Here is a 144,179-nt window from a genome sequence, read left to right as displayed (position 1 = left end):
TTTCTTACACTGCACTTTAAGTTTTACTCTCCTGTTATCATGTTTTTTAATTATTATAGAACAATGTCTTCTTATATTGACTTTTTAAATTCCCCAATGTTACTTTTATGTTTTATGTAAAGCACTTTTGGCTTGGTAAAATATGCAATTCAATTTTGCCTTGCCAATTCAAAGACTCATATTTTCATATAATGATCTAAAGAGTAAAAGGATATTTGTGGCTTTCATAACAAATTATTATAGGTTGCACGTTTCTTGTTTATCCCCTTGAAGGTGTACATGTAGCATGCTAACCACATGGCTTCATTCTACAATGTTACTAAGCTAAAATCTCACCGTTCATACACGATAACAAATAATGTATATAATGAGCATATGTCAAAACGAAAACACAGATACTTACAAGGCCAAATCATGTCCTTTAACGTTTACTGTTGCCCGTTGTTGTTCTCCGTTCTCCTCTTCTTGGGTAAAAAAAAATCCACTCCAACCGACAGAAATGTTTTTCGCGATATCTGCCGTTGCCAGTAGTACAGGCGACAGTTGCCACCTAGCGGTTGAGAGTGGTAATTCTTTTTTTTTTTTTTTTTTTTTTTTCAAATATATCCAGCTTACGATTTTCTTTGACTGTCTTACATTTTAAGTGAATGTTATGCGGGACAGCAAAGCTAAAACTAATTCAAATGTTTACAAATGGGTGGGCTAAAAGCAGACTACACATAGCCCGTCCAATTCAGAGCTAAATCGTGGCTATAGATAGACCATGACATGAAATGACACATCTTGCAGATATTATTGACAATGCGAACATGATGTAATATTAACCATATCATGTGCTACATTGCCAAAAACTACAATTAATCAGTTTTGTCTTTTGACTAAAAGTGGGCTACGAATAGCCGGTCTGTATAGGAGCTAAACCGTGGCTACACATAGCCTATGCACATATCATGTTAAAGAAATGATACCAAACACCTTGTAATCACTGTTAATTTTGCTTACATGATGAAATATCATACATCTCACAAGTTGTTTGGACAAAAATTGGATGTAACCAAATTCAAGATTCTTTTGGCTAAAAGTGGTCTACTCATAGCCGGACTATATCAGGTCTATAGTTAACCTAGACGGTGAAATGACGGCTATTGCTTGCTGGGAGCTGACTGGTGCTGGCCCTCAGTCTTCTTTTTGGTCGTTGCAATAAAAAAAAAAAAAAAAGATTAGTTGTAACTTCAAGCTGTAATTGATTACAAATGTACATACCATTAGATTTACTTACCATTCTGAACTATATTTTGTTATATTTTATTTTCACCTGCTGCCAGGTTCTTATTCCTTCACTTAAGTTGCTGCTGCATGAAAGCAATTAACGTTACTGTTTTTCACACACAAACTTTGCAATGTATTGTGACATATTGAAAGTTGATCAAGTATTTTAAATAGTTAACACCGCTACTTATGCATTAAGATGATCAGCAATTTCCTGCCAATCTTTCTCTCTTGCTTTATTTATTGCCGCTGTATTGCCTTTTTTGGTGATGACATCTTTAAATTCTTCATATGTTTCCAATACCAAACGCTGTTCCGTTGCTGTGAACATCGCTCCTCCTTTTCATCTTTTCCTTTTGTTGCCATGGTAGCCCACAGTAAATTGATGTACACATGCTCGACTTTTCAGGACTTTTAAACAGTGGCGTGCACGCGCAATTATCTAGGCTATTTAAACCTGACTCAAATTAGTAAGATCACATGATCCTCAACTTACTGTTACGGAACCAATTTAAGTGCGGATGTATAGCTCGGCTCATTCAAGTCAGGTTTTGGACTTGAATCCCCGCTTTTATAAGCGACTTTTATGGAACAGCCCCGTTAATTTAACACTGGGGTTTTTGATGTGTAGTGTTGGTGATTTCTGTGGTTCATAACCATTATTTTGATGCCAATAAAGAATTAATTTATTAGAACTGTGTGGTATTGTAAAATGACAAACACGAGTCAAAACATGGCTGCCACCCCATACCGCTAACCCCTTTTATTTATTTATTGTAATATATTTTAACAATATTTTTTTATATTTTTTTGCCTTGTTTTTTTGACACTTTCTTAATTTCCCTGCAACTGCACCGTTGTGTTCGGCAGACAGTTGTGCAATTACAGTGGATCATTTGCCAGCAGCCATAATCACACTGTAGCCCAAGACTGATTTCCCACTGAAGCAAGATGTCATTTAAAAAGGTTGTAGCGCAAAGAGGCCAGTTAATTGTACCACTTCTGCCAAACAACACTGCCATTTCCATGGTCCCATGGTCTTCTATGACATTCCTTGCTTGATGTGGGAGCAGAAACCCATTTGTCACAGTCCTTTTTTCTCCCTGGATTGATTGGTACTATTGCTGCGTTCCAGTTCGTTTTTATCATGCCCTTCGCAAACTTTCCTCCGTCTCGTTCACTCGGATGTGCATCATGCCTACGTTGCATGAGTGCCCACTACTGGCAGAAACTTTGCAAATGGACTGAACTGGAATGCCCTAAGCCCTTGATCACTTGGAATCCACTATGGAGTTGATATATTATTTATTTTTTACCTTTACGAAATTGTTTAATGCAGCATTCTATATGTATATGGATGTGTTTGGGTTGTTTTAAATAATTTTAAAAATAGTTATAGTTGTTTGTGGTGGGGTAAATTAAACGTGATATGTGGTGACATCACAATCGCGTTGCATTGTGGTATATAAAGCTGCCTGAAGTGTACATATGAAGTAGACTCGGTCAAAATCGAGGGAGCAAGGGTCTGTCCATACAAACTTCCCTTGTTCACTTCACGAAGTGGAACGCACTTCAAAATGGCGGCAGGGATTCCCCCAAGGGGAAGTGCTTAGGGAAGTTTGCAAGTGCGTGTCTTAAAGTGGAGTGGAACGCAGCATATGATTCCCATTCAGTGGAAGGTCCCCTAACCATAAATAGCAGAGGTTCAGAGCTCCAACCCTAATCAAAGACAGGTGAAGCTAATCAAGCTCTTCAGGATCACTTGTTGAAAATACACAGGCAGGTGTGTTGAAGAAGGTTGGAAATAAACTTTGCAGGACAGTGGGTCCCCTGGAGCAGGGTTGAAGACCTCTGATCAATAGTAAGGATGCTGTGGTCAACATTGTCCAACATTGTCCCCAGCAAAAATAAGTGCCATGTCCAGCACATCTATGTCATTCGCTAACATATCTGGAGCAACTGAATCGGCTACATTCTTTTTAAAATGCAAAATTTCCTTGTATGATGAAGCAAATCCCATTGCATGAAGGGTATCCACCAGGAATTCAATCAATCAATCAACTTTATTTATATAGCGCATTTACAATTACAATTGTGTCAAAGCAGCTTCACAGTGTCAAACAGGATAATATTGCATCAAAATTAGATTTGGCTGTACAGTCGTTCTGGAGAAAACAGTGATGTTATTAGCTTATTTTAATTTATCATATAGCGACAATGTTGGCAGATCCGTATTATATTTTATAGAATTAATTAAAACCTAATTCATAAATTTTATCTGTATAGCTAGTTGAATAACTTTGATCATAATTTTAGTGTCACCAACTGAGCAAGCCAAGCCAAAGGCGACAGTGGCAAGGAACCAAAACTCCATCAGGGCGAAAATCGATGGAGAAAAATAAACCTTGGGAGACACCAGACTCAGTCGGGGTGCCAGTTCTCCTCTGGCCTATTAGCACACCGTGTATGATTATTATTCTGGCAACCTTACAGGTCAGAAATCATATTAGATTATATTAAATTTCAGGGTATCACGGAAGAGACGGGTTTATTTAGGATGGTGCGTCGATTACACAAGAGTATGAATACATGAAAGATCGGAATTATTGCGCCGGAGACAGGTTTTTTGAGCATGACATGCCGGTGAGGCAAATTCAGAGGAGACACCAATTGACACGGTCTCAGCAGACGCTCCAGGATGCGTTGGTCATGTCCAGTCGCAGGTCCACAATCCGATCCGGACACGGCCTGGATCCGGGATAAACCTGGGGATAAACAGAGAGACTAACATTAGCGTAGATGCCACTCTTTTTATGATGTAACAAGTACATCAGGTGTTATGGGAAGTGTTCCCGGTTCCGGCTGACCTAGTTATTGCAGCCTAACAATCAGTCAATTGATTTGAATAATGAAAGTTAAAAATGTTCTATGTGTATGCCATACTAAAGAGATGTGTTTTTAGTCTAGATTTAAACTCACAGAATGTGACTGCTTCCCGAACAATGCTAGGAAGACTGTTCCAGAGTTTAGGCGCTAAATAGGAAAAGGATCGACCGCCTGCAGTTGATTTAGATATTCTAGGTATTATCAACTGGCCAGAGTTTTGAGACCGCAATAGACGTGATGGAGTATAATGTGTTAAGAGCTCCCTTAAGTACTGGGGAGCTAAACCATTTAGTGCTTTGCAAGTAATAAGCATAGACAGTAAAATAAATGGACAGAGCGATCCCATTGACGTCAACGGCGAAAAAATGAAGTCAACCTAGGGGCACTCACTTCCTGATGGCTGAGCGAACTGCGCAGGCTCAGACTGAGCTTGACGACGTAGATGTGACGTGAGCCTCCTGTCTGACAGCTGTAGATCTTCTAGTAGTTGTGGAAAGTGAAAGCTGAATCACGTTGTTTAAATATTTTCTCCCGTTGCTTTTGGCTCACTATGGGCTTCTCTCCATTCTTCCCCCTTGACTTTATCTGACTTTATGTCTCCACGTCCCCCCGACTGTCTCATAGACAGTAAAAGATTGCCTGCGAGCGTCTCCTCAGGTCTATACGGTAATTTCTCAACTGTGCGACAGAGTCGCGTTGGTTATGATGCAATCGTTAGCCTATTTTTACAAAAACAGCTTCTGCGGGGCGATAGTGTAAGATACAAGGTAACGGAGCCTTTTATGCATTGTCGTGTTTCTTTAGAAATAAACAATGGACAAATGGAGTCTTTAAACGTCTCAGATGTAAAGTTATTCACTGTCAAAGTGACTCAAAAATGAATGGGAGTCAATGGGATGCTAACAGCAGGTGTTGGCTTGGTTAGCAATGGCAGCCCCTAGGGGTGGAACGCTTTCCGAGCGCTAGATTACCCCCTTGGTAATAAGCAAGATTTTAAAATGTATGCAATGTTTAATAGGGAGCCAGTGCAGTGTTGACAGAACTGGACTAATATGATCATACTTCCTGGTTCTAGTAAGAACTTGAGCTGCTGCATTTTGGACTAGCTGGAGTTTGTTTATTAAGCGAGCAGGGCAACCACCCAGTAGAGCATTACAATAATCTATTCTTAAGCTCATGAACGCATGTACTTACTGTTCAGCAATTTGCATTGAAAGCATGTGCCATAATTTAGATATATTTTTAAGATGGTAGAATGCGGTTTTACAGATGCTAGAAACGTGGCTTTCAAATGAAAGATTGGTATCAAAGAGCACACCCAGGTTCCTCACTGACGACAAGGGCTTTACCGAGCAGTCATCAAGTGTTAGACAGTATTCTCGGTTACTACTTGTGGAGCTTTTCTGTCCAATAATTAAAAATTCTGTTTTATCTGAATTAAGTTGCAGGAAATTACTATTAATCCAATTTTTTATATCAGCTGTGCATTCCGTTAATCTTGTGAATTGGTAGGTTTCGTCAGGGCGTGAGGAAATATAGAGCTGAGTATCGTCAGCATAACAATGAAAACTACCACCATGCTTCCTAATGACATCTCCCAGTGGTAGCATACAGGGTGAAAAGCAACGGTCCTAACACTGAGCCTTGCGGTACCCCATACTGAACTTGTGATCGGTGTGACATCTCTTCATTTACTGCTACAAACTGATAATGGTCAGATAAGTACAATTTAAACCATGCCAATGCAGTTCCACTAATGCCAACATAATTTTCGATTCTATTCAGAAGAATATTGTGATCGATAGTATCGAATGCAGCGCTAAGATCAAGTAACACTAATAGAGAGATACAACCACGATCAGATGATAAGAGTAAATCATTTGCAACTCTAATTAGAGCAGTCTCAGTACTATGATACGGTCTAAATCCTGACTGGAAATCCTCACATATACCATTTCTTTCTAAAAAGGAACATAATTGTGAAGACACAGCCTTTTCTAGTATTTTTGATAGAAACGGTAGATTCGAGATTGGCCTGTAATTAACTAATTCTTTAGGATTAAGTTGCATTTTTTTAATAAGTGGTTTAATATTAGCCAACTTAAAAGTTTTCGGTACATATCCTAATGTCAAGGATGAATTAATAATAATAAGCAGAGGATCTATGACCTCTGGAAGCATCTCTTTTAATGGCCTAGTCGGTATAGGGTCAGGCATATGTTGTTGATTTTGATGATTTTACAAGTTTAGCCAATTCTTCTCCTCCTATAGCAGTGAATGAGTGTAATTTTTCCTCAGCGACACTACAATGCTCTGTCTGAAGTGATACTGTAGTAGACGGCTGCATGGTTATAATTTTATTCCTAATATTATCAATCTCACTAGTAAAGAAGTTCATAAAGTCATTACTGCTGTGCTGTTTACAAGCGTTAGAAGTTGAAGCTTTATTTTTTGTTAATTTAGCCACTGTATCGAATAAATACCTAGGGTTGTGATTTTTTCTTCTAAAAGAGTTAAGAAATATGCAGATCTAGCAGTTTTTATGGCCTTTCTAAATGCCATCATGCTCTCTTTCCACAAATTGCGAAAAACCAGTTTTGTTTTCTTCCAGCTGTGCTCCATTTTTCTGGCTGTTGTTTTAAGTGCCCCAGTGTGCTCGTTGTACCACAGAGTTGGATTATTTGCTTTAATCTTCTTTAAGCGCCGGGGAACAACTATGTCTAAAGTGCTAGTAAAGAGAGAGTCAATAGTTTCTGTTGCAACATCAAGTTCCTCTTGGCTATCTGAAATGCTGAGGAGATGGAACTGATGAGGAAGTTTATGTACAAAGCAATTGTAACAAGGCCCACCTTGAAATAAGCAACACAGGTTCATTTAAGTACAAAACTCCAAGATTTATTGGTGGCTTTACAGAACACGTATATAAATATACATTACACAGGATGCTCTACAGACAAGTTAATCAAGCAAGAGTTGGGTATCAAACCATCCAAAAGTCACACAAGAAATCCATTAAATAAATTCATAATACAAAAATAAACTCTGTGAAACAAAACACACAATTCATCAAAAAGGTGTTAATGCAAAAATAACCCAACTCTGCTTAAGCACCAAGCATATAGCATCCTGGGACGTACAGATATAAAGTGGGGAAACAAACAAAACAACACAAACAAAAAAACAAAAAAACTAGTCCGCCCAAAGAGCCATTTCCCTCTCACTCGGCTCAATTACCAGAGCGGACTAGACCAAAAGAACAAACAAACTAACTCAAATAACAACAAGAGCAACATATAGGCTCAGCAAAGCTATGGTCCAAAAGACGATACGCGAATCCCTTGCATATGAACCATGGGCTCCGTAGAGCTATCTCCGCGATCCAAGCGAACCCAAATGCGAACCGCTCGCAATCACAGTAGGAGTGTCGATCATTTCCTGCCGGCCAGAAACAAACGCACCTACCGTTCTCGTTCCTACCACGGACCTTTATACCGCGCTAACCACACCCCCTCAACTCATAACTTTACTCGCTAGATGTCACCTGTCACATTCCACCCCCTCCAAATGTATCGGCGACCCGACGATATAAAATAACTAAGTACTTACATAATCATTCCCTACTATCGTTCTTGGCCAATGGTAAGGATTAGAATGTTGACCTGCTGTCCTTCTAGAGGATCTCCGAGGACCTTCCTCCACTACCTGAGAACCCCCCTCGATTTCAGTCCCCTCATCTTGATCCTCCTCTACTAACGATTCCAAATCTTCAGAGGCAGGAACAACATCCTCAGAGGACTCAACGTGCAGTGACCCCAAAGGGAAAATTTCTTCCTCATCTCCTTCTGCAACTTCTCCCTGTGCAGCAACACTAGGCGTCTCCTCAACTCCACCTACGGCCATCGGTACACTCCTAAGCTCAGTTCTATGTACCTGCCGTACTGGACCATCCTGATTCACTGGAACAATAGAGTAAGGGGCCCCCCATTCCTTAGGCTGCTGTACTACTCTATACAAGGTGGAATCCCACTTATCCTGAATCTTATTACGACCCTTCACAGCATGATTTCGGGTATAGACCAGAACTCCTTCCTCAATACCTGTATCTGTAACCTTAGACTCATGACTCTGATCTCGGAGTTGCCTCCTAGACTCCAACCTCCGCCTCACATGATCATAAGCTCCGTTTAACAATTCCTGGTGCTCTTTCACCCATTCTTCCACAGAACTTTCTCCATCCTCACCTAACTGAACACCCAACACAAAATCAATTGGTAAACGAGGCTCCCGTCCAAACATCAGATAATAAGGGGTCCTACCAGTTGACTGATGAATTGTTGTATTATATGCATAGACTAACTGGGAAAGGTACCGTGGCCAACGCCTCTTCTGGTCAGGGGATAGAGTACGCAACAAGTCATGTAGTGTGCGGTTAAACCGCTCACACTGACCGTTGCCTTGCGGATGGTATGGTGTTGTGCGGCTTTTTTGTATATTATAAAGCTTACAGAGCTGCTGTATCAGGCTACTCTCAAAGTTTCTACCCTGATCTGAATGTATCCTATTAGGAGGGCCAAACAAATTAAACCAATGTTTCACCAACACTTCTGCCACTGTACTAGCTCGCTGGTCCTTTGTGGGAATAGCTTGGGTGTATTTAGAAAAAACATCCGTTAACACCAAGACATTTTCTCTACCATCCGAAGCTGGCTCCAACACAGTAAAATCTATTGCCACTACCTCATGTGGACGACTGGCCTGAATACTACCCATAAAGGGCCTAACCTTAGGTTGTACAGCCTTAGCCAGAATGCACCTTCCACACTCATGACACCACTTCTCTATATCTTTTGTCATACATGGCCAATAACAACGTGATCTTACCAAATATAAAGTACGCTCAACGCCCTGATGTCCGTGGTTATCATGAAGATTGGAAAGCACATTCTGCTGCAAGCACTGAGGCAGAACTAACTGCAAAATCTCCTTACCTCCATCTGAAGCATAAATACAACGATACAGTACAGCATCCTTCTCCTTAAGCCGATCCCACTGTCGAACAAGCTCCTTCGTGCCTGCCCCAAACTTAGCTCGCTCCTTTGGGCCCGGAAATGTACCTCCCTTCCAGTGAACCAAAAAAGGCCCAATCACTGGATCCTGTTTCTGCAACAAGGCAAGATCAACCTCTGAACAACCTGGAAGAGCAACAATATCAGACTGAACAGACAAAGGAATGCTCCCCACAGTACTTCCTCCCTTGGAAGCTTCAGCCAACTGTGGCTCAATATACTGACGGGACAACGCATCAGCGTTCCCATTACGAGACCCTGGTCGGTACTTCAAGGTCAAATTAAATGCAGCCAACTGGGCCGCCCACCTCTGCTCCACTGCGCCAAGTTTGGCTGTATCCAAATATCGCAATGGGTTGTTGTCAGTATACACAGTACAAGATGTACCCAACAAGTATTCCCTAAACTTTTCGGAGACTGCCCACTTAAGGGCAAGAAACTCCAGCTTCATAGAGCTATAGTTCTGCATGTTTTTCTCAGATGGCCTAAGCCCCCTACTAGCAAAAGCAACCGGCCGTATCTTGCCCTCATGCTCTTGTGACAGCACTGCTCCAAGGCCTGAGTGGCTGGCATCTATCTCTAAGATAAACGGCTTCTGAAAATCAGCATAAGCTAAAACTGGAGCCGAAATCAAAGCTTGTTTCAACCGAAAGAAGGAATCACCACACTCTACATTCCAGTGAGCGGCAAGAGGCCTCCTTGGAGTCTTTCCTCTTTTTCCGGCTACATTTAATTGTGCCACTACCCGATGCAGTGGCGCTGCCATTTGTGCAAAACCAGCAATAAATCTACGATAATAACTGGAGAACCCAATAAAAGATCTTAATTCTGCCAAATTACTTGGTGTTCTCCAATCTCGTACTGCTGCCACCTTATCTGGGTCTGTAGCAACCCCTTCCGTCGAGACAATATGACCAAGGTACCTAACCTGAGTCTGAAAAAAATTACACTTAGACAATTTAACCTTCAACCTCTGTTTTTCGAGACGGGAAAACACCTCCTCCAACCGTTCTAAATGCTGTTGAACAGAAGAAGAAAAAACAATTAAATCATCCAAGTACAACAAAACTGATTGATACCGGCAGTCCCCAAACATGCGCTCCATGAGGCGCTGAAAAGTACTAGGAGCATTGCACAACCCAAATGGCATCCTATTAAATTCAAATAGGCCAAATGGGGTGCAAAAAGCTGTCTTAGCCCTATCCTTTTCAGCAACCTCTACCTGACTATAAACACTGGCCAAGTCAAGTGTCGAAAACCATTTTGCCCCGGCAAGACCATCTAGGGACTCTTCAATCCGAGGCAATGGAAAAGCATCTTTCCTAGTTTTTGAATTTAACTGCCTATAATCTACACACATTCGAAGTCCCCCGTCCTTTTTCTGTACTAATACGATTGGGGATGAATAAGGGCTACTACTTTCCCTAATAATTTGGCCATCCAACAGTTGTTTAATATGAGCCCTAACCAACTCGTATTGTGAAGGGGGGATTCGTCGATAGGGCTGGCGGACTGGTGTTTCATCTAAAAGAGGGATCTCATGAGTTATCAAATTAGTACACCCAACATCCATATCAGTCTTAGCAAACAAAGAGCGATACTTCATTAATAAAGCATTAGCCTTCACTTGTTCCCCCTCGTCTAAACCCTCAAAAGATGGAAAATGTACACTCTCTCCCCCCACATGCTCAACTTGCTGAGAAGTAACATGAGCCATGTGTTCACTGCCACCCAACCTCACAGAAGACTCAACCTGAAGGTTCTGCTCAGCGACTACCTTAGCCACACAGACAGTTGCTATAACCCTACGTGAAGTTAACCACACGTCAGAATAGCTTACATTGGTCACAGGTACATAAGCAATTCCCCTCTCAGACGAGATAAAAGCCGGAGATATCAACAACCCCTTTGGCAGGTTACCCTCTTCAAACTCTAATGGTTCTACTAAAAATTGAATTTGTTCTTGTGAGGGAACCTTAGGACAAGTAACGGGAACAAATGTTAAAGCACCCGCAGCCACACATACTGGAGCCCCACCACGTACTTTTACCTTATAAGCTTCCAGTGAATTCAATACAGCTTCCTCAACCTGGCAATGCCTCAAAGCTTGTCTCCATCCTGGAGCTGACTCCTGCACATAAGGAATACCAAACAGACTGGGTCCATGCTGTTGGAACAACTCTTGATAAAACCCTTTAATAACATTCATACCTAATACTCCAGGAGTTTTAAGCTTTTTAAACTGCATTTGGGGATCCCTAGGATCTCTCACTACCAAGACGCCCATAGATGGCATGCAATTACCAAAAACTGTAATATCCAGCTCTAGATAGCCCAGATATGGCAATTCTAGGCCATTTCCTGCTCTAAGATCTAACCATGAGCACTCATGCAATGAAACATTTTCGAGGTGAGCAAAATATTTATTATAACAACTCTCAGTTATGGTAGTAACCATTGAACCTGTATCCAATAGTGACAAAATCACTACATCCCCAAACTTTACTTCCATCACTGGACAATTACTCACCAATGCACATACTATATCTGCATTAGAGCCTGATGATACCCCTACCAGTGTGTGGCTCTGCACACTGGCAGGTTCTAGTTTTCCGACTGAGTTATAGTCTCCTTTTCTGGATGTGCAGGTCTAGGACGTGGAGGAGCTAGACAATACCGTGCAATATGTCCCAGCTGATCACAACGAAAACATCTCAACTCACTTTCTGCCTTTTTTTTTTACTTCTAAATGTCGAAAATGATGCAGGAACATTTGCTCCAGTAGTCAAAGGGCTCAAAGCCTTCACCAATGAGTCCAATTGACTCTGTTGTGCTTCAATAAGAGCTCTAAGTTCAGAATACTCTGACTGATTAACACATTTAGGCTCACTCTGCTGCACCTTAACTTGGGCCTCATTAGAGAAATATAAAGTGTCTTTTTGTTTTTGTGTAAAAGACTGTCCTTCACATTGTGCAATCCATTGAACAGCTTCTTTTCGTACATCACGAATTGTCCAATTAGGATGTAACCGCACTTGGTCTCTCAATCTTACTCTCAAATTGTGATCTCTAACCCCATCACAAAACTGGTCACGGAGATCTCTTTGGGATTTAACATGAGCCAAATCATTTGACTTTACAATTTGATCCATTAAAGTCATCAAAGCATGGGAATAATCCAACAGAGACTCTCCGTCCTGTTGTTTACGATTAAAGAAACGACGTTGCAGGGAAATATAAGAATGTGAGCACCCATAGATTTCTCTTAACACTTTAAATATACCATCTATACACTCTTTTTCTTCCCTAGGAAGATATTTCACCTCTATTCGGGCAGCACCCTCCAAATGATTATATACCCACAAAGCTTTTTCTTTCTCAGTAGCTTTTGTTTGAATATGGATCTCCACCAATTCAATCCATTCCTCTATAGTAAAAGAATCTGACTTATCCAAATTCCCTGAAAACTTTGGTACCTTCTCAGTTTGTTGAATAAACACCACTTGGCCCCCTCTCTCCACCTCAGTTGTAGCTGAACCCACATTGTCCATGCCACTGCTTGAAGGCCTAGATGGGGTAGTTGGTGAATCAAGTCCTTGTGACCGTTGCTCCAGATCCATGGTACCGCCTCCAGCTCCTTCCACAGACATGGTGCTGGAACTAGTCTACTTCACAAGCACACACACAGCCCAATGTTGCTCTTGTAAAAAAAAAGACAGAAAAAAAAATATTTCCCCACTCACAGTTATAATATTTTGCCACCAATAATCATGGGTAAAAAAATTCCCACTACGCCAAAATGTAACAAGGCCCACCTTGAAATAAGCAACACAGGTTCATTTAAGTACAAAACTCCAAGATTTATTGGTGGCTTTACAGAACACGTATATAAATATACATTACACAGGATGCTCTACAGACAAGTTAATCAAGCAAGAGTTGGGTATCAAACCATCCAAAAGTCACACAAGAAATCCATTAAATAAATTCATAATACAAAAATAAACTCTGTGAAACAAAACACACAATTCATCAAAAAGGTGTTAATGCAAAAATAACCCAACTCTGCTTAAGCACCAAGCATATAGCATCCTGGGACGTACAGATATAAAGTGGGGAAACAAACAAAACAACACAAACAAAAAAACAAAAAAACTAGTCCGCCCAAAGAGCCATTTCCCTCTCACTCGGCTCAATTACCAGAGCGGACTAGACCAAAAGAACAAACAAACTAACTCAAATAACAACAAGAGCAACATATAGGCTCAGCAAAGCTATGGTCCAAAAGACGATACGCGAATCCCTTGCATATGAACCATGGGCTCCGTAGAGCTATCTCCGCGATCCAAGCGAACCCAAATGCGAACCGCTCGCAATCACAGTAGGAGTGTCGATCATTTCCTGCCGGCCAGAAACAAACGCACCTACCGTTCTCGTTCCTACCACGGACCTTTATACCGCGCTAACCACACCCCCTCAACTCATAACTTTACTCGCTAGATGTCACCTGTCACACAATCTTTAGTCGCAGCGGTTTTCGTCCTGCCATATTTGAAGCGAGGGGATGGCTTTGCAGCCTTAGGTAAATTAAGTATACATGATATTAGGTAATGATCTGAGATGTCATCGCTCTGCTGCAGAATTTTAACAGTATCAACATTTATTCCATGTGACCTTATTAGATCTAAAGTATGATTAAGGCGATGAGTGGGTCCTGATATGTGTTGTCTAACTCCAATAGAGTTTAGAATGCCTTTAAATGCCAATCCCAATGCATCTTTTTCATTGTCTACATGGGTATTAAAATCACCAACAATTAGTACTTTATCTACAACTAATACTAACTCTGATACAAAACCAGCAAATTCTTTGATAAAGTCTGTATTGTGCCCTGGTGGCCTGTATACAGTAGCCAACACAAATGTCAAACGGGATTTATCATTTACACTACACAATGTTACATAAAGCACCAAAACTTCAAAGGAATTATATTTGAAACTAGACTTCTGAGTAATACTGAAAATATTATTATAAATTACAGCAACACCTCCCCCTTTACCTTTCAGATGTGGCTCATGTTTATAACAATAATCTTGGGAGGTGCACTCATTTAAAGTAATGTAGTCGTCAGATTTTAGCCAGGTTTCTGTCAAATCTATAATCATATAATTAACAATAAGCGTTTTTGGAGAAAGGGATCGAATATTCAGCAACCCAAGCTTTATTAATTGTTCATCCGTATTATAAATGTTGTTTATTTGTTGGACATCAATTAAATTTTTACTGTTGAATGGTTTTGATGGTTTTTTGTATTTACTAATTCGGGGAACAGGCACAGTCTCTATGTGATAATATCTAGGTGAAAGAGTCTCTATGTGCTAGGATTTAGCTGACTTTGGTGACGTGAGACAGCTAGCAGACGGTTGGTTTAGCCAGTTTGTTTGAATTGTGACCGGTCCATATGATGTGCCAGTACTGCAAGGCCAAGTTGTAATGGAGCTACCACAGCATGTGGTTGTCCTGCCTGGACAATTGCATGTCCAGTTCCTGCAACCTTTCAGCTTGTCTCTTTACCCACAAAAAGACCATTCAAAAGTGTACAGAGAGTCTCAGGAACAAATGAAAGGGCAGAGTCAAGCTCAAGTGACTTTGTGCTCAGATACTTATCCATAACGAATGGGACATTGGACTTGATATCCCTTTTGATCAATCGCACAGCTGTTTGAATGATTGCTTGTTTCTGGGATTACTTATCCTTTTCTTGTTCGCTGAAATAAGATCGTATAATTTGTGATGTCTTCTTTCTCATTGTCACTATGTCATGGAGGCCTTCCACTTCAGTGAAATGTACTTTTTCCTGTTACTGTTCTCTCAATTATTCTATTGCATTGTGTCATGCGCTATTTGGTGGGCGGAGCTAAACAGGCAGTGATGAAGTAGGCATTGATATTCTTCTGCAGATGCAGTGCTTGCCTCCCTTTGACATAATTGGAAACTCAAGGAAAACTCAGTTTTTAGATCCCTTTAAAGTAGTCAAGGATTAATTTTGTTTGCACAAAATTGTATACACTGTGCTGCCAACATTTCATTGAGGCATGCAATATCAAATGTCAGTATTCTCTTCTAAAATCTTTTGAATCGCTAAAGAAATTGTGAATTTAGTTTTGTTGGGTTTATAATGTCACCTTTATACTAAAAAAATCTATAGATGATCCATTGCATATCTATTACCTTATTTAAATTTAAATGAGTAACCATTTTAGAAGGTTCACACACAGGCCTCTGTTTGGGCTAATTCAGAGTTGTTTATGATCAAAGTTATACAACTCCAATTTAAGTTACTTTTGGGTGCAATAACTTTTACATTGAATGCCAAGTGTGTGTTTTAGCAAAAAAAAAAAAAAAAAAAAAAAGGGTATGGGTCCAAAAACACTTATTGAGTGGGAGTTACATGACATAGGCTAAATCGTTTACATCTCTGGTTCACCCCAAACAAAGATAAAACCCTACAGTAATCTCACAAAAACATGTATTCCATAAGTATGTAATTGTGTCAGTGCAATTTAGACAAGTCCAATGGAATCATAGACCCAGAAAACATGGGGTTAGTAACTGTGCCGGGAGGGGCGTGGTTTAGCGAGGTCTTTGATGGGAGATAGAGTTGGGAGACAAGAGTGGCATAAGTAGATCAATTTCAAATGATTAAGGGTGCTTTCACACCTGCCTCATTTAGTTCGGTTGAATCGTACTAGAGTTCGTTTCCCTCTTTGGTGCGGTTCGTTTGGTCAGGTCTGAAAGCAGCAATCACATTCGGGTGCGCACCAAAAGCGGACCAAACAAGCGTACTGAGACCTACTTGAAGAGGTGGTCTCGGTACGCTTTCAAACGAACTCTGGAACGGTTTGTTTGTGGTGAGAACGTGATCCGACCACGAACAGAACCAACTGCAAAAGTACTGATAATTTTTGGACTAAACCAGCTGCCATAGTAAGCTGCGCTGACATTGTGTGCATGACATTATTACCTGATGGATCGTTGGAAATATTTTCGGGAAGATGAGCATGTCAGTTAAGAATAATTAATGCATGCCTCCGCTTGAAGTGACGAGTGATGCGCGCTCGCCGTCTGCAGTGCATTAGAATGTTGTTTTCATGTCGCATCCGCGCTTCATTTTAGAAATGTATTGTTTGCATACTGTGGTAAATACACACAGTCTAGTAGATCATGGCCAGGGACAAAACTGGTCCGCGCAGTCGTCTCTCCATAGTGTTATTATAGTTTGCTGTCTTTGCCTCTTCTGTTGGAATTTTTCCACACGTAAATTCTGACCAATCGAAAAGTACTCCGCCATGGCCAATGAGTGATGTGGATGTTGTCACGTGCCTGCGTTTTGGTTCGTTTCAACTGGTTCGGACCAAAGCAATCAGTGCGGTGTGAAAAGGAACCAAAAAAGCTGAAAAATGCAACAATGTATAATTGTTTGCCCTGAGTTCGGACCAAATGAACTGAACTAGAGATTTGAAAGCACCCCAACACCTGTGTCTTGTTCCAGTAATGGTTATGGAGATGGCATAAAATCAGCTCAAGGATCACATTCAGAGAGGAGACTCAGAAGCTGGGTGAGAAGCTACAATGAGCTCTGGAGAGCACACGGACTGATTCATTGAAAGTGTTGTCGTATTGAGAAACACTACGAAGCGTCTTGCTGTTTTGATTGTTTTGTTTAGAAAAAAACACTAACCGAGTCTCCTGAGATCCGACCCTGTCTTCTTCCTTCCTTCAGAACTGACTTGTGTTACACTGGTGTCGAAACCCAGGAACGAAGAAGCGGCCACCGCCATGCAAACTCCAGCATCCTCAGCGGCATTTGCGGATGTCATCTCGTTCCTCGTGGTCCTCCATCAGGAGCAGCATCAGGCGCTGCTCGAGCTGCGTAGCAACCAGGAACAATCTCTTGTGCACATTTTTGTGCTTTTAATAGTTGTTTTTAGTATTAAACGCATTCCACAATTGAACAACAGTAGCTAGACAGTAATTCAGAACAATCACTGATCATGCTGATTCTGTCATTGCATTTGAGTTTTATGGAGAAATGACGGCGTAGGCTACTGCTGCAAAGGGAATTAAGTTGCGCTAGACATAAATATTATTATTATAATCTTTGGAAGCAAAAATCTAAAATAAAATGAGACTATCACAGATCTAAAGTGTAACCAGGTGTTATGTTTGAATGTTTGGTTCTGTCCTCGGCTGTCATTTGCTTCTCTCTCTCTCTCTCTCTCTCTCTCTCTCTCTCTCTCTCTCTCTCTCTCTCGTGTATTTTCAAAAGTACCGACAGCAGAACCGATAACGTCCGAGCTTATCGATACAACGGTCTTTCAAAATTCACCCCCGGGGCCCGTTTAATACCGGTTTTTGGTACCCATCCCTAGTCTGGGCTAGCCTGTTGGCGTTGCGGGGTCCCGGATGTCCCACAGGCTGCCCCCGGTCAGGCTGGCTGGTACCAAATACCTCTGATTATTAAGGGGGTACCTATCAGGCGTTGGTGGATTCATGTTGTAAACAAACCTCAATTCACCAAAGCCTGATTCATTACTTCATTCCATTTCTCTACCTAAAAACTAATGTTAGACCTACCTGAAAAGCATTGTTTATTTTGTTCTCATCTTTGCTCAATAGTATTTATTTGTGCTGCTGCTTCTATTTAAGTTATCTGTTCTTATTTTCTTTATTTTCATTTGACAGTAGTCCTTTTTCCCCTGAACATAGCAAATACCGAACTGTACTGAAACATGAACCTAAAACCGTGATACAAAACGAACTGTGAGCAGTCTGTACTGTTACACTTCTAGCGTAACTTATGCGAGGGGTGCCACAGAATTTTGAAAAATTTCAAAGGGTAAAAAAATTAATCGTTAGATTAGTCGACCAATCGAAAAAATAATCGTTAGATTAGTCGACAGAAAAAATAATCGTTAGTTGCAGCTCTAATTCTTAGACCTCTTTGAAAAAAATGCAGAAGCCAGTGGGGGGTGGTGGTGGTGGTGGGGGGATCTGGCTGATTCCCCTGCTGTCGGGGGAGGCTCAAACAACTCCCTGTCCAGAACCTCCTGGTGTTCAAGGACTTGAAGAGGCCATATTGCAGCGGGTCGGCCGAAGACCCAAACAGCATCGCCAACGATTCCATTCATTGGAGCTAGGGGAAAATGGCCGACCATTAGTTATAGCCCAACAGCTCCGGGACTGCTGCCGCAAATGGCTGACGGCTAAGGCAAGCGACGTCGAGAAAATCATCGACCTGGTGACACTAGAGCAGTTCATCACTCGTCTGCCCAGAAAGATATCAGAATGGGTTCAGTGTCGCCATCCAACGTCGCTGGACTCAGCCATCCAACTGGCAGAGGATCACATGGTAGCGTGCCCAGGGGTCGGCAGACCTCTACCATCAGTGTCTCTCTCACAACCTTTTTGTTCCCATGTTTCCCCCTCTGTCCAAAAACCTGTCCCTCTCCCCAGGTCCCGTCCTCCAGACCCGACGAGGATTCCCCCTCGAGGAAGGTGTGGGTCCAGCCCAGAGATATATATATACAATTAACAAAAATACACAGCCTACACAGTGCTTTCATTTCAGGAAGAATTCTAGTAATCAAATGTAAAAAAACCACTGCATAGTTTATCATAAATAGCCAAAATAATGCTTATTAAAGCTTAAGGTAATCATTCAAGAGTTGTCAGTGATTTTCTCTTTGCATTTGGTTGTTAAATTCACAGTAATTCGTCAGCATGTTTATTTACACTGCTGCCTCTTTAAGACAGATGTGCAGATCTATAGGTGACTGATAATAGGCAGATGCATTACATTTTCTCCCAACTATATCCATAATAACTATGTTCATTTTAGACGCAAATTGTGTTTAAGAGACTCTCCAATCCGGTCATTTTGACATAGATGTTTGTGTACATTTGATCGTTTAGACGCAAGTGTGAAAACGAAAGTGTAATTTGCTCGTCTCGTTGCGTTTCGGAGCACGCGCCGACTTGGGAACAATCTCTTGTGCACATTTTTGTGCTTTTAATAGTTGTTTTTAGTATTAAACGCATCCCACAATTGAACAACAGTAGCTAGACAGTATTTCACAACAATCACTGATCATGCTGATTCTGTCATTGCGTTTGAGTTTTATGGAGAAATGACGGTGTAGGCTACTGCTGCAAAGGGAATTAAGTTGCGCTAGACATAAATATTATTATTATAATCTTTGGAAGCAAAAATCTAAAATAAATTTAGACTATCACATGTCTAAAGTGTAACCAGGTTATGTTTGAATGTTTGGTTCTGTCCTCGGCTGTCATTTGCGTCTCTCTCTCTCTCTCTCTCTCTCTCTCTCTCTCTCTCTCTCTCTCTCTCTCTCTCTCTCTCATGTGTATTTTCAAAAGTACCGACAGCAGAACCGATAGGCTGGCCAGGCTGGCTGGTACCAAATACCTGTGATTATTAAGGGGGTACCTATCAGGCGTTGGTGGATTCATGTTGTAACCAAACCTCAATTCACCAAAGCCTGATTCAACCTGAGTCATTAGATACAAGCCGCATGGTTCAGGTACAGTGTGTGCATGGGGATGTTGTGAAATATCCGCTAATGTTGGTGATAATTCAATTTATGCATTAAATCGATTCGTACCAGCGTCTATCACCCACAAACAGATGGACTGGTAGAAGGATTTAATCGCACGTTGAAAACCATGATTCGTAAGTTTGTTCATGAAGACGACAAAAATTGGGATAAATGGTTAGAAACCCTTTTATTCGCTGTACCCAAGGTCCCACAAGCCTCCACGGGTTTTCCCCCTTCGAGTTACTTTATGGGCGTCAACCACGTGGGGTGCTAGACGTCCTTAAGGAAACTTGGGAGGAGGGTCCCTCTGCTGGTCAAAATGAAATTCAGTATGTTCTGGACCTGAGAAGAAAACTCCACACTTTGGGGCGGCTATCAATGGAGAATTTGTTACAGGCCCAGGACAAACAGACCCGACTGTATAACAGGGGAACTAGACTAAGAGAATTTACAGTACTTGTATTACTGCCTACATCAAGTCTACATCATATTAGCGAAGTAGCAAGGACCCTTTGAGGTTACACAGTGAATGAGAGGTCTCAATTATGATGTGGAGCGCACGAATAGGGGTGGAGCATGTCAAATTTAACACCTTAACCTCCTTAAAAAATGGAGTGAGGCGGAGTCAGTGATGCTGATGACGGTGATTGGGTCGGAAGAAAGCGGTCCAGCAGAAATTGGAAGCTGGATATGGGAGTAATAGCGTAATCCCACAGTGACTGGGCAAGCCCGATAGTTTTAGTTCCTAAAACCGATGGTTCTGTGCGTTTCTGTGTGGATTATCGCAAGGTAATTGCCATTGTCGAAATTCGACACGTATCCAATGCCAAGGCAAACTGCTTGATCGGCTAGGCACTGCTCGATTTTATTCGTCACTGGATTTAACGAAAGGGCATTGGCAGATCCCCTTATCACCTATATCCAAAGAAAAGACAGCTTTCACAATGCCGTTTGGATTACACCAATTTTCATAAGTCTTCTAAAGTGTGCCATGTGAACCTGTTAAAGTGTTATCATTCCTGTGATTTAAGTAACGTGGAAGGCACTCCAGCAGTGAGGTCAGCGTTGTCTACTGCTCCAGTCACTGCATCTTGTGGTTCTAACTTGGTGGATGGGGGAGAAGAGAAGGTCGATATGGTTTGGGAGGAGGTCATACAAGGTCGTTTGAGAAACTCCCAGACTTTGGAAAACCTCAGGGTTATGAGAGATCATTTTATCTCTGAGAAAATGATGAATTGGTAGCTCTCATTAGAAGTTACCCTGGTTTGTTTTCTGACACCTCATTGCAAACGCACGTGACTGAGCATGACATAGACATCGGAATTGTTAAGCCTTTCAAACAGAGATTCTATTGTGCATCTGAGGCGAAGAGACGGCAATTGGAAACCGAGTTGCAGTGGTGCAGGTGCAGGAGAGTTCAAGTCCTGTTTGAAAGATTGGTGTGGGCCGGTTTGACTATCAATGTGGCAAAGTGTGAGTTTGTTAAAGCTACAGTCATATACCTAGGCAAGGTTGTGGGGCAAGATTTTGAAGCAGTTTCCACAGCCCTCTACAAAGAAAGAACTGATGCGCTTCCTAGGACTGGTGGGGTCCTACCGTGCTTTCTGTAAAAACATTTCTGTAGTAGTGTCCCTCAAGGTTAAATTTATCTGGTCCACCCAGTGTCAAGAGGTATTTGTTGCAGTTTGGGTTTTTTGTGCTCGTTACCCAAATTGCAGTTAGACACCAGGCTTTGGGACTCATTTGGGCTTTACAGCACTTTGAGTGTTTACAGACTACAACCTGCTCATTTTTCTGAGGTCCTTGCAAAATCCTAACCAGCGCTTGATGCGATAGGCTTTGTTCTTGCAACCATTCAACTGTGATATTAGACATATTAGTGACAAGGATAATATCAGTGCTGATGCCCTGTCCCGTGCTCCTTTAACAGTTGGTATCTCTTCTCTCCGTTGATCCCTGCTGGCTGTTTTCTCTCTCTTAAATTGCTCCCCAGGTACCAGGGCTGCTGAGTTGGAGGGTTGGACAGTCTGTCAGAGCCTACAGGGTGACCTGTAGGAGCCGGGACTGGTATTGTTTGTTTTTATTTTTTATTTTTATATGTTTGGCCAACTTTTGGGCTGAGGGTGCGACCCTCATTTTAAGGAGGGGGGTGTCACGGCCCCTCCCCTGCCTTGCAGGGGCGGTGCCTCCTGCAGGCAGAGGAGGGTCGTTAGTGATTGGAGCCACCTGGGCTCAGAGTAGTTAAACTGCCTCACTACTAGCTGTGTCTCATTTCAGAAGGCTGCGTCCTCCGGAGGTCACATTTGAAGGGTGTATACGTCATAAGGCCGTCTCATTTAAAAAAAGTGAGTAGGACACTTCAAATGCGGATCTTCGAATGCATCCTTCTTTCACAGGATTTCGGAGTGTGCATGAGGTGTAGCCTTCGCAGCTGGAGATAACCCATAATTCTTTGCGTCGCCGTTAACAACCGTCATATGTATTTTTTTTTTTTATTATATGAAAAAACTGCACCACTGCCAGATATACATGCGAGCATAGGTGTGGTGTTTAAAATGTAAGTTCAAGCTTGTTTTTATTTTTAAGCTCGATTACCTCAAACAGATAGTTGTGGTTAACATGATTACAACGCTTTAGTGCTTTTTAAACATTTAGAACAGTACATTGCTGTCAAGACAAGAAACATTTCATAGTAATTTTCAAGTTACAAATAATTTTCATTCATATAAACTGGCATGAGAGCGCAACGAGGCTGAATGTGTTGGCATAGCAACGTGATACTTCCTGCCTGTGTGTCCTACAAAGGACGTCTTGTTTAATTCTGATTGAGGACACTTCGTATACTGCATCCTACACAGGACGTGTCCTCTGGAGGATGCAGCCTTCGAAATTTAACGAAATGAGACACAGCTAATGTCTCTTTCTCTCTCTGCTCCTCCAGGTATGATCGTGTTTTGTTTGTTCCTTTGTAGTACCCACACAGACTCATGCATCCATGCACTTTACATACACTCTACATTATGACATGTTCACACCTCATTCTGTTTCCCTTGTTTATAGTTAATAGTTTTGATTTACAATAAAAGATTCTTGTTTGGCCTATACCTGGGGGGTATTCCAGAAAGCTTGCTTAACTTACCATTTGATAAACTATAACCTCTGGGTTGATTTACCCCAAACAGGCATACCATGAGTATGTCGGTTCCAAAACACCTGAGAAGAGTTAGTTTAATCAACCTCTGACTGGTTACCCAGAGTTAATGCGTGTGCACAGTGCATGTATAAAGACATTTTCAATGGATCGCCTATTTCACGAGTCACCATGGAAACTCAAAGCGAAAAAAAGAGAGCGGCGTATTTCACAGAGGGGGAGTTGGAAGTTTTAATGCATGCTTATGAGGAGTTTAAGCCAATAATATTAAAAAGAACCAATACAGCTGCATCGGCTAAAGCAAGAGAGTTGGCTTGGCAAAAAATAACGGACAGAGTAAATGCGTGTGTATTAAATTACAAATTTGGTTTTGGCTCCCGTTTTATTGAAATGCAAAATAATGAAGTATGACTTATACATCCTTTTGAATATGTTAAATCACTATGAAAGCATTTACTTTTCCTGCCATTTATTTCTTTAGCTTGAAATAATAATGTATATTTCTTATTTGATAAGGTGTAATCCTTCTGGAGCCACAATAACTTTAAGCCAAGTCAAAATGAAACACAAAAACATTCTGCAAAAAGGTCATATTTGATTACACAATTACTGAACTATTATTATAACAGGATTTACATTTACATTTACATTTAATCATTTAGCAGACGCTTTTATCCAAAGCGACTTACAAAAAAGGGGAGAGTAATAGAAGCAACGGAACAGACAAGGCCAAAAACCTGTAAGAGCTGTAAGAAATCTCAATTAATTAGCACAATACACAACAATTTTTATTTTTATTTTTATTTTTTATTATTTTTTTTTTTTTAAATAAAGACAGACATCTACAACAAAAACTCACGTCCGCAAAGTGCCGAACACTGGATTTTGATAGCTAAGATAGCTACAACCCATTAGGACTAAGGCTGTTGCCCCAGCTGTTGTCGTTAATGCAGATTCAGTGGCCCAATGGGTTGGTTTTGTATTCTAGCTAAACGCGCAGCAATAGCCATCTACAACAAAAACTCACGTACGCAATATACAGAACACTGGATTCTGATAGTTATGATAACTATGTAACATACCCGCCTGAAGGCACAAGTCCGGATGAGAGACGTAGATATGATCCAGGAGTGTGCGCTTTTGGTCGTTGCTGTGGTGATCAGTAAGTGCTATTCTGTATTGGTCAAGTGCAAATGGAAAAGATGTGTCTTAAGATGTTTTTTAAGAATGGCTACAGACTCGGCAGCACGAATTGAGATCGGCAGGTCATTCCACCAGGTAGGAACGGTCCAGGAAAATGTCCGTGAGAGCGATTTCATGCCTCTTTGGGATGGAACCACGAGGCGCCGCTCGCTCGCAGAACGCAAGCTTCTGGAGGGTGTGTAAGTCTGAGCAAGTGAATTTAGGTATATTGGTGCAGAGCCAGAGGTTGTTTTGTAGGCGATAACTAGTGCCTTGAATTTGATGCGAGCAGCCATTGGCAACCAGTGCAGTTTGATGAAGAGAGGCGTAACATGCGCTCTCTTCGGCTCATTAAAGACCACTCTCGCCGCTGCATTCTAGATCAGCTGCAAGGGTTTGATAGTGCATGCTGGAAGCCCAGCCAGAAGAGCATTACAATAATCCAGTCTGGAGAGAACAAGAGCTTGAACCAGGAGTTGTGCAGCCTGTTCTGATAGGAAGGGTCTAATCTTTCTAATGTTGTATAAAGCAAATCTGCAGGACCGGGCTGTTGCAGTAATGTGGTCAGTGAAGTTTAACTGGTCATCAATCACAACTCCAAGGTTTCTTGCTGTCCTTGATGGAGTTATGGTCGATGAACCAAGCTGAATGGAGAAATTTTGATGAAGTGCTGGGTTGGTTGAGAAAACAAGTAATTCTGTCTTTGCAAGATTGAGTTTAAGATGATGCTCTTTCATCCAGTCAGAAATGTCTGTCAGACAGGCAGCGATACGAACACTGACTGTAGGATCATCTGGTTGAAATGAGAAGTAGAGTTGAGTGTCATCCGCATAGCAGTGATAGGAGAAGCCGTGTTTCTGAATGACAGAACCTAATGATGACATGTAGATGGAGAAGAGAAGTGGTCCAAGGACTGAGCCCTGTGGAACCCCAGTAGCTAGATTATGAGACTTAGACACTTCACCTCTCCATGACACCCTGTAGGACCTACCAGAGAGGTAAGACCTGAACCACTGGAGAGCAGATCCTGAGATCCCCGTCCTCTTAAGTGTTGACAGGAGGATCTGGTGGTTAACTGTGTCAAAAGCAGCAGACAGATCCAGCAGAATGAGCACTGAGGATTTGGAAGCTGCTTTTGCCAGTCTCAGTGCCTCAGTTACCGAGAGCAAGGCAGTCTCAGTCGAATGGCCGCTTTTGAAGCCGGATTGGTTGTTGTCTAGGAGGTTGTCCCGTTCAAGAAACGTAGAGAGTTGATTGAACACAACTCGCTCAAGGGTCTTTGCAATGAAAGGCAGAAGGGATACCGGTCGGTAGTTTTCTAAAAGTGCTGGATTCAGAGAGGGTTTCTTAAGCAGTGGGGTTATCCGAGCCTGCTTAAATGCTGTGGGAAAGGTGCCCGTGTGAAGAGAAGTGTTGACAATGTGAGTGAGTGCAGGAGTGATTGAAGAAGAAATAGCCTGAAGGAGGTGAGTGGGAATAGGATCAAGTGGACAGGTAGTAGGGTGATTGGAAAGGATGAGTTTAGAAATATCTGCCTCGGAGAGTGGAGAGAAGGATGGAAGCGTGTTTGTGTTAGTTGTTGAGATGTGCGTGTCAGTTAGTGATGAGGAGAACTGTTTGCTAATGAGAGCTGTTTTGTTGGTGAAAAATGATGCAAAGTCATCAGCTGTAAGAGTTGATGAAGGAGGGGGAGGAGGTGGACAAAGGAGAGAGGAGAATGTTTTAAAGAGTTGGCGAGAGTCAGAGCAATTGTTGATTTTGTTGTGGTAGTATGTTGTTTTAGCAGTGGAGACATTTGTAGAGAAAGAAGAGAGAAGAGACTGATAAAAGGCAAGGTCAGTATTGTTTTTAGATTTATGCCATTTCCTCTCTGCCGCCCTGAGTCCAGAGCGATGTTCACGGAGAACTTCAGACAGCCAGGGGGCAGATGGGGTGGGGCGGGCTGGTCTGGATGAAAGGGGGCAAAAACTGTCTAAGGAGGATGTTAGAGTAGAGCAAAGAGTGTCGGTAGCACTGTTAGTGTCCAGTGCTGAGAACTGAGCAGGTGGAGGGAGTGAAGATGAAACCATAGTGGATAGGCGAGAGGGAGAGAGTGAGCGTAGATTACGCCGAAAGGTAATCTGTGTAGGAGTACGTTTTGTATCAGGAGTCAGTATGAGGTTAAGAGTGATGAGAAAGTGGTCTGAGGTGTGTAATGGAGTAACTAAAGTGTTGTCTGTGGAGCAGTTGCGTGTGTAGACCAGGTCTAATTGGTTACCTGATCTGTGAGTAGCCGTAGTAGATACTAACTTAAGGTCAAATGAAGTCAGTAGAGTGCTGAAGTCTGCAGCTAGGTGTTTATCAAGATGGATGTTGAAGTCGCCAAGCAGAATCAGTGGAGTGCCATCCTCAGGGAAGCTAGAAAGTAACACATCCAACTCCTCCACAAAGTTACCGAGGTGACCTGGAGGACGATAGACCACTACCACATGGATTTTAACAGGGTGAGTAATAGTGATTGAGTGCGATTCAAATGAATTGGCCGGTAGAGACGGTAATGGATCAAATTTCCAATCATTTGAGATAAGCAAACCAGTACCCCCACCCCTCCCAATAGGCCGAGGAGTGTGTGAAAAAGTATAATTGCTTGAGAGGGCTGCAGGAGTGGCAGTGTCCTCTGGTTTGATCCAGGTCTCAGTTAGGGCCATGAGGCTAAGCTGAGAATGAGTCCCAATAGATGAAATAAAGTCTGCTTTGTTTACAGCCGACTGGCAATTCCAGAGACCAATTGGAATAAAGAGTAAAGTAGCAGAGGATGTTAGGATATAGCGCAAATTATTAGGATTACGGCGTCTCGTGCGTACGGAGCGTGATTTACGAGTGCTAGTAGTTATAGTTGAGATTTGAAAGCACATGGTGAAAAGGCCAGATAGGAATTAGAGCCGAACACAAATAATGAAAAGGAAGATGATACTCAAGTGCCTTGCCGGGGTCCTTGCTCGAGAGGAGTTGCACTGGGAAGAGTTGAAGTCTTTACACTCGTCGGTCTTCACACAAGGAGGGCTTCACACTGCCGCTTCCGCTGCCGCGGACTATCACGCTATTTATACTCACTTGAGTATCGTTATTGAAAGCAGCTGGGAACGCCCCCAACAAACTCGCTTCCCAACGTGGCAATGACCAAACAAATGCTAACTCAACAAATGCTAACTCCCACACACACCGAGAAAATATACCAAAACTAATAATACACACCTCAGCACTACACAGACACACTTATCCAACAACAAATGAACAAACAATCAAATGAGAAAAGTTACAAACACTTACAGAGTAGTTGTCTATCAGTCAATTGAATTGCTCCTCTCTAGCCAAAATGTTTCAAACACACAAGGCTTTTAATACCTCGCTGGCCACGCCCCCAACAAACTCGCTTCCCAACGTGGCAATGACCAAACAAATGCTAACTCAACAAATGCTAACTCCCACACACACCGAGAAAATATACCAAAACTAATAATACACACCTCAGCACTACACAGACACACTTATCCAACAACAAATGAACAAACAATCAAATGAGAAAAGTTACAAACACTTACAGAGTAGTTGTCTATCAGTCAATTGAATTGCTCCTCTCTAGCCAAAATGTTTCAAACACACAAGGCTTTTAATACCTCGCTGGCCACGCCCCCAACAAACTCGCTTCCCAACGTGGCAATGACCAAACAAATGCTAACTCAACAAATGCTAACTCCCACACACACCGAGAAAATATACCAAAACTAATAATACACACCTCAGCACTACACAGACACACTTATCCAACAACAAATGAACAAACAATCAAATGAGAAAAGTTACAAACACTTACAGAGTAGTTGTCTATCAGTCAATTGAATTGCTCCTCTCTAGCCAAAATGTTTCAAACACACAAGGCTTTTAATACCTCGCTGGCCACGCCCCCAACAAACTCGCTTCCCAACGTGGCAATGACCAAACAAATGCTAACTCAACAAATGCTAACTCCCACACACACCGAGAAAATATACCAAAACTAATAATACACACCTCAGCACTACACAGACACACTTATCCAACAACAAATGAACAAACAATCAAATGAGAAAAGTTACAAACACTTACAGAGTAGTTGTCTATCAGTCAATTGAATTGCTCCTCTCTAGATTTAGTATATTCATTCTGTCATGCAGCTAACAGAAAGAAGACTGAAGCCCGTCTAACTGGCGGGGGGCCACCACCACCTCCCCTCACCCCATCTGAGGAGCTGGCTCTGTCCCTTAATAAAGGGCGATCAGTGGTTACTGGCATTCCAGGGGCCAGTTCATCACACATACTATGCACCACAAGTGATGGCGAAAAAAGGGTGATATGTAAGTTTACCTCTATGATTTGTTTTCATTTTTTGTCCTGATAAATTACTATCTGTGTCACTTTTGTCACTATCTGTGTCACAAGGCTTTTTGAACAAGATAAATTTTGTATGTATTTTTGTATGTTTTATTTAACTGCATATGTATTATTTTCTTTGATAATATTGAGAATTTAACGGGTTGTGTGTTCTTATAGATACTGATGGACGGATTGTATTATTGGACTCTCCAGAAAGAACACAGTCTGTCACAGTTGTAAGTGATTTGTTGTCAGGTACTTTTAGTTTTTTTTTTTTTTTTGCCAAATAATGTATACTTGAATATTTGTCTTGTAGGATGAAGATGATGATGACGATGAAGAGACCACATCTGCTGTGACAGAAGTGGACAATGCTGGTAGATCCACTGAGGTATGATGCATAGGCTACCATTATGATGTATGGCCCCTTTTTGCATTAGAGTAACAAACTGTCATTGTCCTTTCATAGTACATACCTAGGGATTTGCCCACAGATGGGGGTCCTTCAGCCTCATCTATCTATCTATCTATCTATCTATCTATCTATCTATCTATCTATCTATCTATCTATCTATCTATCTATCTATCTATCTATCTATCTAATCTATCTAATCTATCTATCTGTATGTATGTATGTATGTGTAAAGCAATATAAAAAAAAAACATTTTAATGAATTTTACTTTTATTGTTTTTCAGGAAATGAAGAAATAAACTGCCTGGCAGACCAGTGCAAAAAAAACTAATAAAAGTAATTTTGACTCAACACACAACACAAGCCACAATAATGTCGCATGCCCTCTCTGGACTAACCCGGAGCCTACGCAGACACTGAAACGGAGATTTGAGGATCCCTATAGTCATCTCCACCTTGGCCCGTGATTGCTGTTCAACTTGTCCCCCAGCAAGTAACCATTGTACTGTCCTGTAATGATTGAAGTGTACAACACAAATATAGTAAAAACGAAAAAACAAAAATTGTATAAAGCAAATCATACCCTGCTGAAATGTCTGGCATAATGATGACTCGCGGAAAATTGTGGCATCATGCACAGATCCTGGCCATTTTGCCTCGACATTGGTGATGGTTTGGGTTGCCTCACATATTACCTATAGTTAGTGGAAATAGTAATGACTTTGATGATTTTAAGAAGGGGAAAAAAATTAAGTTGTTACCTGCACATTGATACTATGAATAGATTTCCTATTAACATAGTCTCCCTCATTTATTGATGGAGCTTTAATAGGAATGTGAGTGCCATCAATGCACCCAATTACATTTGGAAACCCTGAAACAGAAAGTTATGGAAGTATGAAGTGTGTGCATAATGAATACATGTATATATATTAATAATATGACTAAATATTACATATGCGTAATATATTTTACTACAAAGGACAAACCTGCCACTCTGTGGAATTCGTCTTTAATAACAAGCAGAGGTTTATGGCCAGGGAATTCTACAAACGTGGGTAACAACTGTTTAAGTGCCAGACACACTGTACGAACGGCTCTACACACAGTTGCCTTTCCCACATGCTCTGAATCGCCCACACTGTGCAAAAAATGGCCAGACGCAAAAAACCTAAGTGCTATACACAGAATGTTTTCTGTGCTAAGCGCAGAGCCGCGGTTTGTCACATTTGCGATATGCGGTTTTAAAAGACGTGTTAAATAAACGAATGAATCTTTTGAAAAACGATAACGCTCTTTTAAATATTCATTAGGGTATGCAAACACATCAATACGCGGTCTTATAACCCTCTCCCGACGAAAAAAAACCTTGTATAATTTGTGCTTCTACATTCTGCAGGATCCTCGTCAAAAGGGCACGCCATGCTCACCAACCTTCTGAAACGAAGTTACACTGAAACATAACCTGCTCTCGAGCAGGTTATCTTCAGAGAGTAAGTTGCTATGGTTACATACATACCCAGAAAGTTACCTCTGTTTTTGGAACCGAACGTTGAGGTTATCCACGAACTTACCCTTAAACATACCCAGGTATGTCACATAACCTGCTTTTTGGAATACCCCCCTGTTGTTAGTGTCCCCTCATTTTTTGCCACAGGCTAAGAGCCGGCCTGTGACACCCCTTATTAAAAGAATCATAAAACAAATGCTGAATGTTCATAGAGAACAACACACTCCCCTTCTGGTATTCAGGAAATACCAAAACCTTCTTACTTGAGTTAATCCTGAATAGCTTATTCAGAATCTTCATGAAGAAGAAGTAATATCTCATGGACCCACTTTATATTAGGTGGCCTTAAGTACTATGTACACTGTAAAAAGTAATAAGTTGACTTTACTTAGAAAAGCTGTGGAAACTGATTGCCTCAAAATTAGGTCATCATTTTTGACTTGATACTACTTACTACTTCTATGTAGAGTTAACTTGTGTATTTGTAGAGGTTACCATAAAACTTGAGTACAAGTAACTCAATTTCAAAAGTTCAGCCAACTTACATATATAAGTTGGGGTTTGTAAGCAGAACTCAAACAAAATAGTTATTTTAACTAGTTCTTTTAATGTCTACTTCTTCATTTTAGTAGAAGAATGCGTGGAAACTGACTTAAAATTCTCAAGTAAGCTGAACTTAACACTCAGTTAAGCAAGCTTAATTGCATCAAGTTGTTCTTACTTAAACCATTCAAGTCGACATAATTCTATCTGTAAGCTGAGGAAGTGGACTCCCAGAATGCATTGCAGCATGAATAAATTAATCACAGGGCAATCGTAACTCTGTTTTATTATTTTTGGCTTTATTTTACCATTTTATTTGCTGTCTTTTGTCAGTATAACCCCAATAATGACAGCAAATGAACTTGTAATGGTCTTATTAAGTGTAAAAAAAAAAAAAATGTTACCATTGTTGTGTTTTGCATGCTGAATGTGGAAGTCTGTGTGTGACTCAATCATGGTGTGTGACTCAAGCATGGCCAATTGTTGGATATTGTCACAAATATGGAGACGCTATATCAACACAATTAAACATTTGTCAAAAGTGTTAGCAATAAAATGTTAAAAGATCATTAATTGGTATTACATTTTATCTATATGTGTATATGTATTTATATATACCATTTATATATATATATATATATATATATATATATATATATATACCATTTATATATATATATATATATATATATATATATATATATATATATATATATAGCCATTAGTAACATTTTTTTTCCCTTTTTGGCAAAATGGTACTCAAACCAGTCAAGTAATGTTTACTTCCCTTCCTTTGAAATCAGATAACTGTGATTTCGTGTTGCATTGCTGCATCAATAGGAAGAGATTTACAGTAATATCGATTAAGTTCCAAGTGCCAAACCAAAGGGAACACTGATCACCATAATGGTGAGAAATTTAAGGAAATCAACATAAATTTATGAAGTCAGCTTATGTGACGTTCTCCCAAAATTTTTAAGTAGTATTTTCAACAACATTCAAGATGACTGGAAAATGAGTGAATGCAACTAAGAAGAACGATGACTGCAGAAGTGGAGGAAATGAGTGAAAAGTCTATTAAGAATTGCCCCGCCTCAACCTTTTTCCCGCCCACCTGTTTATTGTGTGTTTTTTTTCCTTTGGCAAAATTGTACTAAAACCAGTCAAGTAATGTTTACTTGGGTTTTCTTAGTAACAAAGGCATAGCATGCAAATAGTTCAGTATACTCAGTATATTCAAGTTAAATCAACAAATTTTCCAAAATCAGTTAATTTTCAGTTAAGTTTTTCTTTAGTAGATTCAACAATTACTTTTTACAGTGTGTACAAGCTGAGGAAACCTCAGATTTCATGGGTATGTCCTCGCTCACTTTGTGATCCTCCAATGTCAGGGATTTTGGTTCTTTCACCCATGGTGCTGGACCTGGATGGAGCGCTGCCATGTGGGTAATGCTGCCACATTCTGAACACTTAACATCTTGATCACATTTTTTTGCTATGTGTAATATGGAGTTGCAACATTTGAAGCATATACTTTGTTGTTTGAGCAATGACTTTCTCGCTCCATAGGTTTCATCCTGAATCCTCGGCATCTGGATGGAGGGTGAGGCTTATTGTGTAGAAAGCACTGTTTTGCTGGTTTTATTTCTGAGTTCACTGGAAGCTGTTGAATTTTCAGAGGAGACCTGAGTCTTGTGCGTGATGACAGCTCTGTGAAAAACAGGTTTGTTTAACTGGCTGTTCGGTTTGCGGGACTCTTCCTGTACAGTTGTGATAAAGAAACTTTGATAATTGCACATCTTAGCTTGCTGACATACAAAATCTACTAGGAACCTGAAGTGTGGAAAGGACACCCTGTTGTTCTCTTTGTACTTGGACCCCACTGTGAGCCACTTTTCTTGTAAGCTGAACGGCAATTTCTGTATTATTGGATTTACTCCCCATGGACTGTCTAGATAGGAAAAACCCATCAGATTGCCATCCCGATTAGCTGCTTGAATCTCCATTAGAGAATCTCCCAGCTCACTTGCTTGCTCCCCGCCATGGAGTTAGGAACTAGAAGTTGGTCATTGAAAATTTTCGTTTTACTGTTCTGCCCTTTATCTCAAACACCTTGCTTGAGTATGCAGTCAGATAACACCTCCCATAGATAACAGATGCAGGGATTGATTTTCAAGCTTTACTGTTGCCCAAGGAATAATGTAAAACTGTAGAAATATAAAATACAGGATTCGAAAGTGCCTTCAAAACAACTTAAATCAAGGAGTGCTAGAAGCCATCCCGCATACTCTTCCCTGCTGCTGCTGAAACTAGGCTCACGTTTGTGATGTCATCATATAAGGACTCAATATTATATGCAGTACTTAACTTTGAATGTCACAATTCACCAGTGTGAGTGCCCATGATCACCACCAGAGGGCACTCCACCACGGACTGTCACTCCATCACAAACTATATTACCCATAATCCTTGGCCTAGGACTCATTAGCACTCACTGTTTACACCTGTGTCTCATCACCTCATTACCTCTGCCTATTGCTGTGTCTCATTTCGTTAAATTTCGAATGCTGCGTCCTCCGGAGGACACGTCCTGTGTAGGATGCAGTATACGGAGTGTCCTCAATCAGAATTAAACGAGACGTCCTTCGTAGGACACACAGGCAGGAAGTATCACGTTGCTATGCCAACACGTTCAGCCCCAGTTATATGAATAAAAATTATTTATCACTTGAAAATGCCTATGAAATGTTTCTTGTCTTGATAGCAATGTACTGTTCTAAACGTTTAAAACGCACTAAACACTTGTAAACTTGTTTACCACAACTATCTGTTTAAGGTGGTAGCCTAATACAGCTTAAAAAACAAAAACAAGCTTAACTAATTACATTTAAACACCACATCAACACTTGCATGTATGTCTGGCGGTGGTGCCGTTTTTTTTAATTATAATATAAAAAAAATATGACGGTTGTTAACGGTGACGCAAAGAATTGTGGGTTAACTCCAGCCGTGAAGGATACTCCTCGTGCACACTCCGAATTCCCATGAAAGAAGGACGCATTCGAAGGTCGCATTTGGAGTGTCCTACTCACTTTTTTTTAAATGAGACGGCCTTATGACGTATGCACCCTTCAAACGCGACCTCCGGAGGACGCAGCCTTCTAAAATGAGACACAGCTCCTATATACCTTGTTCACTCAGTCATTCAGTGCGAAGTCTTGTTTAATGTCACAACTGCATTTATTAGCGTTTCCCTGGTTTCATGTATCTTGGTCTTTGATTTCTTGCCTTCTCTGTGGATTACCCTTTTGCCTGTTCCTTCTGTTTTGTTTGCCTTTTCGGAGTGCTTGCCTGTGTATGACCTTTTGCGTGTTTTATGGACTATGACTTTGGATTACCCTTCAATAAATACTGTGTTTGGATCTCCAACCTTTCTGTCTCAGAGCAGTTAGTTCGTTACAGAAGACTTCGCCAACATGGATTCAGCAGTATGTCTCGGCCGTCTATGCCAGGGAACTCACTCACTCGAGGACCACATCATAGACTTTCTGAACATTGCAAACTTCACCAACCTCCCGGACTTAATGTTGATTGACTTTTTTTGCCATGGACTCAATAAACAGTTACAAAGCAAACTTGTCCGTGATGGTCCTCGAGGGTCCCTGAGTGAGTTTCTTGATTATGCCCTTCAGGTAAGTGGCTCTGCTTTCACAGTGGGTGTCATGGAGGAGGATTGTGACATTTCCACTGCATCTGCCAAGCCTGTGTCCTCGGGCAAGATGGCCACCGAGCCAGTGTCCTCTGACAAAATGGCCACCGAACCAGTGTCTTTGGACAAGATGGCCGCCAAGCAGGTGTCCTCTGACAAGATGGCCGCTGAGCCTGTGTCTTTGGACAAGACAGCAGACCTTCCAGAGCCTCATGCCATCTCAGCAGACCTTCCAGAGCCTCGTGCCGTCTCAGCAGACCTTCCAGAGCCTCGTGCCATCTCAGCAGACCTTCCAGAGCCTCGTGCTGTCTCAGCAGACCTTCCAGAGCCTCGTGCCATCTCAGCAGACCTTCCAGAGCCTCGTGCCGTCTCAGCAGACCTTCCAGAGCCTCTTGTCGTCTCAGCAGACCTTCCAGAGCCTCGTGCCGTCTCAGCAGACCTTCCAGAGCCTCGTGCCGTCTCAGCAGACCTTCCAGAGCCTCGTGCCGTCTCAGCAGATCTTCCAGAGCCTCGTGCCGTTTCAGCAGACCTTCCAGAGCCTCGTGCCGTCTCAGCAGACCTTCCAGAGCCCCGTGCCGTCTCAGCAGACCTTCCAGAGCCTCGTGTTGTCTCAGCAGACCTTCCAGAGCCTTGTGTCATCCAAGCAGACCTTCCAGAGCCTCCAGCCACTGACCAGAGTCCCGAGAGGGTTTGGCCCATGTGCCGAGTCCCGAGAGGGCTCCTTTCCGTGTGCCGAGTCCAGAGAGGGCTCCTGTCTGTGTGGCGAGTCCAGAGAGGGCTCTGCCTCCTTCCCCGAGTCCAGAGAGGGCTCCACCTCCAGCCCCGAGTCCGGAGAGGGCTCTGGCTGGAATGCCTGCGCTGCTGTGGTGGTTGTCTGCTTCGCCGTGGGGATCTTCAAGACCGCCTGCGCTACTGTGGTGGTCGTCTGCTCTGCCGTGGGGGCTTCAAGGCTGTCTGCTCTGCTGCGGTGGTCGTCTGCTCTGCCGTGGGGGTCTTCAAGACCGCCAGCGCTGCCCTGGTTGCCTGCACCAGTCTGGTCATCTGTGCGGTCTGCGCCACCCTGGTCATCTGCCCGGCCTGCTCCATCCTGGCCTCCTGATCTGCCTGAATCTCCAGGCCCTCTTCCACTACATGGAAGGTCCGCATCCGTTCCACCTCCCTTCTGGACAATTTTAGGAGCATCTGGAAGCCGTTCCTTTGAGGGGGGGCTATGTCACAGTTCACCAGTGTGAGTGCACATGATCACCACCAGAGGGCACTCCACCCCGGACTGTCACGGACTGTCACTGTGGCAAGGGGGGCGTGGTTCAGCGAGGTCTGCAGCGGGAGAGAGAGCCGCGGGACGAGCGGTAAGTGAGTGGGTTGGAAGCAGATTAATAACACCTGTCTCTCGTTCCAGTAATGAGCGTGGAGAGGGGATAAAACCTAGGTGGAACCGGAGATCGAGGAGAGAGAGAGGGACTGCTGACGCGACACCCACTCACACCCACGGACATTGAGTTGTGAGACACGTTGACCCGGAAGCGGAACGTTTAACCGGAACCCGGAAGTGACTGAGAGAAATACACACTGGCAATAGCCGTGTGAAGAGACTGAGTTTTTGTTCTAATAAAGAGAAGCGTCAGCAGTCAAACCGACCCCCTTGTCCTCTTCCTTCCTTACACAAACGAACTTTATCACAGTCACATTACCCATAATCCTTGGCCTAGGACTCATTAGCACTCACTGTTTACACCTGTGTCTCATCACCTCATTACCTCTGCCTATATATACCTTGTTCACTCAGTCATTCAGTGCGAAGTCTTGTTTAGTGTCACAACTGCATTTCTGAGCGTTTCCCTGGTTTCATGTATCTTGGTCTTTGATTTCTTGCCTTCTCTGTGGATTACCCTTTTGCCTGTTCCTTCTGTTTTGTTTGCCTTTTCGGAGTGCTTGCCTGTGTATGACCTTTTGCGTGTTTTATGGACTATGACTTTGGATTACCCTTCAATAAATACTGCGTTTGGATCTCCAACCTTTCTGTCTCAGAGCAGTTCGTTACATTGAACAGAAGTGGTCACTTTACGACCACTTATTAAAATAATCATAAAATAAATGCTGAATGTTCATAGAGAACAGCACAGTAATGAACGCAACTTGCTCGCGCATCTGATTGACAAATAAACTGCGCACTCTTATATTATTGTTTTTGTTAATATTGTGGTTATTTTACCTCATACATTCTGTGCAAAAGCACTTAGCGCATAAATGAATGTAGTAATTCACCTTAACTGTGCACATGCATTTTAGACATGCATGCTATCCTTTTTATTTATTAGGGTAAATCACATTTGCTGCTGGGCTATATGGGCCATTTCAGGAGCATCCATAATTTAAAATTAATCAGAGTTATTAAAATGTATCTTCATTTCACAAATAAAGTTTCGGAGAAGGATACTTTCTATATTCTTGTATCCAGCAGTCACTCCAGCTCTAGGTTCCTCCATCAATTTTGTAAAAAAAAAAAGAAGAATCGAAAAGGAATCAAAACAACAGTGCGGAATCGATTGCGGAAACAGGAATTGGAATTGGAATTGATTAAAAAAATTTCAGAATCGACCAGCCCTATGGAGGGCGTTGGATTGTTTCCCTCAAACAATGGGGAGTTTGTGTGGGCGTGGTCTAAATACGCTCTGTCCCTATAGTGTTCAGATCGCCTCGTAACTCCCGGTAACTCATTACAAATAAAATGACAGGTTAGCATAGATAATTTTTTGTCTCTGAATTTAAACTTTAATGTATTAAAATTGGTTTCTATGTAAATACACTTGCCTGTGACCTCAAGAGGCGCGCTATCAAAAGAGAAAGCTGTCTTTTGCGTCCTTGTTAACATGGGCATCATAATGTCGAATCCCGCTCGGAGCGGGTCGACTAGGATTGGTGAGACCCAGTAAAAGTGCGGGGGACGAAAGTACATTTTATTAAAAGTTCCCCCGCGTAATCTAAGCCCATGAGCTGAATCGTATGGAATTCCAAAGCTGACATAATTATAAATAAATATATAAATAAATAAACAAAGAAATGTAAAAAAGTAAAACTACATAAATAAATGCATAAAGAAAAATACAAATAAATAAAAAAATAAAAAAATAAATGAGTATTTATACTTTTATTATTTTATTTATGTAGTCATATTTTTTTAAAACATTTATTTATTTTTCATTCATTTATTTCGACATTTATTTATTTCCACTTTTATTTATTTCCTCATGTATTTATGTCTACATTTGTTGATTTATATAGGGGTTCCACTCATTCTTTATTCCGAACATGGCCGTAAAATACAGAAGCGTATTGAATTCACTGGAGAGAAAAAAAAATCGACTCTGTTTTTCTGAATTAATGACTTAATTATCTCAGAATTACGAGATCATTTTTCATTAAATAAAATGTATTTGCTCTGTTTTTCTGAATTATTGAGTTAATTATCTCAGAATTATGATAATCATTTTTCAATTTTATTTTTTCCCCCCTGTTTTTCTGAATTAATGACATCGCTCAAAATCCTGCCAGGAGCTCTATTTTAGCTGGATTGCATGGAAGTAAACATGTCCCACCTTTCAAGTTTAATCCGGTTTTATTTTACTTTGGGTTTGAGACATTAGGAAATACTGCTGTCTTTAAGTAATATAAATGGTATTGTTTTTTGTGCATCAATTTTGTGCAGACACCTCAAGACTTTGCTGTGTTTCTCTGGATCAGTTGAACCGATATGGTATGCTTCACAGATATAAGGTGATGCATCTGAAATGCATTCAGGCTGGCTACGTGGTGACAAAAGAGACCATTAGGCTTTTGTCGAAAATACTGGATCCCCATAGCCTGACGTGGTCATACTCAATACTAGTAAGAATATGAGTCTGAAACTGTTTCATTGGGCTGTGATTATGAGGCGTGTTTCAACCCGAACCAGGAAAGACCTCAATTGGATAGACCTACAACCAATCAGCGCAACGAAGTGACGCATTGTCAAATGTCAACAGACGGAGCTCAACTGCACTGTGTTGCCATGTCCGTGTTTTTTTCCGTGGTTGTTTTCTACGTCCACGGGTTGAAGCGACTATTATGTGAAATATAGACCCATGAGTGCGAATTTTAGCAGGCAATCTTGCCAAAATAACACACATTTTCCCCCCAAACACCATTTTTTTTCCGGAGAACCCCCCAGAAAAGCTATTGTTTAGGGCTAGTAGTTGGCAGATTTTGTTGTAAAAACTTGGCAACCCTGTCTGCACACGTTCTGGAATAAACGATCTTAGCCGGTGTTGTAAAAAAATTAAAGAATGTATTGATACATAGAGTACTTACCCAACATGATCATAATTTTTGAGAGAAGGTGAATGCATATACAAACAAGCTCTCCATTAAGGATTTGAGTAAATATAATCCAAGCCCCTTTGATGATGTGCATGATTATGTTTATCATCTGTCCGTCATCGTCTAAAGCCTGTCCTGATGATTTCATTGGTCCGAACAGTTTCTGTTCTGAGATAATTACTCTATTGAGCGAGGCCAGACCGAACTGGCCGACCTAAAAATTTTTAGGAGTTGTGCAAAGTTGACACACTAAAAACAACACCATTTATATTATTTAAAGACAGCAGTATTTCCCAAAGTCTCAAACCCAAAGTAAAATAAAACAGGATTAAACCTGAAAGGCGGGACATGATTACTTTAAAAGGGTGAGTAAATGATGACAGAATTTTCATTTTTGGGTGAACTATCCCTTTTAGGTGATATTAAATTACTTAAAATGTTATATAAGATTTTGGATACATTTCCCATCTCTAAGTTATTAATTCCCTGTGCGACTTTTTGCAAAGGCTTGCATTTCATTTTGTCACTCCACAAGGTGTAATTGTGGCCTCAAAGCTTCAGAAGTAAAACACGCCCCTTCATTAGCATACAGACAAAAACAATTATAAATAAATAAATGAATAAATAAATACATGTGAAAATAAATGTAGAAATAATGAAATTAGGAAAAAAAATTATGTAGGCATAAATACATATATAAAAGTGGAAATAAATAAAAGTGGAAATAAAATCAATGTAGAAATAAAAAAATAATAAAAAAAATAATTGTGGAAAAATACAATTATATATAAATAAGGAAATAAAATTATAAATACTCGTTTATTTTTGTATTTTTACATTTCTTGGTTTATTTATTGTTTTAATTCAGTCAGCTTTACATAAAAACCCGTAAAACAGCTAATCGACCACAGCTGATTTCACCCACAGATGGATTTCTTGTACTAGGAAAAAACTAATTATAATCCATAATAATAAAATCTGTTTTATTTGTAAAGTGAAACATTTTCAATCTTTCAAAAATCAGGGGCTTTTGACAATATGTGGGTTAAGCTCCACCCCCTCGCAACGCCACTGCTACTTCTACCTACACCCACCAAAGTAAGGGACTTTTTTATACTCTATATACCCAAACTTAAGACTCCTTAATTGGAATACATTTTTGATGGACTATACAACGCGACGTCAATAAATATGGCTTAAAGACATGCATTTTCTGTTGAATGCAGTTCTGTAAAATAAATACGAGTGCTTGCTATTGGAGACACGTAATTCAGGACAGTGGTAACAGGTGACCTGTCCTCCATGCGGCGCTCTACGTACAGACGTAAACACGTGCTGCTTCTGCTCACAGGTTTCTATTCACTTCTCCATCCCTCTCCTCCCGCATCATTCAGCAGCAGCAGAGATGGCGGAACCCGCCACAGTAGCGCTTTCTCCTACCATTAGCCCGAGCTCCGAGCCTCCGTCCGGCACACACTCACCCACGGCAGGCGGAACACAGCGGCTCCTGTTTACACATGACCTGGTCTCCGGAAAACACCGCGGGGCGATGCGTTTTGGGCTTGTACGGATGATTCATGGCGAGGAGGATTTTGAAGATTCGGACTCCGAGATTGGCGGTGATGGCGGAGGGAGAGGAGGTGGTGGTAGCGTTGGAAGAGGTGGAGGCGCTCCCGGTAACTCAGACAACGAGAGCGGGGCGGCGGACACACAGTCATGGCCTCTCGGTAGAGGATTTGTGCGGGTTCAGTGGTATCCCGAAGGAACGAAGCAGGATGTTCGCGAAACACAGGTATCGAAAGGCGTTGATGATTCGTGCGTATTGTTCATTAAGCCGTAAAGCCAGCCACAGTGATCAGCAGCTCAATATTTTATTGTCGTTCTCTCTTTCGCAATGATCTAAACGAGGCCGAGATACGTCTATTGTCTTTTACTTTAATCAGAAAATGACCAGTATGATGCAATTTGATTGATCCCCAGGATGCTGTAGGCAGCCCACAATGTTTAGGGACATGGCCGCTCAATCTCACATATGATCTATCGAAAGGGAGCAGTTACTTAAACACTTAAATATGCTAATTTATTTAATAAAGTGTTCAGGATTAGCATGAAAGCTGTAAACAGTACATTTTAATCTCTTGATTGTAACGAGGCATTGATTGTCATTTGTGTAGCCTACCATTTATTCAGCCGTGGACATTATCCAATTATTGTTCAATAAAAGTGTTTGTATCTCTAACTCAGCCAGTTGTAAACAATGTCAGTGCACAATAATGTCAGTGCACAATAATGAACTGGTAGGCCTTCCTATGATGTTTCTGGACAGTCTTATTTTGCAGAATGGTTTTTAGATTTTTGTGTCAGTTCTGTGAATGCGTGGACCAGCCCTGACTAGAACTCACCATTTTATTCTCCAGCTCTTCTGTAGTTTCAGAATAAAACACTGAATGAGAATACAAAACTGGACAGCTGTTGTTCATAACAAAGACATACCATCAGGCTGACAACCACCCCACCCTTCAATGCATGGTTAAGGCCTATTATGATGAGCAGAGCACAGGAGTGAATTATGATTTAGGGGTAGATTTGTGTTGTTTTCAAGAGAAATGAAATATAGATATCAAGTTTAAGTCAGTGCAGAATAATTTGATTACAGCTCGAAAGAGATGCACAAAATGCTAAAAAAAAGTGTTAACGGAAAAGATCAACCATACGTTAACTGGAATGTGTAAATGTTTGACTTATTTAAAAAAAAATAGATTGGTAGAGTTTAAGTCATGTAGTGAAGTGTTTTCCCAATTGTGCAATAAATGTTATTATAGGTCTACACATATTTTTCTCACCACAGAAAAGACAGTAACCGTGTGCTCATATGACTAATCACATTTAGACTTAAACATTGATAATTTATATTTTAATACTGCATATGTAATCTTATAGGATCTTTTCCATTTTTTTTAACTCTTTCTTTTTTTGTGAACTATATTAATATTGCATTGTCTTTACCACTAGCAAAAGCCAATATTGTATGAAATGTTATCTGACATGTTTTACTTTTTCTGCACATTCACTCTGCTTTAATTTGGTGTTTGCGATGCAGCATTCAAGCTGTCAGGGACCAAAAGCATGTGTCAGCATGTGGTCTGCTGGGAAAAAGGACCCAGTGGGGAGGAAAAACCTTCCAGTTCTGGAGCTCTTTATTTCTTTTCTGAGGTTTAGGAAAGATGTCGGTTATGCTAATGATGACTTCACTTGTCCTTGATAAGTAATTAGCATCCCCTTCCTATCCAAGCAAAGTTATCTTTCGTGCTCAGGCTCAGATTGACAAGTTTACTACACAGGAAGATCGGTCTGCTTCTATAGATGAGTCCTGTTCTACAGCGCATCAGTTCATCGATGCTTCTATCCAAAGTCACTTCTAATCAGGGATTGCGTCTCCTCAAATGGTTGCAAAGAGGAAATGGATGGTGAAGTCTGAAATTGTTCATGAGATCTTTGCAGTATTTATTTTACTAAAGCTACATTCAAGATTAATTATTTGTCTAGATCCAGTGCAGTCATGATAGGTCATTCCTTCATTATACCAATCTCTGCTCTGCAACAATGCAGTGTCATGCCGTCATGTTAATAGCCCAATTACATGTTGATATCTGATCATGCTCTGTTGCATAGGTCTTAAAGGTTTAGCAGCAGGCTGCTTGAGTGGAGGTTTGCTCTATCGCCATTTGCCATGTCATTGAGTCTTTAATTGACTTAACTGTAGTTTGAAACCAACACTCTCCTTTCCCCCTTTAATTTTACTCAAAGTTTGCTTGATGGTCCATTTGATCCTATAAACCAAAGGTTGTCTTGTTTTTTTTGTTTTTTTAAATAGTTCAATAATGTGAACACTGGTAATTTCTAAAGTAAATGGACATATATCAAAGCTAGGGCTCCATGTATTGTCCGTGTGTATTTAATCTGTAATACTAATTTTGGATAGCATCAAGCTGGAAAGTACACTCTGAAAAGGACCGACATGCATGTCAGCTTGTCATCAGTTCAGCTTAGTTCAGTATTAGAAAGATGTCTACAAAAAAGTATTTTTTTTTTTTTTTTTTTTTTCTTCAAACCAGGAGTTCTCACCTAGACCCACATGTGCATCTCACAAGTAAACAAAGTGTATGCATGCAGTCATAATATCAGATTGTTTTTTGATTAGTGCTTAGGCCTGATTTTTCACCCTCAAGACACAGTGAAAAATGTGCAATGTAAAGTAATTTTTGCGGCTGACCTTATTGCATATGCATTTGTAGGAGTTTCCCTTTCAGACGCAAAATTTGTGGGAAAGAAAGTATTTAAACGTATCTCTGCAAGGTGATTTAAGGACAATCCCAGTCTCTTTAGTGTGAACCAGTGGCCCAGTTGGCAACAGGTAGTATTTAAATGCTGAACACTAGTTGCTTACATAATCAACATAATGACAGGAAGATTGAACATTTTAAAGCAATGAAGTAATGCATATAAACTACCAGGGAAAAGAGGTGTGTCCTTTTAAGGCGTGGCTCCTGTAGTGCTGCAGTGTGCTGCTGCAGTCCCTCCCTTTTTTGCTCCTATGCACGTGTACATGTACAACGTTTTGTTCATTTGCATATGAAGTCTAAACAAACATACAGTGAGCAGATTATTATTGATCTTTGTAATCAAGCCTTGTTTTGGTCTCGGACAGGGAAGGTTACTGAAAACTGAATAGAATATGAGTTTGTTATACAGATAGATTCACAAATTTAGGACCATAATGTGTTACGCTATAATATGACATAATGTGACACTTTTTTTTAAGAATGAAAGAATAAAGAATAGGAATTAAGCGTATTAGGAAAATAACGTTTTTTTTGTGTGTTTGTAATAAGTATCTGTTACTGTCTCTCTCCTCTCTCTCTCTCTCTCTCTCTCTCTCTCTCTCTCTCCTCTCTCTCCTCTCCCTCTCTTCCTCTCTCTCTCTCTCTCTCTCTCTCTCTCTCTCTCTCTCTTCTCCTCTCTCTCTCTTCTCTCTCTCTCTCTCTCTCTCTCTCTCTCTCTCTCTCTCTCTCTCTCTCTCTCTCTCTCTCTCTCTCTCTCTCTCAGAGCTGAACTGAAAATATTAGTAATAAACTATCTAAAACTAAATCTAAAAACTTTTACTATGATTTACTAAATTTTTACACAAAATTTGAAAGCAGTGAAATCAATTACATCACACACAGCATGAACTGAGTAAATGTAAGTCAAAAAATTATAAATAAAATAAAAACATGTGAAAAATAAAATACGTAGATCTGAGTAACTGCATTAGAAAAAAGTAGAAAAAATTGGGGGAAAATATTTATAAAACAATATTTATCTGTAATTTTACCAGTTTTTATTTATGAGTAATATTAACTTTTATTGTATAACTTTAATTTCCTCTAAACCTTTGTAAAATACTCTATACAAGCACACTTATACATAACATTGGCCTTTATTTTCGATGAGTAACATTACAGCAATACAGCATATATTACTGGTATTATATTTATACAATACTGCCAACATTTAAATTGACGTAACAAACATTTTAGAAGTAAATATTAAACATTTAAAAGTAATTAAAGTAATCAACTGGTCTGTTATCCATTTTCGACGTATCACCGCGGTTTCTCGAGCCTGAGATGGACTCTTGCTGAGGTGGACTTTGGATCCTGCATTTCACTCGTAGCTGAAAGGTGCTGCTCCATAACTCCATAAACAAACAGTGCACACTTTTAAGAACATTTTATCATCCAAATTAATTATGATCATTAATAAAGTTGTGTGTTTTGAGCAATGCACCAGGCGTTGCAAAGACAGACGCCACACTTGTTTAGGTGATTCACATTAGTTTTGCATTAAATAAAAGGATTTTAAGAACAGTAATGATTTTATAGATAAAATAAAACACAAACCTTTTCTGTGAAACTCATCACAGAAGAAATGCACCAATTCTGCGACATTGAGAGATTTTATTAAGTTAATAATAAATGTAATGTTAACTGTAAAATTTACTATGCCACTGAATACATTTTTAGAGTGTAGTTCTAGACTTCTACAATTTGCAAAAACAAAAACAAAACAAAAAACACGATTTTTTTGCCGTTGTGAAGTGGCAAACCTTAGCAGTAGACTTAAAAGAATTTAAAGAAAAACATTTTTTTGGCCTAAGCTCCTGGTAAACACTATCAAAATGTGTTCTATATGTGTGTGTGTGTGTGTGTGTGTGTGTGTGTGTGTGTGTGTTTTAAGGTTATTAAATCACAATGTCCTCTTTAAGCAACTGTTTTTAGGATGCACTCGAAAACAAAGAATCTACATTTTTTTGTGAAGAACACCATTGCCACTCAGTCACTCTGTCTGTACACTTCATGAAAAGGAGGATGTAACAGCTCACAAATGGGTATTAATAGTATCCTACTCTTACAAGAGACAAAATGAGCCCAGGGCCTGATATGAATCACTACTATAATATTATTTTACTATGAATGTAAACTAACTGCATCTATAAAGGACTGCAGAGAATTAAGGATTATTTGAATTTGAATTAAATTGGTTTGCGTATAACAGGTCTCTTTTTGAGTCTGTAATAAGAAAATATCCCTGGAATGAATGCTACAGATGCTTAAACAATGAGATCAGTTCATGTCCCCTGAGATTTTTCTGGATGGCAGCTCATCAGGACAGCATGAATTCTGAATACATGATCGCAAACAGAAGGTTGCAATGTCCCATCTGTCTTTTGTCTTACAATATCTTTCCTTTGTTTCTCTCATTCGGTCTCTTTATCACCCCTGACTCAGCTGTGGGGGTTGGGCTAACCCTACAGATTGTTCAATAAGAGACTGGGCAATTCCTGTACTGTGGCTTTGTTTGTTATGGATGATCATTTCAGAACATTGATCTAAAAACATGCCACGATTTTAGATTTAAATAAATATAAGCTCTAAAATAGCCAAAACTTATGCATTCATTTTCAGATAAGTCAAAGAAATCCATATTGCATCTTATTCTTGTTTTATGTATTTCCTTGAAATTCTTTTAACATATTTGAATATATTATATGTAGTCTCAAAGATTCTTAATGCATTTTGTATGTTCTTTACAAAAAACCGATACTATATTATATTTTGTCTGCTTACGAACCTGTATACATTTTGTTTTTCAAAATGTTGCTAAATACAAACCTTTTGAATCAAACTGGTATTAGGTGGTATTAATGTTTTAAAATTTAATATTTAAAGAAATCTAGTATTTGAACATGTCTAAACATGTCTTAAAATGTAAAACCTACAAATAAGTAAGCAGTTATGATCTGCAATATTTTGAGCAACTAGACTATTATTTATTAAAGAGCCATACAGGCACTTAGTTAGCCTGACAAGCCAGACCCACATCAAGATGTTTGGTCTGGAAACTCTTCATTGATTGGGCTCAATCCAAGGGGCGGGATAAATGGTTGTCTTTCAAACTCCCTCTGCACGCGATAGGATAGCGCTACCACTAACCAGAGCAACGAATGTGAAACAGAGCTTGTTGATTGATTAAACATTCGTCGTATCCGTTCAGCAAAACTCCAAACTCATCTTCCCTTTTTAAGAATGACTTCAGTGTCGTTCTTTGTTCTTTTCTCAGAAAAAAGCTTAACTCCAAGTCTTCCAGAGTCGCGGTCAAACCGGATTCAAAAGACCGCCGTTCGCCAGTTTCTATGTTTACTAGAAGCACGCAAATGCAACTCGTGGCCGTCGTCATTATGGCCCCGCCCACCGACTCTATACACTGTGATTGGCCCGGCAACAGTTAGGGGAATACAGCTCAGAAGGGTATTGAGAGTTGCTAGACGACACTCGCGGGCAGATTAAATTTGCTGCCGCTAGGGTGCGTCTAGATTTCTAGGCTAGCACTTAGTGGCTAATGGCACTACAAATGAAAATATAATTTTTTCCAGCCACAAAATGACTCTTAATTTGCCTCTTTGCATTGGAATTCTCAATTTAACCTTAAAGGTGCACTATGCAACTTTTCGTCCACTGGAGGGCGCCTATTCTAAACGGCTCGCGAGTAGCTGGACTTTTATTATGACGGGACGGGACACAGTCACCGGGTGCGCGCACTTCCGCTTTTTCCGGTCAGGTAAAAACAGCTATTTTTATCATTTCAGATACATTCAAGGGGCCAAGGGCTTCGGTCATCCGTCCACTCTCTTCCCTGAACTGAAATGAAGTAGTGGGCTGTACTTTCCACACGATTGACATCAGGCTCAAGTACGCCAGGTTGGCTGGTGGTTATGTTAACGTATGTTACCCGCATACCGCCTCCCATGGCCGAGACTGGTATTACGATACCTGTCGGGCCGGGGCTAGTAATGCTACTGCTAATTAAGGTTGATATCTCTGCAGCACTATAACTTGACATTTTTTAATGACATCATCGCCCTTATTTCTTCTCATTCTTTTGATGCGTGTAGGTCATTTTTTGGATATTTTTACCTCAATTTTTACAGATGGCACCTTTTAAAGGAGTACATCAGCGCTGTGAAGATGAATCTGTATTAAAAGGGGTGATGAATTGAGGAATCAACTTTTCCTTGAGCTTTTGATATATAAAAGGTCATGGTAATATAAGATTATCCTCTAAGGCCCCGTCCACACGAAGCCAGAGCTTTCCCAATTCGATCTTTTTTTCCCCTCGTTTCAAGAAATATCTGCGTCCACACGAGATTACCGAAACCAACTAAAAACGATGTAGTTTGCATGCCAAGCCAGTGTGTGGCGCGGTAATTCTGCCACAGAAATACACTAAAAACGGGAAGAAGAGTTGTGGCTAAAAGGGGTATAGCAGTGGTCGGAGGTGAGGCAAAATCTCACAATAAAATAACAATAAATACATTTGCTGCTTAAAAGATGTGTTTTATTAAAGGTCCCGTTCTTCGCGTGTTTTCGAAGCTTTGATTATGTTTACAGTGTGCAATATAACATGAGTTCATGTTTCGCGTGTAAAAAAACAGTATTTTTTCACACAATTTACTTATCTGTACAGCGCTGTTTTCTCTGTCCTAAAAACATTGGACAGATGATTTCCTTGTTCTATGAAGTCTCTCCTTCAGAAACACGTAACGAGTTCTCATTGGGCCAGCGCTTCCCGTGTTGTGATTGGACAGCAGCTTAGCGCACTTTGCCCGGAAAGGTCCCTCCTCTTACCATAACGGGGAGATGCAAGCGCTGAATGCACACTCTTCTCCACGTGAGAGAGCAACAAGACCACGCCCCCTATTTTGCGTGTACTTGTGGGCGGAGGGTTAGTCAACAAATGGTTCTAGTGATGTCATTCAAGCAATGGAGTGCAGGGGTGTAGTCCAAACTGGCCGTTCGCTGTAGGCTTTGAAAGGTAACTTCTGTTAAATAAAATATCTCTCTTGGCATTGAACTTTGAGCTTTATAATTTTACAGGTATTATTTATGCTCCAACAGCAACATTTCACACTAACTAAAGTTTGAAAGATGGAATCGCGAAGAATGGGACCTTTAATGCCTACACCTACCCAACCCAAAACATACCTTGCAGATACGTTAATTAAATGACGCGATATTGATGTGCGCATGTATCCTAGAAATCTAGACGCACCCTAGCGGCAGCAAATCTAATCTGCTGCGAGTGTCGTCTAGCAACTCTCAATTCACTTCTGAGCTGTAAACGCCAAACTCTGGTTGCGCCAATAACATCGCGTATAGAGTCGATGGGCGGGGCTTAATATAATGACGATCGAATTGCGCGTGCTTCTAGTAAACACAGAAACTGGTGAACGGCGGTCTTTCGAATCAGCTTTGACCGCGAATTGGAGTTAAGCTTTTCTCTGAGAAAATAACAAAGAACGGCACCGAAGTCATGCTTAAGAAGGAAGGATGTGTTCTGAGTTTTGCCGACCGGATATGTCGAAAGTTTAATCTGTCAACGAGCTCTGCTTCACCTTCGTTGCTCTGGTTGGTTGTTGCGATATCCAATTGCGTGCACGCCGTGCAGAGGGAGTTTGAAAGACAACCATTTATCCCGCCCCTCGGATTGAGCCCTGTCAATTGTGAGTTTCCAGGCCAATCATCTTGATGTGGGTCTGGCTTGTCAGGCTAGTGCGCATGCCCAGTGCCCGTAGTTGTATCCTTTAACTCTTTCACTGTACTGGACGTAGTGTGACGAAATCACCGTTTCAGAAAATATACGGATTCGCTGTACACACGAAAACGGAAGATTGTTGTTCTCAGATTTATCCACTTTGGGACCTGGTTTCAGAAAATATCGCATTCATGCTTCCAAAACGCCGGATCCGTGTGGACGAAAAGCTGATACGGTTAGGGTTGGGGATCGTTTTGATTTGAACGATTCTGATTCCGATTCTTATTTTCGATTACGGTTCTTTTTGATTCGCGATTCCGATTCTTTTGCAGCCACGAGCCGTGCCTGCAATTTCGCAACTCTGTCGCATATCTCTATGAGCTCTCTGCCCCCCCCCCCCCACACACACACAGACAGTCCCGGCGCCGCCGCCTCCCTTCCACTCATGTCACTTTTTTAAATACCCTACAGTGCGAAATGTAGCGCCGAGGAGCTTGTTTGTTTGGCTCCTTAGTTTCGAAATGGTTTGGGTACAAGGTGATCTCGTTGAAAATAAAGGCATTTGTCTAGCGTTAGAAGCTCATTTGAAACATTGCTGCGGCTCGTTTAAGAAAATGATAGCTCCGAAGGGACGCCGCTTTAGTTCGAGGTAGTGCTAACAATAATAAAGAAAGATGATGATCAACACCTTATGTGTTACCACTGAAATGTAGATGTAATATATTTCTGAATGCAAGCCCATCTTATGCGGGATGCACGCTTCATACTGTCGTCTGCCCTGGCTTTAACCTTGAGTGTTTTAGCCTGTTTACTTTTTGCAAACCTTGTGAGCGCGCAAACCCAAACGCTGTGACCTCTTGCCAAAAGTTTTTATTGGTTTATTAAGTACAAACAGGTGAGTTATGAAAAATTGAGTGTGAGGGATTTGTTCACTTCACACAAAAAGATTTTGGAATTAGATGGCTAACTGTAGTTGCGTTAAGTCCACTGTCTATAACAACCTAATTTAGAGATCACTTTTTTTTAACCGACAACTTTGATCGGTTACCGTTGATATGATCAACCATCGGTCAAATGGTCATCGGTTAACATCCCTATTACACACAGCACAAGGAAGCTTGATTTCGAATTGTAAATTGAATTTAAAAAGACGAATAAACAGTAATAAAATAAGAACAAATAAACATATTACAAACAATAGCACAAATAAATGCAATAGAATAAAAGATACAGATGAAATAGACTGCTTTATTTTTTCAGGTAGGTCTAACATTCAGGTAAGAAACTGAATAAAAAACGCAAAGTAGGCTAATTAAATTTAAAATAACATTGGATAATGTTTTTTGTAAAAAATTAAATAGCTTCATATGAAACCATTAAAGTTACGCAAGTTGATCAGTCAAGAGCAGTGTGATCGTTTGTCTTTTTGTAGTTTGACTTTGAATAACTGCTGTCCCTTTAAGAACTGGGATGATAAGAACTCATGGATCCTGAACACTGTTCCTGTTACTCATTCTTCATTTCTTCCTGAACTGTTTATGACTGTGTTTACATTAATACTCGTCAAGATGTGCACTGAGATTTTTTTTATTAGTGTATTTGACCAATAATAAGCTGGAAAAAGAAGCAAATGTTTGCACTTGCATGTCAGCGGCGGCTTTATTACTGTGTGTGTGTGTGTGTGTGTGTGTGTGTGTGTGTGTGTGTACTTATGTTAGCGCGACATCTGCGGGGATTAGTAGAATTATGTGCAATCCCGCCGCGCGAAATACAGACCGATCACACACTAATACTAACACGCTGTCATGAGGAAAAGTCCAGCAGAACGTGCGTTCGACGTGTTCAGAGGGTTAACCGGCTGAGTGAGAATATGCGGTGCGTGTCAACTCGCTGATGGTCAGAGGAGGAGAGGAGAGCGCAGCTGGGATCGATACTGTAGAAACTGAGTAGGCTATCGTATATTTTCAGATATTTCAGTATCGATATTTTTGACAACACTGTGCTGACCCAGGCTTTTTAAAAGTGAAATAAATCCATACTCCAGAGAGCCCCGTGCCCCATGGCTAAAAGAACAAGCAGGCACACATGCACCGGAAATTAGGTGGCCATGGAAACCAAAACCTGCGCGCTTGGAACCGATGATCGGAACCGAAAACTAATTTTCTAAACGATTCCAATGGCATCGTTATTTTTAAAACGGTTCCAAGTTAGAATCGGTTCTCAATGCCCAACCCTAGATACGGTACATAATTTATACGTATACAGCTAAACGTGTCTCCGTGTGGATGGGGCCGAAAACAGAGCTGAAGTTACAGAGCTGAAAACTTCCTTGTTAGTCAAAGAAAAGCCTTTATAAACACCAGGCTCAACAAGCGGTCCTGTGCTTCTACTGACGTCAGTGCGCGACAAAACGCCACCTCTACAGAATAATGAGCACATGTAGTTCAGTAGCCCCGCTCACCGACTCCTGGAGGGCTCGTGCTAGCAGCTGGTCAACAACAATACATCGAGGAAGATTAAGAGTCACATCACAGTAGCTTCATAAGCTTCCTTCTGATCCTAATATTAGGAATGAGTGGTTGAACTTTATTTTAATGAAGTTCCAGCTCACATGGGGAAGACATTCACTCCAGTTCACTGCAGGATCGTTTGTAAACAAATATCCGGTCGATACTGGATTTGGATCAGACAGGAATGGTGCAACACACCATGTGAGTAAAACATGTTTTGATATGTGATAGTATTGCATTGTTATAGATCGTTTTGCTTATGTTTTGCTAACATAGCATACCTTTCGCACGCTGGACTCAGACACGTATGGGCCAGGGCTCGGCAACCCAGCGTTTTGGAGAGAGCCTCAAAACCAGTTTAGAAAATAGCCTATTACTTATTAGTTATGATGTTTTTGAATGTAAAAACCACACGAACATCATTTGTTGACCTCAGACAACAGTATAAAAAAATAGCCAGTTTATGGCACCTTTAAACCGGGTCATTAATGTAGTAGAAATGTAGACTTAAGCAAAACAGAAGAGATGGCTGACCGCACACTGAATCCAAAAAAGACTAAAAAGTCTAAGAAACTATATCATTTTTATTTTTTCAATTGCATAGTGCAATAACGTGCAAAGTGCAAGTGCGTTAAAAACAGAGGAGCATGAGCAAACGTTTCAGCAGATTGCTATCCTCAGTGCTCAAAATGCAACAGACAATCACTCCTTTTCTAGAAGGAAAAGGCAATTAGAAGCCATCAGGTTAATCCAATTATCACAATCATCAATTAACATCGGTCACAATCAATTATCATAGGTGTCACAATAGAAGAGTCTGAAAAGCAATGTCTATCACAGACTACATGAAATGTACATTCAAAGAGATGAAAACAACATTAAATGTAGAGGATCACAAGAAACAAGAAAGTTCAAGTTCTTCATTCATGCCATCAGGAAATAAAGATTTAAGTTCAAAAATCCAAAACGCCTCCCTTTGCAGCAATTTCTTGTCTCTATCTCCGCCTCTTCTATGAGGTAAAATCCTCTCGATGCCCAGGAACCTCATGTCTGACAAAGAATGTTTGGCAAGATTGAAGTGACGATAGATGGGAGATGTGTCATCCCGTCTACGAATTGCACTTGTATGTTCAATCATCCTAGTGCGTAAAGCACGTTTAGTTTTACCAACATATAACAGAGAACATGGACAAATGATAATGTAAATCACATATGTGCTCTTGCAAGTTATCAATTGTTTGATCTTATATGTTTTTTGTGTACGCGGATGTACAAATGATTGGCATTTGACATATTTTGTGCATGAGGTACACCTGTAGCATGGAAAATTACCCTGGGCATCAACTAAGGTGGTCGGAGAGGAAACATGAATATCTGCATGAACAAGCTTATCCCTCAGACTAGAACTCCTGGAAGAAAATCCTTTCTCCTGTAGTAGAAATGTGAAATTATTTTTTAATTTGGTGCTTTCTAGATTGAGAAAAGACAGAAAATGTATTTTTGTCTCATGAGGCCACTCCCAAAGAATCACTACCCCCACTCCCTACTAGATTACTGAATCACTTTCACTTTTCCAATGCGACTGCGTTCATTTTCATAAAATCAGTTCAGTTAGAGACACTACAATTAAAACCTGAACACGTGTCATCGGAGGAATTTTTCCAGAAATAAAATGCATAAATCTCTTGTATCATGGGGATATCAGAGGAGAGAGCACAATCATTAGAATATTCCAGGGTTTCTACTGATACAAAGCCTTATGCTAATCGCTGAAGTAACCCTTTAATTACTACACTAATTGTAATATAAATAATATTAGAAGAAAAATATTTGAAGTGAGTGTGTGGGAGCAAGAAGGGAGGGAGAGCAGGAAAAGGAAATGCAGCTGAATGAATACGCGTGTGTGTTTTAAATAGCATTAAAAAAATAATGATGACGAGATGCAATATGGGGCGGCTGGTGTTGATTCTGTGGTGCACTACCACAAATTAGTCTATGTGTGGGAAACACTGAACTCATCCAGGGCCGTACCCAGGATTTTCTAAATACAGAGGTCCAAATATGAATTTTGGAGGGTTTGAAAAAAAAAAACCATTTTCCTCCTTTACATGTGCATTTTAAAGCCGCACTTGGCTACTTTTGCTCTCGGGGTCCCCCTACAGTTTGGAAAAAATAATGTCCTCAACTACTGTCGTAAGCTCAGTCATCCTACAACAGGGGATGCCATCGCGCGTGCATTTGTTGACATGACAACCCTGATAGCCCTGAACTAGTGATGCGTGGGTCGTCTCATAACCCACGGACCCCGTATGTCTATTTAATGGGGCGGGGCGGCTTGTAAAAATATATACAGTGGTGCGGGGCGGGCCAAATAACTTCATAAAAGTGTCCCGTGGGTTGGTGCAGCACTAACAGTTCCCCTGAACACTGCAAGTGGAGTTCTGATAGTTCTTCTGGCGTCGCGTGTGAAATGTCTTCATCCCAGGTAACGTTACAGTCAGTGGCATGTGTTTCAGCATGTCATATGAATATAACTTCATGGGTTTTATTTTTTTCAAACGCCAAATAATCACGATGCTCACGTTTACAAGACAGCGTCATTATAGTAGTCTATTTGTTACCGTTTTACAGAATCTATATGATGCTTCAGTTCAATGTTTGAGTGGTAGCTCACCGTAACTAGCATGACAGCATCGGTCGGGCACGCCTCCTTCAGCTCACGCCGACGAGCAAACGCTGGTCACATGTTGATCCTCGTCCTGCCTTTAATCCGATAACTTTTTCGTTTCCTCTTATTGCTTTCCTTCAACAAAACCTTTTCTTTCTTATTTGTCTCTGCTGCTTCGGACATGACTATATTATCCGACGAACAAAGTTGGGCTTGCACGTCCGAATTTAAGGAAGTGTGGGTGTTGGTGGAAGTGACGTATATGCCGTAAAGCAGTCGAATTTTTTAGTTCTTTTTGTTCTCGGGTTACTACCCGAAACCCGAAGTTTAAAAGTACGATTAAAAACGATACAGACCCCATCTGGCTATGGCAGACGTGTCATTCAACCTATTGTAAGTCGATTTATCATCACAAGAGTCTTAAAAAATATATTATGAAGGTTGAAAAGTTACCTAGTGCTGCTTTAAGACATAAGAAAATCAAAGAATCAGCTAACTGTAGCTTTAAAACCATGTCAGTGAGCAGTAGGGCTGCACGATTAATCGAAATCGAACCGCAATCGCGATTTGGCCTGTGTGCGATTATGAAAGCTCAAAGGCTGCGATTTTAATTAAATAAATAAATGCCCAGTGTGTTAGCGAAGAGCGGTTCTGTGATAAACGCTGCTCCGTCTGAAAGTTGCTTATAACGTGCGTTTAAAAAAGCAACACAAGTCAAACATCTTCACAAACTAGTGAAGCGTTCATAAACCTGTTCAACAAAAGACGTTTAATAACATGTTTTACCTCAGTTCATATCGTCAGTCGAGTGTGTGTGAGCTGATGTGGCTTCTCATCAGTGTAAGGCAGACGATGCGTTATTTTATAGTATTCTATGTCAATCAGCACTGCATTATAATACACTTTATTATTATGAAAATACCCTTGACGGCTTGAAGAACTCAAATACACCATATTTTGCTGCAGTCGTGTTTATTGTCGTCATGTTTAATCAAAGCGTCTCTATCTTCTGTTTACACAGCGTTAGCTTCACATCATGGATTTCCTGAAAACTAACGTCAATTACTTCTCTGACGCAAATGTGGCGTTTTCCGCTCGAGGGCGCCCTCTGGCTTTCAGTATGAATTAAAAACGTTTGGCTAATCAATAATAAAAAAATTATATATATATATATATATATATATATATATATATATATATATATATATATATATATTACAATAACTCCTTAGGCTTAGACCTTTCTAATGTTTTTAGTCATAGGCTGTCTGCATATTAATAGGTAACCCATCAGTTTTTTTTTTTTTTTGTAAAATAAGTTTTCTTTAAAATATGACAAAATAATAATAATAATTAGTATTAGTATTATATTGTTATATTTATTCTGACAGACTCTTTTTTTTTATTTGTAATTATGAAAATGTTATTGTAATGGTAATATTTCTTATTTTTACAAATATTTTTAGCAGTAATAATAATCATAATAATTATTATTAGTCACATTAATATAAAAACATAAAATGTTATATACACACGCTTTTCATTTGTAAAAAATAATAATAACAATAATCGCATTTTAAATCGCAATCGCAATTTTACCCAGAATAATCGCAATTATATATTTTCCCCAAATCGTGCAGCCCTAGTGAGCAGTATAAATTATTTTAAGAAGACAACAGATTTTTATAAATGAGAATCTGGTTAAATGTTGCAAAAAAATTAGACTCCAAATTAGAAAATCAGAAAATCTGTTTTGTTGTTAAATTGAGCCGAAGACGACATATGTGCGACTCTGTCTTTGAAAACCTAGCTAAAGTAAATTTTTGTGATTTACATTATGTAAAGAACATTATTTGAACATACAATATTGATATATTTAATGTTGAATGAGTAAGATCATGTCAAAGATAGAAATCAATGTGAAAATATAACCAATGAGTGAAATCAAAATTTGATTCTCCTAATCTCAATATTAGATTATGAGACTTTAGCCTGGATTTCACAGACAAGAATTACATTATGTGTTGCAATTAGGAATATATTGTAGGCTAATGCTTTTTCTATTCTGAGCACAGTGGGCTACCTGCTCTTTCTGTCTCATCGTCATCATCTTCTCTCTTTCTTTTTTCCCCAGTCTCTTTCTCTTGCCCTGTATCTTTTCTCTTTTCAAAGCTGAGCTTTGTTTGAAGCAGTCTTTTCATTTTCGTCTGTGTAGTTATTAGTTTGCATCCCTGATTATTAAGCGCTCTTGCGGTGTTTGGATGTCAAACATCAGTCGTTGTTCGAAGCGCCGGTTGGTGGTTGTGGCATTTGTCCCGCCTCTCCTCCACTGTGATTGGACATTGATGTTCACCCAAAGTTGAACTGTGGATGCTCAACGTGTAAAAATGGACAAAACCTGCCAGCTGTTGACGCTATTGAAAAGTGCGGCACATCCATTAGAAACAATTGAAAACATACACCGGGCGAGGCGAGAACACCTGTTTGTACACGCCGCCTTAATAGGCTATTATTTTGCAACTACTATTATGTACACCTCGGAGAATTACCGAGGTCCGGACCTCGGGGACCTCAATGGTGGGTACGGCCCTGAACTCATCTACACACACTAGTCTGCTTTCAACTCTGATGATGTGAACTTTCAGGTTGGCCTACAGAAATACTACATTACAGCAGCACTCTATAGTGACCAGGGGCCGTATTCACAAAACATCTTAAGGCTAAAAGTAGCTTCTAACTTGCCGATTTCGGAGAAACTCTTAAAAATGAATGGCCGTGTTAGTCCTAATTTTAGAAAGAAAACTAGCTCCACGAACTAATCGTGGTTCTTTATAGAATAATAAGGGACATAATAAGGGACACTCAAAATATTTATACTGTACCACACAGTGCATGTTATTTTTAGTGTCTGCAGAAAAGTGTCATTATTTTCTGAACAACAAATAAACTAGAAATCTATCTACCTATCTATCTATTAAAAAATTTTTTTTTTTAGATACATTTCTTTTAGATACACAATCGAACATTCCTGTCATGATTGCCATCAATACTATTTTTTACATTCTGTGGCGGTAACTCTGTATTAAAAGTATTAAATATTTCAATATACTTCTATATTCTCATTCTTAATAAAATTTTCTTTTTTAACCTTAATTTTAAAGGTCCTATATGGTTCAGTCCCATAGGCATAATGTGGCTCCATGCTCAAATTATTTAATAGTTTTTTCTACACCAAGGAATGTATTAATATATAATACAAGGGATATTAATATTTTTTCATAGTCTTTCAGGTCTTTGAAATTTCAGCCAATAAAACATTTTATAAAACAATGGCACTTGAAATGTTGAACTAAATGTTGCAACCATGTATGAGTAAATGCAAATGCAAATGATTGCTTTTGGTGTTTGAGACTTTATTGGTTATTTTGTGTTTGAGTTTATGAATACAACAAGTTACTTATAAATATACAATGTTTTTTTTCTTTTCTCCATTTAACTGCATTAACTTGCAATAGTGAAAGATTACTTCCCTTTTTGATCATGTCTTCCCTCGGGGAGAGTGCATGATTTTTTGCATGGCTGAATGATGGACTCAAAAACAATAATCAAATTTTTTGCATCCGTCCAAACTGATTTGTCGAAAAACAAAATGCCAAACAGTTAAAGGGATTCATCGTTAGCACGAGCATAGCAAACACTGGCAGAGGATTCTGCTGGGTTTTAAAGCCTTCCGCGAATGGTTATGTTCGTAAATCAAACAGTGACTTGTCTCAAAGGAATGATTAATTTTGAATTTAGTGCATATGCCTGAAAATACAGGACAAACTGGCTTTCATATGGAACGCTTCATTGATGCCTTAAATACAGGACGATTCCATATTATACAGAACGGTTGGCAACCCTAATTCAGGACTCCTAATGGTGCGTTCAAGTCATGTCGTACTGATCGTATTTACAAGTTGAAAGCACATGAACGCCATAGGGATGCTCATTTCGGTTAATTTTCCCGACCGACAACTGATGCTCATTAATCATTTAATTATTAACCGTTAACTGATAAGATTATAATATTGAATTGCCATTTCATAAAAATAGAATTGACGAGTGTGTGTGTGTGTGACCTGTTAAAAAAAACTTTTTCCACGTGTTGATTTTACTGTGCAAACAGCAGAACATACAGAAAAGCTCAACAACAGAACCTAGATTCACACTAGAGCTGCATTTATGGCCGAGCCTGATGGGACCCGACTTTTTTACGCCCCTAGGGCCAGGCTTCCGGTCAATTTTCACGTCTTACCTAAAACGTGGGCCGAGCTTTGGGCCTTTTTTAGGCTTTTTCCTTCATTTTATATTTATTTTATTAATTAAAAGAAACAATGAGATGTGCTGCGCTAATGGAAACAATATGAGACCACAATAGCTTGTGCGACTGTCAAGACATTACACAGTGTTATATAGTCCGTGCAAGCAGCAGCGCACGTTTCTTCAGCGCATCTGCTAGTTATGGCCTTTTTACAACTGGTTCCTTCATTCGTTTTCTCTTACCAGATATCTATCTGATTGTGAAGTGACCAAGAGTAGGCCTACATGCCTTCCGAGATTCTTTCAAGACATATAACCGATTACTCAAACCAATTCAGAAGGTGGTCTGAGAACATTTCAGACAAACCCGGACAAGTGTAAATGTTTCTGGTTGTTGGATCCACATGTGTAAATTTTACTCCTGGCAAATGTTAAAAAATTAAATGTGTGTGAGAACGTGTTATGGGCTATATGTTGTAGTCAGATAGATATGATGGTGTTACTGCAACACGCATCGCTGCAAATGAGCTAAGCAAGCCAACGCAAATGGCTGTAAATTAAACTCTTAGAGTCTTAGATGCTCGAAAAACACAATAATCTTCAATAAAAATTAATAAATGATCTTACCAGTGCTTAAGGTCAGTCATATTGCGGTCTTTGAATTTGAAATGAGCTGCTGAATAAAATGCATCTAAAATCTTTTGCTTTCGTTGCTGTGAATTCTTAAATTCTTAAAGTCGTTAAATATAGGCTATACCATGGGAATTGAAGATCTTATTATTAATTTTGCAGAGGTGTAAGGTATAAGATAACCTGCATGTTCTTTTATTTTTTTCATTTGTTTAGATTGTTTAGCTCGTTTAGTTTGCGAACACCGCATTGCGAGCAGCATTGCCTGGCTCAGCTCGTCTAAAATGCCTTTTTACTGTGGAGGTAATATTATAGTAGGCTAAATTAACTAACATTGTGATGCTTGAAGTGTTATATCTATGGATTTATAGGTAAGACAAGTCAAGAGTTGATTTGAGAGGCTAAATTAATTAAATGTGTTTACCTCGCTGTCGGCCGCTGGTTGCTTGGTTGTCACTTAAAAAAATTAAAACTTTAATTTAACAAACAAAAAAATGCTCTAAACATTTTTTTTTTAATTAACTTAACATAGAAACGAAACAAAACTACTTTGACATTAAAAACAAAACGGAACTATTTTAATGACTACAACAATGTATTAATTTTTTTCTCCTCCAGTCGGACTCGGGCCTAGATTTTTGATAACCTGTCGGACACGGGCCGGGCTAGGGCCTAGATTTGAGAACCGTGCAGGGCTCTGAGAACACATTTATAAAATGTGGGCAAAACCACACTACGAAAAGCATTAAATATTAAGTCTTCAGATGGCAATGGTGCCCAGGGAAAACAGAGACGCCTCGCTAGAGGGGCCAGCCACGGGAAGTGCCTTTCATTTGCTTTCCTCCTCCACCAGTCAGGATCTTGTACTACTGCTGTATTGTAATACTGCGTAGCTTATTTTGCACGTAACTTCATCACTCTTTCTGTCGAAATTGTCCCACACAATAGGCTTTTTCTTTCCCATTGCTTCAAGGTGCCCTAGAATGATTTGAAACCCTAGGATGATTTGTTAAAATGTTCTCTGATATCTACATGGAGGGTATGTGGCTTATTTAAGAGCAAAAATGGTCCAGATACAGTTTTACAGGTCCATTTACAACCCTATAAATTGTTTCTAGGATGTAATGCTCTGTTTTTGCCTTATTTGGAAGAGTCATGAATATTAATGTTGAGCTTTGCTCTGATTGGCTTATTTCAGCAGCTCAGCTCAGCTGTTCAGCTCGTGAGTCCTGACTGTCCTGACAGAACACAGACCGACTGAATGATACTCAAGCAAAACATCTCAAATGGAGATTGATAAAAATGCAGCTTGTTTACTGGTGTTTTTTTTTTTTTAGATCATCCGCGCGTGAGAGAGAGCTGCGTGCGGTTGCCAGATTTCAGTAATTAAAACCCCAAACAGAGCTTTTCTGTGAAAAAAAACCCCATATTCTATCAGGTGTTTTACCTAAACATGTCCAATCTGGCAACCATATGCACGCGAGCTCTCTCTCTCGTGGATGATCTGAAAACACCAAGAAACAAGTAAGCAGACGTTTGCTAGAAAGATCGAGTGAACGGTATCTACGGTTGTATTTTGTAATACAAAATAATATTAACCTTTGTCATTAGACACACTTTAGTTTTGTATGGTACTTGGAGTTTCATATTGTTACTGTACTAGCATCTTGCGTCATCTAGACAATGTGCTCTCTAAGAAACTTTCCATTTAATCAGAAATTGTTTAAACAGCTAGTCAATAAGTGGATAAATCAATACTTACTGCTTGCAGGAATGTTGCCCCTTAAGATGCTGAGCAAAGCTTGCTTGAAATGGGCCGAACAAACAAACGTTTTGTTGTGGTATTATAATAAACCTCAACCATGACTGTTGACATATGACAACAGTCCCCTGCACAGCCTAAACATGACATGTGTCCTGAGAGCCGTTTTTGCTATCCTCAAGTGTCGTTTGATGATTTGGCTCCGTCATATCCAGTAGACATTGAACACGTTTGGACAGATGCAAATGTTGGGAGCATGCATATATATGCATTAGGGATGCGCGGTATACCGGCACTGGAAAAATACCGGTATATATTTTATTTAAAACGGTACGATATCATGATTTGGCACATTTCGGTATATGCTGCTTTTCCGAAGTTCACCGCTAGATGGCAGCGCGCTACCCAAACTGACCCGAAACAACCGGCAAATGTGACAACAACATAGACGGACAAAATGGATAAAGCAGTTGAATCTCACTCAAGATGCCCAAAACGAATTAATAAAGAGAGGAGTAGAAGTGACATTTGTAATGACTTTGCTTATAAAACTGATGAAGAACCATCAAACCTAGCCAAGAAGCATCTGTCATCCTATCCTACTATCCTGACTTTAAGAAATAAACATTTGTGGTAATTTCCCACTTTATATACTCAAAACTTGCATAATTGTTCTCATTCGCGTGCAATATACCCGCGCTAATATCAGACCTTGTGGTATCGATTTGATATCGGTACTTCGGTATTAGATTGTGGTACCATACCGAAGCCAAAATTGTGGTATCGAGCCATCCCTAATATGCATATATATTTTTTAACCATGCAAACATGTAAACAAACATGCAAACATGCAAACAAACAAATAAAGTCATAAAAAAACAAAAAAACCTTTAAACCGTTTAACTGATAGTGTTAAATGGTCAAAATTCTTACTATTGGTTAACGGTTAAACAGTCAATATGAGCGATATACCCTAGAACACCACCATGAAGTCATTAATACCAGTGGGAAGTTCGGGATTTTCTTTAAGTCCTGATCTGTACGAGTTGGGGCGTGTCAGTGCGAAACATGGCGGAATCAATGGATGCAACGTCTGTAATTGTATATAACGGGTATTTAGCAGTGACACTGTCAGGCTTTGTCATTTACAACAAAGTAAGCTACCATTGTAATATAACAAATTGAGCGTAAGCGTCAGTTCTGGCAGGCTAGGTAGTCAAGACGCTGCTAACGCTATTTGGTCTCATCTGCTGTTTCTGCTCAGCTGAGATGCATCAGTGCATAAGCTGTTCACACTCCCCTCGCTGCTAATGGCCATGATATAACAGCGCGCATCTTCAAACAGATTCAGTTCGCTCCTAAACTGCTGTTGCTAGCTCTTTGCTGCCCACCACTTCCCCAGCTCCTCCATGTCGTGTATATTTTACTTTATCGTTGCTGCTCAGTTCATACACTGTAAAAAATTATTTAGAAAAAACGTTACCTGGTTGCCTTAAAATTTTGAGTTCATTGAAATTAAAATTTTGAGTTAATACAATGAACATTTTTTGAGATTTGACAACCTTTATTAAAATATTATTAAAAGATTTTGTAAGCATATTGGGTAATTGTGTGTGTTTTATTTCTGATGACGGAGTGAAACATGCCAAATAGTGCTATTTTCATGATTTATCCATTTTTTTACGTGGTTCAGATACAATAATATTTTGAGTTTCTATTTATTAAACAAATTTCCTTCATTGTATCAACTCAATTTTAATTTCAATAAACTCAAAATTTTAAGGCAACCAGGTTACTTACTTTAAGTTAAACCAACAAAAATCAACTTTTTTTTTTTTTTTTTTTTTTTTTTTTTTTTACAGTGTAGGGGTTCATAGGAGAGCTGCATCAGCTCTCACAGGCTAAACTGTGCGAGCGTTCCCTAATGCTGCTGCTGTCCTAACATGAACAGAGCCATACGGCCAAAACATTCATTCAGAATTATCAACTTGAATTGCAATTTATTCAAAAATTCCTAAATCATTTCTATTTTGTTCTTGACTTAATAGACCTGACAGAATAAGGCTAATATATAACGATACCGTTTACAGTGACTTCATAGATTAATTAAATTATAATTAAAAACATAGAATGTTCATCAGGTGTGTTTTAATCTTTTTTGTTCTTTATTTTATAAAAGCAGAGTTCACAAACATTTAAAGAAGGTACACCGCCATCTTGGTCTGACCAAAGAGACTTGAACGCAAATGATGTCGTGTGCACGACTTCTCACCTTGTAAATAAGAACAAACCAGGAGGAATTGAACGCACCATAAGTCACTAAGACCAAATCACAAACAATAATAATGGCTGTTGACCCAGTCCGCCCAAAGACATTATAAAACATTGAGGCAATAGTGACAATTAATGAATCTTTAATTAAAAAAAGAATAATGTCAGATTACCTGTGGTAGTCGTTTTCAATAAATTCACACTTACAAATGATTGAATAAAGTAAAACAATATATGCACATTTGACGTGCTATCCGAAGCGGTCGAGGGCTCCGAGCTCAGAATTGATCCCAATCCCAGAGTTCTGCCCTATATCGCAGACCGAGAGTGAGGAACGGGGTGGTGGAGGGGTGCAGAAAACTGTGGAGCAGGGCTATTCAAATCTTACCCTGGAGGGCCAATGCGGTGCAGAGTTTAGCTCCAACCCTGATCAAACACACCCACCTGTGATTTTCTAATGATCTTGAAGACATTGATTAGCAAGTTCAGGTGTGTTTGATTAAGGTTGGAGCTAAACTCTGCACTGCATTGGCCCTCCAGTGTAAGATTTGAATAGCCCTGCTGTGGAGGAACTAACGTTAGGTGAGTCAGCTCTTGGCTGTGTATAGATTTTCTATAGATATAGAAAAATGTTAATTGGTATGTTACATTATATTATGTTATCTACCCACTTTTATTAATATATGAATATTTAGATATTGGAGTTGTATTTAGATATTTAAATGATCTGCTTTTTTTTGTTGAATTTGGCCTATTAGAGTGGGTCTCAAGGACGCCCCACTTAACAGATAGAGCTGTCCTGTATCCAGATTTAGTGTTTAACCCTGTAATTACAGGTTTTCTTGTGTTCATTAATTACATACACTTGGTCAGAAAAATGTTACATTGTTTCTGCTGTAGTTTTATAATGTTGACAGCCAAATTTGAAATAATATTTCCATATCAGCATCAGCATATATAATTGAATTTAAACTGATATTCAGACCAAATCAAACCTGTCCTAATACCTGGTTTTAAGACTTATTAAAAACAATGTCGTCTTCATTACAAATTATTTCAGTAAATCCAAATCTGATGTTCCAAAACTAGTTGTACTAAAATACCCAAAGCATATCTATGGCTCTGAACATTTCTTGATACGCATGCCCTTTTCCAAATGAAAGCCTAAGCCCTTGCAATCTTCCTCCAAGTCCACACTTTCGTGACATGATGCCGCTAGTGCTTGTCAGTATGACAAAAAATGTATATCACTGAATTTTTCTAAATTATACCGTTTTGTGGAACCCCCACCCCCCAACCTCTTTGAAAAGGTGTATCTGCATTATTATGCCCTTATCATTATTTTAGATGAAAAGAGTCTCAGAATTATATTATTTTAATTTATTGCAATAATTTATTTTATCGTGAAAATTTATCGTGACAGGCCTTGACACAACAACCAATAAAACACAGACCTGTAACATATTACAGAAACATGAATATTAAATATGACCACAGAGAGAGAGAAAAATTGAGTTGAGGGCACCTTAAGCATCTTAAAAATCTAACCCTATATAACAACAACTGCAACAACTGCCAAAAGGAGAAATGCAGAATAACATTTAAAAGGTCAATGGATATTTTCAATACATTTAAGAGCACTACAATACAGTCTCTGAACAAATGACACACAAGTTTAACACAAAGGTAACTTTTTTGCCCATTCTTCTTTGAATATTCAGTCTATTTGTTAATTTGCATCAATCTTTGGTGTATCAAAATAATCGATCGTGTCATCGCGATCATGATCAGAATTACGACGGTATCAGTGTCCATGTTTTCATTTGAAGAAGATGTAATGCAATATGTGTGCATTCACACTGCTGGTTCATGTTAGAGCACTAGAGTATATCAGTATGTCTATAAAAACTTAACCCTTGTGCATCAATTAAAAAAAGTTACACATAGGTCCACAGAGGACAAAAATGTCTCGGGAGCACAGACTTAAGTTTGGTCTCATTTTAAAGAAACCCTTGGCAGATTATTGTTGAATTAAAAAAAAAAAGTTTAAAAAGTGAAACAAAATAAAAAGTTATAGAGGTTTAAGTTTATGAAAATGATTTATGATTAATATTTTATAATTTTTTTTCAAAAGATCAAAATTAGAACAATTTAGAAACATTAGATTTTTTTCAGAAATATTGTTGATATTCATTGCTTGAAGTTTGAAGGACGATTAGCTGTGGGAACCATTGTTCATCAGAACCATTGTTCTGCTAGCAATTTTTACAGAATACCAAGGTACTTAACCAATAACCAATGCGGCACAAAAAAACATTACAACTAAAATGTGATGCTTACAGCAGTCAAAAATTAGTAGGAAGTATAGAGACCCTTGCTTTGAATGAGCTCAGCACATCTGAGGCCACAGGGCGTCACTAGATAATCACACTGCTCCGGTGTGATCATGTTCCACTCTTCTACCAGTCTCTTCCACAGTTTGGTAACTGTAGTGGGTTCCTTTGCCATAACTTTGTCGCCAATGATTTTACATACATTTTTCAAATGGGGTTTAGATCAGACTCTGGGCTGGCCATTTCATTATTTCAGTGTTCTCACTTTCAAGGAACTGTTTTACTCGTTTTGCAGTGTGATAGGGGGCATTGTCTTGCATAAAAATTGCGGGCTGATTGGGAGATGCTCGCAGTGAAAGAACCACACAAAGAACCACATTGCCGAAGGAGGTTCTGATAACAGGTTCTGCCATGTAGCTGTATAATAGGCCCAACTCCTCTTGCAGAAACATCCCCAAAACCATGCCACTTCCTCCTCCATCTCTCACGGACTTCTTTGAGCACTTTGGGTTTAATCTTTCCCCCAAACATAATGTTTCCCATCAGACACAAATAAATTAAACTTGCATTCATCACTAAAATAAACTTTGGACCAGTTCTCCTCTGTTCACACAACATGCTCCTCAGCAAAGGTTAGTCTAGCCTTTTGATTCTTTCTGCTGATAATAGGCTTGGTCACTGCAGAGTGAGCATTCAGACTGAATTCTCTTAAATGACAAGACACTGTATGGGAAAACAGATCCTTACTGTGTTCAGCTCTGAACTGGCGAGTCATTTCAGCTGCAGTGTTGAACCGATTCTACATTGAAAGTCTCTGTATTGTCCTGTCCTCTCGTGCATTGGTCTTGAGTACCTTTTTGGTACTTGAATGAATTAGTGTCTTTGTAAAGCTTCAATATTCTAGAAATTACAGATTTGGAATGACCAACTTCTTTTGCAATAGCTGAAAGGGTCAGGCCTTTATCTGGACAACCTGGTGTCGTAGGGTTTCAGTAACCTTAGTGGCTTGCCATCTTTGCAAAGTCAGTGAAAATTGGAAAGTTTGGTTCAAATTAAATAGGGTTTGCCAGATTATTACAGAAATTAGCACCAAGTGCCAGATTAACACCCAAAGCTTGAAGGTATCTGAAAGTGTTCTCTAATTTTGACCAGCGTTATTTCTCAATTGTCTTATTTAAGTTGTATATACTGTACAGGGTAGGGGGAGGCTTGTCTGGACCCAATGAACATCGCTGTTCCGAGCTTGAGACGAACTTAATAATAATAATAATAATAATAATAATAATAATAATAATAATAATAATAATAATAGATTTAATAGATTTTATTTATAATGCACTTTTCATTCCGAAGAATCTCAAAGTGCAAAACTTGATAATAGCGTGCAATTTTCTCACTCAAACCACAGCCAACCTGCTGTTGCTTCTGCTTTAAGAGGGAAACGCTGCCCATAACTGCTTGTCTAGGATCTGTAATCCTCCGTAAGAATTTGTAATAATAGCATATTATTAGCGAAAAGGAGCTAGCAAATGATCCAGTGTTTATCTGTATTTGCACTCGTCAAATGATTTACTTTCCAATGTGTTTTCACCTCAGTGAGTAATGCAGCCAATCACAGACATGTTTGTAGATTTCTACAATGGAATTGGCCAATCACTGGTTTTGAACTTGGAATCCACTAACCGCTCGAGTGTTTGTCCAGGCGCTGAGTTCAGTTAACGCGTGCGTCTCTGTAAGTGCAGACATTGAAAATAAGAGATTCATTGTTTACAAGCTTCGCTGTGGAACTTTGTGAGATTTTGTTTATGGAATGAGTGACAGCTTTTAGGGATTATTAAGGGAGCACTCTTTGCACGCTGTCTGGGCAATATAATTCTTATTTTTCCTTAATAGGTCTGTAATATATCCAGAATTTGAATAAAACTTTTGTGTTCCATTCGTGACAAGCGGCCACATACATGCTTCAATACACTGACCCATCCACATATACATGCGGGATTCACTCGAAAAATTTGACTGATCAGTTATAAATAATCATGTCGAAATCAGGCTCATAAAAATGTCTGGGAAACACGATTCCTGCCTGCATGTCATTATCCATGGATCACTGAATCTTTGGTAAGTTGTAAGGACCACTATATCGAGCCCAACCTTTAGTTTAAATTGATAATCGTTTGCTCAACTCGCGTTTTCCTCTAGTAACTCCAGTCACGCAGCAGCTCTTCTGCCTCTCAGACCCAGCTGAGGGGGCGTGTTCTGGCGAGAAAATGAATGCCCTATAGAGTCTGTAGAGGGAATGCATCACAGTCACTTTCCTGTGTAACCGATTATTTATAACGGATCAGTCATCACATTTTTTGAGTGAATCCTGCATGTATATGTGGATGGGTCAGTGTATTGGAGCGTATATGTGTCTGCTTGTCACGAATGTAAAACTAAAGTTTTATTCAAATTCTGAATATATTTTAGACCTATTAATAAGAAATAAACAATAATTATATTGCCCAGACAGCGCGCAAAGAGTGCTCCCTTTATAATCACTAAAAGCTGTCACTCATTCAATAATCGGAATCTCACAGATTTCCGCAGTGAAGCTGGTATACAACGATTCTCTTATTTTCACAATGTCTGCATTAGAGACGCACTTGTTAACTGAACTCAGCACCTGGACAAACATTCAAGAGTGAGTGATGCGATGAGTGGATTCCAAGATGAAAGTAATTTTACCTGAAATGCCTGATTACAAAATCGCGTTTCGATTTTTGCCGTTTAAATTGTGTTAAAATAGTCTTTAATGTCTTACAAAGCATATGTTTCATATACTAGTAGTTTAAAACTGAAGCTATAAGCGCTTATGCTTGTATATATCTTATATAATCTATTTATTTTGTGCACCTGTTCTGTATATTGCAGTTTTTTTTATTTTTAATTCTTTATTATTTACATTATAGGTACATTACTATGTCATGATTTTGTATTGGTACTTAGTTTATCAGTCAAAATAATTCAGAACATGTTTTTGCTCTCATTATAGCAATCAATTACATGTTTCTTCTGCTTTTAGAGGAAAAAGCTGCCCATAACTGCTTGTCTGTGATCTATAATCATCTGTAAGAATTTGTAATAATAGCATATTATTAGCGAAAAGGAACTAGCAAAAGATCCAGTGTGTATCTGTATTTGCATTCGTGCTTGTGGGATAATGAGTTTTGTTTATTTAAAATTATTTTATTTTTATTTTTTTAGAATTTTTTATTTAATAAGGGTATTATACAAATTATTTCTCTCCCTCCCTCCTGTAGCTCAAACTTGAAGATCGATCTATTGTGCCTAGAGACTTTGTCCGGAGAATGAATTCAAATGTAAGTTGTATTTTTATTACTTTGTGTTTAAAGACAAATGTACAGAATAATAGAGAAATGCATGTCTTTGACAGTACCAGTACTTGAAGGTGTGGTCAATAATGAGTTTTTTGACCCCTGCAGGATAAACAGTGTGGAATTGTGACTAACATAAACACAGAATGTGCAGTGAAACTTGTAGGAACCAACTGTGTTCTGTATCCTGTAAATAGCAAAGACCTGCTTCATGTCTGGGTGAGTTTCTGTACCTATTTAAAAAATAATAATAATCATAAATACAATAAACCAAGAAATGTCAACAGGTGTCTGTATGGATTTTCAGTTTTAAGAGATTATTAATAAAAGTTATAATAAAGTTAAAAATGTAGACAGATTTCTGTTTGTAAATGTGCACTACTACAGAATTAACTAACATAAATTATTATTTTTTATTATTAATTTATTTAGTTTCAATATGGTGAACAGGGAAGGTTGTGCATGCAGGTCATGCTTCACTCTCTAGAACAAACCTCCTTAGTTCTTATGCATGTTTGATATTCCATGCTTGCCATATGTGATGAGTTCTGTCTAATTTCTATGCACGTGTCAGTATTTTTTTAGATGTAAATTAAAGCCTAAATTAAATGTGTTATCTTGGTAAAGGGAGGTTGCACAATGTCCTAAATGAAGGGAATGCTAATTCCTAATCATTGTTATTTTGAGGGAAAACAATCCTTTCTTATAGAGGGAACATTGTCATAACTGTACTGAAACTCAATAACTTACAGTAATATGTAGCTATTAGTCATCAAATCTAAGATACTTTCTGGAAATTACTAACTATGTATCTGGTTTTTGTACCTTTCTACAGTCATTTATGTATGGTGACTATATTGTATATGATTTCTGGCTTGGAAAGGTGTATGATCTCAGCATCCAAATCGTTGTGAAGCTTTCCAACGGTGCACGGTAATGTGATCACAATGTCTTTTTTCACGTCAATGTGAGTAATGCAGTATGATGCTGAACATGTTAAACCTTCAATCTTGTTCAAGGGCAACTCTGTAGCAGAGAAGAATTAATGCTACATCATTTAATTTAACATAGTTTAATTCATTGTATTTTTTTCCCTACAGATGCTCTATGAGTGAGGAAGATGGTGCAAAACTATATGATATTTACCCTCACATCAGTGATGTGGTAGGTGCCAAGAATGTTTATGTTCTTGCTTGCATTATCAATTCTGTGATCTTGTTTGTTGTCATATAATGCGATTAGTGTTGGGTCCACCTTTGTCGAGTCCAAGTTCGTAGCAAATCAAATTCAAGTCCAAAGGTAGCTGAGTTGGACTTAAGTCTGAGCCCTTAACATCAAAGTCCATGTCAAGTTGGCTGAGTCCAGAAGAATTTAAAGGGCTCATGAACTGAGAAATCAAATTTTACTTGAGCTTTTAATGTATGAGATACTATAAGAATATCCTGTAAGTTTCAGAACTGAAAACATACTTGTTAGTCCAATAAAAGCTTTTATTAACGCCAGGCCCACTACAGATTTACTACAGGCAAACTTCAGTTTTTTTAAAGTGGGGGTCTATGACGAAAAATGGAGGCAAGCACCGTCTCTGCAGAAAAAGATCAACGCCTACTTCATCACTGCCTGTTTAGCCCCGCCCAGTGATTCGCGCTTGGCATGCAATAGAATAGGTAGCCTAAGTAACGTAGGCCTGCATGGTGTTAAACCAGATCAAGCTACCAAGAAATAAACATGCCGTTGATGATTACAAAATCATGATGATTATTGTTCAGTGCCTCGGCTCAACAGTAATGCAAAATGTAAGTAACTCTGTTAATTCTAATGCCTGATCTGAAATATAATGATTCATGTACAGTCAGATGTTCTTTGTCTGTGTGTCAATAAATCAAACCAGTGACTAAATGTCAACTTGCGTTGTTTTTCTTAGTAGGATTAAAATAGTTATTTAACGTGATTAAATTTTATAATGAAAGCGATCAAAGAAAGCTCCCTTTGCAATCGTTAAAGCAGCGCGTGCTGAAGCTGTCAAATTAATTGAATGGCAAAAGTTTATCAGTGACACATTTATCAGTGACTCCTGTTTTATTCAACAAATCTCTTGACTATAACTAATTCTTTCTTTCATCTGCAATAAATTGATAGTGTACAGACAGTTGCAATGACGAGATCACTGCTAAAATCAGGGTAGGAAAAATGTATTTTATAAATGGACAATTTTTGATGTAAAAAGAATTCTACCAAATACGGCATCCCAGGAAACATCATAAAACAACACAGTTCATGACCCCTTTAAATGATTTGAAATTGCAATTGACCTTTCACAAAGACCTGCCTGTCTTAGTTACTGTTCCTACGTCCAACAAGCCATGCCGTTCTCACACATCACGTATCGCTCATGTTTTCATGCAGTGAAAAATACATAGCAGAGCAAAGGACACTTGACTTTCAGGATTTGATTGAAATTCAAACAATACTGTAATGTGGCTCTTTAATGTGTAGTGCCTCAGGTAAAGCAGCACCTGAACCTATAATATCCTAGTTATAGCATGAATTAAACATGAATGAACATCAAAAGACTACACTAAATAAACACTCAAATACATGCTATTTTTTTTTAAAGTTTAAATCCACGACTTTAACAAATTTAAGTCTACTAAGTCAAGAAGCAGATCTTTATGATTGGTTAATCAAACTTGAATTAATATTTAAACCTTTATAAAATAATTGCATTGTGCAATACTCAAAGAAGGCAACACAATGCATTAAGAAACAGGGGTAAACTTTTGAACAAGATGATAGTGATGTAAATATCTAATTTAGGCTTTTGAAGGGCAGTACTAAATTAATAATAATAATAATAAGATCATTAACCAAAATAAGAACAATTTACACCAATCATCAAAGGTATTCAGATAATTAATACACCATTCAATCTACTAGAGTTTGTCACAAAAATAAAACAATAAATCAGTGTATAGGCTACTTGCCTCAGACATGTGAAATAAATATTTAGAAAGCTTGAAATGTTTTTTTTAAATTTACCAGTTTTTGTTTCATTTTATTTTTTAAATCTTTTTTTGTTTAACTTCTGTATTATGCAGCTGTCTCACTCGCACCTTGTTGAATGTGTCTCAGTGTGATATATTTCTCTGCCTTTTACTCCAGGGTTTGTTCTTTGACGATGCCTATGGGTTCTATCCGGGTCAGGTTTTGATTGGGCCATCAAAGGTTTTTGCCAATGTGCAATGGCTGTATGGTGTGAAGCCAGTTCTCAGTAAGAAAAGCAAGTTCAGAGTTGTTGTGGAGGAGGTAAGACAAAAGTTTGACTCCAAACTTTTAGACAAGTGTTCTATAATTAGGAATTTTATTACTAGACGAAATAACAAAACCAATTATCTGCTTATCTGCTATAAGTCTCAACACGTTTTAATAATTTACATTTTAGTTGTATATGTCTTGTATGTGAAATATGTGTATAATTAAAGGTTCAAGTGGTGGAGCTAAAGGTGACATGGATTACAAAAAGTTACTCTCCAAAGGGGTCAGACAGTGTCTTCCCACCCCCTTCAACCATCACACAGGAGAACCTTTGCAGGTACAATCAACTACGGCTGTCAATTTTTATTTTAAAATGTAAAAAAGTTATAAGGACAAAAAAACTGTTTAATTTTCTCAAAATATACATTGCAAATTACCACAATGTTCAATAATTCTCAAACGACTCAATTGATGAATCAGTCTTTCTAAATTCCTCCTTTCCACGAGCCTACTCTGCTTTGTTTGGTAAGATGGCCCATTCTGTTGTGATTGGTCTACCGCATACAGCGCGCATTTCAAAAACAAATGTCACAAAAGTTTGAATCAATGACACATTGGAAGAATTAGTTATTCAACGATTTTTTTCCAAACCTTGACTAGGACATTTCTCAGTGATGCTACTCAGTTTAAGGGTACATTATTAAAAGGGGGAGGCATTGAGAAATAAACTTTCCCTTGAGCTTTTGATATATAAAAGGTCATGGTTATATAAGAATCCTCTAAGTTTACAGAGCTGAAAACTTCCTTGTTAGTCAAAGAAAAGCTTTTATAGACACCAGGCTCAGCAAACGATCCTGTGCTTTATACTTACGTCATTGCAAGACGAAACACCACCTCTACAGAATCTACAGCGCGTCTAATCCAGTAGCCTCACCCACCGACTCATGGATGGCTCGTGCTATAGCCAACAACAATTTTAAACATGCAGAGGAAGATGGCAAGATATTGCGCTATTCCTGGATGTGGAAGAACAGAGTTGCTGCATAAGCTTCCCTCGGATCCTAATATTAGGAATATGTGGTTGAATTTTATTTTTAATGAAGTTCCAGCTCACGTGGGGAAGACATATTCACTTCATTTCACTGCAGAAAAGTTTGTAAACAAATCTATGGTAGATGCTGGATTTGGATCCGACAGGAATGGTGCAACACACTTATGTGAGTAAAACGTGTTTTTATATGTAATAGTACTTCATTGATATAGATCATTTTGCTTATGTATACGCTGGACTCAGACACGTATGGGCCATGGCTCGCAAAGCCCGGCAGGCCATGAATCTCATAATATTCCGTTTTGTTCTGCTGCTCTCTCGCTCTCTCTCTCGTTGACATCTGAAGGGTGGCGCACACGCGCATGTGTGTGTGTGTGCGTGGTTTGCGCTTATAGCATTCGATCTTGCGGGCTATGTGTAATATAAAAAATAATAGTCCAATCAATCACGGGTCAATCAATTACTTCCAAGTCTTCAGTGCGGCACGCCTTTCAAAACAGAGCGTTTTGGAGAGAGCCTCAAATCTAGTGTAGAAAATAGCCTATTACTTATTGTTTATGATGTTTTTTAATGTAAAAACCACACAAACATCATTAGTTGACCCCAGTTCATGACACCTTTAATGTTTCATCTAATTCCTCACCATAAGCATTAAAGTTTGCAAAACAAATCTTGCTCCATCCTTTCTTTACTCAAAGTAGTAAGAATTACAGACAATCTGTATTAATAGACACATTTTCAGGTAATAGTGGCCAGAAGCTGATTAAAGTATTTCAGATAAACCGTAATAATGTGAGTTAGCCAGATACTTGCACAATAAACACATTGAAGAGTACAGCGTCTTCTCGACATGATACTATCCAGTATCCACTGCAGTGTTTGAGGGGGTTCAAGCTTTCTTTGCCCTCTGTGCACACAATATGCTAATGTTTCGTTGTGATGTCATAACAAAACTGGGCTTAGGACTCGTTTAAAAACTATTTGTTTTATTGACTCAGAGTTGACTCTTTCTTTTGAGACAATAACTTTATATACACTGCACTTTCCGATTTAAAGCTTTGCACGTATTTTCATTCACTTAGAACTATGAGAACACTACATGAAAGACAATTTTCAAAAATCCATAAAAGGGGCTCTAACTAAACTGTCAGTAAGATTAGCTGTTTTAACTGTCAAATCGATGGAGAATAATTCAAACAGGGAAAAAAACTGAAATATCAACAGATGTTTGGCATCCTATATATATATATATATAATATATATATATATATATATATATATATATATATATATATATATATATATATATATATATATATATAATATACACAGAATATATACAGAAATCACAATATATGATTTTTTAAAATTATTTATTTGTATGATACAGCTGCAAATAAGTATTTGAACACCTGTCTATCAGCTAGAATTCTGACTCTCAAATACCTGTTAAGCCTAGGTCAGACTGCACGATTTTCAAACTCGTCGGGTCACTGCTCTTTTCACACTGTGTGACTATCTGGGGTATCATTCAGTTACTGCTGTATTCACACTGCACATGGCGTGGTGGTTTGACGACAGAGGAGTCCACACTGCATGACTGAACAAGCGGAAGAATTGCGACAACTCTCTCTCTCCTGTGCGCAAACTACGTTTTCCAACTACAAGTGCAATGTGACAAGTAAACAACGCGAGATCACACGTGCGTCAGACCGGAGTTCTCGCGCGAGACTTGGAATTGTTATTAAAAATGAAGGCCCCACTTTATATTAGGTGGCCTTAAGTACTATGTACTTACATAAAAAAATAAGTACAATGTACTTACTGTGTTCAAACTGTATTGCAAAACACCTTTGCTGATATTGAGGTGGGATACAGGTAAAGTTATGTGAGTAAGTTTAAGGGTAGGGTTAGGTGTAAGGGAAGTGCCAACTGTGTAATTACAAATGTAACTACAGAAATTAATTACAGACATAATTACATGGTTATTTTTACAATCTAAGTACAAAGTAAAAACATGTATGTACACAATAAGTGCATTGTATCAAATGATTAATTAAAATGTAAGTACATAGTAGTTAAGGCACCTAATATAAAGTTGGTCCAAAATGATAAACTGCGCAAAGTTTGCTTCAAATTATGTGCGCTGATTTGTGGAGAAAAAGAAAAAAGATTATGGCGGAAGAAACTGTTGGAGAGACAAAGGGAGCCAGGATTTTCTGCAAAGAGAGTTTGAGGTAAAAAATTTTTTGTAATGTGCTGCTGCTGTGGCTGGATGTGCAAATGTTTGGCCTTTGTTTCTGTTTGATAGAATTGTAAATATATCTATTAAAAAACTTATATTCTGCTCTATAACTCCTCCCTGAACCTCCTGCTGCCATGTATCTCACTCTTTCATTGGCTGTCGGTCATCGCCGATGTAATTTTCAGTCAGAACGCAGTTCACACAGCAGGAGTTTCAATCACTGGCGTCGACGACTCGTCTGCGATTCTCTCTGAACGCGTCTTTGATTATTCACACTGCGTGATTGTCACTCGCGTGCACGAGTACCGATTTTCCTATGATCTTTGGTATTTGTCAGCGATTTCACAAAACCTGTCGGCGACTCAAAATCGGGGCAAAAATCGGGCAGTGTGAACTAGGCTTTAGTTTGCCTTTAAAAGGTCCACTGTTGGAGCAATCATTAGAAAATGGAAGAAGCTAAACATGACTGTCAACCTCCCTCGGACTGGGGCTCCATGAAAGATCTCGCCTCGTGGGGTCTCAATGATCCTAAGAAATGTGAGAAATCAGCCCAGAACTACATGGGAGGAGATGGTCAATGACCTGAAAAGAGCTGGACCACCGTTTCCAAGGTTACTGTTGGTAATACACTAAGACGTCATGGTTTAAAATCATGCATGGCACAGAAGGTTCCCCAGCTTAAACCAGCACATGTCCAGGCCCGTCTTAAGTTTGCCAATGACCATTTTGATGATCCAGAGGAGTCATGGGAGAAAGTCATGTGGTCAGATGAGACCAAAATAGAACTTTTTGGTCATAATTCCACTTAATGGCCCTCATTTATCAAAAGTGCGTACACCAAATTTCCAGCGTACACCTTGCGTACACCCAAACCCACGGTGACTTTGAGATTTATCAATATGGACGTTGGCGTACGGCACGCTCAAATCCTACGCCAGCTCAGGAGGTGGTGTACGCACGTTTGAGTTAGTGGGAAAATGCGCAGAAAAGCAATTCCTAACACCACAAAACGCACTGACAAGATATGCTATGATCCACTGTTAAAAACCACAAAAACAACATTCATAGTTTATTTTTGTGCAACATGAACGTCAATGTTTAATTTGTGTGACTTTACCAAAGCGTTTGATTTGTAGGCATATGTATTCCTCCAGTCGCCAGCCTGTGCGCTTTATCTGACGTTTCAGGCCCGCCTGGCCCGGCAGCTGCGCACGGACTGGGAATAATTCAGACTGACAAAATAATAAAAATGACCTACTTCTTTTAAATAATAATAAAATCAATAAAAACGACATTCTTCTTCTAAATAACAAGCGTCATTAAGAATAATAATCATAATAATAAAAAGAAGAATCTTACAAATTGTCATGTAATTATTAATGTGAATGAATCTTACTCCACATCACATCATCATCACTATTGTACACCCCAATACATGTGCCGTGATACGAAATTAAATGCTAATTTTTTCAAAACGTGCTGTAAAATAATGCAGTGATGGTAATTTATCATCCAAACAGCTATTTAAACTGCTGGAGTGCGCTTCTCAATCTCCACACTATTAACAGTATTCGTTATTTGTGTCCATATTTTGTTTTTGTAGGTGCCTTTAATTCCACTCTTTAAACTCCCAAATAAAACAATTTCGGTTTTTTTTTCCACTTCCCTGGTGATCTCGATGGGCGCGTCTCAATCATCTCAATAGGATCGTCAGAGCACTGATCAGGGAGTCAGCCCATTGACTTATGTCCTAGTCAGTGCCCTGACTAGTGGACTAGTGAGATGATTGAGCGCGCCCGATCTCCACATCGGAGAAGTTTCGCTTCTTTGCCGTCTTCTGTTTGTCCATGGCGTAAAATGAGGGCGTGGGGGAGGCGGAGACTTGAATATATAGGGGCGTGTTATTCTAATGACGATCGTTTTCAGCCGCCACATTTATCAAGGGCAAGTATTGCGTACACCTGGATTGCAGAGGTGCGCACAGCTTCATAAATCAGGCGATGAGAGGAGTGTAAGCATAATCTTACGCCAACATATACACCAGTTTCTACGCAAGATTGATAAATGAGGGCCAATGTGTTTGGAGGAAGAAGAATGATGAGTAGCATCCCAAGAACACCATCCCTGCTGTGAAGCATGGGGGTGGTAGCATCATGCTTTGGAGGTGTTGTTCTGCGCATGGGACAGGGCGACTGCACTGAATTAAGGAGAGGATGACAGGGGCCATGTATTGCCTTCCCTCAGTTAGAGCATTGAAGATGGGTTGAGGCTGGGTCTTCCAACATGACAATGACCCGAAGCACACAACCAGGATAACCAAGGAGTGGCTCTGTATCAATCAATCAATTAACTTTATTTATATAGCGCTTTTACAATCACGGTTGTGTCAAAGCAGCTTCACAGTGTCAAACAGGATAATATTGCGACAAAATTAGATTTGGCTGTACAGTCGTACTGGAGAAAACAGTGATGTTATCAGCTTATTTTAATTTATCATGTAGCAACAATGTTGGCAAATCAGTATTTAAGTTTATAGAATTAAATAAGACCTAATTCATACATTTTATTTGTATAATAAGTTGAATAAATTTAATCATATTTTTAGTGTCCCCAACTGAGCAAGCCAAGCCAAAGGCGACAGTGGCAAGGAACCAAAACTCCATCAGGGCGTGATGGAGAAAAATAAACCTTGGGAGAAACCAGACTCAGTCGGGGTGCCAGTTCTCCTCTGGCCTATTAACACACCGTGTAAGATTATTATTCTGGCAACCTTACAGGTCAGAAATCATATTAGATTGGAATATTCAAAATTTCAGGGTATTACGGAAGAGACAGATTTATTTGGAAATAAATGATGGGATGGGGCGTCGATTACACAAGAGTATGAATACATGAAAGATCGGAATTATTGCGCCGAAGACGGGTTTTGAGCATGTCGTGCCAGTGAGGCAAATTCAGAGGAGACACCAATTGACACGGCTCAGCAGACACTCCAGGATGAGCTGGTCATGTCCAGGCAGGTCCACCATCCGATCCGGACAGGGCCCAGATCCGGGATAAACCTTCGGGATAAACAGAGAGACAACATTAGCGTAGATGCCACTCTTTTTATGATGTAACGAGTACATCAGGTGTTATGGGAAGTGTTCCCGGTTCCGGCTGACCTAGTTAATGCAGCCTAACAATCAGTCAATTGAATTGAATAATGAAAGTTAAAAATGTTCTATGTGTATGCCATAGTAAAGAGATGTGTTTTTAGTCTAGATTTAAACTGACAGAGTGTGTCTGCTTCCCGAACAATGCTAGGAAGACTATTCCACAGTTTAGGAACTAAATAGGAAAATGATCGACCGCCTGCAGTTGATTTAGATATTCTAGGTATTATCAACTGGCCAGAGTTTTGAGACCGCAATAGACGTGATGGAGTATAATGCGTTAAGAGCTCGCTTAAGTACCGGGGAGCTAAACTATTTAGTGCTTTGTAAGTAATAAGCAAGATTTTAAAATGTATGCGATGTTTAATAGGGAGCCAGTGCAATGTTGACAGAACTGGACTAATATGATCATACTTCCTGGTTCTAGTAAGATCTCTAGCTGCTGCATTTTGGACCAGCTGGAGTTTGTTTATTAAGCGAGCAGGGCAACCACCCAGTAGAGCATTACAATAATCTAGCCTTGTGCTCATGAACGCATGTACTAACTGTTCAGCATTTTGCATTGAAAGCATGTGCCGTAATTTAGATATATTTTTAAGATGATAAAATGCGGTTTACAGATGCTAGAAACGTGGCTTTCAAATGAAAGATTGGTATCAAAGAGCACACCCAGGTTCCTCACTGACAACAAGGGCTTGACAGAGCAGTCATCAAGTGTTAGACAGTATTCTCGGTTACTACTTGTGGAGCTTTTCTGTCCAATAATTAAAAATTCAGTTTTATCTGAATTAAGTTGCAGGAAATAACTATTCATCCAATTTTTTATATCAGCTACGCATTCCGTTAATCTTGTGAATTGGTAGGTTTCGTCAGGGCGTGAGGAAATATAGAGCTGAGTATTGTCAGCATAACAATGAAAACTAACGCCATGTTTCCTAATGATATCTCCCAGTGGTAGCATATACAGGGTGAAACGCAACGGTCCTAACACTGAGCCTTGCGGTACCCCATACTGAACTTGTGATCGGTGTGACATCTCTTCATTTACTGCTACAAACTGATAACGGTCAGATAAGTACGATTTAAACCATGCCAAAGCAGTTCCACTAACGCCAACATAATTTTCGATTCTATTCAGAAGAATATTGTGATCGATAGTATCAAATGCAGCGCTAAGATCGAGTAACACTAATAGAGAGATACAACCACGATCAGATGATAAGAGTAAATCATTTGTAACTCTAATTAGAGCAGTCTCAGTACTATGTAGGGGTGTAAGAAAATATCGATACACGTGAATATCGCGATATTATGTTTGGCGATATTGTATCGATTCTCAAAAACGCTGTATCGATATTTATATATTTATTTATTTACATCCAAGATTCGTGGCTTTGTGTTCGGTTTAAACCACAGACTGTATAACACCCAACCGCTAGATGGCAGTGTTATCTCAGAACGTATAACTGACGCGGAGCCGGAGATGCGCAAGGTGAAAGTGCTAGTGTTTACATTAGCAAACCCAGCTCTCAAGACGATAGAATTATTCCGCTCTTGCAGTATAGAGAGCTGAAGTGTGGACTCATGTTGGCTTCAGCTATAAAGAAGCCACTAAGGAAATCGACAAGAATCATTGTGTTTGCAAAATAGGCCAAGTATAATCTAATACTCGGGAAACACATTGAAACAGAGAGCTCGCTTAACATCCTGATGTCACCCGCGCTGCTGAGAAGTGTTTCGATAGAATGTACTGCACGTTTTCCTCTCAGTAACAAAATAAACACACTCCAAAACTGAAAGCAGTGGCAGGAGAACGAAAGATAATAGCGATGTGGATATGGATGCACCAGCTCTGCAGCTCAGTAACGTTACTTGAAACAGCACTTTATACAATAGACTGCTTTATAGAAAACAGCTTTAGGGTCCGATCACACAGAACGCGTTTTTCAGGTTCGAAAACGCGAGGCGCACTGCACTCCCTTTTTTGGTCGGCGTTTTCTCATTCAAAAATGAGCAGTGCGCTTTAATGTTTCTAGGCAACCCCCGAATCACCTGTACTCTCAGTCAAATCAATGTAACGGTCAACACAACGGAAGGTCCGCCGCTTCATTCATTCGATTGGACAACAGAACATAAGCGCGATGATGTTGCATGCTTTTCCGCTCAGAGTTGACTTTTTTTCCACTTCATGCGCTCGGAGCGCTCCTTCAAAAACGCGAGGCGCCCAGGGCGCATAAGCAGCGCGCATAACGGTCTCTGCCAACCGAAATCCATTCAAAAAAGGCTTCTCGCTGCAAAAACACGTTCTGTGTGATTGGGGCTACTGTGTTAAATATAAAACAGTCATTCAGTCATGAAATGGACTGCACTTTCTGTTGTTAAATAGCCACTGCTATACTGTGAACCTTTAAAACATATACACAAAGAATCCTGCAGTCACTTTACATTTCCCTTAATTTAGATTGCACATTAAATATGATTAGTGTTATAAATGATACTGTATTAATTAAATAAAATACTTTGTCTCGTGTTTTAGGCTTATGGTTGTCTTCTTTATTCTTTTAAATTATAAAAAACAAAAACACACAAAAAGAAATATCGCAATATATTGCCTCTCTTACAATATCGCAATATATTGCAATATATTGCCTCTCTTACAATATCGCAATATATTGCAATATATCGTATCGTAACCCCTGTATCGTGATACGTATTGTATCGCCAGATTCTTGGCAATACACAGCCCTAGTACTATGATACGGTCTAAATCCTGACTGGAAATCCTCACATATACCATTTCTTTCTAAATAGGAATATAATTGTGAAGACACAGCCTTTTCTAGTATTTTTGATAGAAACGGTAGATTCGAGATTGGCCTGTAATTGACTAATTCTTTAGGATCAAGTTGCGTTTTTTTAATAAGTGGTTTAATTATAGCCAACTTAAAAGTTTTCGGTACATATCCTAATGTCAAAGATGAATGAATGATATTAAGCAGAGGATCTATGACCTCTGGAAGTATCTCTTTTAATAGCCTAGTCGGTATAGGGTCAAGCATACATGTTGTTGATTTTGATGATTTTACAAGTTTAGCCAATTCTTCTCCTCCTATAGTAGTGAATGAGTGTAATTTTTCCTCAGTGACACTACAGTGCTCTGTCTGAAGTGATACTGTAATAGACGGCTGCATGGTTATAATTTTATTCCTAATATTATCAATCTTACTAGTAAAGAAGTTCATAAAGTCATTACTGCTGTGTTGTTTACAAACATCAGAAGCTGAAGCTTTATTTTTTGATAATTTAGCCACCGTATCGAATAAATACTTAGGGTTGTGTTTGTTTTCTTCTAAAAGAGTTGAGAAATAAGCAGATCTAGCAGTTTTTATGGCCTTTCTGTATGCAATCATGCTCTCTTTCCACAAAAAACCTCCAGTTTTGTTTTCTTCCAACTGCGCTCCATTTTTCTGGCTGCTGTTTTAAGGGCCCGAGTGTGCTCGTTGTACCACAACGTTGGATTATTTGCTTTAATCTTCTTTAAGCGCCGGGGAGCAACTATGTCTAAAGTGCTAGTAAAGAGAGAGTCAATAGTTTCTGTTGCAGCATAAAGTTCCTCTTGGCTATCTGTAATGCTGAGGAGATGGAACTGATGAGGAAGATTATGTACAAAGCAATCTTTAGTCGCAGCGGTTATCGTCCTGCCATATTTGAAGCGAGGGGATGGCTTTGCAGCCTTAGGTAAATGAAGTATACATGATATTAGGTAATGATCTGAGATGTCATCGCTCTGCTGCAGAATTTTAACAGTATCAACATTTATTCCATGTGACATTATTAGATCTAAAGTATGATTAAGGCGATGAGTGGGTCCCGATACGTGTTGTCTAACTCCAATAGAGTTTAGAATGTCTCTAAATGCCAATCCCAATGCGTCTTTTTCATTGTCTACGTGGATATTAAAATCCCCAACTAGGGCTGCACGTTTTCAAGTTTTTCATTAACCGTTAACCGAGGCCCTTAGCGGTTAATACTCGGTTAACCATAGTGTGCGTCAGGGTTATTTTTAGCTTATTAATTTGACGACCGCCATCTCCGTAGTGAACGCGCCTATAGAGAGAAATGCACATATGGATTACACAATCAGAGAGTAGCCTATTTCTTTTCGTTTTAAATTGTTAAAAGACATTTCAAGTTTCTTAAGATCTATTTCATGTCTGCGAGGCGTACGCTGAGTTTCGTTAAATTAGGATGAGATGCGCTCCAGTTCACGAGCAATGCGAGTGGCCGCCTGCACGATTAGAGCATGTAACGTTAGTAAAATATGCAGCCCAGAATGATTCACACAGACTCAGCGTTTGACTTTGACTCGCGCGGCTGATGAGCCTCTCCCGGCAGAGAGTTCAAGCATCTGTGGACTCGTCCCTTCAGCTCTGGCCATCTTGCTTTCAGTCCGCGATTAGCTTTTTTGTTTTCTTCATTACAGTTAAAGTAACGTTTGCTTTTCTCTAGTCATTCACAAGTTTCTCACTTCAAACTTTCTTTCTTCTGATCCGTTATGCACAGCGCGCGCGGCTCGCGCTCTGCTTCTGCCCTAATGCGACTTTTAGTCCAGTGCGACGTATGTTATTTTCCTCTGACTGATGCGACTCATACTCCGGAGCAACTTATAGCCTGAAAAATGCGGTAAGCACTGCATTGCAATACTTGCATTTCGCCCCGTCACTCTCATTTTCAAAGTGCTCCCACGCTTTCTTTGCCCGCTTAGAAAGCTGGTCATGACTTCTTCTTGTGGATACTACCCTAACCCTATGGATACTACAAATGTCTGGGAGCGCTCTGGTGGTCTATAGGGGTGCAAACATATATTACAACTAAATTCAAGGCACGTCATTGACGCCACTTAACCGAGCAAAATGTTTCACTCGGTTACGCAATTTTTAACGGTTAATCGGTCAATCGGTTAACCATGGACACCCCTATCCCCAACAATTAGTACTTTATCTACAGCTAATACTAACTCCGATACAAAACCAGCAAATTCTTTGATAAAGTCTGTATTGTGCCCTGGTGGCCTGTATACAGTAGCCAACACAAATGTCAGACGGGATTTATCATTTACACTACACAGCGTTACATAAAGCACCAAAACTTCAAAGGAATTATATTTGAAACTAGACTTCTGAGTAATACTGAAAATATTATTTTAAATTATAGCAACACCTCCCCCTTTACCTTTCAGACGTGGCTCATGTTTATAACAATAATCTCGGGGGATGCACTCATTTAAAGTAATGTAATCGTCAGGTTTTAGCCAGGTTTCTGTCAAGTACAGCACATCTAAGTTATGATCTATAATCATATCATTGACAACAAGCGTTTTTGGCGAAAGGGATCGAATATTCAGCAACCCAAGCTTTATCAATTGTTCATCCGTATTATATCTGTTGTTTATTTGTTGGACATCAATTAAATTTTTACTGTTGAATGGTTTTGATGTTTTTTTGTATTTACTAATTCGGGGAACAGACACAGTCTCTATATGATAATATCTAGGTGAAAGAGTCTCTATGTGCTGGGATTTAGCTGACTTTGGTGACGTGAGACAGCTAGCAGACGGTTGGTTTAGCCAGTTTGTCTGCTTCCTGACCTGGGCCCCAGTGAGTCAAGGTTTAGCTCTAAGACTATGTGCCAAATTACTAGAGAGAAGCATATCAAGGTTCTGGCGTGGCCTAGCCAGGCTACAGACCTAAAGCCAATAGAGAATCTTTGGTGGGAGCTCAAACTCTGTGTTTCTCAATGACAGGCCAGAAACCTGACTGATCTAGAGAAGATCTGTGTGGAGGAGTGGGCCAAAATCCCTCCTGCAGTGTGTGCACATGGCTAGATATAGCAAAAATAATGCATTATAATAAAATACATTTACATTTAATCATTTAGCACACGCTTTTATCCAAAGCGACTTACAAAAAAGGGGAGAGCAATAGAAGCAACGAAACAAACAAGGCCAGCAACCTGTAAGAGCTGTAAGAAGTCTCAATTAATTAGCACAGTACACAATAAAAAAAAAAATTTTTTTTTATAGCCATCTACAATAGCCATCTAAAATAGCCACCTACAACAAAAACTCACGTACGCAAAATACAGAACACTGGATTTTGATAGCCATGATAACAACCCATTAGGACTAAGGCTGTTGCCCCAACTGTTGTTGTTAATGCAGATTCAGTGGCCCAATGGGTTGGTTTTGTATGGCATTCTAGCTAAACGCGCAGCAATAGCCATCGACAACAAAAACTCACGTACGCAAAATACAGAACACTGGATATTATTATTACTGGAAATATTAATGATATAATAAATACACTGCATGACTGTACAGGAGGAACAATCAGATACTCTCACTACAGATCACAATGTCATCTGCAAACATCATAGTCCATGTAGATTTCTGTCTGACCTCAGCTGTCAGCCTGTCCATCACCACCGCAAACAAGAAGGGGCTCAGAGCCGATCCTTGATGCGGTCCCACCTTCACCGTGAAGTCATCTGTCTCACCTACGGCACACCTTACCACTGTCCTACTGCAAAATAAAAAAAGGAATTGTATTCAGTTTAAAATAGCCCGTCGGGCAGGGCAATGAAGCGCACAGTAATGTACTTATTTTGTAATATTTATATTATTAATATTATATATAATATAATAATGTAATATTTATATATTTATATATGATATATAATTATGTAATTATATATAATAATGTAATATTTTTCAAATCGGCAAAAAATCTCAGGTAAACTGTCACATAAATGCTTTCTGTGACACTCAAATTGAGTAAAAAAACTAGCTCATATTTCAGGTTGCTCCAGCTAACCAGCAAGTGCAGTCGCAAGCGCTTCATGTTTCTATGGCAACCCGAGCTTCCGCAGTGACTGTAATGGCTTTAATAATAATGAATGAACTGTCTTGTTTAATCTTAAAGTTTTGGTTGTAATATTCGGCTCACAGAGATTATAGCAAATAAATAAAGCTAATGTCAGCGGCCATGGTACCGAATGAGCAATCGTTATTAGCTCAAAAGGGCGAACAGTCAAAGTTATTATGCAAGTTAACCCGAGTCGAAATGCAAATCTGCAAAGACACATCCGTCACTGTGACATAAAGTGTACTTTTACAGCTGAAATGATGAGTGAATTAAACATGCTTGGAACAACAAGAAAGGAATATTGTAATACATCACAATCAGGTACAAGAAAAGGAGACGACGGCTATAATATTAGCTAGGCTGAGACAAAAAGGTATATTTTTTCGCAGCTTGTTTATTGACTTAAGAGCAGTTTATTGTGGAATATGAGAGATGTTTTGGTTGGCCGGCTGGAAGATACCATATAGTCCCGGGTCATTGGGATAGCGATTCAGGCAGAAAACAGAAAACAGCAAAGAATAAAATATATTGAGAATAAGAATCCTTATCAGTATCAATTATTAATTATATTTGTTACCAATCAGTTGGCATCCACACAGCTGACATGTTTATCTCATCTGTTGTGGTTTATTTACATTGTGTGCACAAAATAAACACTGCCTTCTTGCACTTATAGTACTTGGATGTTCATTCTTTGACACGTCTCTGTCGCTCTCAATCTCTCTCATGCTGGCAAAGGCATCAGCGCTGTTGCTCTGTAGAGATGAGGGCTTTGAAAAAACCTGATATTGTCATGACATGCATTTCTGACACTTATTTTGGCACTCAAACTCTGAGGTTTTTTCCTCAGTAACTTTGCTGGCGATCTTAGCAAAAATATAACTTTCAAATTAATATTTTTAGTCGCAAATGCAACAATTTTAATAATAATAAGCGCATATGCATATCCTGGCGCAGGATGATGCTCTTGAATCAACACAGAGTCACAGCACGCATCACTCCATCCGCAACAGTTTAACATCTCAGTTACTGTGTGAGAAGAACAATCATGGGCGTCGGAACCATTGTGTGTGGGTGGGACAGCAAGACCCACCAACTTTTTAAGACCAATGGTATTGGACCCCCTCACTTTTATCGTCTCTAAGGCCTAGTCCACACGTACACGGGTATTTTTATTACCGGAGTTTTTCCTCCTCCGTTTTAAAAAACAATCGCGTCCACACAAGCACGGTTTTAAAAAAAAATCTGTCCACATGAGAACGCAAAACTACGCTATGATTGGCTGCCTGATTTCCACATGGGTCCCATTCACTGCACCGATGCACTGACTGAGGGATGCCATGGGCTCAACTGAAACCCTTCTACAAGTTCCTAAATTTACTTTGGACTCAGTGACAGGTAACTGTATACACAGGTGCAGGGCCGAAGTGGACTGTATAGCTTCACACACTTGCTTTACTATTTTGTATTATTGCATTCTGGCGCCTTTGTTCTGCAATACAATGATATAACTGAATATCTGTAGGATATACAGTCTTGTTCAAAATAATAGCAGTACAATGTGACTAAACAGAATAATCAAGGTTTTTAGTATATTTTTTATTGCTACGTGGCAAACAAGTTACCAGTAGGTTCAGTAGATTGTCAGAAAACAAACAAGATCCAGCATTCATGATATGCACGCTCTTAAGGCTGTGCAATTGGGCAATTAGTTGAAAGGGGTGTGTTCAAAAAAATAGCAGTGTCTACCTTTGACTGTACAAACTCAAAACTATTTTGTACAAACATTTTTTTTTCTGGGATTTAGCAATCCTGTGAATCACTAAACTAATATTTAGTTGTATGACCACAGTTTTTTAAAACTGCTTGACATCTGTGTGGCATGGAGTCAACCAACTTGTGGCACCTCTCAGCTGTTTTTCCACTCCATGATTCTTTAACAACATTCCACAATTCATTCACATTTCTTGGTTTTGCTTCAGAAACAGCATTTTTGATATCACCCCACAAGTTCTCAATTGGATTAAGGTCTGGAGATTGGGCTGGCCACTCCATAACATTCATTTTGTTGGTTTGGAACCAAGACTTTGCCCGTTTACTAGTGTGTTTTGGGTCATTGTCTTGTTGAAACAACCGTTTCAAGGGCATGTCCTCTTCAGCATAGGGCAACATGACCTCTTCAAGTATTTTAACATATGCAAATTGATCCATGATCCCTGGTATGCGATAAATAGGCCCAACACCATAGTAGGAGAAACATGCCCATATCATGATGCTTGCACCTCCATGCTTCACTGTCTTCACTGTGTACTGTGGCTTGAATTCAGAGTTTGGGGGTAGTCTCACAAACTGCCTGTGGCCCTTGGACCCAAAAAGAACAATTTTACTCTCATCAGTCCACAAAATGTTCCTCCATTTCTCTTTAGGCCAGTTGATGTGTTCTTTGGCAAATTGTAACCTCTTTTGCACATGCCTTTTTTTTAACAGAGGGACTTTGCGGGGGATTCTTGAAAATAGATTAGCTTCACACAGACGTCTTCTAACTGTCACAGTACTTACAGGTAACTCCAGACTGTCTTTGATCATCCTGGAGGTGATCATTGGCTGAGCCTTTGCCATTCTGGTTATTCTTCTATCCATTTTGATGGTTGTCTTCCGTTTTCTTCCACGTCTCTCTGGTTTTGCTCTCCATTTTAAGGCATTGGAGATCATTTTAGCTGAACAGCCTATCATTTTTTGCACCTCTTTATAGGTTTTCCCCTCTCTAATCAACTTTTTAATCAAAGTACGATGTGCTTCTGAACAATGTCTTGAACGACCCATTTTCCTCAGCTTTCAAATGCATGTTCAACAAGTGTTGGCTTCATCCTTAAATAGGGGCCACCTGATTCACACCTGTTTCTTCACAAAATTGATGACCTCAGTGATTGAATGCCACACTGCTATTTTTTTGAACACACCCCTTTCAACTAATTCAACTAATTTCCCAATTGCACAGCCTTAAGAGCGTGCTATCATGAATGCTGGGTTTTATTTGTTTTCTGAGAATCTACTGAACCTACTGGTAACTTGTTTGCCACGTAGCAATAAAAAATATACTAAAAACCTTGATTATTCTGGTTAGTCACATTGTACTGCTATTATTTTGAACAAGACTGTACATGTGATAAGCGCTGTTAGTGGAGTCCACCGCATAGAATCGACTCATGTAAATCAAAGGGAGATGTGGAAAATCTGACGTCAAACAAAGGAGAGAACGGCGCGCACTTCAATTTAAAAAACCGAAATCTCCGGTTTCACCATCTACACGACAACGCTGTAACCGGAGTTTCTAAAAATCTTCACCCTGGCCGGAGTTTTCAAAAAAGTCCGGTTTTAGTAACCGGATACAGCGTTTGCGTGTGGACGAACAGCCAAACCGCGTAGAAAAAGCTGCGGTTTTGAAAATACCCGTGTTCATGTGGACAGGGCCTAATTCAGCACATGTCTGCTTATCTTGACTACCCCTTAACCGAGAAACTTATTAAGAAACTTATTATTAAACACATGTTAAACACTTTATTTCCCCTTTTCTAACATTATCTATTTTTTTTATTGAAAATAAATACCTTTCCGATCTGATATGTGATGGGGAAAGCGAGTGTGGCAAAAGGCGGATTCAAACATATGCTCGCGATTTGTGTCAAAACTTGATGCCATGCGTCTTACCCCTACTCTATAGCCACGGTAAACAATTTTGTGATCTCTGTAATTATGTCTGTCCCAATCAATCGTTTAGTAAATGGCACTTTTTCTGTCTGGACACGGAGCATAAAAAACATGCAACTTATTCATTATCATTTATCTGTGAAACTGTTGATGTCTATGGCAGTTAAATGAATATAACCTTTTTATTAGACTATTGGTATTGACTGGTTTGAGGTCTTTTTTGGTATAGGGGGATATGGCCTAAAACGCACCATAATGCAGGAAATCACATCTATAAAATCTTTTTTATAGATGTGCACCCCCAGACCCCACACAAAACATTTTCCCCACCTATCATATTTTGCCCTACTGACCCACCCACTTTTTATTTGCTTCCGACGCCCATGAGAACAATACAATATCTAGTCCAGTGTTGTGATCTAACAGACACATGGTAGAAAGTAACATGACTTACAGCAATAAATGCCAGCAAGATAAAGGAATTTTATGAGTAACCATAGACCGTTATCTACAGATCAAGCATAATAACAGGAAGAATGAATCACCTTGGAGAGAGTTTCATCGTGTTGACTGTCGTAACCAAATGCGACAGTTTGAAAGCTGAATGGAGTGTCTGTAGACTTCTCACGACTGTTTTAAAGACAGCTCATTATTTCCATTCACTCCACCTTCTGCCTTCTGGGCTCTTTCCAAAAGCCACACCCCCAAAACACATGAACACGCTACACCGGTTGCTCAGCTGGAAGACGCATTATTTACCTCAGACGAGCGGTGCGCATGTAGTGACATCATGTCAGAATCACATGTAATAAAAAATATAACTTTATCAGTATGAATATAAACAAATAAGATGTCTTTTAGTACTCGCTATCAAACTCGAATACCGATACTGGTAAAGTTTAAAATATATTCGGTAACGAGCTAGTTATATTTATAAAGAAAAGCTAAAAACGGGTAGCATTAATACATTTTTTCCCCCATAAACATCAGTTATACTGTGATGAAGATGAATTTCGTGTAAGATTCATAACTGTGTTTTGCATGTAAAAGTTTCCATGATGAAAGCATTGTTGATTAGTAGTAGCTAAAGCTAACTTAGTTGTAAAAATAAGTTCCTGGATGCGGTGTACTAGCTTTTACACATGCATTTTGTTATCTAAAGTTAAATTTTGCGCAATTCAATATGACAGCGATCCACTTGAACTAAGTATATTGAGGATTTATCATCTCTACCAATGGCTGAGTGTATAATATTGTAACTTTATGCTAAGTAATGTTATGTTGGCTATTTTAGGCAGCTACATGTGCTAGTGATACATGCTTCATGAAAACATAAACCGAAAAAATGTATAATCAAAATGAAAGATTACCTGTCCAGCAGAAATACAGCCAGCAGAGAATCATTTTTCAGCCCCTTTAGGTCCCTCAGTTCTCGACATCGTTGGAAAGCCACGCTGATATTTACTCACTTTTGATTTCTTTGTTTATCCAAAGACTTCTTGTGCATTGCCTTTACATGTAGGCCTACTGTCTTCCTTTTTTTTGCATTGTTTGCCTTCGCTGACTGCAAAACCGGGCACCGTGCATTTTGAATGCTTTTGCTCTTCCTAGGGGTGCGCATGTGTGGGCAGAACCTGTAGCGAAAGGTGGTTGCCATGGTAGCGAGAGAAAGTGACAGTAGCCCAAGCCAATCATTTGTTTCGTCCCGAAAGAAAATAATGAGTGGTGCTTATTGCAGATTAAACAGTCTAGAGTTACTTGATTTTTATACTCTCTTTTTCAGAGTACTTACATTTTAATTATGTATTGACATATAAAGAAAGTTTAAACAAATTTGGACACAAGTGTTTGTAGATCATTCCTACCTACCCTACCTTTAATATAAGCAAGCTTTTCTTTGTACTGTTGCGTTGTCCATCATTAAAACAATTGCATCCTCCGAAATTGCTGTTTAATAATAGAGGTGTTGAAGTTAATCGTTTCTTCGATGTATCGCGATGCAGATGAGGACGATTTGGTATCGGTTCAGTAATAGACCATAACCGTTTATAATATTACTGATGTCAAGTATAATGTTATTTTGTCACGTACGTGCTTTGTCGTGGTAGCATAAAATAGCAGAGGGAGGCGAGTGCGAGTAATTAAAAATTACTCCAACTACTTTAAAAGCTGACATCTGGACACAATTGAATTGAACCGAATCGATGACATGATAATCGTAATAGAACCAAACCGTGAGACCAGTGTAGGTTTTCACCTCTACTTATTAAGAAAAAGTCAAATGCACATGGCCACACAAGGCATTCATAAACAATTTTAAAAAGGAAGGTAAAAAAGGGGGAAAACTTTAATGTACACCCCCACCCCCCAGTGTTTGTCACATATCCCTGCTGTTTAGCAAATGATTTCTCGAGACTTACTAATCCATATGTTACAATTGTTCAATTAATTATTTTCTCTTGATTATCTCTAATGTTTAGGGTCAAGCGACTGGGATACTTTGATCATACTCAAAGGCAACTTGGAGAGAGAGCCCTGTATGTTTTTCCAGCCAAGAGTGAAACCACACGGATCACTTGTGAGGGGCCAGAGGGGGCACCTGCTCACCCTGAGGACCCTGTTGTTCGAAAGGTATGGATGATTTGGCCATATCTGGGATGTTTTTTGAAAAGCTTTTAGATATTCTTCTGAGTATAGGTGTCTAAAATATCAGTACTGCTTCACTAACTAGATTCTACGGTATCAATAGTACAGAGGACCTACTTAGTCCAATGCTAAAATGATTAAGGGTGTACTCACACTAGGCTCGGTTGCCTTATAGTGAGCCAGAGCACTATTGTCCACCCTCATCACTCCCCTGCTGGCCTGCATGCACACTTTCACTTAACGTACTGGGCCGGAGCATGTTTACGTCATTTACGATGCAACTTTTTGTTTAGAAGAAAACAGAAGAAATATCCTTTCGCTAATAGGCTGCCTTTCGCTAATAGGCTGCCTAGATTAATAATTTATGCTATTGCTTTTGTTTTATTTCCCCCCCCCTGAAAGTTTACTTCAATAGTTGATGCCGTTAATACAAATTAAGTAAAAACAGTGGATGAAATGTTCTGTGTTCTATTATTTTATTTATGATATTGCTTGTAATTTATATTTTTCCAGACTGTTTATCTGTGTTAAATAATTACTAGAAAATGTTTTATTTAAATGAGTCCTAAGTATAGTTTGTTGACTTGTCACTAATGATTATTTTGGCAATCAAGTAATTGACGGATTATTTTGATTAATCATGTAATTTTTGTGGTAATAAATAGCCATGTGAACAATAACCATTAAAATTACTCAAAATACATGGGGCAATAGCAATGAGACAATAACAATTGGTTCAAATTAAGTATCGAACGCAAGTAATTATGTTGTATTGAATAACACTGTTGAAGGATAATTTTGCTCTAAAATGACATGATTTACTTACCATCAAGCCATCCTAGGTATATGACTTTATTCTTTCTGATGAACACAATTGGAGTGTGTGTATATATATATATGTGTGTATATATATATATATATATATATATATATATATATATATATATATATATATATATATATATATATATATATATATATATAAAATAAATAAATAAATAATATCCATTAAAGGCAAATATCTAACTTCCGCCAGACCATCTTCTGTATTTTAAGTTCAACGCGGTCTGGCAGAAGCTAGATATATCCATATTTAGCACATTATAAAGTGCACATTACACAAATGCATTGCTTCACTTCAGAAGGCCTTTATTAACTACCGACTTTATTATTAACTGTAATTTATGATTACATTTTACAATTACAATTGTAAAAATTACAATTGTAATTTTTTGAGTTTCAAATTTGTGAGCCTGTTAACTGCTTGGAATTATAAAGCTTGGAAACATCAGGATATTTATTAATATTTTTAACTCTGATTGTGTTCATCAGAAAGAAGAGAGTCATATACACCTAGGATGTCTTAAGGGTGAGTAAATTATGGGGTAATTTTCATTTTAAAGTTAACTTATACTTTAAAATACATAGATCTGGTTTCACAGACGGCTTAGATTGAGCCAGGATTTGGCCTGTTTAATTAGGGCATTAAAGTAGCTTTTATAAATGTCCTTTAAAAAAAACATTACTGGTGTGTGTCTTGAGACAAAACAATGGCACCCCACTGACCTATTTCAAGATATACATGTCAGTGCTGGTTGCTTTCAGTTAAAGCTTTACCCTGAAAATGCATATATTAATTTATATTCTAGATTAATAGTAACCTTTTTGATTTCACAATAGCACTGATATATTACAATTTTTAAATGGTTTTAATATATCGTACAGCCTTTGAAAATTGTTAGACATATGATTCATGGATTATTATCTGACAGATAATAATCCATGAATCATATGTCTGTGGAATGATATTGTCTGAGTCCTGAATATCTTTTCCTGCTTTTTGATCTTTTGATTATTTTGAATTTGTTTCAGTTAAAACGAATGTTTAGAAAGGAAGTGGGAAAGAAAATTACGGAAAATGCAGACATACACAGTTGCATTTTACAGTCAACAGAGAAAACGGGCCGCATGGAAGGTACTGCACTGTTGTATTCTCCTTTAAACCACAAACAGGTCAACATGGTCCATGTAATTGTTGTTTTAATATGCTATTTAAATATGTTACTGATTCTGTGAACCTTTTTTTGTTTTGTTTGTCTTTAATATTTCACTTTGTTTTAGATGCTTTGAAATTCTGATATTTTGTACCATGTCTTATGGTCCAGGTGAAAAGAGATCATTGGAACAGGATGGTTCTGATGAGAATTCTGTTCCATGCTACCCCAACAATGGTCCTGTTCCTTGCCAGGAAGGAAAAGAACCACTATTGGATTCTCTTCAGGGACAATGGGACCATTTGGGGGACCAAGAGTCCGATGAGGAGCCAGGGGATGATACAGATGATACCAGCTCTGTCACTTCTTCTGCCAGCTCGACGGCCTCACTGCAGAGTGGCCAAACCCGAAAAAAGAGCATTCCTCTCTCCATCCGCAACCTAAAGAGAAAACACAAGAAGAAGAGGACTAAGTTTTCACGCGAGTTTAAACCAGGAGACAGGTGAATGAATCCATAAAACAATGTGTTTTTGATTTTTGAGTTCAGAAATTATCATGCCAGCTAAATGTTGTAATCATAGTTAGGGGTGCTCCGATCGAACGGTAACCGATTTCAATCGGCCGATAATCCTTTTGGGATGATTGATCGGCACTCTCTAAAAAGGCCGATCTCATAAACCGATCACATGCTGACGACACAAAGATGCACGCCTGTCGTGAGAGCGAAGGCATGACATGCAGCGGCACAGTCTCATTCTCTTTCCAGCGGCGGTACAATAATTAAAATGCTGAAGGTGAGGTACAGGTCATATTCTTTTCTCATTTGAAAACTTTCTGTGAGACTTAAGTTCACAAGCAAAGCGGGTGAATCACCACCGCGTGTGCACGCTCTTTCTCTCTTTCACTCTTAAAGTGCTCAAGTGGCTTCACATCAGTGCATCGCATCTGCAACTAAAATCGAGCTGCACAGTTGACACAGGATTTGCCACTAGCACAATCAAGGCTGTGTCGCATTATCACTAAAGTTTATCATTTGCATTTATTTTTAAGTATTGCCAGTGTTCACTCAGAACTCACACGCTCTCCGAGACCGTAATCTAACACACACACCTGAAACACACACAACCCATCTCACAAAAAGCTTGCGAGTACAAATTGCACTGCAATGGTCAAATACACACAAAATGTATGTACTAAATTACCGTCTTAACGAGTAGGCACATAAACCCCTGCCCATCGTGACTCGCGAGTGAACTTTAACATTTGTCTAACTGCATGTAGCCTAAACGTATCCCTGTATTCGCTCTTAAAGGGAAAGCAGTCAAATAAACTGCTGCTGCCTCTCAGTTTCTCTTGTTGTTTGATGAACCTTAATGGAACTCACCTCTCTTGAATGGCTAACTTTTGCAACTTTGTAAGGACTAACTTTTTTTTTTTTGTTTTTTTTTGTAATGACTAGTTTTTGCAACTTTTGTAAGGATTAATCTAATTTATTCAGGAAAGACCAATATTAATTTACATTTGATTCTTTATTAAATTTCTTTAGTATTTCTTACCTCAATAAGAATGTTAGACCTACCTGAAAAAAATGTCTTTAAAAACAAAAAATGCACTGCATAATCAAAGATATAGGTGAGGTAATGTATAACAAGAGTCATCTATAAGGGGGTAATTCCGCCATTTTCAGAAATAATCAATTCCCTGAATGAATGTCTGTAAAATTCCCTATAAATAATTTTATATGATAAAAATAAGGGTTCAAATAGGTCGGTATCTGTGATCAGATCGGCGGATACTGCTTCCCGTGATCAGCGATCGGCTCCAAAAACCTGATCAGAGAACCCTTATTAACATGGGGTGGACACCTGTCCACCCCATAAAATCAGTAAGAATTACTGCTACTAACTACTACTAACATGGCCAAGACCAAAGAGCTATCCAAAGACACTGGAGACAAAAATGTACACCTCCACAAGGCTGGAAAGGCCAACTTGCCAAGCAGCTTGGTGAAAAAAGGTTCACTGTTGGCGAAATCTTTAGAAAATGGAAGAAGCTAAACATGACTCAATCTCCCTCGGACTGGGGCTCCATGCAAGATCTCACCTCGTGGGGTCTCAAAACCACCATTTCCAAGGTTACTGTTCCAAGAACACCATCCCTACTGTAAAGCATGGGGGTGGTAGCATCATGCTTTGAGGGTGTTTTTCTGCACATGGCACAGGGCGACTGCACTGTATTAAGGAGAGGGTGACCGGGGCATTGTGTTGCGAGATTTTGGGGAACAACCACCTTCCCTCAGTTAGAGCATTGAAGATGGGTCGAGGCTGGGTCTTCCAACATGACAATGACCTGAAACACACAGCCAGGATAACCGAGGAGTGGCTCTGTAAGAAGCATATCAAGGTTCTGGTGTGGCCTAGCCAGTCTCCAGACCTAAACCCAATAGAGAATCTTGGGAGGGAGTTCAAACTCCGTGTTTCTCAGCAACAGGCCAGAAACCTGACTGATCTAGAAAAGAATTGTCTGGAGGAGTGGGAAAAAATCCCTCCTGCAGTGTGTGCAAACCTGTTGGAAAAACTACAGGAAACGTTTGACCTCTGTAATTGCAAACAAAGGCTACTGTACCAAATATTAACATTGATTTCCTCAGGTGTTCAAATACTTATTTTCAGCTGTATCATACAGGGATGCAAACAGCGCACTTTTCGGCGCCTCCCGCTTTTTTCACATCAGTTTGGGTGACTTGTGTGAATCGTGCAGATCCAAAGAGTTTTTTAGATGGGAGGGGAAGGGGGGTCTGATTATAGTTTCATCAACAGTAATTCTGGATTGCCTCCACCAAATAGTAAATATGAGCTAAGTAAATCAGAACACTGAGCGCTAATGAGCGCAGACCGGTGAACTGCTAGTGTTTCTTCTGGCTGCACATCTTTTAATGCCTATGGCATCTGCCACTGCAACACATTTCTCCCTGAGACCAGAGTTCAGCGCTGCTCCTTCCCGTCTTACTGGCAACGTTTTGTCGCTCACTTCAGCGACGCTAAAGACCCATTCATTACCACACAATATGGATCATCTAAATCTCCTCACTGTCTGTTTCAAGTGTCAGCTTACAAAATGTGTCCGAACAAGTAAGATACTCTACTCATAATATATGTTTGTTTCCTCTTCTCAAAATCTATATAACCCTAATCTGGTCATAATTCTAAGATGTCGTTAGCTGGACTGTCGTGCTCACATAGCTACTATAGAGTTGTCATGAGAAAGGTTTGCGTTTTGTGATTGCTGTAACTCACTAATCTGGTCATAATTGTAATGTCATTAGTTGGACTGTCGTGTTCGTGTACTATCGAATTGTTCATGAGAACGGTTCATGTTTTTGTGGAAAAAGTGTTGAAAGTGCCTTCTTGCTATTCAAGATACGTACGGCCTTTTGAACTGCAGAGGCACTTTCAACACTTTTCCCATAAACTGTATACGGAATGTGATCATTCGAAAGTCATTTATCAACCCCCCGGAGCCGTGTGGAGCACGTTATTGACGGACAGGTGCATTTTTTTTTTTTTTATGGACTTCAAAAACAGAGCTACATCTACTTCCATTAAAAAGCTTGGGTTAGCCAGGGCTCTTAGCCAGGAAATATCTCAGATTTTATTTGTCTGAAAGAAGAATGTCATATACATCTAGGAGGATGACTCAAACGTGAGTAAATCATGAGTAAAACAGCTTGAAGTCTTCTTCCATTGTTTCAGTCACAACATGGCACCAGACAGTCGACGTCAGCGGAGTGACACGTTAAGCATATTACAGTTTTTTTTTTTTATTCGCTTTGGTACTATTTTCACAAGCAAGGTGTACAATATCACAACAGATCATAAAAAGTTTTTTTTTTGTTTGTTTTTTTCCCAAACATTTCAGCATATTTTCAATTGTGTTAGTACAATACACAAAACCACAAAGTATCCTTTTCATTACACAAAATGAGTTTCATCTACATAAATGTTTCATTCACAGTAACCACCATTCATCTCAAATCTCTTACTATCAAACTTTTGATATGTATCTCTTCTCGTTCATTTTAATACATTTGTCTATTATTTAATCCAACTGATAGAAATGGTTAATCACTGAATCATTTGGTACACATATAGATTTCTTTAGTGTGTGTGTGTGTGTGTGGAGTAAGTTCCCTGGTAAACTCTACATTATGGGGACAACTATAAAGATGGTAATATCCTAAATCCTTGTGGGGACATTGTTTACTCCCTATGAGGAAACAAGCTTATACATCCTATGGAAAGAAGTTTTGAAAATGTAAAAATGCATAAAGTTTTGTGTGATGGGTAGGTATAGTGTAAGGGGAGAGAATCTACAGTTTTTACAATATAAAAATCAATATGCCTATGTATACCCAGACAGATAGAGATCCAGACGTGGATGTGAGAATGTGTGAGTGTGAGTGGAAATAGAGCAGAATAGAGTATAAAGAATAAGTAGGATCGAATCAAATACTGTATAGCATTGTACATTACAGTATGTATGCCATGTGATACTGTAAACAGATTACCAGTAGAGGCTGCCACATTACTGTAACTCAACCTTATAAAGGTCAGCTACAGTATAGATTCAGTTATATGGCACAGTGAGAACATTTACTCTTGGAAGCAAACTCTGTTCTATACCCCAGTACTTCATGGCTTGGTCATAACTTTATCACACCTTCTGATAACTCACTGAATTGATACTGTTACAAACATTATGGATTTAATTACTTAAGTTAGGTAATGTAAGCATATTTTCTTATGTGGCATCTGTAGCCTGTGTTACTGTAATTCAGCAACAAGGGTGATTTGAAACATCTATCTTGCATTGTTTGCTGTTGGATGAACTTATTGTTAAAAGTATTAAATTGAAAGAATATCCTACAGTTGTGTTTCAGTGATTAAACCAAATGTTCTCATTAAAAAATCTTGTTTTTGAAACAATGATAATGTGGACTGAAAATATGTGCAACTGAATGAAAGCATGAGATCAGGCTTTGAAAGGCAAGGCAAGGCAAGTTTATTTATATAGCACATTTCATACACAATGGCAATTCAAAGTGCTTTACATAGAAAGGAATTAAAATAGGGATAACAAATGCATAAGAAAAAGAATACAATGTATAAAAATTAAAATTAAAATAAATAAAAAATGAAAGAATGACTAGCTGTGTTACAAGTGTGAAGTTTTGAAAATGTACACCACCTTTGTGACAATAGTACCCAATCGTTTAAAAAAAAAACTGTAGTATAGTGCGTCCTACTGGGATGTTTGTATTTACAAGGTGAGATCATCATCCTGTGCGTGTGTTTAAGTCTCTTTGGTTGGAGCAAGATGGCAGTGTATCTTCTTTACTGAATTTCACGAAAATACAGCAAGGTTTGTTAACTCTGCCTATTAAAAAAAATGAACCACAAAGAATGTGCCTCAGGTGAATTTTAATCTTTTACATTTTTAATTAATCTATGAAGCCCATATAAACTGTATCATTATATTTTAGGCTAATTGTTTTATTGCAATGCTAGCTTGCTTTGTTATAAATGACAAAGCCTGACAGTGTCACTGCTAAATACCCGTTATATACAACTACAGACGTTGCATCCATTGATTCCACCATGTTTCTCACTTACACGCCCCCAACTCGTACAGATTGGCGCTTAAAGAAATCCCAATCCCAAACTTCCCGCTGGTATTTACGATTTCGTGGTGGCGTTCATGTGCATTCAACTCGTAAATACGATCTTGGTGACATGACTTGAATGTTGCAAAATATGAATTTTGTTGTGACAGGTTCATATTTGAAAACAATCTCTTAATTGGATGATCAGATTCAGATGTTATAACAAAAAGTCTTTCTCTGAAGTGGTCAAGTAGAACATATTTCTGTCAAATTGAATAAGACTTCAGCTAGAATAGACTCTTAAAATGGTATATCTGTTTGTGTGTAGGGTGGCAGTTGAGGTTGTCTCCACTGTGACCTCTGCAGATGTGATGTGGAAGGATGGTAGATTAGAGACAGGAATCCGCTCCAATGACCTAATCCCTATCCAGCACCTGGACAACCATGAATTCTGCCCGGGAGACTATGTTGTAGACAAACGACGTATGTTCTTTTTATAATGCAGTTGTCATTTTCAATATGGCTCTTGATTTGCTTGTGTCTTGCCCTTGTTTAGTGGATTATGCTTATGTATCAGTAAAGTCCTTATATTGGGTTGATTACAATTTATTTGGCAAATAGATATTTGGGTACAACAAGTGATTAAAGTCTTGCTTTTTTCTTGCTTGAAATAAACTCTGTTTGATTGTGGCTCCTGCAGCCCAGGCTCTTCATGATCCAGGTGTCTATGGGGTAATTCAGTCAGGAGATCATAAAGCCCGGACCTGTGTAGTCAAGTGGGTCAAACTCAATGCTACGGGTGACGATGTTGAGGTATTTTTGATTTTGTCATTAAGAGGTGTTTGGGATTGTCTATTTTCATATTGTTTAACAATTTTTTCTTGTATATGTAGGTGATTGGGGAGGAAGAGGACGTTAGTGTTTATGACATTGCTGATCATCCAGATTTCCACTTTCACACAACGGATATTGTTATAAGGATTGGCAACTCAGACACAGAGGACTGTGAAAATGAGGTACAAGCATAATTTTGTACCAGAAAAAAATGTGAAAACATTTCCAGGCTTATCACATTGTCAGTGTGCATTTAAAGGTGCCCTAGAATGAAAAATGTAATTAACCTTGCCATAGTTAAATAACAAGAGTTCAGTACATGGACATCACATACACACTTCATATGTAAATCTTGTTTTTGAAAAACACCACGAAAAAACAAGCTTTTCTTAACATAACGCCACCTGTGACGCAATAGCTGGAATCATTAATATGTACGCCCCCAACATTTGCATGCCAGCCAATGTTCATAATCAGGCGGAAATGCGCAGCCGAATCATCGGGAGTTCTATCAGGTAAACAAGTGTCATGCGAGGACAGCGAAAATGGCAGATCATGGAAATAAATGTTATGATCCAGGCTATGCAGGGGATTGAGGACTTTTCATAACCTTCCCACAGATAAAAAATGTCAACAGTCATGTTTGACATTTATTTACAATCGTATACTGCAACAATTTAATTTAAAATCGTTCGTTTGCTCCATTTCACCACGGACAGTTTTTCTAACCTGGACAATATCAAGCAGTATTCGCTCAGCGTCTGAAACTAAAGAAAGGGCCGATTCCAACCATATTCCTACAAGCAGCAAGTAGTGAATTTATCCACTTCTTGACTGTCGAACCTATTTCTGATTAAATTGAAAATTTCTTAGTAAGACAAATTTAACGATAATATACCCTGTGTTGTCTAGATCCAACGCAAGATGCTTGTAAAGTAACAATTGGAAACTCCAAGTAGCACACACAACAGTTTGTCAAATGACAAAGGTTAATATTATTTACTGCCAGTATTGTCATAAAATACAACAGTAGATAAGTATGTCGATCCCTTTTGACGGATTGAAATCTAAATTAGCCTAAATTCTATCATCAACACATAACTCAGAAGCTAACTACGTTTACTACTACTGTTTAGTTGCTTACAGATCACTCACTTGATCCTTGTAGCTAACGTTACCTTCGCAACCATCTAAGTTGAAACATTAGTCATCTGACAAGGCTCCTAGTCAATTTGTTTAATAAATATACATTTTTGAGAACTGAAGTATGATTATTTTGCAGCAGGTGAGTAGTAAACATGACACTGACTAGTTTGAGTGACTTCTACATTACTTTGTTTAGCGAAATAAATTGACTTTTAAATCAGTACTCTACTGTCAAACTGTAACGTTGGTGTACAAACAACATATTTACGCGCTACCCAGTTCGTGATTCAAAGTTAAGAAGCTGTCATTGTCAAATCATTGCCATGCCGGATGGTATAGATGTGTTAGCTGTCATTGAGCCATGCAGTGAAACAGCCAATCAGAGCAGAACTCTGCATTAATATTCACAACCCTTTCAAATAAGGCAAAAAACAGAGCATTACATCCTAGGGACAGTTTCTATGGTTGTAAATGGACCTGTAAAACTGTATCTGGACAATTTTTGACCTTAAATAAGCCACATACCCTCTATTAAGATATCGGAGAACAATTTAAAATATTGAATGAATGAATCAATGAATGAGGCATTTATATAGCGCTTTCATATTTACTACTGTACACCCAAAGTGCTTTACACTCATGTCAGGGGTCTCTCCTCAACCACCACCAGTGTGCAGCATCCACTTGGATGATGCGACGGCAGCCACAGTACAACGGCCAGTGCGCTCACCACACACCAGCGATAGGTGGAGAGGAGAGAGGGTGATCGAGCCAATTCAGTGGATGGCGATTATTGGGATGATGATAAGGGCCAATCGAGGGAATTTGGCCAGGATACCCCTACTCTTTACGAGAAGTGCCATAGGATTTTTAATGACCACAGAGAGAGTCAGGACCTCGGTTTAACGTCTCATCCGAAGGATGGTGCTCTTTGACAGTACAGTGTCCCCATCACTATACTGGGGTGTTAGGACCCACACAGACCACAGGGTGAGCACCCCCTGCTGGCCTCACTAACACATCTACCAAAAGCAACCTGGTTTTCCCATCTAGGTACTGACTAGGCTCAGCCCTGCTTAGCTTCAGTGGGAATCCAGTCTTGGGTTACAGGTTATGGTTGTTGGTTATTGTTTCAAATCATTCTAGGGCACCTTTAATATGGAGTCTGATTCTCTTGTTTAAAATGTAACTCCCATTGTAATTTTTGTTATTCAATTGCACCTAGTACTTTTTTATGTAAAACTTTTTTTATTATTTGACATAAGTGAACAAAATGAATTTGTTTTTATAAGGTAGTTTGATTTATTCCTGTCTTGTTGTTAGCAATTTTCTCCATTATGTCCTATGCCTTGTCTCAACTGTCTATGTAGAGATCTGTTGGCCAAGTGTGCAGGGTGGATCTGAGCAGTAAAGTGGAGGTTGTCTGGGCTGATAATTCAAAGACTATTGTTCTGCCACAGGTATACACCAGTCTATTAAACCATTCAATTTTAAACTGATAGCATTTTTTTGCTACTGCACACACTAACCTGTAGACCCTGGAACTAACACTCATTTATTCTGTCTCCTTAGCACTTGTATAATGTCGAGTCTGAGATTGAAGAAACATATTATGACTCTGCAGAGGGCAGCAGTAGTGGTGCCTCATCTGAAGAATGGGAAGATGAGAGTGATAGCTGGGAGACAGATAATGGACAAGTTGAAGAGGAACCAGGTGGTGGGGAAATCAACGCACTTTCCTCCCCCAACACATGTGCCTCTGTTGATGGCAAAACTCATGGCGTTCATGCTTCTACAACTACAGACTCACCAGGAGCAGTCTCCACACCTGAACTTCCTGGAGGTAGTGAATCTCTTACAATTATATTGCAGAATTAATTATCAAATAAAATGTTCACTTTGGTCCATTCACATTGTTTTACAAAAGAAGAATTGAATACATAAATGTAGTGTTATCTGAAGTGCACTGCAAACAATACCTCAACATAACAATACTTTACACTCAATTAGGCGTGTGGATATTTTCTGTAATTCGATATATCACGATAATGAATATGAACGATATTGTTATCGTGGGCACTTCAAAATATCGTAAATAATAATTTATTCACAATTTATTTTTATTTTTTATAATGCACTCAAGAATATGTTGCCCATCAATCGTATAAATGCTCAACACTGCTGTATTCTGAGTCAAAGGGACACACACTCAGATGTAAATGAGAGGCACATGAACGAGTGAAGGAGACGCGCCAATGAAGTGCCGCTCAAGGACAGCAGAGGGTGCTGATGAACTGCAGGATGCAGCGATTACCCCGGAAACCCCGCAAACAAAAGCAACCGCGCTAGTGACGTTTTTAAAACATTAAAAACGTCATTCGTTTTTGTAATCTCAGTGTTGTTCATCAAAGCACCGAATACTTAATACTTAGACTTAATAGGCTATTTATTTTCAAACTTAAACATTGTTTTAATCTGGACTACAATATGCCCTAATGATTAGAATTTTTTTTGGATTATTTGTCCAAAAGACATACGACTTCATTAGTTAACATGTTAATTTATTATTACCAAACTGACAATGAAAAATACTTATAAAGAATTAATTATTCTAAGTAATGTTAATTTCTTAGTTACTGTTTAATAACAAAATAATCTTTTTAATGGACCTAAGATAAAACTAACAATGATCAGTATTTCTTAACTAACATTACCAAAAAACATTATACTTACTGTTACAAATGTAGCTATTGCTCAATCTTAGTTAATGCATCAAATAATGAGACATTATATTCATTTGTTACCTGTTGTTCTTTATAGCCTAATTCTTTTGCACTTTAATCTGTTTGAAAATTGTACTTTTACAGCTCTGGAAAAAATGAAGAGACCACTTAACATTGATTCCTCTTAATTTTTTCCAGAGCTGTATATATTTTTGGTGCATTGTATTATTGTATTTCAACATTCAGTTATATTTGTTATTACAAAAATAGTTCTTAAAGCTGTTATGCTATGACAACTTTTTTGCAACTTATTTCAATATCGTTATAATATCGTATTCCGTGATAAAAGCCTGATGGCCAAAACTGAGAGACTCAGGAGGAGTTTCTTCCCACAGGCCATCAGACTCCTGAACGCTGTCACTTAACTACATGTGACTTCAACTCACTTCAGTACTAACAAACTCACATACTGATATTGCACTGCACTTTATTCTTGTGTTTCATGCAACTACTCATTATAATGCTGTTTGCACATTACACTCCTGCACTTCTGTTATCCACAGATTTATTTTTATAGTCTCCAGTTTACTTTATCTCACTTATTTTATTCCACATCTCTTATTTCTTTTACTTGATTTATTCATAATTCTACATATGTATATATATAGCACCTTATCCTATTCCTATTTTATCCTATCCCTATTTTATAATTTATTGTGCTTTTTTTGTTAATTGTTATTTGCTGTCCATGGAGCGGACCTGTTTACATTTCACTGCCGGTTGTATTCTGTATAACTGTGTATGTGACAAATAAAACTCTTGAACTTGAACTTGAAAAACTTCATCAATTAATCGCAACATGAAAAATTGATATTGGCACATGCCTACGCTCAGTTGTATATGGCACAGGCTTATAGGTCCTTTACACGTAGGCCTGTCGCGATAATCAATTAATCGCACGATAAAAACAATATGCTTGATAATTTTTCCGACCTTGAAAATTTCCATTTGCACGCATCATTTTTGCCGTGTGGATGCGTCGAGTATAAACAAGGCTTAATAAATGAAAGTTAATTTTTCAGTTCCAGTTTTCACAATTCATTGTGTTCTAAAAAGCCACAAGTTCCTGTAAAGATAGCAATACACAATCTCCTCTTTTTGCATAATAAATGAAAAGCATCAATGTCTCTTCTCTCTTGCTGTATTAAAGTCTCACCTAGCTTTCCTTAGAGATGGTCAAGTTCAGTTTGTGCATGATTAGATGATATAGCATTTTTTTAATACTGCATGCTAAATTGTGGATAATCAAGCTATATATTATGCTGAAGTAAATTTCTGGAGTGTTAACTATTAAAAGAAAAAAAACAACAACAAGAACCTTATAGAACCGAAAACCGTGACCCTAAAACTAGGGATGTCCCGATCCGATCACGTGATCGGAAATCGGGCCCGATCATGTGATTTCAGACTCGATCGGAATCGGACGTTACATCCCGATCAGGACTCTGGGGGAAGACAATTCTGGGGTGAGGTGAGCATGATGACGCATCAATAATATGGGTTGTAACTTGAAAATAAAGCTTTATGTATGTTTCTGTAGATGGATACACGTGCTGGCTCCTCGGTGATACATTACAACAGCGCTAATATCACCTGTGTTCGCCAGAAGCCGTATTCGCCAGAAGACGCGAATGAGAACGCGCGCGCTGATCTGTCTCTGTGCATCATCCGAAAGCGCGCACTCGTCTCACAGCGCGCAAATATTGAGTTCTCTTTCAAGACTTGCGCTTAAACGGACCAACTCACACAAGAAGTATGTCAGCATGTCCATGAGTATCCAAGCAGACATAGTCTGATATGCCTTAAGAGGACTTTATACAGTCGAGAAAGACGACGCAGAGCCTTCCATTAGGTCTTAAAGGGGCAGTAGCCTTTACTGCTGTCTGTTTAATGTCAAACAAAAGATAAGGAATCACTCACTGCTCTTGATTAAATAGCTTTTGTAAGGATTAGTCTTTAATTTAAACGGTTAAATATGCAGCTATTTTACATTTCATTAGCCTACTTTATTCAATTTCTCTACCTAAAAACTAATGTTAGACCTAAAACCTGAAAAGCATTGTTAATTACAGTTCAGTCAAATTACACTTCAAATATTTTTCCCCCAAAGTTAATTTGTCATTGTAGGCAGTTATCATCACGATGATTTCATTTCAAGTGTTTGTTTTTTAAATAAGTTTAGTTTTAGACAGTTATTTGATGCTTTAAAAACTGCTGTGTGACGTCATGATTGAGAACTGAGATCGAAGTCTTCTCTGAGTGAAGTTGTCACTGAGGCACTAACAGATTTTTTCGGGATTTTTGGGAGCAGATTATTTAATTTAATTTAATTTCCATAACTGTTTATTTCACACAAACATAATTAATTGTTCTGCATCTATGAGAGTATGGGTGTGCTTTTGATATCACCGTTGTACTTCCTGCTCTGCGCAACTCCAGTCCCGGACTTTTTTATATTTACTGTAGCACTAAAATCCAAAAGTGAAGAATTTGTTATTTATTACTTGATTGTTCAATCTACCTCACAGAAGTGCTCTGTTTGTTAGAGTTGTTGAATGTTAAAATAAGGTGAATAAAATAAAAAATAAGGAACATCCTGGTTCGTTTTTTCGCTCTTCTTTATTCTTTTTTTATGTATTATAGAAGTATCGGATCGGGACTCGGTATCGGCAGATACTCAAAATCAAATGACTCGGACTCGAGGGCAAAAAAACCTGATCGGGACATCCCTACCTAAAACCGTTATACGAGCCGAACCGTGTTACCCCTAATATTCACATAAAACACAATATTCCGTTGCAGTTTTCATCCATTTTATTCATTGTTTTTGGTAACTGCAGCAGCCATTTATCTTGCATTCTCCCCGCAGTGCCTATGCATCTTTTGGCAGTAGTAAGTCCATACTTTATCCGCAGCAGCAGCATGCATAGCAGATCTACTTCTCCATTAATTTTTTTATATTCATTAACATGTTAAAAATATTCAGAGAATTGTCATTATTAAGATTTTTCATGGATATGTAGTAACATCAGTGGCATCTCCAGGTTTTCTGGGGCCCCTAGTAAAGTTTATTGTGTGGGAGAACATTGTGGCCCAACCCCTTCCCTCAACACAGCCCTGGGTCCCTTGTATTAGTCCCCCTTTTTTAGTGTTGTCTGTCTTTTTTGCAATTGGTGGTTTCTCCTAAAAGCTAATTATTTTTCCTTGTATTTTTGGAGGCGGAGTTGCTGCACCTGAAGAGAAACCCACTAAAGAGACTCCACCACGGGGATTTCGTGAGCTTAAAGAAGCCCTAAAAATTTTAGAAAGTTTAAAGAACATGACTGTTGAGCAGCTCTGGACTGGATCACCGACTTCACCCACTGCTGAACCATCAGCTGCAACTGCTGCAACAACCCCAGCTGATGCCAAACCCACAAAAGAAAAACGCTTTCTGGATGATATTAAGAAACTTCAGGAAAACCTGAAAAAGACTCTAGACAATGTGGCCATTGTAGAAGAAGATAAAATGGAGGCTGCTGTAGAGGAGGAGAGAGTGATGGCGCCAGTGCTAGCTGAACCACAGACGCCTGTGCGTTCTGAATGGCCTAGTGACACACCAGTTTTGTGCCAGCAGAGTGGAGGCAAACCAGGTGTCACCTTTACCAGTGCTAAAGGGGAAGTGTTTTCCGTTTTAGAATGGGCACCAGGTACATACTGTACACAAACATATATATATATATATATATTTTTTTTTTTCATTTTAATAAACAAAAATAACAGAATAATTTATTTGCCCCTGCATATTTTCATGAAAGTGCTGCTTAATATGAACAATAGATTATTTTTTATAATAAAATTGTAATTTAAGTGGTATTTTCTTGAACAAAAATAATTACAGTAATTTCATATAGTATAATGTCTGAATTTCTTTTTTGATCTAAAATGTCCCCTCTTTCTTGCCATAGACACCCACTCTTTTAAAAAAATGGAATTCCAGCCAGCAGAGGCAAAGAAGTTCTTTAGCACTGTAAGGAAAGAAATGGCCCTGCTGGCCACCTCTCTGCCCGATGGCATCATGGTGAAGACTTTTGAGGACAGGATGGTAAAATTGCCCTGCATGCAACATACTTATGAACTTGATTTTGGTTGTTGTTTTTATTTTATTTTGCAAAGTAGGGAAAACTATTCTCAAAATTTCATCAAAAGCTCCCCCTTTTTTCAGTTAACTTTTCCTTTTGTCTTCTTCAGGACCTTTTCTCAGCTCTCATTAAGGGCCCAAATCGCACTCCCTATGAGGATGGACTCTTCCTCTTTGATATCCAGCTTCCTAACATCTATCCTGCTGTTCCTCCTCTCTTCCGTTACCTGTCACAGTGCAGTGGACGACTTAACCCTAACCTCTATGACAACGGGAAGGTTTGTGTCAGTCTTCTTGGCACCTGGATTGGAAAGGTGAGCTGACCTACTTTCTGTTCTAATTTCTGGCTGATATATTTCTGATTTTGGACTAGCCACCTCTTTGCACTCCCTTTGGTAATTCTTCTTTGTTACTATGTTGGATGAATAAAATTGTTGTCCTTTCAGGGGGTCTTATCCTAAATCAGTTAGTTTTACATGAATTCATTAAAGGTCTCATGAACTGGCTTTAAAAAACTAATGACATTTGTGTGGTTTTTACATTCAAAAACATCATAACTAATAATTAATAGGCTATTTTCTACACTGGTTTTGAGGCTCTTTTCTGAACACTGGGTTTTGATGGGTGTGCTGCACTGGAGCAGGGATGGAAATTAGCACCTGCCACCAGCCAAATGCGGGTGATTTTGAGTTGTGGCGGGTAAACTCGCTTCACCTACCGGCCACCGTGGCGGGTAAATAAAAATAGCATACTGTTTCCCCTCTTTATAAACTGTGTTCAGTGCATGCGAGTGCGGCCGTATGTCCGAATATGACCAGTCGTTTTCGCCGTCATTACCCGGAGGTAGTGCCAGAAGACGCAAATAATAACTCGCGCGTGCTGAGAGAAGATCCGTCACTGTCATCCGGAAGCGCGCACCCGTCTCACAGCGCGCAAATATTGAGTTCTCTTTCAAGTCTTGTGCTTAAACGGACAAACTCACACAAAAAGTATGCCAACATGTTCATCTTGATGAGTATTCTAGCAGACATAGTCTGAAATGACGCATATCCCTCTGTTAGGTCTTAAAGGGGCAGTAGCTTTTACTGCTATGTTTAATGGCAAACAAACGATAAGGACATCACTCACTGCTCTTGATTGAATAGCTTTTGTAAGTTTAATAAGGAATAATCTTTCATTTAAACAGTTAAATATGCAGTTATTTCACATTTGATTACTTAATTACATAATAGTCATAAAAAGCAAATAAGTAGACGGTCGCGGAAGCGATCGCTTTTATCATGAACTGAAGCGCGTCTCAAATAAACGGAAACTCAGCAGGCTTGCCTCACAGACATGAGAAATATGTAGCCTAATATGTGTAGAAACTAAAATATTTAAATAAGCATAGTGCAGTGTTCAGAACTCACACTGTAAACAACCAGCTTGATATAGATGATCACAGCGATGGGCATGAGCGGGATGTTAGAGTTTAAGGGATTTTTTTTTTTTATCTTCTAACTACTGAATATGATCGCGTGAAAGCACATTTGAAACAGGTAGCACTTATTCACACACCTAATCGTTCTCTCTAATGCAGGGGTGGTGAACTCCGGTCCTGGAGAGCCTCAGTCCTGCAGAGTTTAGCTTCAACCCTTATCAAACACACCTGAGCAAGCTAATCAAGGTCTGAAAGTTTAATAGAAAGCTGCAGGCAGGTGAGTTTTTTCAGGGTTGGAACTGAACTCCGCAGGACTAAGGCTCTCCAGGACCGGAGTTTGCCACCCCTGCTTTAATGCATTCAAAAACATCTTGTAGTGCTTGCTTACAGTTATCAGTACTGTAGTTACAATATAGCCTACAGTTATTCTATTATATGATTTTGAATGAGCAGACATCTGTATTGATCCGTAGATAAAATAATGAATGAAAACGTGTGTTCATCTTTCCAAACTTCCAAACAAAATTTGCACTGCAAAAAACATCAATGATATTTAACTTTTAATTCTGATAAAGCCATAAAGTTTGGCATAGTGGGGGGACAACGCACACAAATGTTCCAATAAACCACGTTGAAGCATGTCCAATCCCCGCACTTTTAATAAAGTGTATTTTCATCCCCCGCACTTTTACTGGGTCTCACCGATCCTAGTCGACCCACTCCTAGCGGGATTCGAACCGGCGTTACCTGCGCGAGTGCAGGCAAGTTAACAGGGACGCTAAAGACAGCTTTCTCTATCTCGGTTGATTTTGCGCTTCTTGAGGTCACGGGCAAGTGTATTTATACATAGAAACCATTGTGAATACTTCAAGATTTAAATTCAGAGACAAAAAATTATCTATGAATGACCTGTCATTTTATTCGTATCTAAATATGAGGAGGGCGCTCTTAAAAAAAAGTCTAAAAGCGGATTTGTAGAAACTTACTGTCACGCTGGAGCTACAGCTGAAGGAAAACAATCGTTATGAGGGATGAAAGGTGACGACGACAATCAGACGATCACGACAATATATGCTTTATGTGTGTTTTTCAAGCCATCTCAAAGTAGGCTATTTATTGACAATAAAGTAGGCCTATATCATATGAATAATGCAGTGCTAACCGACAGCTTTTTAAATGTTTATCTTCTGCTCACCAAAGAGGGGTGTAGTACTCATCAAATTTCTTCAAGGTTGGCAGGTCATCATGTAAAAAAAGACGTTTTACTCACATAGGTTTGTTGCACCATTCCTGTCGGATCTAATATAGAAGGCAACACCATTGTGTCTGCAAATCCAATAGTTTACAAACAATTCTGCAGTGAAATGAAGCGAATACACATACATTGTCTTCCCTACTTGAGCTAGAAATTCATTAAAAATAAATTATAATTCACATAACGCATTGGAAAAACTTGCACATAGACTACATCCCCTAGAACATTTTTCACCTCTTTACAACTGTATAACAGAACCACAACACCCCAGATCAGACCTCATTCAACTATTACAAATCTGAAAACACACTCATCCTGATTAATTATGTATTATTTTATTATTATACATATTTCAACGAGGTTTTGGTAATATTGTGAGTATTTTCATTATTATAATTATTATTGACATTATTGTTATTAATATTTTCAATATCATATAAACATTTAGCAGTAATGGAATGATGGTGATGTGATAATGTTTTGCTTGAAATAAGGACAATATTGATATAGTGTTTATCTATAATGAATAAAATAAATAAATAAATAAATAAATAAGTGAAGTGATAATAATAATAATATAAATACTTAAAATATAAAAAATCTAACTAAATCATATCCACACTTAACATAATATCACACATGATTTTAATGCACCAAAAACAGATTTTAATGTACCACCTCAGCTTAGGCATACATACAAATAGTAAATGTACTGTGAATGAGAGGAGAAAAGGAAAAAAAGAAGAAAAAAACACTTGCACACTAACACAGAAGCTAGGAGAGGTGTGGTATGTGTTAAGTATGTGTCATTATTTCATTGTTGTTATTAACGTTATATTATTATTATTATTATTATTATTATTATTACTATTGATATTACTATTGCATTTGTACTTTAAGTACAACGTATTATCACCATCGCCATATCTAGTATTAATATTATTATTACTGTTGGTATTATTATTATTATGATACAATGTTCTTATTATTATGATGGATTATACTTTGTCAACACAATTATCATCCCCCTTTTTTGTATTATTACCACTACTGTTTTTATTATAATTATTACTAATGTTATCTATTATTAATAGTACTATTGCAATTAGCACAACTGATAACCATATTTAGTGTCATTATTGTTATATATAAATAGTGAGAATTAATAAAAAATATTATTATTAATATACATGCTATTACTATTTAAATATTTCTACTATTACTACTATTATTCGACAGTTCTGCTGATTTTTGTTTTATTTCTGTTACTATTACTGCTGTTTTATTTTTGTTATTGTGTTTTGTTGTTGTGTTCTGTTTACTCTGTTGTAAGTTTTGCACCCCTAATACAAAATAAATAAATTACGACAGTGTAGACAATAATAATAATTAAAAAAAAAGAATAATAAAAAAAAAAGAAGTCTCACACATTCCTAATATTAGGATCCGAAGGAAGCTTATGCAGCGACCGTGTTTTTCCACAATAACTTACTATCTTCTTTGGCATGTTTATTGTTACTGGCTAGCGTGATCCGATAAGTTGGTGGGCGGGGCTGCTGAATTACATATGCTTATTATTCTGTAGAGGCGTGTTTTGTTGAGCGATGACATAAGGTTTAAGCACGCAATCGTTTTGTGGGCCTGGCGTCTATAAAAGCTTTTCTTTGACTAGCTAGGAAGTTTTCAGCTCTGAAATTTACAGGATATTCTTATTTTACCACAACATTTTATATATCAAAATCTCAAGGGAAAGTTGATTTTTTCAATTAATCAACCCATTAAATTACCCAATTTTTGCTATTGTACCTGAGAGAATATGAATAACGTTATGTATGACATTAGGAACATTTTTATCTAGCATTAGTAGAAACTTTAGGAAATTGGTGAATTAATAATAGGTGTCATTGTATTCTTTTTTTTATTTTTTATTTTTTTATTTTTTTATTTAAGGAAATTCAGTTCTTAAAGTCCATCTACCTGCATGGCATAAAATTATTTTACTTCAAAAGAAAAAAATATTATTTTTCTTGACCACTTTTTAATTGGCTTCAAGGATTTAGTGATTAAGCCATATTGTGTTTTTTTTTAACCATATTTGGTTTCTTAATTGCATTGTATGATTATTGGTCAATACTGACATGTGATTTTTGTAATATTTCCTTTTACAGGGTACTGAAAGATGGACCAGCAAATCCAGTCTACTGCAAGTGCTCATCTCCATACAAGGTTAATTCAAAACTAATTTAGTATAAAACAGAGAATATATATTTTTGTTGTAATTTTTCAACCTTTATTTTGGTTGAAAAACAAGAGATCTTGTGAGTTCAGCCCTACTCATCTACATTTAAAGGTGGTGGTAGGGGGAGGGTGTACATATTTAAACTGTTAAAGAGTTGGATGTTCATGTGTCCATGAGCATCATGTTTCCACCATCAAAAAACATGTCTAAAATGAAAATAATAATAATAATTTGTTGGACGTATGACTATGTACAGGTCCTTCTCAAAATTTTTTTTAGCATATTGTGATAAAGTTCATTATTTTCCATAATGTAATGATAAAAATTAAACTTTCATTTATTTTAGATTCATTGCACACCAACTGAAATATTTCAGGTCTTTTATTGTCTCAAAAAATTAGCATATAATCAAAAGGTTCTCTAAACGAGCTATTAACCTAATCATCTGAATCAACTAATTAACTCTAAACACCTGCAAAAGCTTCCTGAGGCTTTTAAAAACTCCCAGCCTGGTTCATTACTCAAAACCGCAATCATGGGTAAGACTGCCGACCTGACTGCTGTCCAGAAGGCCATCATTGACACCCTCAAGCGAGAGGGTAAGATACAGAAAGAAATTTCTGAACGAATAGGCTGTTCCCAAAGTGCTGTATCAAGGCACCTCAGTGGGAAGTTTGTGGGAAGGAAAAAGTGTGGCAAAAAACGCTGCACAACGAGAAGGTGACCGGACCCTGAGGAAGATTGTGGAGAAGGACCGATTCCAGACCTTGGGGGACCTGCGGAAGCATTAGGGTGAGTCTGGAGTAGAAACATCCAGAGCCACCATGCACAGGCGTGTGCAGGAAAATGGGCTACAGGTGCCGCATTCCGCGGGTCAAACCACTTTTGGGCTACAGAGAAGCAGCACTGGACTGTTGCTCAGTGGTCCAAAGTACTTTTTTCGGATGAAAGCAAATTTTGCATGTAATTTCGGAAATCAAGGTGCCAGAGTCTGGAGGAAGACTGGGGAGAAGGAAATGCCAAAATGCCTGAAGTCCAGTGTCAAGTACCCATAGTCAGTGATGGTCTGGGGTGCCATGTCAGCTGCTGGTGTTGGTCCACTGTGTTTTATCAAGGGCAGAGTCAATGCAGCTAGCTATCAGGAGATTTTGGAGCACTTCAGGCTTCCATCTGCTGAAAAGCTTTATGGAGATGAAGATTTCGTTTTTCAGCACGACCTGGCACCTGCTCACAGTGCCAAAACCACTGGTAAACCATGGTATTACTGTGCTCAATTGGCCTGCCAACTCTCCTGACCTGAACCCCATAGAGAATCTGTGGGATATTGTGAAGAGAAAGTTGAGAGACGCAAGACCCAACACTCTTGATGAGCTTAAGGCCGCTATCAGAGCATCCTGGGCCTCCATAACACCTCAGCAGTGCCACAGGCTGATTTGCCTCCATGCCACACCGCATTGAAGCAGCCATTTCTGCAAAAGGATTCCCCACCAAATATTTAGTGCATAACTAAACATAATTATTTGAAGGTTGACTTTTTTTGTATTAAAAACTTTTCTTTTATTGGTCGGATGAAATATGCAATTTTTTTTAAATATAACATATTAGTATTACGTAAAAATGGGTGGAATTCCTTGTACTTCTCCTGGAAGAGCATGCCCATTAGTGTGCTTTGTTCGGGTTACGGGAGCAGCGCTTTGTTTTTAGGCCACAACACCAACAATGTCACTAGAGAAGTGTGTTTCTGTTTTTAAGGCAAAGAAGCTTGTTCAGCTTCCCAAAGAACCCAATTTTAAGGAAACATTGGATGCAGTTTGTTTTTCCGGAACAGCAACGTTCTGAGTTCTACAAGTGTTTGTTTATTCCTAGTCATGAGTCAAAACTGCATAATTTCTATTTTGTTGGCAAGTGCACATAATGTAAACAACACATAAGTAGAGTAAATTAAAAAAGTTATCCAGGGAGGGCATGCATGCCTCCATGGGTATGGCTGTTTCCGGAAAGAGTTGGTACAGCTTATCTTTCTTTTATAAATCTAATAAAACTAAAGACTGTTTTAAAATATGAATGCTACTCAAGGTACTCATGAGATTGGCTGAAACTGTGCACCCCTCCCCCTAAAAGGATAGGATCTGTCATCATTTGTACATTTCAATTTGGACCAAAACTGTTTCCAATGTTCTTTCATCCGTGGAATAGTAAAGAAGATATTTTGAAGAAAGTCATACATGTCTGAAATGACACAAGGTTTAGTAAATGATACAAGATTGAGTAAATGTTAACAGAATTTTTATAGTTGGGTGAGCTATTCCTTTTAAGTATCACATTTAGAGGGTCAAACTTTGAAAATGTTTATCTAAAACTAAATTATAAAATGTAATTTTAAATGTATGATTTCATTAGAAGCTATCTGCATTTCTCTCTTGCACTGTAAATATTTTGTCTCCACCCCTTCAGGTCTGATCCTGGTCAACGAGCCATACTATAATGAGGCGGGCTTTGACAGTGACAGAGGACTTCAAGAGGGTTACGAGAACAGTCGCTGCTACAATGAGATGGCACTCATTAAGATGGTACAGTCAATGACTCAACTTCTCCAGCAATCTGTGGAGGTATTTCAGCAGGAGATATGTGAGCACTTTGCCTGTAGCGGCTGGCGGCTTGTCCATCGGCTGGAGTCCTGGCTAGATTTGGATTGGTCAGTGACTGACCGTGCTTCTCGATGTGGGGTTGGCAGTCTCCATGCAGAACCTCTGGAGGAGATCCCCTCAGCTCTGGCCCACAGCAGCCCAAGCAAACAGGATGTGCGAAGTGAAGAGGAGCTTGAGGACTCAGGTCTTAGTCCTTCCACAGTGGGGCCCAGTATACCTCCTGGTTCAGGTGGGCAGCGGGAGTTGAGCCAGAACTCTGAGTCTGATAGCTCAGTGGTGGGTGGTGCAGGATCAGAAATACCGGAAGGTTCTGAAGGGGTGTTGGGTTTTGTGACATCTCAAAGTGTGAAACCATGCCAGGAGACTCAGCCTGCTGTGAGACCAAAGAAGCGGAGAAAGAGCTATCGCAGCTTCCTTCCAGAGCGCAGTGGCTATCCAGATATTGGATTCCCACTCTTCCCTCTTTCCAAAGGCTTCGTAAAGAGCATGCGTGTGGTTTTGCAGCAGTATCGAGCTACTCTCACAGCTGCTGGCATTCCTGAATACCCTGAAAACAAATAATTGCCCTCCAGCGTAATTCTTCTCTTTTCGCCCTGTTTATTCAACCCAAGAGCTGCGTTTTCCCCCCAAGGGTTCTTGGGCTGGAACTTGGATCTCCTCATCAGGCTGGAAATGTTCCCAGTATAGCCTTTGTTAATTGTTTTGTAGCACATTTTAGTTGCTTTGTTTGTTGTTGCTTCTCATTGGTCATGGGGTGCAGCACACAATATTTGTTTGTATTAAACAATGTTAAAATTGCATATGCTTCTATCTTGTTTCCCTGACAACAACTCTGCCGTCACACCGCTCTCTCAGGGAAGTATGTAAAAATGTGAGACATTAAGAGATACTGAGGCATGACTACATCTTTGGTGTTGTGAATTTTTTTTTTTTTTTTTATAATAAAGATTTGTGGTTATAAACCATGCTAGAGGGATACTCCTATTGGTCTTAGGTGTTGTTCCCTTGCTACTTTGGGATTACCACCAGACTCTCATCACATATTGATTTGCGCAAGTTAAAGGAAGTTTGCTTGAAGAAAAAAAGGAGTAAGAATGAAGTTTCAGATTAGGTGTGTTTTTTTCAAGTCCTTGGTTCATCATATAACAATATTTCCCAGCGTGACTTCCTCTCTGGTCCATATTTCCAAATGTATTGCTGCTTTATTTGTTGTATTGCTTTTCAGTCTTTAAAGGTGTTGGTGACTTTTTAATCCAAAAAGACAAAGTTGTACAACTGCCCAGTCATCTATACTGTACAGATCCTAATCATTCCTGCTAGTGTTTTGCACCAAAATCATGAACGTTGAGTGCCAAGTTTACATTTAAAAAACAAAAATCAACCAGACACACTAAACTACTTTGACTCTTAAAACTGGAATCTAACTTTCCCTTTCCCTCTCCATCCAATTCCATGGCACTGCATACCCATTTTAAACTTTAGTAACTATTGGTTTCGGTACAGTATATTATTTACAACTTTTCTTACACTTGCGCCAGAAATGCATACATCATAAATCCAGTTTACACATTTGTAAATAAACTATGGGACATTTGGTATGAGGCAGGTTAGTCTATACAGAGTCAACTCAGTCAACTAATCACAAGGTTTTGCAGACTTTTTTTCATATATTTTTTTAAAACCTGTTTTGAACTTTGCTTGCATGAAGGTCTCTGGTTTGAACACTGAGTTCCACAGTTCCCACCTGAACTCTTTCCTCTGTCCAACATTGTTGCCTTAAAACTGATTTCAAGCTTGACCCCAGGTTCCATTTTTTTACTGTATTGTCATTTTCATAAGTGGCCCAGTCAAGACACTAGTTATGCTGTAGAGGCATAAATGTTACTAATTATTTTCACAAGCACAATCCAAGAAGTCGTTATTCTTTCAACAACTGTGAAATAGTTTGTGTATTTGCTTATATAATTTTTTTTGTTTGATTCCCCCCCCCCCCCCCCCCCCCCAAAAAAAAAAAAACATGATTTGGATGCTGTGATTTTAGAAGAAGCTTCATGTTAATCCTGGTGCTGTGGTTCTCCAGACCACTAGGAGGCAGCAGACTAGTTTCAGAACTAACCGTTCTGACCTCACTCTTTTGTTTACATCATCAGGTCAGCTGTAATTAAGCACAGGCTTAAGACAGTTTGTTTTATGTGCTGTTCCTCTTTGTGATGCAGTACTTAAGCAAAGTGCACACAGCATCATATGGATATGGAGTTATCAAGCAGTTTTACATGTAACAGATCCTTGTAATTTTTTTTTTTAGTTTTGCACAAAAGCACATAATTACATTTCTCTCTGGAAGGCACATCATGTTTCTTATGGAGTTGTGAGCAGTTATTCCCGCTAACCAGCATACTTTCTTGCTGTAGATTGCTGTAATATACTGCTAATGTATATTTGCACGTTAGCATTTGGAAGACAAAAATAAAGTTCTGGTGTTTGGCTTTGTGCCATATTGAGAATTATCATGTTTCCATGCATAAGTTGCTGAAAGTAAGATATTTGAGATGTTCTAGATAAAATTATTCATTTTCTACTTATTTTCTCTTGAATTTGTAGCTTATTACACTTTGGTATTTTGAGAGAAAAATGCTTTATCCAATTGTTTTGTATGCACATTTAACAGAGATTTAACTGTAAGACTCTTCCTCCAACTCTTTCACCACTTCAGACCTCCATAATTAATTTTCATTACATTTCCTACATGTGAAGCTACATTTCAAGTGCAAATTAGATATCAACTTTAAACTAGGAACTATTTTCTCTGTGTATAATATACTATGGATTTAATTACTATTATTGAGGAGAAATAACAGCCAAAGCATGTAACATGTTGCTTTAAGCCTTAATGGCTACATGAGACTTGACTGTACAATGTAAACATTTCCACAGTGGCCTGTATTGGTAAACTAATAAACATAATTTGTAGCCTGAATCCTCTGTACAGAAGTCATGACTATAGAAATCTATAATATATATATATATATAAACAGAAAAGTGAGTCCTAAGTGGTCATGTGATTGCTTGAGGTGAGCTGTAATTTTTGTTTAAACCAATTTATTTTGGTTGCACAATGTAAAAAGTGAAGCATTAAACTTTGCAAGCAGAACCATTGCAAAATGCTGAATTTTCCTGTTTTGTATGCAAGCATTCATTTCTTTTTCCAGGAACTGATCATCCATTGGAAGAACAAACAAGTGATAAAAACTATTCTAAACAACAGAATTCATTTGTTTGGATAAACATAATTCTGAATCCAGGATGACACCAAGATTCCTAACCGGGGTGAACAACATGCATTTAAACACACTTTTATTTATTTTTTAAAGAAAGAAGGAAAAAATGCTACCTCTTTGCTTTGACCTTCCAATGGAAAAATAGTGGGAAAATAGATTATTTTTAGATACTATTTAGAATAGTTGGATTAATATGAATACATTTATCGACATCTTAACTTGGGACAATCATGTGTATTTTAGTATAATTTAGTAACATTAATTAGTACAAGATGCTGATTTTACTTTAAGGCACATCAAAGATTCTTAATACATTGCTTAATTTTGCACTATAAATTGATTTTTTTTTTCTTCATAGAAATTGTTTAAAAACATACAGCACATTTTGGAAAATTTTGTACCAATAACTGACAAATACAGAACACAAATAACACAAAACTTATTCCAGCAACACAATTTTCTATAATTATTACACTGCAGCATTAAAGAATAGTCACAAAGTGCAGCCTGTCCACAAACTAGGTTTCTTGTAAAGCTTTATAAAGTTGGTAACCTCCCTTATACAAATATGTAAAGGGTATTGACAGCCGAGTCTCTTAGGAAAATAAGAAGCAGATAGATGGTCATAAGAACAGCCCTGCCTGCAGGGCAGCATGTACTGACCAAAAATTTGCCATCAGCTGTTTCATTAATAATCTGTCTAGATTCCTCTTCATCCTGATAGACCGTCGATAAAGGCAATCTTTTCTCAATCAATCTTTTCAGCTTGTAACCTGGAAAACAGTCACAAGGGCACATCAGTCACCACAAACCTGACACAATGAGTCTAATGACTCCTTCTAATGCCTGTAGGACGACTAACGATTTGTCTGTTTATCCCACTGATATGTGCTATATACTGGTCCTTCTCAAAAAATTAGCATATTGTGATAAAGACTGTTGATTTTGGCATACAGCTCATGAAAACCCAAAATTCCTATCTCAAAAAATTAGCATATCATGAAAAGGTTCTCTAAACGAGTTATGATTAACCTAATCATCTGAATCAACTAATTAACTCTAGTCTAGAGTTCAGCCCTACTCATCTACATTTAAAGGTGGTGGTAGGGGGAGGGTGTACATATTTAAACGGTTAAAGAGTTGGATGTTCATGTGTCCATGAGCATCATGTTTCCACCATCACAAAAACATGTCTAAAATGAAAAAAAGATTAATAATAATTTGTTGGACGTATGACTATGTACAGGTCCTTCTAAAAAAATTAGCATATTGTGATAAAGTTCATTATTTTCCATAATGTAATGATAAAAATTAAACTTTCATTTATTTTAGATTCATTGCACACCAACTGAAATATTTCAGGTCTTTTATTGTCTCAAAAAATTTGCATATCATGAAAAAGTTCTCTAAACCAGTGGTTCTCAAACCTGTCCTGGGGACCCCCAACCAGTACACATTTTGCATGTCTCCCTCATCAAACACACCTGATTCAAATCATCAGCTCATTAGTAGAGACTCTAAGATTTGAATTGGGTGTGTCTGATGAGGGAGACATGCAAAATGTGCAGTGGTGAGGGGTCCCCAGGACAGGTTTGAGAACCACTGCTCTAAACAAGCTATTAACCTAATCATCTGAATCAACTAATTAACTCTAAACACCTGCAAAAGCTTCCTGAGGCTTTTAAAAATTCCCAGCCTGTGTCATTACTCAAAACCGCAATCATGGGTAAGACTGCCGACCTGACTGCTGTCCAGAAGGCCATCATTGACACCCTCAAGCGAGAGGGTAAGAGACAGAAAGAAATTTCTGAACGAATAGGCTATTCCCAGAGTGCTGTATCAAGGCACCTCAGTGGGAAGTTTGTGGGAAGGAAAAAGTGTGGCAAAAAACGCTGCACAGTGAGAAGAGGTGACTGGACCCTGAGGAAGATTGTAGAGAAGGACCTATTCCAGACTTTGGGGGACCTGCGGAAGCAGTGGTGAGTCCCCAGGTCAAGCCACTTTTGGGCTGCAGAGAAGCAGCACTGGACTGTTGCTCAGTGGTCCAAAGTATGTTTTTCGGATGAAAGCAAATTTTGCATGTCATTCAGAAATCAAGGTGCCAGAGTCTGGAGGAAGACTGAGGAGAAGGAAATGCCAAAATGCCTGAAGTCCAGTGTCAAGTACCCACAGTCAGTGATGGTCTGGGGTGCCATGTCAGCTGCTGGTGTTGGTCCACTGTGTTTTATCAGGGGCAGGGTCAATGCAGCTAGCTATCAGGAGATTTTGGAGCACTTCATGCTTCCATTTGATGAAAAGCTTTATGGAGATGAAGATTTCGTTTTTCAGCATGACCTGGCACCTGCTCACAGTGCCAAAACCACTGGTACATGGTTTACTGACCATGGTATTACTGTGCTCAATTGGCCTGCCATCTCTCCTGACCTGAACCCCATAGAGAATCTGTGGGATATTGTGAAGAGAAAGTTGAGAGACGCAAGACCCAACACTCTGGATGAGCTTAAGGCCGCTATCGAAGCATCCTGGGCCTCCATAACACCTCAGCAGTGCCACAGGCTGATTGCCTCCATGCCACGCCGCATTGAAGCAGTCATTTCTGCAAAAGGATTCCCCACCAAATATTTAGTGCATAACTAAACATAATTATTTGAATGTTGACTTTTTTGGTATTAAAAACATTTTTAATTTATTGGTCGGATGAAATATGCTATTTTTTTGAGACAGGAATTTCGGGTATTAAAACAAAAAAGACCTGAAATATTTCAGTTGATCTGCAATGAATCAAAAATATATGAAAGTTTATTTTTTATCATTACATTATGGAAAACAATGAACTTTCTCACAATATGCTATGAATGACCTGTATATAGATTAACACAAGGGTATCCTTGGATACTGAGATTCACAAGGGTAAGTAACTCAGTCGTAGAGCATAAGCTTTGCAAGCTTTATCTGTGGCACATCTCTCTCTGCCTAATTTATATTAAAAGCTATGCTGTGTGATATTTTCCCCCATATACCGGTGAAAAGGTATATGTCCATCCAGTGAATAATAGTTTCTGTTCCTCTCAAATCTGATTTCGTTTTAACTCCTACGGTGGCCAATTTAGTCCAAGGTTAACATGGCAATCCCCCTCTTCACATTCGACACGGTGCCATCGAGTGTTAAAACGCGAAAGGCGAAGCTTGAATTTATGGGCATGTCCCTCTTTGGCTAATGTACTTTCAAGATGGAGGGGCAACATGGCGACCAGAATTCGAACCCCTCACCCGTATGTATTTTCAATGGCATATTATATAAACTTACGAGAATACTTTATTACTTGAAAGAAGTAAATATACATTAATGAGCACATAATTTTGAAAGATCTAAGTGTTTTTAGCTAAGAATAAGCTAAACAAAAGTTACACAGTGTAGCTTTAAGAAATAGAAACTAGCTTGAGTACAAGGCAACTCAGCACAGCCTTCACAAGGACAAGTAGCTCAGTGGTAGAGCATATGCTTTACATGTATGATGTCCTGGGTTCAATCCCCATCTTCTCCAAGAAAAATTATCCTTTAACTCAAAGCTTTATCTGCTGCACATCTCTCTCTGCCTAATTTATATTTTAGAAATAGCATCTAGCTTAAGTACAAGGCACATGTAACTCACACGCAACCTTCAGAATGACAAGTAGCTCAGTGGTAGAGCACATGCTTTGCATGTATGAGTTCATGGGTTTAATCCCCAGCATCTCCAAGGATAGTTATCCTTTAACTCAAAGCGTTATCTGCTGCAAATCTCTCTCTGCCTAATTTATATTTTAGAAATAGCAACTAGCTTGAGTACAAGGCACATGTAACTCAAAGCAACCTTCACAGAGACACGCAGCTCAGTGGTAGAGCATAAACTTTGCAAGTATGAAGTCCAGGGTTCGATCCCCAGCATCTCCAAGGAAAATTATCCTTCAACTCAAAGCTTTGTCTGTTGCTCATTTCTCTCTGCCTAATTTATATTTAAGAAATAGCAACTAGCTTGAGTACAAGGCACATGTAACTCACATGTAACCTTCACAAGGGAAAGTAGCACAGTGGTAGAGCATAAGCTTTTTAATTATGAGGTCCTGGGTTCAATCTCCAGCATCTACGAGGACTGTTATCCTTCAACTCAAAGCTTTATCTTTTGTGCATTTCTCTCTGCCTAATTTATATTTGAAAAATAGCATCCAGCTTGAGTACAAGGTACATGTAACTCAGCACAACCTTCACAAGAGCAAGTATCTCCGTGGTAGAGCATAAGCTTTCCAAGTGTGATGTCCTGGGTTCAATCCCCAGCCTCTCCAAGGAAAGTTATCCTTCAACTCAAAGCTTTGTCTGTTGCTCATTTCTTTCTGCCTAATTTATATTTAAGAAATAACATCTAGCTTCAGTACAAGGCACATGTAACTCAGCAGAGCCTTCACAAGGACAAGTAGCTCAGTGGTAGAGCATATGCTTTGCATGTATGAGGTCCTGGGTTCAATCCCCAGCGCCTCGGAACACTGTTATCCGTCAACTCAAAGCTTTATCTATTGCACATTTCTCTCTGCTTAATTTATATTTAAGAAATGGCAACTAGCTTGAGTACAAGGCACATGTAACTCAACACAACCTTCTCCAAGGGAAAGTAACTCAGTGGTAGAGCTTATATTTTGCAAGTATGAGGTTGTGGGTTCAATCCCCAGCATCTCCAATAATAGTTATCCTTTATCTCAAAGCTTTATCTGTGGCACATCTCTCTCTGCTTAATTTATATTTAAGAAATAGCAACTACCTTGAGTACAAGGCACATGTAACTCAGCACAACCTTCACAAGGATGAGTAGCTCAGTGGTAGAGCATATGCTTTGCATGTATGAGTAACTGGGTTCAAACCCCAGCATCTACAAGCACTGTTATTATTCAACTCAAACCTTTATCTGTTGCTCATTTCTCTCTGCCTAATTTATATTTGAGAAAAAGCAACTAGCTTGAGTACAAAGCACATGTAACTCAGCACAGCCTTCACAAGGACAAGTAGCTCAGTGGTAGAGCATAAGCTTTGCAAGTATGAGGTCCTGGGTTCAATCCCTAGAATCTCCAATGAAAATTATCCTTCAACTCAAAGCTTTATCTGTTGCTCATTTCTCACTCCTAATTTATATTTGAAAATAGCAACTAGCTTGAGTACAAGGGACATGTAACTTAGCTTAACCTTCACTAGGTTAAGTAGCTCTGTGGTAGAGCAAATGCCTTGCATGTAAGAGGTTCTGGGTTCAATCCCCAGCATCTCCTAGAAAAGTTATCCTTCAACTCAAAGCTTTATCTGTTGCTCATTTCTCTTTGCCTAATTTATAATTGAGAGATAGCAACTAGCTTGAGTACAAGGCACATGTAAGTAAGCAAAACCTTCACAAGGACACTTAGCTCAGTGGTAGAGCAAATGCTTTGCATGAATGAGATCCTGGGTTCAATCCTCAGCATCTACAAGGAGTGTTATTCTTCAACTCAAAGCTTTGTCTGTTGCTCATCTCTCTGCCTAATTTTTACTTGAGAAATAGCAACTAGCTTGAGTACAAGGCACATAAAACTTTCTCAAGGGCAAGTAGCTCAGTGGTAGAGCATATGCTTTCCATGTATGAGATCCTGGTTTCAATCCCCAGCATCTACAAGGACTGTTATTCTTCAACTCAAAGCTTTATCTGTTGCTCATTTCTCTCTGCCTAATTTATAATTGAGAGATAGCAACTAGCTTGAGTACAAGGCACATGTAACTCACATGTAACCTTCATAAGTGCAAGTAGCTCAGTGGTAGACCACATGCTTTTCATGTATGAGGTCCTGGTTTCAATCCCCAGTATCTACAAGCACTGTTATTCTTCAACTCAAAGCTTTATCTGTTGCTCATCTCTCTGCCTAATTTATATTAGAGAAATAGCAACTACATAATGTACAAGGCACATGTATCTCAGAAAAACCTCAAAGAGGGCAAGTAGCTCAGTGATACACCATTTGCTTTGCATTTATTAGGTCCTGGGTTCAATCCCCAGCATCTCCAAGGAAAATTATCCTTTAACTCAAAGCTTTATCTGTTGCTCATTTCTCACTGCCTAATTTATATTTGAAAAACAGCAACTAGCTTGAGTACAAGGCACATGTAACTCAGCACAATGTTCAGAAGGGCAAGTAGCACAGTGGTAGAGCATAAGCTTTGCAAGTATGAGGTCCTGGGTTCAGTCCCCAGAGTCTTCAAGGAAAATTATCCTTCAACTCAAAGCTTTATCTGTGGCACATCTTTCTCTGCTTAATTTATATATAAGAAATAGCAACTAGCTTGAGTACAAGGCATATGTAACTTAGCACAACCTTCACAAGGATGAGTAGCTCAGTGGTAGAGCATATGCTTTGCATGTATGAGTTTCTGGGTTCAAACCCCAGCATCTACAAGCACTGTTATTACAAAACCTTCATCTGTTGCTCAATTCTCTCTGCCTAATTTATATTTGAGAAAAAGCAACTAGTTTGAGTACAAAGCACATCTAACTCAGCAAAGCTTTCACAAGGACAAGTAGCTCAGTGGTAGAGCAAATGCCTTGCATGTAAGAAGTTCTGGGTTCAATCCCCAGCATCTCCAAGAAAAGTTATTCTTCAACTCAAAGCTTTATCTGTTGCTCATTTCTCACTCCTAATTTATATTTGAAAATAGCAACTAGCTTGAGTACAAGGCACATGTAACTCAGCTCAACCTTCACTAGGGCAATTAGCTCCGTGGTAGAGCAAATGCCTTGCATGTAAGAAGTCCTGGGTTCAATCCCCAGCATCTCCAAGAAAAGTTATCCTTCAACTCAAAGCTTTTTCTGTTGCTCATTTCTCTTTGCCTAATTTATAATAGAGAGATAGCAACTAGCTTGAGTACAAGGCACATGTAACTCACATGTACCCTTCACAAGAGCAAGTAGCTCAGTGGTAGAGCACATGCTTTGCATGTATGATGTCCTGGTCTCAATCCCCAGCATCTACAAGCACTGGTATTCTTCAACTCAAAGCTTTATCTGTTGCTCATCTCTCTGCCTAATTTATATTAGAGAAATAGAAACTACGTAGAGTACAAGGCACATGTAACCTTCACAAGAGCAAGTAGCTCAGTGGTAGAGCACATGCTTTCCATGTGTGAGGTCCTGGTTTCAATCCCCAGCATCTACAATCACTGTTATTCTTCAACTCAAAGCTTTATCTGTTGTTCATCTCTCTGCCTAATTTATATTAGAGAAATAGCAACTAAGAGTACAAGGCACATGTATCTCAGCAAAACCTTAAAGAGGGCAAGTAGCTCAGTGATAGAGCATTTGCTTTGCATTTATGAGGTCCTGGGTTCAATACCCAGCATCTCCAAGGAAAATTATCCTTTAACTCAAAGCTTTATCTGTTGCTCATTTCTCACTGCCTAATTTATATTTAAGAAATAACATCTAGCTTCAGTACAAGGCACATGTAACTCATCACAGCCTTCACAAGGACAAGTAGCTCAGTGGTAGAGCATATGCTTTGCATGTATGAGGTCCTGGTCTCAATCCCCAGCATCTACAAGCACTGGTATTCTTCAACTCAAAGCTTTATCTGTTGCTCATCTCTCTGCCTAATTTATATTAGAGAAATAGGAACGACCTAGAGTACAAGGCACATGTAAGCTTCACAAGAGCAAGTAGCTCAGTGGTAGAGCACATGCTTTCCATGTGTGAGGTCCTGGTTTCAATCCCCAGCATCTACAAGCACTGGTATTCTTCAACTCAAAGCTTTATCTGTTGCTCATCTCTCTGCCTAATTTATATTAGAGAAATAGCAACTACTTAGAGTACAAGGCACATGTATCTCAGCCAAACCTTAAAGAAGGCAAGTAGCTCAGTGATAGAGCATTTCCTTTGCATTTATGAGGTCCTGGGTTCAATCCCCAGCATCTCCAAGGAAAATTATCCTTTAACTCAAAGCTTTATCTGTTGCTCATTTCTCACTGCCTAATTTATATTTGAAAAATAGCAACTAGCTTGAGTACAAGGCACATGTAAGTAAGCAAAGCCTTCACAAGGACAATGTTACGACCGTCTAGGGGTCAGTAGCAACAGGAAGAGGAAGAAAAGAGTCTCGTTACCAGAGAGATAAAATTGAACAATTTTATTTCTTACACAGGGTTTAGCGTCAGGGGTAGACAAGGCCAAAAATAACAAACAGAAGAAACCTTTTGTTTTACCTCTACAATTCCTAAATTTTGAAAATAAAGAAAACAACATACAGTTTAAACTTACCTACCTCCCTAACCAAAAACAATGTGAAAATGTGTACAAAATAAAATGGCGTCAAACCCCCTACGTCCCTTGATTTGGCACAGATCTAAAGAAAAGTATTTGCAGATAATATATACAGAGGTGTAGCAAACAAAGCAAAATCAAGATCCAAAGTCGATAGTCAAACAGGCGTAGGTCAAGTAAACAGGAAATAACAATGATCAAAATACTATAGTCACACTCACAGATACAAACTACTAATCACTCACAATCATCTCTCTGGCAAAACACTCTAATAAACGATACGTAAAGATGCGAAACAATCAAAGACACAATGGCACAAAGATGGCCCCTTCAGTGTGTTAGGGGGCGGCCCTTTTATCTGGATCAGGTGAGAGGGAGAACCAATTGCAGCCTCCAACAGGTTAACACAAGACACCACCCACCTGTAATACAAACATGCATGTGCACATACACAGAGAGAGAAAATTCACAAGACAAACACAGGACAACAGAATGGGATAAATTAACAAATGACTCTGCGAGCATATGCTTTGCATGTATGAGGTCCTGGGTTCAATCCCCAGCATCTACAAAGAATGTTATCCTTCAGCTCAAAGCTTTATTTGTTGCTCATTTCTCTCTGCCTAATTTATATTTGAAAAATAGCAACTAGCTTAAGTACAAGGCACATGTAACTCAGCACAACTTTAAAAAGGACGAGTAGCTCAGTGATAGAGCTTAAAGCAGCACTAGGTAACTTTTCAACCTTCATAATATATTTTTTAAGACTCTTGTGATGATAAATCGACTTACAATAGGTTGAATGACACGTCTGCCATAGCCTGATGGGGTCTGTATCGTTTTTAATCGTACTTTTAAACTTCGGGTTTCGGGTAGTAACCCAAGAACAAAAAGAACTACAAAATTCGACTGCTTTACGGCATATACGTCACTTCCACCAACACCCACACTTCCTTAAATTCGGACTTGCGAGCCCAACTTTGTTCGTCGGATAATATAGTCGTGTCCGAAGCAGCAGAGACAAATAAGAAAGAAAAGGTTTTGTTGGAGGAAAGCAATAAGAGGAAACGAAAAAGTGATGGGATTAAAGGCAGGACGAGGATCAACATTGGACCAGCGTTTGCTCGTCGGCGTGAGCTGAAGGAGGCGTGCCCGACCGATGCTGTTATGCTTGTTATGGTGATTACCTACCACTCAAACATTGAACTGAAGTATCATACAGATTCTGTAAAACGGTAACCAATAGACTACTGTAAGGTTGCCCAAATCGTCCCAATGAAGGCTAACGATCGGCGGGTGAAGGTTGCTGCGCGTTCGGTCTTTTCAGCGGGGCAAAAGGGATTTTATTCCAATTCCTCGTTAATCTGACTCCATTTAATCACAATTTAGAATTTAGGTTTGAATGCCAATTAGTTATTTGGTCATTTATATTTAATAGTTTAACCACACATTTGATTATTCCGTTTAACCCTTTGTTGAAATTATGTCCGTTCATAACCTGAATAATTCCAGAGTAAATCAGAATCAATCAAAGTGTAACAATTTATTAACAGTCAGGTAAATGTATAATGCCAATTATATAATCAATTCAAAGGTATACTTCACATCAAATACTCTGAAGTAAAGAATGAGATGTATACCTGACTTATTAAGGTTACATAATGCTGCATGGGTTAAAACTTCCAGCATTACGGGCTGACCTGAGTACAGTATCGAGCCCTGAGCTCTTTGCAACATTTCCTTAAATACTCAGAGCCAGATGCATACCCAGAACGATTTGAAACTCTTTCAAATGGAAACACCAGTTCACAATAGGAATTTGCATTGATCAAGTCCTATAGACTTGTATGAAAGAAAGGCCAAATGGCTGAAAGCCACACCCACCACACACCAAGGAAAGATATCTTTAAACTCTTAAAACATTTATGATGTTCTAGTTTACTTCTGTGGAGATGAGATATTTGTACCAGTCGCACTGAAACATTTCAAATGATATCAAACACATATAATACTGTATCGTGAGGATTGACATTGTAATATAGAGATTCTGGGTGTATTTTCAGTGATCTCAGCATGAGAGAGGGAAGGAATTGGGGGAGAGGGGGTCAACAGAAAAGATGTAGATTAGCTGATAGTGAGGTGAGACTTGCGTCTCCATGGGTGTGTGTGAGGGACAGTTCAGATGTTAATTTCCTTTATTTTCTTAGAGAGTCCTTGTTCCTCATTCAGACATTTCGGCATATCCCATTTTTTTTTAGTCTTACACTACTATAATGATGCTGGCTTGTAAACGTGAGCATCGTGATTATTTGGCGTTTGAAAAAAATAAAACCCATGAAATTATATTCATATGACATGTTGAAACATATGCCACTGACTGTAACGTTACCTGGGATGAAGACATTTCACACGCGCCGCCAGAAGAACACCTGCAATGTGAACTCCTCCTGCAAGTGTTCAGGTTAACTGTTAGTGCTGCACCAACCCGCGGCGCCACTTTTATGAAGTTATTTGGCCCACACCACACCATCATCATATAGGTGTATATGTCTATGCCACTCTATCATTTTGAGTTATATTAATAGTTTTTAATGACTCTGTACGATTTCCTCTATGATGCCATATTTCAGGTCAAGCTAAATATTCATGACACTGTTATAAAATAATTTGACAGAGTATTGACACTTAATGACATGTTAATGACAAATTCAACTTGTACCACTGTAGTTTAGGTCAAGAAATATATGCATGACAATGTTATGAAATAATTTGACACAGTATTGACACTTAATGACATGTTAATGACAAATTCAACTTGTACCACTGTAGTTTAGGTCAAGAAATATATTCATGACAATGTTATAAAATAATTTGACAGAGTATTGACACTAAATGACATGTAAATGACAAATTAAATTTATAAAAAAATCATGACATTATAATAGCCTAATGACAGCCAACGTCAAAACCAACCACATAACAGTTTAATAATAATAATAATAGATTTTATTTATAATGCACTTTTCATTCCGAAGAATCTCAAAGTGCAACAAAGGGAAAAAATAACAATACATGAATAACAAGTAAAAATTACATCTCAAAATCATGCCGGACGCTGATGACGCTAGCCTGGTGCAAACTTCAGCCACCATGCAGTTCAAGCCCGAGGGAGACCACCAGTGAGCAGCCGACACCCAGAAGAGAGAGCAGCCGCAGCGAGCAACATCAAATGTCCTTCAAACCAAAACCAACCACAAATTCAAACAAAAACATAAGAGAAGCGGTGAAAAAACGGCAAACAACGTCCTCTCAGTGGCTGCCAGCAATCAGCAACAGTCCCCAACAGCAGCTCCTTGACCACTACGTGATATTCTTCCCGCTGTCTGCGCTTTTTCAGGATTTAATGTACTTAACAGCTTCGTGCACCTGTGCAGTGCGCTGACAACAACTAAACGGGCAATCGCACTCGCACATACAACCAAATCGGCATCCATTTCGTCTCACAGACTAGCTGTCATAAAAAGGCGCTTTTTTGTGTTGTGTTTTGGTCCAAGCGGCAAGTTAATGTGATTGGCTGTTGTCACTATGACGATCGCGTCAGCACCCAGCTTCAGCCACGCCCTCCGTCAAGCGTTAACGCCTACGCCCCGTGTGAATGCGGCGTTAGACTAGTCACAAACATAAGAAAAGAAAATAAAATCTAAATTTAATAGTAAAGTTAACATGATTTGTGGGTGGAGAAGTGGCGAACAGACAACGCCAGCATCCTCTCCCCCACGTTGCCTAGCAACTAATGTAATGTAAACCCAAAAAGCTAAGTAGTTTCTTAAATTTGATAATTAATCTGCTATGTCATTTCATGTCTGTTTATGACAGGTCATGTTGTCTTGGTAATGTCAAGTTGTCATGACAAAGACACTGACAGGTTATGATGTATTGGTTTATGTCAAGTTGTCATAACAAAGACAACTCTGAAATGTCATCATTGCATTAAAAATGACATAATTAAGCGAATGACACTTAATGACAGTTGTTATAAACATGCATAAATACTCCTGCATATTCATGACACGTGTCATGTCATGATTATGAAGGTGTCATGTCAGTCTTATGCACACCCCTTCAAGTAAAGTGTTACCATCTGACCGTTATCAGTTTGTAGCAGTAAATGAAGAGATGTCACACCGATCACAGGTTCAGTATGGAGTACCGCAAGGCTCAGTGTTAGGACCGTTGCTTTTCACCCTGTATATGCTACCACTGGGAGATTTCATCAGGAAGCATGGCGTTAGTTTTCATTGTTATGCTGACGATACTCAGCTCTATATTTCCTTACGCCCTGACGGAACATACCAATTCACAAGATTAACGGAATGCATAGCTGATATAAAAAATTGGATGAATAGAAATTTCCTTAATTTCCTTAACTGCAACTTAATTCAGATAAAACTGAATTTTTAATTATTGGACAGAAAAGCTCCACAAGCTCTGTCAAGCCCTCCCCAGCCAACACACCCATGTGGGGCCCAAAGGGGTTGCACATGGGCTGATATCTGGAGCCCACCTGAGCTACCCAACTGGGACCCAGCAAATTTTGTCCTCAGTTTCCATGGAGGCCCAGATGGGTTGATGATGGGTCTCTTGATGGGCTCATACTGGGCCCACATGGGTAACCCAGGTAGCACCCATTTGGGGCCTGCATGGGTCTGCCCATAAGGGTTAATAATAGGTCTCTTAATGGGCTCATACCAGGCCGATATGGGTAACCCAGGTCGCACCCATTTGGAGCCTACATGGGTCTGCCCATATGGGTTAATGACTGGACCCAGTTTTATGTAGGGCTCTTATGGGCTACAACGGGTATATATAGATGGGCTAGCATAGTTTCTGTATGAGTTATCTTATAGTGAACCCCATAATACAAACATTACAGGTAATCCTCTAAACCAGTGGTTTTTAAACCTGTCCTAGAGGACCGCCAGTCCTGCAAATTTTGTATGTCTCCCTTATTCGACACACCAATTTAGTTCTTGCAGTCTCTACCAATGAGCTGATGAGTTAAATCAGGTGTGATAAATGAGGCAGACACAGGGCTGATGGTCCTCCAGGACAGGTTTGAAAACCACTGCTCTAAACTACACTAAAATGTTAAAGTTAATCAACAGAAACCAGTAGCTCATGCTATACTTTATCATGCAAGGGTTATTTAAAATAATTTGAAAACGACTAAATTACAGTTACAACTTTATTTGACAAAAGTACCACAAAAAAAATAGAGCTCCTGACAGAAATAATTTGACAAAACTTGTATTGTTTATATATGTACATCTGTACACTTAAAGTTTATGTATTACACAAACAAAAAGATAAAAACAGTGCAGCTCCTCACCCCACCATAATCGCTCACCCAAAAGCCCTTTGAAAACATTTCAAAATAATCAACCATTGTGTCCCATTTTTTTTTTTAATTCTCTTTTCACATTTAAAGCTTTTTGGAGCCCCACATCCAGTTGATCTTGATGACATGGTCTGTAGGGTCAGACAAAAACAGATGGCGACGAAACGACACAAACTGCAAAAGAATTAAGGTGAAGATTTAAGTGCCCACTTAATAAGAATCACAAGTGGATGTATTGTTAAAAAATAAAAATAAACATAAATAAATTCGGTCATGGTTATGGTTTTAATCCTGTCTTGGCGTACCACCAGCCCTGCAGATTTTGTACGTCTCACTATAGCTGACACACTCAGGTTTTGAAATCTCTACTAATGAGCTCATGAGTTGAATCAGGTGTGATTGATGATGGACACATACAAAATGTGTTAAGTATAAAGTAAAGATCCTGGTGTAACCTATTAACAATGACTCAGTATTACCTAACCCTGCAGAAGACATTCCAACTAATTTGGAACATTATTCTAAAGCCATTACTAATCGGAAACTAGTGGTTCTGTGCCTAAATAAAATGTATTAAAGATTTATTCAAAATTAAACATTTGAGAAAGGAAATATTTCACTTAATGTGTACACTTTTATAATAAAAGCTAAAATGGTCCCTGTATGGCACTGCTCTGTGATCACAAAATAAACCAAATAAAATTGCTATTGTGTTGGAATTTTTAAATTTTGATTAGATTAAAGTCACATTAATTGTGTTCAAGTGTCAAAATAACAATAAATTTTTTTCAAGGGTGCATATTTGTGTACTATCTACCCATGTAATCAACCTTTGGAATTGACTGTGTTTGCACTTGTCTTGACTGTGAATGAATTAGACCACTGAATAGCCCATTTTCCACCCATGTTCTCATTTCCCATTAGTGAACCAACTAGGTCCCACATGAAGAGCCCAGCTGGGTTTGCCCATGTGGGACCTACTTGGTTCACCCAAGTGGGCCCCAGATAAGATGCCCATTTTGAGCCCATGCCCACTCTGTACCCCTGTAGCCCATGTTTAATCCACGTGGGCCCCACATACACGTGTTGGCTGGGTGGGTGGATCTCACTTGCTTATGTGGCAGCCGGACAGCCGTCTTCTTTGGCTGCTCACTCTACTCACGAGGAGTATGGCCGCCTCTAAGGCACTGTTGCAGGATGTCTGCGATGCGGCAGGCGTGTCGTCACTGCACACTTTTGTCCAGTTCTATGAGCTAGACATTAACGCTACTACGGGGGCTCGGGGGCTCGCCTCTTAACATGCACAGGCGGGCATTCGGCTCCTATGGGGACGTGGGTATTCTCGTTCCCAGAGCGGTGACGCACCGGGAGTTCCCATGAACGGGAGCTGCGTCCCCTGGCCATACTCCCCGAATGCCCGCAAGCGCCTTGTTTCAGCCTTTTACAGAAGCTAACGGCTTGTGTTTGCCGATGTGCTTTATAGTTTCCGGGTCAGTGACGTCACCCGCCTATGACGTTCCGTCTCTCTATTGGACTGATGACATACGTGCTTCACGACACAATCACGCAGAGCCGTTCCCACAGCGGTGACACAGCATCTTGTTCCCATTTGCGGGAACTAAGGTTACAGATGTAACCGAGACGTTTTTCGTGTGCATTTGATACGCACTTTATAGCGTATTTTGTATATGATGCCCTTTGGTAGGATGGGGGTGGAGTTTGAGCAATACGCCATAAAGTGTGTATCATATTCACACGAAAACTGCGCACCATATGCACAAAACATTTTGCTGTATAGATTCGAAAACATTGCACACTCGTATTATTTATACACATTTTTGTGAGGGAGTGTGCTTTTTAGTAATACAGGTAAACTGAAATGTTCTACAAGGTGTATGAAAATAGCTCTGCCAGCACTTCATTGCACTTCATTGATCATTTATTATAATGTATTTGTCAAGAGATTATGTATGTTTCTGTACTTTTTTAATACTCTTTTATATTATATATTATATTTTATATTTTAATGTATATGATAATTTTCTCTTTTTCAAAGTGTGTCCGTGTCTTAACATTTATATTTAATAATTTTGCACTTTTTATACCATTTTGAATACTGAAAAAAACTGCATTATAATATACTAGTAGTGTAAAATTATTCTGAATATGAAATGCTACTAAAATGCTATTAAAATGTTCTTGAAGTCATGTTCTCAAGTATTTTGTGCTTTTTTTTTTTGTGTGTGTGTGTGTGTGTGTGTGTGTGTGTGTGTGTGTGTTTTTTCTTTTTTCCAAATGTTCTTGTGTGTTTAATGGATCTTTTGTTCACTGTAAGCAATACTGTAAAACTTTTTTCTGTTCTATCATACTGTGTATCTACTGTACCTCCTGTAGTAAACAGTAAAGAAAAAAAAAACTGATCTGTTTTTTATTGTAATGCGTTTGAATGTGAACATTACTGTACATGTGGACATACAGTTCCCAACCAAGAAATTTAGTGTAAAAACGGAAGATTGCATGTTTTGCATGCAAATACCTTTAAAATTTAAACATAAAAGTCTATGCAGTTTTTGTAATGTTAACAATAGCCAGAATGAAACCTGCTGTACTTTGATTGACTGCATGTACCTTGTGAAGTGAAAACAAGTGTTATTCTTTGACAGAATAATTCCATTTTGAGTCAGATTTCCAGTGGTTTGGTAAAGTTAGTGTGTGCAGAGAAAGATGTGTTCTGTTTTGAAATTAAGAATTAGTATATATTTAACAAAATATGTTTTTGAGAATAAAATGATTCATTTGGCCAATTGTGTTTTGTAGGTGTAAGTCTGTGTTAAGAGTTTAGAAAAATTATCTGAAGAATGGGTAAGTTCTTGTAAGCGACTGAAAAAAACTGTAAAATTGAACTAAAGCATATCTTAAAATACACTTAATATACTTGTAATACACTTAATATACTTAATATAGTTGTTTCAAAATAATACATTTAATATGCATTTAGCAGAGTGTAATTTAAATCTACTAAATATGTCCAAAAAAGCACAGCTTAAATATATTTATTTTCGACCTGGGTATGGGTGATCACAGGCCTGTCAAACACCATCTCCTTTGTCTTATTGACATTCAGAGCTAGGTGGTTGTCCTCGCACCAATTCACAAACCTTCCAATCTCTGAAAATAAAAATATAAGTCCCGTTCTTTCAATAAACCTAAAATTGCACTCATCCATGTACATCTGTGTAACCACTAGATGGCTGTATATACCTATATAAAAAAACATACATGGCTTAAGAAACATCTTAAGGAGCGGCTACTAGACGGTCCACTAGGGATGGGAGGGACAGACCAGGGTGGCACGGGAGGGACAGACAAGGGACGGGTAAACAAGGGAGGAACAGGGAAAAAAAAACAATCAGGAGGTCGGAGCGGGAAGAGCAGGGCGCCCGGGCGGTGCGGTCAGAGCAGGATGGCGGGGAGGCATGGTCAGAGCAGGGCTCCTGGGTGGAGCTAGATCCTCTGGAACTGGGACCACCGGCACAGGGACCACCAGAACACGATCCACCGGCACAGAGGCCACTGGCACAGGGACCACCGGAACATGATTCACCGGAACTGGGACCACCAGAGCACTTGTTATTCTTTGCTCATATCTGTAGCAACATTCGTATGAATACTGGTTACATTGGTTGTTGTATCCCATGTATTAGATCTCTCTGTAACAGGCTCATAGTGACAGAAGTGGAGGGCAAGGAGGTTTGTCACAGTTCAACTAGGGAAAACCGTCTAGTGTTATTCAAACAATGACTGGAGGTCGTTGAATGCCAGTTTTTCTGTTTTATTTAATTATTCCCAAGCCAGAAAGGTGCAGGGTGCTCATAGGTGCAAAAACATGCAAAAAAGAAAAAAAAAACGTAAAGAAGATTTTTTTTACTACAATATAAAACAAAACCACAGGAAACCAATAACTTTGAATCAGGTATAACTATGTGAAGCGAGGCTCCGGCGCTTGTGCCGAGCAAACAGGGGCATTCCAGATGAAGCCACAATTCGAGGCTTGTATCGTTTCCGTGAAAATCACGTGACGATGACAAACAAGGCCTCATTTCTGTTGAATACATCATCGCTTCATTCTGAGTATCGGTTTCAGATAAAAGTGGTTTGAAACCTCGCTCCTCTTGTGGGGTTTGCAGTAGGCGTTTGCATTGGTGGTGTTGGTTGTACGTAGTAGCGATATCATTATATATCATACATTGTATTATATATTACATTATACTTTGTTTAGTAAATTATTAGAGTAAATTATACATAGTTCAGTAGATAATTAGAGTAAATTAGCCTGTATCTAGTTGTAATACCTATAATACGTAATTATATATATATATATATATATATATATATATATATATATATATATATATATATATATATATATATATATATATATATATATAGCTTATATTAGTAGTAGTGTTATTATTATATATATTATTGCTATTATTATTATTATTATTATTATTATTATTATTATTATTATTATTATTATTATTATTATAAGACTAGACTGTATTAGGGAAAGCTTTTCCCATCCCTGTTGCAGTTTGCTGTTCCACAATTCCAGTCCCATAAGCACTGCACTATTGCACTCTCAATCAGCACTGCACTCACAATAATTTATTTACAATCATTCTGGGCATTCACTGTCATCACTAACCCAAGGAACAACTGAATAGTTGAACACAAAGTTGGTGTTTGTGTGAGTTGTGTGGGCATAGGTTAATACAAGCAGAGTAAAATACTTTATTTAATACACAGGCAATAGAAAAAGGGTGTGCCCACACTATGACAATTTGGTTGCTCAGGATGAATAGATTTGTGTGCGATACATTGCTTTGCACAGCAGGTGTCACTAGGGAGCACACTGTTTCATGAGGCTTTGGGTAAATTAACCTTTTGGTGAACCAATGGGCTGGAAAGGCGTCACGGCATCTCTCTACCTCCCTTACCCTTCGAGGTAAATAAAGAGTCTTTTAAACCCCACGTATGCTCTCAGTGGTTCAGGAAGCCTCATTTGGCCATCAGGTATAACCATTCTTCAATCAGAGTACTCCAACGCAGCTACTACACCCACTGTCCATTAGTTATAGACTAACTGATGGCTGCCTTGTATGAGAATTTATACACCTGGGTACAACCATCTCTCAATAGTCCTTTAACATGGAAAAGTATTTAAAAACAAACAATTAATACACTTTACTTCAAAACACAACTATTCATAGCACTACATGATCTTAATTTCAGCAACAATTGTATCAAGTCAAGAGTAATAAACATCATAAACAACAATTTACACCCCTTCCCCATTATACTTGGCATCCCCCCCCCCCATGATGCAACACAGCAACTATATAAAAAGTATGATAAAAGTCCTTTCAGATCTTTTAAGCAGTTCAAGATGGCCGCCATCATGCATGTTGCTCCAGGTAACTGTCAAAATTTTATTTTAGCTTAAATGTCCATTAGTTTAGTGCTCAGGTGGCCAGTCTGAGACACCACAGTCTAGTTGCAGGAATGTGTATGAGCACGGCATCTCTCTACCTCCCTTACCCTTTGAGGTAGTGATGGCCAAATGAAGCGTTTCAAAGCATTATTGCTTTCTGATACAATTGTGTCGAAAATGGTTTGTTACTCGAAGCTTCATTCAGATAGAAATTGCAGCACCATCTCCTGGTGAAGTAAATGTAATGCAACAAAGCTGACAACAATAAAATGCAAGTAGGCTTATATTCACGCCCCGTTTATTACGTGTTTACCAAGGCGATCGAAGCTGAAACAGTGTTAGTGCTGTGAAACTCATTTATGTAGGTACATTTTACAGATACTGAGGTGTTAGGGGTTAACAGCTTATGACCCAGGACCAGTAGTGAAGAAATGAAGACAGAGTCAGGATTGCAATTAAATAAAAGAAAAATTTACTTAAGAATAGTTTGCAGTTTCAAAAGCAGAAGCCAGCTTCAAGTCTCACAAGGAGTTCGTAGGCCGCGCTCCCTCTCTCACCGTCTCGTTGCCTCGCCCTATCGTACATACAATTGTCCCAACAGTTATACCATTTTCAAGGTCTTATCCACGTCATTACTGCGATGTGGATGGTTCTGATTGGCTCAGAGACAATGCACAGTCATGGTAAATTTCCACTCGAGTCAGTTAATCTGATGCACGTTTCCACTGACGTGTCACTTGTTGATGCTTTCACCCAGAATTAGGCCCGTAGTGACCTTCCAGATCTGGAGCAGGCGCCAGCTTGCCCAGAACAACAAGTCCACCCATCTCTTAGGGTGCCCATTGAACACCATTCTGATCTGTAACACAGAATATTGCGCACATACACAGATACACAGTCTCTCCAAGGTTGGAGCTGATTAAGCTCCAGTTCTAACCAGTTCTTACCCAAAACATACTGATAACATGTGCTTTCTTTCAGTGAGAGGTACACACTAGTACAGGCAATATTCATCTTGATTCTTTAGTGTTTCAGTAAAAGGAAATATAAAAGGAATAAAATATAATAAATTAAATGAAAGACAAATCCATATTTCATATCTGGAAGCCGTGCTAAGTGAGCAAACGCTGTTACTCCACTCCTGACATGTTAGGGGTGTGTGATACCTCCAAAATCCAAACACATGACCTTGTTGCCAGTGTTTAGTGACACATCACACATCTCTAGGCCAGACCCTCAGTCACTCCTCAGAGACCAAATACACACTTTAGAAAACAAGAAACTAAAACAAAATCATAACTGGATAGAATCATTATAATAATATAGGTAATATAGGAAGATAAATATTAAATAAGGTTTTGATTATGAAGTTAATTAGGATATAAATATATACAGGTATATTGAAGCGGCAGTGGATTTCAGAATCCCCCCTTCAGAGGAATTTCATGTGTTCACCTTGATAATAAAACATTAATGATGTGTGCGTGTGTAATTATTTCTTTAGACAAGGACAGAAGATCAGACCAGCTTTAAAAAGCTGGAAACCATCACAGAAATTCTATTGGTTTCTATTAAAATACCAATAGGAATCGTTGGCTTTTACAATTTAAACCACCACAGATTTTTTTTCCTTTATGTAATAATAATAATAATACATTTTATTTATAATGCACTTTTCATTTCGAAGAATCTCAGAGTGCAACAAAGGGGGGAAAAAATAACAAAAAATGAATAACATGTAAACATATAGAATACTACAAACAATCAACCAACACAAAAAACAGAACAGAAACAGAGCTGATGGTGAACAGAAACAGAGCTGATGGTGAACAGAAACAGAGCTGATGGTGGAAGTCTCTGTTAGCTCCGCAGCACACTGTGGCCCACTCCATGTTTTAAATTTCTCCCAGCGGCAGTGTCCTGATGATGTCGTCGAGGCATGACAGCTGAAGACCAGATGATGGGTCTTCTTGACGATTCAGACGGTGGGGATCGCCGCAGCACCAGGAGGCAGACAAAGCTCTCCGGGCACTTCTGTGGACACACCGGGGTCGGCGCAGAAGTCCAAGCCGCTCCACGGCCGCAATGCAAGACGGAACAGCGGCGCAGCCGAGAAGCGGAACATCCCAACATCATGCCGGGATGACGATGATGACGATGGCCCGGATGACGATGGCCCGGTGCAAACTTCAGCCACCATGCAGCTCAAGCCCAAGGGAGACCACCAGTGAGCAGCCGCAGCGAGCAACATCAAATGTCCTTCAAACCAGAACCAACCGCAGCAATTCAAACATAAACATCAGAGAAGCGGTGGAAAACGGTGAACGGTGAACAACGTCCTCTCAGTGGCTGCCAGCAAACAGCATAAGTCCCAATTGTAGCTCTGACTGTTAGACTAGTCACAAACATAATAAAATAAAATAAAATCTAAATCTAATAGTACAGTAACATGATTTGTGGGTGGAGAAGCGGCGAACAGACAACGCCAGCGTCCTCTCCCCCACGTTGCCTAGCAACCTCCTTTCCAATTTTTTATGTGTGGGACATATCCCAACACCTATCAAAAGAGAGCCACAGAGACCACTATAATTCCCATTACAACCAATAAAATTCCCATGAAAACCATTAAATGCAATAGAATTTCAGTAAAAGTGTTTTTTATTTATTTATTTTTTGTTTTATTTATTTATCATGGCAGTATCATGTGTGAAAGCACATAAGAAATACAGCCGGCAGGTTTCAAACCTGTCAACACTGATTGGGCTGTGAAAGCAGTCAGGTGGTTCACTACAGGAGTGAAGCAGTTTGTTTGCTTCAGAAGGCATTTTCACGTGACTAGTGACGTAATGATACAAGCTCCGAAGCAGTGGTTCATTTCAAGGACCGTTCGAGTTTGAAGCAAGCTTCGGAGCATCGGTGTCAGACCTAACATCACTACTTTGTAGGGGTGTAACGGTTCACAAAATTCACGGTTCGGTTCGATACGATACACTGGTGTCACGGTTCGGTTCGGTATGTTTTAGATACAGCAAAAAGAAAAAATTGCCAGATAAATTACCTTTTTTAATAATTTTTTTATTAAAACTAACAAAGTATGATTTTTTTTTTTTTTACATTGAACAATGATGGAATTATACTTATACCCATCTTCTATGTAGTTACAGGAATAAGACATTAGCTCTTTACATTAGCTCTCTCCACACTTTTTTCACACACTACTGCTTCTGTCATCCCTTTGGCCAAATCCTCACTTCTCTGACTCTTAAGGGCGTGTCTGAAGAACGTGGCTGTTCAGCTCCCATTCATCGGTAATGTAATGTGCCGTTACAGTCAGGTAGCTTTGTGTAGCCCTTGACATCCAGCCGTCTGTTGTCAGAGCAACCACTGTTGCTTTGGCCAATTGGTTCTCTGTTTGTGCTTTTGTTTTTTGGGACAAAGCAGGAATTTTCTGGCTGAAATGGGCTCGTGAAGGAACATTGTAACAGGGCTCAATTACTTGTTTACATGAAATAAGCATGTTCTTAAAACTCCGTCTGCAGTGCGTTTTGCGCTGCGTATGCGGTGCAGCAGCCGCACACTCTGTTGTGCTTTCAAATATGCTGCATTTGTAGTCCGCAACCGTTAACATGGGTACGGAAAAAATACGCACCGCATAGACTACGCACTGCAGACGGAGTTTGTGTGAAACGGGCGTAAGGTCTCATATCCGCGGCTATAAATGGGCCACTTCCCCGCGGTGATGTCTTTTGCCATTTGAATAAGTTGGAAATGTCTGTCTTAATGCTGCGGGGATAGTTTGTGGCTGTTTCTCCTTTTTATAGTCTTGTTGTCAGCGTAAATGAGTTGACATGGCATAATTATTCCCGCTGCTGTACCATCATGTAGCAAATGCGACATACTGTTGTTTTTTTATCCATTACTCTTGCCAAAACCATCATAGCTTACAAAGAATCCAAAGTTCACCCAAACACCAGACCTGTTGGTTATTGGAGGATCTTCTATGGTTTGTTAAACGCAATAGCCATTTTGCCACGAGCATTCAGCGCTCTGAGTACCTACTGAGTAAGCGAGCACCTGACTGAGCAGCCTAAAACATATTTGGTGGTTTCTTTTTTCTTTTTTTTCTCACTTCGGCGGTGTCAGGGGCATTGCCTGTTATGTCGTTTTGGTTATTGTTGAACGCATGTTATTTTATTTCACACACTTTTTTATTTTTCCAAGTCTAATTAATTAGTCCGAGAACCGTTCGGTACATAATGCTTACCGCGTACCGAACCTTTGACAGGAGATCGAAAGGGGGATTGAAGGGAACAAAATATTTGTTTGTGCATTATTGCTATTGCTAGCATGCTTTTAGAGATCATTAACAATAGTTTATTGACAATAAGGTTAACTTATTAAATGATTTATGCGTTAAGACTATAATGGGTAAAAAAGAAGTTGAGTCAACTTTATTTATATAGCCCTTTTATTGTTGTTTCAAAGCAGCTTCACAGTGTTAAACAGGACAATATTGCAACAAAATTTTATTCGGCTGTAGAGTAGTTCTGGAGAAAACGGTGATATCAGCTTTTTTAATTTATTATATAGCGACAATGTTGGCAGATCAGTATAATAGTTTATACAATTAATTAAGACCTAATAAATTAATTTTATTTGGATATTTAGTTGAATAATGTAAGGAATTGATTCGGATCAAATAACTCAAAGGGGTATTGAATTACAGTGAAAGGAACCGTGATACATGTTAAATGATTCAAAATTAATATTTAACACTTTATCAACTATTCGTCCAGCGATACGTTGAAATTAGAGTACATTATCAGTCCTGATCGGGATATTACCCGTTACAACGGCAATAATATCAATTTTATTGTCACTGTTTGAGAGCTTAGGTTAACACAATCGATCAGTTTGAGGCAGTAACTTACAGGTCCTTCTCAAAAAATTAGCATATTGTGATAAAGTTCATTATTTTCCATAATGTAATGATAAAAATTAAACTTTCATATATTCAGAGGTGGAAAGTAACAAATTACATTTACTCGCGTTACTGTAATTGAGTAGCTTTTCTGTGTACTTCTACTTTTTTAAGTAGTTTTAAAAATCTGTAATTTTACTTTTACTTAAGTACATTTTGATTAAAGTATTGTACTTCGCTACATTTTAAACCACATCCGTTACTGAGTAAAAATAAATCATTAATGCATTATGCAAAGAGGGGAGGGAAAAAAATGCGATCCGGAAATGACTAATATTGAATAGAGGGCGCGGCGCGGGAGAGAACATGCGCGCAAATATCAGATGGAGACGAACAAGACAGACGTCAGTGACGCAGACCCAGGTGAAAGCAAAACGCCGTCGTGAACCCCTGGCTAGTATGGAAATACTTTGGATATAGAAAAAAATAATGTGGTGTTGTCCTGGAGGATATCAAATGTGCACAAAATGTGGATGCAAATGAAGAAACACATAGAACATGTTCGGGCACACATCGCTCTGTGCAGATAAAGGTATGTTTATAACTTAAGGCCGATTGATTTCT

The 144,179-nt window shown here is 39.0% G+C and overlaps 1 protein-coding gene and 1 non-coding gene across 2 annotated transcripts; both read left to right on the top strand.

Moving 5' to 3' along the window:
• Positions 1 to 40,167: 40,167 nt before the first annotated feature.
• Positions 40,168 to 116,961, top strand: ube2o (ubiquitin-conjugating enzyme E2O). Its single transcript, XM_067459431.1, has 20 exons — positions 40,168 to 40,885; positions 69,006 to 69,065; positions 69,189 to 69,299; positions 69,916 to 70,013; positions 70,181 to 70,244; positions 72,243 to 72,386; positions 72,563 to 72,672; positions 91,898 to 92,048; positions 93,936 to 94,038; positions 94,229 to 94,559; positions 100,048 to 100,202; positions 100,420 to 100,532; positions 100,613 to 100,735; positions 103,070 to 103,159; positions 103,272 to 103,542; positions 107,701 to 108,171; positions 108,430 to 108,566; positions 108,713 to 108,916; positions 113,446 to 113,503; positions 115,971 to 116,961. The coding sequence occupies exons 1-20, from the start codon at positions 40,499 to 40,501 to the stop codon at positions 116,723 to 116,725; spliced, it is 3,936 nt and encodes a 1,311-aa protein (XP_067315532.1). The 5' UTR covers positions 40,168 to 40,498; the 3' UTR covers positions 116,726 to 116,961.
• Positions 116,962 to 122,915: 5,954 nt separating this feature from the next.
• trnav-uac (transfer RNA valine (anticodon UAC)) lies at positions 122,916 to 122,987 on the top strand. Its single transcript has one exon. It is a non-coding gene; the product is annotated as a tRNA-Val (tRNA).
• The last annotated feature ends 21,192 nt before the right edge of the window (positions 122,988 to 144,179 follow it).

The sequence above is a fragment of the Pseudorasbora parva genome, chromosome 12 (assembly GCF_024679245.1).
Source record: "Pseudorasbora parva isolate DD20220531a chromosome 12, ASM2467924v1, whole genome shotgun sequence".
NCBI lineage: Eukaryota > Metazoa > Chordata > Actinopteri > Cypriniformes > Gobionidae > Pseudorasbora > Pseudorasbora parva.
The sequence above is the reverse complement of the archived record's forward strand: the minus strand, read 5'-3'. Positions and strand labels throughout refer to the sequence as shown.

Excerpts from the sequence above, each read along its gene's own strand:
- ube2o (XM_067459431.1), top strand. The coding sequence starts at position 40,499 with ATGGCGGAACCCGCCACAGTAGCGCTTTCTCCTACCATTAGCCCGAGC. Across the intron at positions 94,039-94,228 it reads GAAAACGGGCCGCATGGAAG|GTGAAAAGAGATCATTGGAA; the intron begins GTACTGCACTGT and ends CTTATGGTCCAG. Across the intron at positions 100,736-103,069 it reads CAGAGGACTGTGAAAATGAG|AGATCTGTTGGCCAAGTGTG; the intron begins GTACAAGCATAA and ends CTGTCTATGTAG.